This window comes from Oryctolagus cuniculus, chromosome 8, assembly GCF_964237555.1.
Source record: "Oryctolagus cuniculus chromosome 8, mOryCun1.1, whole genome shotgun sequence".
Taxonomy (NCBI): domain Eukaryota; kingdom Metazoa; phylum Chordata; class Mammalia; order Lagomorpha; family Leporidae; genus Oryctolagus; species Oryctolagus cuniculus.
The window spans coordinates 96,005,944-96,110,289 of record NC_091439.1 but is presented as its reverse complement, the minus strand read 5'-3'; the positions used below and the strand labels follow the sequence as shown (position 1 = coordinate 96,110,289).

The 104,346-nt window shown below is 37.6% G+C and overlaps 3 protein-coding genes across 5 annotated transcripts; all 3 read right to left on the bottom strand.

Annotated features, from left to right (window-relative positions):
• Positions 1 to 3,933: 3,933 nt before the first annotated feature.
• Positions 3,934 to 4,369, bottom strand: LOC100351842 (phosphatidylinositol N-acetylglucosaminyltransferase subunit Y-like). The gene has a single exon (XM_008267789.3). It carries the CDS (start codon positions 4,367 to 4,369, stop codon positions 4,154 to 4,156), a length of 216 nt encoding a protein of 71 aa, XP_008266011.2. The 3' UTR covers positions 3,934 to 4,153.
• A 12,661-nt stretch (positions 4,370 to 17,030) lies between these two features.
• Positions 17,031 to 38,570, bottom strand: LOC138843000 (UDP-glucuronosyltransferase 2B13-like). Of its 3 annotated transcripts, none has more exons than XM_070048070.1 (6): positions 38,026 to 38,570; positions 34,930 to 35,078; positions 29,546 to 29,677; positions 27,941 to 28,028; positions 26,319 to 26,538; positions 17,031 to 20,480 (listed from the first exon to the last, which is right to left on the bottom strand). In XM_070048070.1, the coding sequence occupies exons 1-6, from the start codon at positions 38,492 to 38,494 to the stop codon at positions 20,201 to 20,203; spliced, it is 1,338 nt and encodes a 445-aa protein (XP_069904171.1). In that variant the 5' UTR covers positions 38,495 to 38,570; the 3' UTR covers positions 17,031 to 20,200. The 3 variants fall into 3 exon arrangements, with proteins under 3 accessions (XP_069904171.1, XP_002717181.1, XP_069904172.1); XM_002717135.5 differs by having other exon boundaries at positions 37,774 to 38,569; XM_070048071.1 differs by having other exon boundaries at positions 38,339 to 38,477.
• Positions 38,571 to 60,560: 21,990 nt separating this feature from the next.
• Positions 60,561 to 74,506, bottom strand: LOC138842999 (UDP-glucuronosyltransferase 2B16-like). The gene is made up of 6 exons (XM_002717134.5): positions 73,752 to 74,506; positions 72,500 to 72,648; positions 68,237 to 68,368; positions 65,524 to 65,611; positions 64,040 to 64,259; positions 60,561 to 63,300 (listed from the first exon to the last, which is right to left on the bottom strand). The coding sequence occupies exons 1-6, from the start codon at positions 74,476 to 74,478 to the stop codon at positions 63,021 to 63,023; spliced, it is 1,596 nt and encodes a 531-aa protein (XP_002717180.1). The 5' UTR covers positions 74,479 to 74,506; the 3' UTR covers positions 60,561 to 63,020.
• Between the last annotated feature and the right edge of the window lie 29,840 nt (positions 74,507 to 104,346).

Here is a 104,346-nt window from a genome sequence, read left to right as displayed (position 1 = left end):
AATCTACGACCTGACACCATCAAATTATTAGAGAGCATTGGAAAAACCATGAACGATATAGGTACCGGCAATGACTTCTTGGAAAACACCCCAGAAGCACAGGCAGTCAAAGCCAAAATTAACATTTGGGATTGCATCAAATTGAGAAGTTTCTGTACTGCAAAAGAAACAGTAAGGAAAGTGAAGAGACAACCGACAGAATGGGAAAATATATTTGCAAACTATGCAACTGATAAAGGGTTAATAACCAGAATCTACAAAGAAATCAAGAAACTCCACAACATCAAAACAAACAACCCACTGAAGAGATGGGCCAAGGACCTCAATAAACATTTTTCAAAAGAGGAAATCCAAATGGCCAACAGACACATGAAAAAATGTTCAAGATCACTAGCAATCAGGGAAATGCAAATCAAAACCACAATGAGGTTCCACCTCACCCCAGTTAGAATGCCTCACGTACAGAAATCTACCAACAATAGATGCTGGAGAGGATGTGGGGAAAAGGGACACTAACCCACTGTTGGTGGGAATGCAAACTGGTTAAGGCACTATGGAAGTCAGTCTGGAGATTCCTCAGAAACCTGAAGATAACCCTACCATTCAACCCAGCCATCCCACTCCTTGGAATTTACCCAAAGGAAATGAAATTGGCAAACAAACAAGCTGTCTGCACATTAATGTTTATTGCAGCTCAATTCACAATAGCTAAGACCTGGAATCAACCTGAATGCCCATCAACAGTAGATTGGATAAAGAAATTATGGGACATGTACTCTATTGAATACTATACAGCAGTCAAAAATAAAGAAACCCAGTCATTTGCAACAAGATGGAGGAATTTGGAAAACATCATGCTGAGTGAATTAAGCCAGTCCCAAAGGTACAAATATCATATGTTCTCCCTGATTGGCAACAACTAACTGAGCACCAAAGAGGAAACTTGTTGAAATGAAATGGACACTATGAGAAACAGTGACTTGATCAGCTCTTGTCCTGACGGTTGATGTACAATGTAATACTTTATCCATTTTAGTATTTTTTTTGTTCTAGTACCATAGGTTGAACTCTGTAATTAACACACAATTATTCTTAGGTGTTTAAATTTTAACTGAAAAGTGATCCCTGTTAGGAATTTGGAAAACATTATGTTGAGTGAAATAAGCCAATACCAAAGGGACAAATACCACTTGTTCTCCTTGATAGGTGACAACTAACTGAGCACCAAAAAGGAAACCTGTTAAAGTGAAATGAACACTATGAGAAACGGTGACTTGATAAGCCCTCACCCTGACTGTTGATGAGCAGCTTAATATGTTATCCCTCTTAGTAATTTTTTTGTTTGTTCTACTTAATGCTTTTGGTTGAATACTGTAATCAAAACACAATTCTTCTTAAGTGCTGAAACTTAACTGAAAAGTGATCACTGTTAAATATAAGAGTGGGAATAAGAGAGGGAAGAGATGTGCAATTCGGGACATGCTCAAGCTGACTTACCTCAAACAGTAGAGTTAGAAACATACCAGGGGATTCGAATTCAATCCCATCGAGGTGGCATGTACCAATGCCATCTCACTAGTCCCAGGGATCAATTTCTGTTCACAATTGATCGTAATGATAGGAATAAGAACCAAAGGGATCACATAAACAAGAATAGTGTCTGCAAGTACTAGCTGATAGAATCAAAAAGGGAGAGAATGATCCAACATGGGAAGTGAGATACACAGCAGACCCATAGAATGGCAAATGTCCTAAACAGCACTCTGGCCTCAGAATCAGCCCTTAAGGCATGCGGATCCGGCTGAAATGCCCAAGAGAGTATTTCAGGCATGGAAATCCAAGACACTCTGGGGGAAAAAAAAACCTAAATGAAAGATCTCCACGAGTGAGATCCCAGTGGAAAGAATGGGTCATCAAAGAAGGAGGTACCTTTCTCTGAAGGGAGGAGAGAACTTCCACTTTGACCATGGCCTTGTCTAAATATGATCAGAGTCAGTGAACGCAGGGGGCTTCCATAGCCTTGGCAGCTTATGACAAGAGCCTAGGGTGATTACTGATGCCATAAACAAGAGTGTCAATTTGTTAAGTCAACAACAGGAGTCACTGTGCACTTACTCCTCATATAGGATCTTTGTCCTTAGTGTGCTGTACAGTGAGATCTAATGCTATAACTAGTACTCAAACAGTATTTTTCACTTTATGTTTCTGTGTGGGAGCAAACTGTTGAAATCTTTACTTAATGTATGCTAAACTGATCTTCTGTATATAAAGAGAATCGAAAATGAATCTTGATGTGAATGGAAGGGGAGAGGGAGTGGGAAAGGGGAGGGTTGCGGGTGGGAGGGACATTATGGGGGGGAAGCCATTGTAATCAATATTTTGTACTTTGGAAATTTATATTCATTAAATAAAAGTTAAAAAAAAAGAATCTAGGAAAGAATCTGATGAAATTGTGAAAGTCGTGAAAGAAAAACAGATCCAGCCACGAGTACTATTTCCAGCAAAGTCATCCATCATAAATGAAGAAGAAATAGACACTCGTTTGATGAGCAAGCCCTGAAGAACTTCTTTAGCACAAGCCTGGTGACAGAAGAAATATATAATACACTCCCTAGTAGTGAAAAGATGACAAGCACCATCACAAAAACCAGTAAAAGTACAAATCTTAACAGGTGAGCAGGCACAAAAAAGTGACAGGAGAAACATGTAGAGATTAATATTCTTTAACTTTTTTTTTAATTTTGGATTTGATTGGCTCTATTGCTATTTAAGAGTTTTACACCTGAACATATTAGTTCTATACTTTTGAAATTATTTTCTTCTGCTCAGCAGTTTTTAAAATCAGGGTTAAATTTTGCCTCTTAAGATGAGTTGAAAAGATTTGAACCTGCTCTTTTTTCTGACACTATATGTTATTGAACTATTTTTCATTTTAAAAAAGTTCACTCTAAGTTATCAGCTGTTACTTATCCCTTTAGTTATCTCTTAAGATTTTCAAAATGAAATTAATTTCTTTAATTCACATGAGAGATTACTAAAATATTTTTTTTTTTGTGATTTTTTCTGAATTCATGTTTTTAAAGAAATGTTTATTTTTCTTTAGTTGCTCAAATTATCATCATAAAACTTTTTCATGCTTCAAGAAATAGAAGTGGGATTATCCTATGAATCAGCTCCTCCCAGTAGTGTTTGTGTGTGTGTGTATATATATATTCATATGTATATGAATATATATATTCAGTAGTGTTTGTATATATATATTCATTTCTTTTGGATATATATATGTATTGGATATATATATCCAAAAGAAATGAAACTCATATGTCAAAAAGAATCTGCATTCTGGTATTTATTATAGCACTAAACATAGTAGACCAGACACAAAATCAAGCTAAGTGTTCAACCTGAGTTGAATGTATACAAAAATACCATATGCATGCTTCATAGAATACTATTCATCCATAAAAAATTTGAAATCATTTCATTTACAACAATATGGATGAACCTAGAGTACATTATATTAGCTAAAATAAGATAAGGACATTAATACAAATATTACATGATCTTCTTCAAAGTTCAAATGATATTTTTATGGGAAAGTATCATTTTACTAGCTATAAGCATTTGATACCAAAGAAATGCAGGTGATTTTACAAACTAAGGATTTTTAAGTACATGAAATTTCCAGTTTATAATATTATAGTTTTGTGTCACACTAGTTTAAATGCATTTCTTTATACTACATCATACAGGTCCTTTGAGATTATTTTGGTCATCCCTACCATGTCACTTTACCAACAAGCTTGAAGCTAAACAAACAGATTTACAAAATGGCTTTTAGATGAACGGGGTAAGAAATGGTCACCAGTTGAGCAGTAGGGTTGTTAACCTCCAACAAGACACTCTGTTACAAGGTTCCTTCTGATAACAGCAGTTATGTCAGAACCTTCAAAACACAAGGGCTGTCAGAATTAGAGTACAATAAAAGAAGCTTCTGCAGCTTAAGTCTCTCGTAGGCCCAATCCTGAGAAGCAAGGCAAAGCCTCTTTCCTGCAAATGCAATGTGTCTTCAGCATTTCCACCTAGTTGAACTTGCAGAGATGGATGCCCTAGACATATCACGAATCTATACACCACCTTGGCTCTGGCTCCCTTAGTTACGCCTGAAGAGTTTAATCCCCATCCAAGTCCAGAGGTGGAAGAACACATACACTGGTATGGTAATGGGTAAGAGCAAATTGTAGAAGCAGAAGCTGGTGGAGCTGGCGCAGCCCTGTGGGAAGTTTTCTTCCACAGAGGCCGCGTAGAAAAGACCTGGGAGAGAAATTAGTGGGATAAGGATGGTCAGTGTAGGAAGAGACAGAAACATTCTCTTCTCCCACTTAATACCTGCCACCTTGTTTTAAAAAGGATATGGTATTGAAAACAGTTAGTGTTGTGTTTTTTTTTTTGTTGTTGTTGGTTGTTTTTTTTTGTTTGTTTTTTTTTTTTTTTTTTTAAACTATGGTCTAGTGCTGCTCCGTTTCTTCTTGCTTCTTATCTTGATAGTCATCCTTGCTGCCTGTGGTGTCATATTAGGAGTCCCGTCCATGATTGGATAGGCTATTCCCAGCTCTTCATTAATTCATTCATTTGTTGATGCTTCCTATCTGAGCGGCTTCTTGGACAGGGGGCACACCGGGAACTCCAGCAGCGCCAAGTGGAAGGCGCTGGGCGGCTGCCCCGCCCGCCTGTTCCGATCTGCGGAGGGCCGCGACCCAGTCGCGTGCAGGCACCTACGCGACCCCGGACGCCCCAGCGCTGGGGCGAGCCTGCCGCGTGCTCCACTAAGCAGGGTCCCGCTGCCGGCGACCACTGCCCGGCGCGCCCTCCGCCAGCCGCGCTGCGTCCCGGCCGCTCCAGCCCCGCCGGCCAGACCTTACCCTCCAGTGCGCGGGGAAACGCTGCCCGGGCGCCGGCGGAGGCTGGCGCTTTGGTGAAATGATACTATTCTCAGTGTTTAGATATGCCAAACACATAAAGTCAAATACTACATTATCTTGCTTGTGGTTCAAAGGTTGTGATTACCTCTGTTTCCACGAGACAATTGGAAACGTTTTTCCATTTAGAACATTTCTCCAGTATAAACTTTAAAAACTGTAGTAGACAAGACTTAAGCCCTGATTCCATCTAAAAATTGTCTCTATGATATAAAGGAAAAATCAATTTAATGATTGTATTTGTATTGGTTTCTATTTTTTAATGTTCTCAGTATCCCAAGTATTAAGCAGTTGGCAGTTTCAGTCTGGATAAGATAAACGAAAGAAGCAAAAGATATTACTGCAGCAGGAGGGGAATTTCATGATATAATCCACAAGATCGCCTAAACATGCTGGGTCCCGGCTTTCTTACCCTAAAGAAGCTTTTCTCTTCTTTCATTTTGTATCTTACTATTGTCAAGTGCTGTTCAGTTAAGTAACAATGATTACTGAAGAGTACCCAAGATTATTATGACAATATCTTTCGATGCTACAATCAAATATTTTAACGGATTACATCGTTTTTGGTAGATAGCCATTTAAGCCCATTCAGAATTTCTCAAACAAGAAATTTTAAAGTGAATAATGTTTCATGTGCTATGAGGGTTGTGAATAGTAAGTGCCCATGCAGCACAAAGAACTTGGCTAGCCTCTATGCTGAAGTACTTGACAAACAAGACAACAGAAAGGGAAAAACAGAGAGAGAGATGTTCTATTTGCTAGTTCACTCTTCAGATAGCTGCAACAGCATTGACTGTGCTAGGTCAAAGCTAGAAGCCAAGAACATCATCCTGATCTCCCTCATGGGTGGCAGTGGCCCAAGTACTTGGGCCATCTTCTGCTTTGTTGTTGCATTAACATGGATCTGGATCAGACATGAAGCACCTCAGACTCAAACTGGCACTACAATATGGAATGCCAGCATTGCAAGCAGCAGCTTAGCAGCTTAACCCACTACTCCGCAAGTCTGGTACCATTGCTTAAGTTCCTTAAGCTGTATCCATTCTTTTTCTTTCTTCATTCTTCTTAATCCTCAGACTGTATTATTTCCAGTAATTTGTGTTAGAGTTCACTGCTTCATTTTCATGATCTAGTCTGCTACTTAGCTTTCGAATGATTTTTTTTAGCTTATATACACACAGAGTCCTCAAAAATGCATTTATGTTGAAATCATTGATTTCATTTTTTGCTTCCAAATACGCTCACACTAACTCGTTACATCTTGTCTGTTTAGGATCTAATTTGATGCACTAAGAAACATAAAGTTGAAAAAGACTTGTATCTGAACAACACAATATCTGCTAAAATTGAAGCAAGAATAAAAATCAAATCAGTACTGAAGCTTGGGTGGAAGAAGGGTGAAAGTATTTATGTTTTATGAAAAGTATATTGGGAAAATGACCCAGATAAACTAGAAATCTACAAGTGGATAATTAATTTTTATAAGGGACAAGACAATGTGGAAAATGAAGGTGGCAGAAATTCCATCTCAGTTTCTCTGAGCAAAAAATTGAGATGGATCAATGTTTTACGGAAGAATCAACATACAGTGCTACAGATGTCTTCGTTGATTCAAAGCACAAATTGTGACTGAAAAATTAATGTTGAGTAAGGTTTTTACTCATTAATTACCAACACTATTGCAACCAAGTCAGCTGCACAGAGAGAAGCTTCACAGCAAATTTTAAGTGGGCTAATGATCCTGAAACATATTGGGAAGAGTTGGAACGGGAGAGGAAACATGGCCAGGAATATCAGTTTATTTGGATGGAATACATGATTTGTCTTCATTTATGATAGCTCATGAACTTGATGGAGTAGACACTGAAAAACAAAATATATACTATTTATTTTTAATTTCATTTTTTCATGAAGCTTTTGAAGGGTTCTCAAATGTGAGTGTATATACATTGTTTTCAAATGCATATAAAGCATTTTGTAAATCTGATCTCAAGCAAGGTCAGAGATAAATGTAATGGATGCAAAATATTTAAATTAGACAACTCAGATTATAGTAAAATAAAATTGACAGACCATTGTTAAAAAGAAATCAACCACATCAATAGACAAAATTTAGACTTCTGTTCAGTGCAGTAGATTCACCAAATAACTTAGTCCTCTCCCAGTTATATTCTGAAAACATTCATGTACTCATCCCAAAAAAATAGAATGAACATAGTCTTGTGTGGAATCAAGATAGGATGTCCACCACTTACTCACAGTTGAGATTATTCATGAATAGATACTTGTAGAAACCTTTGAAAATATGCCTTTCTGTAGGGATCTAAATGAAACATAGTCATTAACACAAGGAACTAAGATTTTGTCACTCTAAAGTGTGCAGTGAAGTACTTTAAAAATTAAGACAGTGGTGTGTGTGTGGTACAGCCATAAAGTCACCGCTTGGACATTCACATACCATATTTGAATGCCAGGTTTGAGTCCCAACTACTCTACTTCTTATCCAACTTCCTGCTTTGTACTTCATGGGAGGGAGCAGATAATGACTTAATAACTTGGTCAGTGCTTCTCAAATGGGAGACTATTTTAAGTTCTGGGCTCCTGAATGTACCAACTCTGGTTTTTGCAAGCATTTTTGGATCTATCTCTATATGTCTCACAATAGTTTTGTGATATCAAATCTATACCCTACAAGCATTTGTTCCTTGTCATCTAAATGAATGATGAGATTCAGCAGTAGAGAGCACTGGAGTGACCCAGATAGAAGAGGCAAGAAGATGCAGCCTCTGCAAGGTTCCACTCTAAATTTGCAGTTATTGTTGAATTTTAACAACACTTAAGAATATTAAAGAATACAAAAAGAAAGTTTGTATTATATATATTACATATATAAATATGTATACATTACTTGTCCATTAACAATATGCCATTCTACTTAGAAGTTCATTGACTAAACTACTATTTATTCAATTAGTTCACTCTATAATCACAAGCTTCAGAGATCATCTGGGCATTTGATAAGCAATGGAAAAGCAGATTCCTTGGGACAAGGAAGATATGTTTAACATAAATGAAGACAAGGTTCACAATCTTTTACTTGTATTAAATCTCGCTTGTGGAACCAAATAACAGGTATTATTGATAATTATCATGACAGTGCTACTGATTTGCCTTGTCCTCCCCTTTTTCCCTCTTCTACAAACACTGTCACTTTCCTTTTATGCAAAGCAGGAAATCTGTGAGGGTAGAGACACGTTGTATAAGCTTTCACTAAAATTGCCTCAGCCTTTGTATTGAAGAATCTAACATATAAAACAGAAGACATCTGTCTTAGAATGTAAGCCATTCCTATTAAGCTCCAAGTAAGCTTCTTGGATCTCAACAAGGATAGACATAAGGCAGCGGTCAAAGTGTGTAAGCACTGGATTCGAGCACCATTATTTTTGGGGCCACACATTTATGCTGCTTTGAGGAAGAGTTTTCCTGTGACGCTAGAGTACCGGTGAAGAGCCTCAGTGCCTACAATCAAACTTTAGCCTTCGTGTTGTTCATCTGATTGCCAAAACTATACATTTACATTTAAATGAACTATGTTATTTCTGTTCTCTATGATTTTGCTTGAGAATGTAATTTCTTTTTTTTTTTTTTTATTTTTATTTTTTGACAGGCAGAGTGGACAGTGAGAGAGAGAGAGAGAGAGAAAGGTCTTCCTTTGCCGTTGGTTCACCCTCCAATGGCAGCCGCGGCCGGTGCGCTGCGGCCGGCGCACCGCGCTGATCCGATGGCAGGAGCCAGGAGCCAGGTGCTTTTTCCTGGTCTCCCATGGGGTGCAGGGCCCAAGCACCTGGGCCATCCTCCACTGCACTCCCTGGCCACAGCAGAGAGCTGGCCTGGAAGAGGGGCAACCGGGACAGAATCCGGCGCCCCGACCGGGACTAGAACCCGGTGTGCCGGCGCCGCTAGGCGGAGGATTAGCCTAGTGAACCGCGGCGCCGGCCTGAGAATGTAATTTCATTATGTTGGAAAAAATTTTTCTTTTGAATTATTTTATGTCCAAAAGTCTTGTATATTTTAGTTAATTAAGAGTACTAGTAATAACCACAAAAGCAGCGATAATAACAATACTCAGTATAATTCTTATTAGTGATGTGTCAGAATTTTTTCTTATTTATAACAGACATATAAATATTATGCATATTTATGGGATGTATTGTGATATTTTGTACATTAGTAATGTTATAATCATGATAAACATATCTATATTATGAAATATTCATTATTTCCTTATGGTGACAACATTAAAAATCCTTTCTTATTTTTGCTTTTCTTTTAGAAAAATGTGTAGTACATTATTGTTGTCTGTGTTTGCCCTGCTACTCAGTGAAACACCAGAACTTTTCACATCTGTCTTTTATTTTGTTCTTGTTTATCAATCTTTTCCCATCTCTCCCACTCTCTCCAGCCTCTATTCTCAAATTCTATGAGATAAACTTTGTTAGATTATGAATATGAGTATGTTAGATTATGCACATGCAGTACTTGTCTTTCTGTGCCTAGTTGATTTCACCTACCATAATGACTTCCAGATCCATTCATGTAGTGGTAAGTCTCAAGGTTTCATTCTTTTTATATATGAGTAGTATTCTATTATTTATATATGAGCTATTTTACTTATCCATTTATCACTTCATCGACAAATATGACTGTTTCTACTTCTTGGCTATTGCAAATATTGCTGCAATTAACATGCCAATGCAGTTTGCTCATTGACAGACTGGACTTCCTTTTGTTTTGGGAGATATTTTAAGTGTATTTTTTTAGATTAACCATTTTCCATACAACATAATATGGAATAACTTTATTAGTGTAAGGGCATGAATAATTATGTCTGTGAACATTGTTGTCTGGCTCTCCATTGTGCAGCCTGAACTTATACAACCACTTCCTTAATCCTCACCCTTTCCACAGTCATACCTCTGCAATCTAATCCAGTGACTGCATGTTGAAGGCTTATTTGTTAGTTTAGTTGTTTCTTGTATTTTTTTTTTCTTAAAGGAAATTTGATTATATCTCTAGCTCAATTCTTTGTCTCTGGTTCCCTAACAATTACATTTATGATGCGTTTTAAATGCCTTCATGCTTTGTAACAATAAATGACCCCTCCAGCAAAATCAGTTTCTTTATTCAACCTCTCCTTCTAAACTATGCTTATTTTCTCTATTCTGTCTGCTTTTTTTCTGTCTGGTTCTCTCATTATCCTTAACCTGTTCCAATAAATCATTCAAATATCTGTCAAGTATTATTATCAGTGACTTTGAAACACTTATAAATGTTGGCAGTGTGATTTTTACTTCCATCATTCACACCATTTTTACTCTTTTTGCTTCCAAAGAGAATGTAATGTGTTGGGGAGAGCACAATTGTTTCCACTTTACTTCTCTCTATGTCTAGCACTTGCCCCTTTTGTATCCTAGTTACATTAGGAGTACACACTAAATTAAAAGCCAATATTTTCTTGTGTGCTGAATAATAAAGACTTAGTTTAACTTACCCTGTTCTCGAATTTAAGAAAAAGTAAGAAGAAAGCACTGTTCCTCAACAGTGTAGACAAGACCTGTAAACAATAGTAAAGTCTCAAAACATCATTCATATACATTACATGTTTGTAATCTTACCACAGATAAGGTAAAACATATTATATTTGCCTTTTTGAGACTAGCTCATTTCACTAAGTATAAAGGTTTCTAGGTGCATCCATTTTATTGCAAAAGATGTGATTTCATTCTTTTTTACAACTGAGTATTCCATAATGTGTGTGTGTGGGGGGGTGTATATTACATTGTCTTTATTCAGTCATTTGTAGGTGGACATCTAAGTAGATTCCATATCTTTGCTATTGTGAATTGAACTGCAATAAACATAGAGGTACAGTTAAATCTTTCACATGCTGATTTCATTCCCTTTAGTTAAATTCCCAGGAGTGCGATGGCTGGATCTTAGGGTAGAACTGTTTTCAGATTTCTGAGGAAATTTCATGTTGTCTTCTACATTGACTATAGAAGATCTTTATTTCTAATTTCCCCTTCATCTTGGTTATTTATCTCTTTAGGTTTTCTGTGTCTTCATGACTCAATTTTGGTAAATTGTGTGTGTTGAAATCTACCATTCCTTCTAGATCTTCCAATTTATTGGCCCTTTGGGCCAATGATTTAACAATTTTGTTTACTGTTTTGAAAAAATGCATCTTCACTGATCCTTTTGTAGATTTTGGGTTTCAAATTTGCTTATTTCTTCTCTAATTTTTTTAAGATTTATCTATTTATTTGAAATTCAGAGTTCCACAGAGAGAGGAGAGAGAGAGAAAGAGAGAGAGAGAGAGAGAGTCTTTCATCTGTTGATTCACTTCCCAACTGGCTGCAACGGTCGAGCTGCACTGATCTGAAGCCAGGAGCCAGGAGCTTCTTCCAGGTCTCCCACACGGGTGCAGAGGCCTGAGGACTTGGGCCATCTTCTGCTTTCCCAGGCCATAGCAGAGAGCTGGATCAGAAGTGGAGCAGCCGGGTCTCAAGCCGGAGTCCATATGGGATGCAGGCACTGCAGGTGGTGGCTTTACCCGCTACGCATCGGCTCCATCTTCTCTAATTTTTATTATTTCTTTCTCCTCCTAATTTTGGGTCTGATTTGTTCTTGCTTTTCTAGTTCCTTGAGATGAATTCTTAGGTCATTTGTTTGATATATTTTCAATTTCTTGATGTAGGCACTAATTACCATAAAGTTTCCTTTTAACACTCTTTTTGCTGTATCTCATAAGTTTTTTTTAAGATTATTAATTAATTAATTAATTAACTTATTTATTTATTTTTCAAAGGCAGAGTTACAGGGAGGCAGAGACAGAGAGAGAGACAGAGAGAGAGAGAGGTCTTCTATCTACTGGTTCACTCCGCAGATGGCCACAATGGCTGGAGCTGTGCTGATTCAAAGCCAGGAGTCAGAAGCTTCCTCCAAGTATCCCCCATGGGTGCAGGGACCCCTGGACTTGAGCCATCTTCCTCTACTTTCCTAGGGTACAGCGGAGAGCTATATTGAAAGTCAAGTAGCCAGGCCTCAAACTAGTGCCCATATGGGATGCTGGCACCACAGATGGTGACCTTACCCGCTATGCCACAGTGCCGACCTCTGTCCCATAAGTTTTGATATCCTGTGTTGTCATCCTCATTTGTTTCAGGGAATATTTTGATTTCCATTTAAATTTCTTCTCAGACCCACTGTTCATTTGAGCATGTTGCTCAGTCTCCATGTGCTTGTATATTTTCTAGAGTTTCTTAAGTTATTAATTTCCAGCTTCATTCCACAGTTATCAGAAAAGATATATGGTATAATTTCATTTTAAAAGAAATTGTTGAGACTTAGTTTGTTGCCTAGCATATGGTCTATCCTAACAAATGTTCCATGCACTAATAAAAAAAAAGTTTTTCAATGGCTATGGCTATGTGATGCAATGTTCTGTACATATAAATTATATCCATTTGGTCAATAGTGTAAATTATCTATGTTATTTTTTTGCTGATTTCTTTTTTGGTTGATTGGATCAGTCATTTGATGAAAGTGTGATGTTGAAATCTCCCATTATGATTGTATTGGAGCATATGTCTCCCTTTTGATTATTAACACTTGTTTTATATGCCTGGGTGCTCCTGTATTGGATGCGTCTACATTTACCATAATCACATCTTCCTGTTGAGTTGAACCCTTAATGATTAAAAAAAAATGACCTTTTTCTCTTTTAACAGTGTTTGTCTCAATGTCTATTTTGTTTGATGTTAAGATAGCTACTCCTGCTTGTTTTTGATGCCCATTTGCATGGAATATCTATTTCCATCTTTTCACTTTGATTTTGTGTGTCTTTGTTGATCAGGTATGTTTCTTGTAGACAACATATAGATTGTTCTTGCTTTTTAATGTATTCAACTAGTCTATGTCTTTTAAATGGAGAAATTAGGCCATTTGCATTCAAACTTACTTTTGATAATTAATGATTTGTTCTTGTAGTTTTTCTATAAATGCTCCTGTTGTTTGTTTTGGATCTCCTTTGTACTATAATTAGGAGGCTTTCTGCCTTCACATTCTATTGTAACCCTGGTTATCTTTCTGTTTCTATGTATATGCACACAAAAGTATCATTTGTAAGGCTAGCTGGGTGATGGCAAATTCTTTCAATTTCTGTTTGCTTTGGAAGGTCTTTAATTCACCTTCATTTGAAAATGAGAGCTTTGCTGAGTAGAGTACTCTAGACTGACTGTCTATTTAGGGTTCTACATGCTTTCTGTATCCATACCCATATCTTTGTCCAAATAAGGGAAATGTCCAATTATTTCATTAAATAAGTTTTCTAAGCTATTCAGTTTTCCACTCCTTTAGGAATGTCTAAGTCATGCAATTTTTGTTGTTTGAGGCTATCCTGTAGATTATGAACATTGTTTTTGTTTTTTCAATTTTTTTCTTCTTTTTATCATCTGACTGATATATTTCAGAAGCTCTGTCTTTCACCTCTGAAATTCTTTTCCTGCCTTACCAAGTCTGTTGTTCAGGCTTTCAGCTGTAATTTATATTTGACATTGACTCTTCATTTCTAATATTTCAGCTTGATTTTTCTTTAATGTTTCTATTTCCCAGTAGAATTTCTCATCCATGACAATCACAGACTTCTTTCTCATGCAATTGCTTCTCTGTATTTTTTGAGTAATCTTAGCATCAGTCTTTTGAAGACATTTTCAGGCATTTCATTAATTTTATCTACACAGTCTAATATTGAAGTATTATTGTGTTTCTCTTTGGAGAGTTTTATGGTATTTCTTGTTTGTGTTTCTTGTATTTCTACACTTATTTTAGGCTTCTGGAGAAATATTTGTTGATATCTCCTCTGAAGTTTTTGTTATTGGGAATGTGACTTTCTGTGTAGCGGGATGCCTGCACATTGATGGGGTACCCAGAAGTATGTGCTGAGTGTGGCCTGGTTACTCTGACCAGCATTTGTTTGTGGAGCAAAAGTCCATGGTAATACTCAAATTATTTATGATAGTTCTCCTCTGTAGTCAGTAGGGAGAGGGAATGGTTTCTCTGGCTGGCATGATCACTGCCTCTGCCTTTCCCTGTGCCAAGGTGAACATTTTTTGGCTTATAATACTCAGTCACTCAGGTGCAAGAACCACACAAAGATTCTATGTGCTCCACAGTATGAGCATGAAGCCCTACATGATGTTTGTTCCTAGCACTCAAGAAATTGAGCTTCTGGAGACAGGGTCAGCAGTTACTCAAAGACCCAAACACACTCCACTCCCTAATGAGTTTCATAGCCTATTGTATAGTCACAGGGTGAAGGGTTCTTGCAATCACAAGCTGCTAGTTATCGACTCTGCCCTGTAAGCTTCCCCAGCCAAAAAGAGCTACCCTGCCCCTGAATTTGGTACTTTGGCAGGATGAAGGGAGGAAAGATGCATGCCATGTGGGCACCCTGACCCTGTTAACTCTCCATGCTAGACTCCACTGTTCTTATTTTGGGAAGATGGCATTCCCCACCCTGCTAGTCGCTGGGCACCTTGGAGGGGGAGAGGAGGGAAGCAATGTGTCCTCCATTCACTGAGTTAAGTGGGCACACTGTCCCCCATCAGCTCATCTGCTTGGAGTCAAAGTCACTGAGATGATGGTGCTCCTCTCACTGGTAGCTGGGTGCCATGGAAGGGTGGGGAAGGGTTGCAATGTGTGATCCCAGAATGAATTGAAGTGGGCATCTTGCCCCCTGCCAACTCATCTGCCTGGGCTCAAAGTCAGTGGGGACTGTGGGTCTCTTCCCCAGACAGGGTCACCAGTGGATCACAGGTCTCTGCAGACTCCTCTCTCCTCACTCTGGGAAGGTGGCCTCCTCATAGCCGCCAGCCATTGGAGTCACTGGTGGTGTCCTGCAAGCTGCAGCATGCCTATACAATGCTTGCTGCACCATGAAGTCTCTCTTCCTTCTATAGACTTTTCACTGAAAACATCAACTATCTCCCAGGAATGCAAGTCCTCCCCTGTTTTTGTTTGTTTGTTTGTTTGTTTTGTTTTGTTATCTTCCTCTCATCAAAATCAGCACATCTGTTTCTATTCAGTCATCATGGCATCCCATCCCAAAGCTTTTAAAGAGGACTTGTGACATGGTGAGTGAATGTCCTCTTAGCCAGTCTCTCATTCTAGATTTCACTTCTGCATTTACTGTCTAATCTCTATCTATTAGCCAGAATATTTTCCACACACATTCTATTACTATACTGGCTTATTCAGCATTTCCATCTTGACTTCTTATTACATTTAGAATAATATTTATAAGCATCCTTTGGACCACCAGATCCTCCCAATTTCCTCCTTGGAAGGGTCTTCCTCCATCATTTTCTACATACACACTCTGGTCTAGGCACATTGATCTTCTAGTTTTTCCTAGAAGTCACTGAGAATGTTCTCACTCCAGTCCCTTTAGGCTTCCTGTGTTCTCAACTCCCACCTGGCACATCCTTCCTTTGGACTTCCCTGGATGGGCTCCTCTGTCTCCACTCTTGCATATGTTTGTTGTATATTGGAATCACACTATAAATGTTGTTTTAACCTCCCCTTGGTTTATCAAAGTAACCAAGATAGAATTTAACATGCATATGTTTTCTCTCTAAAGCTACTAAAAGTAACAGATGTATATGTAAACATCTCATTGAGTTCCCAATCATCTAATTTTATCTCACTCCTAGAAATACCTTTCCAAGATTATTCAGTCTGGTTTCCATTATTTGAAATACTACTCTAATTCCAGTTTTCCCAAGTACAATGTGAGTTTTTTCAAACCTCTTACTGTTTTGGGTTTTTGTTATCAGATTAATCACATATGTTTATTAAATTACAATATTTGCAAATAACAGCTCAAGGGTTTCCAAACATTATTTAAAACAAACACTTGAGTTCACTCTTAATTTTGGCTCATTTCTTTTCTAATAGAGACACAGAGTTCAAAAGTAGACTAGTATTTTTCTAATAGCTTCCTTAAGATAAAATCTGAATAATATTTGTTATTTGCCAATACAGTTTACTTCTTCCTTTCCAATATGGATTCTTTTCATTCCATGTTCTTTTTTAATTGCAACCGGGACAGAATCTGCCTATGATCTCTGTCATTTCCTTTTACAATAACTTTGAGTTATTTTTTTTCTCTTGTAACTCCCTACAATACAAAACTATGTTACTGCCTTGAAATCTGTCTTCCTTTTTAATGTAAGCATTAAAAAGGTGTACATTTCCTTCTAAATCCTGTTTTCCCTTAAGATTATGAATCTTTCCAATTTTTAAAATTACTTTGTCATTTTCCTTTTGATTTTACATGTATCCATTTATTATTTTAGAGTATGTTTAATTCCTAGTTAATTTTGAATTTTCCAAATTTCTTGTCATTATTTTATGTAAGTGCCATTCCATTGTAGTCTTAGAACATACTTTAAGTGATCAGTCCTTTAAGCTTATTGAAATTTTTTTATGATTCACTTATGGTGTATCTAAAAATTTTTACTGTATTCAGAGAATATGTTTCATTTCCTCACTGAACATTGGAATTTAAGCTCTAGCACTTCCTCTGCAATTGCTTGCTTTAAGACAGCAAAAGCTTTGCTAGAGTTCAAAGGGTAGGCAAAATCACTTGATTCAAAGATTGCCATATATTTGGATTTAAGTAGCAAAGTTGATATAAATATACCTATGTGAAGTCAGGCATCTGAGGTTACTAATCTATTATAAAATTCATTGATTTAAAATCACAGCAAAATCCTAAAATTTATAACACTTATATTCTATATCTATTGATAAAAGTCATACATTTTAATATATTAATTAAAATTTGGCCCCAAATAAATAAAATAAACAGTACATGTGATGCCATGCTCATTCAAATATTCTGCATGACACTAACAAATTGAGGATAGAATGTGAATTTTCATCTTACAGTTTGATATTCTGTGTCAATACGTTTATTTCACAAATTAGTTTTCCTTTGTAAAAATTTTTATGTATTTTATTGATTTCAGAGGCAAAGAAACAAAGTGAAAAAAAGAGACAAAGAGGCAGAGAAAAACACAAACACTGAGAAATTTCTGACTCACTTGTTCAGCCCCTAAGTGACAATAGTAGCCACGGCTAGATCAGGCTGACGCCAGGAACCAGGAACTCCTTTCGATTCTCCCACAAACGTGGTTGGGACGCCACTAAATGAGAAAGATCCGCCTCCCCTTTGTGCATTAGCAAGCTATTGGAATCAGGACCACAGGCAGGACTCAATCCCAGGCACCCTTATATGGGATAATGGATAAGGGTGCCTTACGCTGTGGCTTAACCACCATCCCAAATGCTCATTTCATTAATTAATCACATAATTAACTCATGAAAATAATATGTCAAAGGTCAGCAATGCAGAGGTAGAAAGATTAAACATTAAAATTATTTTCTTTGGAATTAAATATAATTAGTGCATTTTGTTTGTGTACAAGCATATATATAATACAAATATATGTATATATGTATGTGTATATATATAATATTTTATACAAAATAATATTTTTTTTTACAGAAAAATAACCTAGACATTCTTACATATTCAAAAAATAATAACAATGCTTCAATTTCCACATTTACATTTCAGTCATAAACCTTATGTTTCAGTACATGTCAGTTTCTAGAGGAAATTCTACATAAGTAGGTAATACCATAATCAACTTTTGCAACACAGATAGCTCACCAGAAGTAAAAGCAATTAAAATAATAATTTGCCCCCAGAGAATAAAGTAACTACAAATATGCAAAGGATGAAAGCAATAACATATGAAATTCTTCACATTACAATAAGCTTCATTTAAGTCATGGTTATCAGCAAAGTAAACAGGCCTCCTAAATTATACCTACTTAGAAAAACAACATAACCTGGGAATTTCAGTTCAAAAATACTGTTTAGACATGTCAAGGAAAAATACAGATATCTTTAAATTCTCTGATTTCAACAACAAATATCTAGAAATTCCAAAGTAAAATATGACACACACAACATATATATAAATTCTTTCAACTTAGAACATTTAAATCATAAAAGGCAAAAGGCACAAACTCCTTACGATATCTTACTAAAGATCACAAGGGAGAAATACAAGTGGATTATGCAAAAACAATTAGCATACATATATCATCAATTATCTGACATTTTTATAAATCTACCACTACTTTGCTTTATATTGCATATGCTAAACAGGCAGATGCTAAGTCTGTAAACTGTGAATAACCTCCATTTTAAATTAATTGTTCCTTTGGAAATACCGGCTTTTAAATCCCAGGCTGCAGTTGCTACGCATTACAGATGCGTACTAATCTTGCATTCGGGTTCCCGGGCTATATTCCAGGAGGCAGTAAACATTTATTCCATTTTTAAATTATTTAATGATTCATTTGCATTTTATGTATACTTTGGCATCTGACCTGGTTTAATTTTAGGCTCTCCCAACATGGGCCATTAGGCCTACAAGAATCTAGATCTGTGCATCTTGTAAGCAAATATGACTAAGATGTCTGCAGTCCTGATGTGACTCAAGGAGACAATGAGTGACAGCAGCTGACCCTCCCTAATATTTTTTAGTTTCTGGATTTTTATTTCTCTATAGAGGAGATCATCCAATGGTTGTTTATAATACACCCATTCTCTGTATTGCCTGTATACCAATAACTTTCACTGGAAGTGTGCCAATTGACAGGTATGCTCTAAAGGGAATACAACTTTCATAAATGTGTGAATACGGAGAGATTTCTGCACCACTGATTCCTTTTTTTTTTTTTTTTTTTTTTTGACAGGCAGCGTTAGTGAGAGAGAGAGAGAGAAAGAGTAAGAGAGAGAGAGAGGAAGGTCTTCCTTTCCGTTGGTTCACCTCCCAAATGGCTGCTATGGTTGGCGCGCTGCGCCAATCTAAAGCCAGGAGCCAGGTGCTTCCTCCTGGTCTCCACGTGGGTGCAGGACCCAAGCACTTGGGCCACCCTCCACTGCCTTCCTGGGCCACAGCAGAGAGCTGGACTCGAAGAGGAGCAACCGGGACAGAACCCGGTGCCCCAACCAGGACTAGAACCTGGTGTGCCAGTGCCACAGGCAGAGGATTAGCCAAGTGAGCCGTGGCGCCGGCCACCACTGATTCTTACAGTTAGAATTCAAGGGTAAAACAGCATGCTTCAATTTTAGTTGAATATGTAGTTCCAAATTATACTCCCTCAGAAGTAGTTGCCTCAGGTTCTTATGAGAAAAGTACTTGTTGACTTAACTTCCATTTCCTTTATATTAGTGACTTTTATCATCATATGTTGGTGCTAGTGCTGTGACACAGCAGCCTCAGTCCATAGCCAATATCAGACTCCCTGGACCAAGCCAACCCTGGCTCTTGGGAGCAGTTGAGGAATGCAACAGTGGATGAAAGAGCCCTAGTACTCTCTCTCACACACTCTCTCTCTCTCGCTTGCTCTCCATCTATATTTAAAAAAGAAAAATTGAATAAATAAGCATTAAAAAATAATTTCCCAACCAGTGCTGTTTCACAATAACAGGAAAGAGGCAGTTATATTTCAAAATCCGTGTGCACTCCACTGAGGAATGACTTTTTCTGTGAGGCTGCATGTAAGGCAGCAGTCAAGTATCACTATTGGTCTCCAAAATCAAAAGTAAAAGTGAGTTGTTTTAAGCATAGTTCAAATTATTTACTACTTTCCTCAGAAAAAAGTTAAAGTCAATTCTGTCAAAAAAGAAGTTAAAGTATTCTGAGTACTTGCAAATCTGATCGACAGTAGGACTGGATTTCTTAATGCTCTTTTGTGCCTCTAGAGCTTGTGAACCATAGGTAAGTTCACTAATATTATTGATATAACATGAATTTCAACATTAAATTTCAATTATGTACTTTTGCAGTTTGAGTTTTATTTTTCTCAGTTCTTTTTGTTTTCTTTTTGACCTGAAATGTTTCTTAACTCTTCAATGCTTGTACATTTCTGGAAAATAAATTTTCAATTCTGCAGCTAAGTTGTGAAAAGTTGATTTGTCACAGGAAGTAGGAATTCTTGCATCACGACTTCTTCTTGCTAGATGAACCTGGAGACCTCCTGTCTATTAAGCCTTTCAACTTCCAGCCAAGATACTACTAATCCCTTTTGTTCTTCTCTCCAGCTGTAGTAAACTTCTGGTAACAAAACAGACAACCTTTTATGATGATGAACATAGCAATGGCCACACAGGCCAGCAGGAAGCAAATCACATCCAGAGAGTGGTACTGGAACCAGGTGAGGTTGTGAGCTGCAGCCCTAAGGTGTCTGGCTCCCTTGTGGCGCATGACAAACTCTACCCAGAAGACTGCTCGATCCAGGGGCTTCGTGGGCTGATCGTGGTGAATCCTTGATAACCTCATAGCATTCTCTTTATATCTAAAGGAGAAACATAAAGATAGCAACATTGAAAAGAAATTAAATTGGCAAAGAATATCAAGTCACAAGAGGTTGATGAAAGGCTTATAATGTTCACTCAAAATAAGTCCTATAGGGCTGGTGCTATGGTGCAGTGGGTTAATGCCCTGGCCTGAAGTGCCAGCATCCCATATGGGTACCGGTTCTAGTCCCGGCTGCTCCTCTTCCAATCTAGCTCTCTGCTATGGCCTGGGAAAGCTGTACAAGATGGCCCAAGTCCTTTGGCCCTTGCACCTGTGTGGTAGACCCAGAAGAAACTCCTGGCTCCTGGCTTCGGATTGGTGCAGCTCTGGCCATTGTGGCAAATTGGGGAGTGAACCATCAGATGGAAAACCTCTCTCTCTTTCTCTCTCTCTCTGCCTCTCTTCTCTCGGTGTAACTCTGACTTTCAAATAAATAAATAAATCTTTAAAAATTAAAAAAAAAATAAGCCCTGTAGCTATCAGAGTGGTGTGTTTTTGCTTGGATCAATTTAGAAGTTGGAATTCTAAATTGGAATGCATTCTCACTGAAATAGATTCTCCAAAGTGAAAATGAAAAATCCCATGGAAAAGGAAATCTTTCCCAGCAGAGAAAATGGTAAAGAACCATCCTAAATGTTATAATGAGATGGTGGAAATGCATTTTGAGAATGGTCATCTTAAATCTTTTCAGGGGGAGTTGGGTCATTGTGGTGAATGCCTCTTTCATCTCAGTTTCCTGTTTGTTTTCTACCCTCAACTGTCTATACTACTTTCAGAAACTGAAATCATGCTTTATTTTTATTAATTTTTAAAATTTATATAAATGGAACAAATTTTATGTATCTCATACATACAGTTTTAAGAACATAATGACTTTCCCCACCCTATTCTCCTTCCCTCCCTGATTCCCAATCTTTCTCTTACTTCTTTTCATATTTTCTTTAATTTTTTTCTATAACACATTGAATCACAATCTTGTTTTGCTCATACTTCTATCTTGCTTCTCATCTATTTAGAATAAAATGCAAAATATCTTTGGGCTATTGGACTCTCTAGGGTGACACACTGGAAATGTTTTCTCCTATGTTTCCACTCTTTTGTAGGCAAAATTGTAGTATTCCCTTGAAGCTACCAATATATTTTCATTTTAATACCTTTATATTATGTCTCCTGGATCCTTATTCTCTGGTATTTCTCAAGTTATATTTTTACTTCATAATGGATACGTTGGCATGAACAATTTCTGAGAACATTTTCATAACAAGATAGGCTAGCACATCTTCGCACTTCCTATAATGTTTTGTATTTATTTGGTCTTTAATCCCAGTATTTAAAAATATACAAGTAGTTTGCACAACTTAATTGTTTCATTTAATAAGAAAATATGTACATATCCTAAATGAACTGCAAGCAACTTCAAAATTTGTTTGAAAATAATAGTAAAGGAAGAAATCAATATACCTATTAATCACATGAAGATACCTGCACATCTGAATAGAAGCGCCCTGTATTGTGGGAGTGCTTAAGTACTACTTCCTTCCCCTAAGTAATTTCTGTTCTGATTCTATGCCATAGATTAATTCTGCATGATAATGTACTGAAAACTTAAACTATGCATTCATCTGTGTCTTTTGTGGGGAAGTCACTGGTTAATTGTTTTGCTGTACTATAATCCATCATGTTTCAACATCATAGATTATTTCTCAATTATGGCCAATAGCCATTTGGGTTGTTAATTTTTCATCATTACTTTTAATGTTGCTATTCACATTTTGGGCGTAACTTTTGGTTTATATATTTCTATATATCTGTACGTACCTAATTGCTGAGATAAAGTGCATGCTTATTTTTACTTTTTTTTTTTTTTTTTTTTTTTTTTTTTGACAGGCAGAGTGGACAGTGAGAGAGAGAGACAGAGAGAAAGGTCTTCCTTTGCCGTTGGTTCACCCTCCAATGGCCGCCGCGGCCGGCGCGCTGCGGCCGGCGCACCGCGCTGATCCGATGGCAGGAGCCAGGAGCCAGGTGCTTTTCCTGGTCTCCCATGGGGTGCAGGGCCCAAGCACCTGGGCCATCCTCCACTGCACTCCCTGGCCACAGCAGAGGGCTGGCCTGGAAGAGGGGCAACCGGGACAGAATCCGGCGCCCCGACCGGGACTAGAACCCGGTGTGCCGGCGCCGCTAGGCGGAGGATTAGCCTAGTGAGCCGCGGCGCCGGCCTATTTTTATTTTTAATTACTTGAACTGCTTTACATACTTCCCAAGATAGAGGGGTTTTTTTTCTTTTTCTGCATATTCTCTACAATACATTTTTTCTTGATATTATTTATTTATTTTAATTTTATTTGAAAGACAGAGAGAGAGAATATCATAGAGTGAGATCTTCCGTTTACTTATTTACTCCACAAATGCTTGCAATAGCCCAAGCTGGGCCAGGAAGAAGCCAAGAGCTGGAGTCTCAATCCAAATCTCCTGCATTGGTGTCAGTGACTCAATGTTTGAGGCATCACCTGCTGCTTCCAAGAGCATGTATTAGTAGAAAGCTAAATTCAGAAGCAGAACAAGGAGTTGAACCCAGGCACTCAGATATGGGATGTATATATCTTGTGCCAAGGTTCCACCCCTATATCCTTTTTGGTTTGAATCTTTTCAAATTTGCTGAGTTTAGGTAATAGCTCAGCATATAATTAATTTCAGTACCTCTCCATATACTCTAGAAATGTGTGTTTCCAGTTACATTACAATTATGTATGTGTGTATATATATATACACAAATATACACACATGTATGAGTATATATGAGGAAATTTCAAGAAGATCAATGAAATAGAATTAAAAATTATTTATTTATTTATTTTTATTTATTTAATTTTTTTCGACAGGTAGAATGGACAGTGAGAGAGAGAGACAGAGAAAAAGGTCTTCCTTTTCCGTTGGTTCACCCCTCAATGACTGCTGGGGCCGGTGCACTGCACCCTGCTCCAAAGCCAGGAGCCAGGTGCTTCTCCTGGTCTCCCATGCAGGTGCAGGGCCCAAGGACTTGGGCCATCCTCCACTGCACTCCTGGGCCACTGCAGAGAGCTAGACTGGAAGAGGAGAAACTGGGACAGAATCTGGCACTCCAACCGAGACTAGAACCCGGTGTGCCGGTGCCGCAGGTGGAGGATTAGCCTATTGAGCCGCAGTGCCGACCCTAAAAGTTATTTATTTTGATGAAAAAAATTGAAATCTGCAGTATTTTTAATTAGGTGAGTATTTTAAAGATCTCCACATATTAAGTTTTGCTCCCAGATTACCATGTTTTAGTTTCATTATGTGTGAGAACACATAAGAATGTTTTGCAAAAGTTGAATTAATAGATAATTTGAATTTTTCATGACTGTTTTGAAGCCTCTGTTTGTGTCTTCAAATGTTAATTATTACTTTTTTACCATTTTCTGTTAATATATGAGGCATTTAAAATATTCATGCCATGAATACAGATCTGTGTGTTTGTATTTTTCTTTATATCACTTTACTTTGTTTTTTTTTTTTTTGAAGTTTAATGAGGAGCTGTATACGAATTGAGATTTGTATTATTTCAAAAGATACACTAATTAACATTATTAAACATTCTCTCTATTTTTAGAAATGATTTTTATCTCAAGACTGGTATTAGTCTAGCCACAACAGCTCACAATTACTGCTTAAATGGATTTGTAACTTACATTAAGCAAGTCTCATAAACAGGGTCTATATTGCATTTTTGGGCTCCAGTTTGAGAACCTTTGTCTTTGAAGGATTAATCAATCTCCTTATGGCCAAAATAAGTTCTGATATATTCCTATTTAAATTATTTTTTCAATCTGAATTGCATGTATTTTCTATTCTTCGTTTTCTCTAGTTTAAAAAATGATTTATTTAATTATATGTTTGACAGAGCAATGAAGAGAGAGGAAGAGACAGAGACAGAGCACAAGAAAAAAAAATCTTCCATTCTCAGGTTCACTTCCCAAATGGCTCCAACAGCCAGGACTGGGCCAGGCCATTGCCAGAGTACAGGAACTCCATCTTGGTCTCTCTTGTGGGTGGCATGGTCTCAACAACTGGGCTATCTCCCACAGCCTCTCCAAGTGCACCACCAGAATGTCAGATCAGACAGGAAAAACAAGGTTCAAACCAACTCTGAAATGGGATGCCAGTGTCACAGCAGTAGTTTAATCCACTGTGCCATAACAACAGCCTTGGGAAATTTTATTTCCAATAAATAAGGAGTTCATATCCGTTATATAAAAAGAATTCTGACAATCAAGAAAAAGATAACAAATAACCTAGTATAAAGAAGCAAAAATTAGAATAGTCATTTATCCAAAGAAGATAATTGAATAGTCAGTAAACACATAAAAATATGTATGCCTTCTTGAATCATAAGAGAAATGGAAATCAAGGGCTCAAAGAGATAATTACTTGACATTCAATATAATAGCAATAACAATAATAATAATAGTAATGAAAAATTTTAGCAATGATGTGGAGGAGTTGAATCCCTTCTATACTACATGTAGTAATGAAAATGTCGCAACTACTTTAGGAAGTATTTTGAAACATTTTCATTAACAAGAAATTTGTATATGATGAAACAATTCCACTCTTTGATACTATATGTTTGTTTCTTGCCAAATTTGTTATAATCCAATATGAAACACCAAAACATCACAAATCTGAGAAATGCACATATATAAAATGAGATATATCCAGACCAAAAAACATTATTGAACAACAAACAGAAAAAATGGAGTAACGTAGGAACAATCTGGACGAAACTAAGATCTAGCTTACTAACTAAACTCATGCTAAAAGAAAGATGCCACTCGGCCAGAGCCATGGCTAAATGGGCTAATCCTCCGCCTGCGGCGCCAGCACACTGGTTCTAGTCCTGGTTGGGGCACCAGATTCTGTCCCAGTTTCTCCTCTTCCAGGCCAGCTCTCTGCTGTGGCCCGGGAGTGCAGTGGAGGGTGGCCCAAGTGCTTGGGCCCTGCACCCACATGGGAGACCAGGAGAAGCACCTGGCTCCTGGCTTTGGATCAGAGCGGTGTGCAGGCCGCAGCACGCTGGCTGCAGTGGCCATTGGAGGGTGAACCAACGGCAAAGGAAGACCTTTCTCTCTGTCTCTCTCTCTCACTGTCCACTCTGTCAAAAAAATAATAAAAATTAAAAAATTAAAAAAAAGAAAGATGCCACTTGCAAGACTATACATTTTAGGATTCCATTTGTAGGAAATATCCAGATTAGGCTAACTCTAAATTAGTGGTTACGTAGGTCTTGACATTAAGGTCAGAGTTACTTTTATAGCATATAAAGGTATTTTTGGTATGATAAGAAAAAGTGTCAAAATTTTATTTTGATGAGAGACTCTTAAAATAGAGGACATTAATATGTTTTTGCACTTTAAGCAGATAAATATCATGATATCTAAAATGTATCATAAAACATTTTAAAGTAATGGTAAAATTAAAAAGCAATTATTGAGCAGAACAAACTTGTATTTTCAGAAATTTAGGCATTGAATTTAAATATTCTATCATATTTTTTCAATTTCAATATAAAATCCAAAAACGTCACCTTTACATTTAGTTATATACTTTAAAACTTGTGTGCAACATTGTTTAATTACCTGTTAAGCAAGCAGTAAATCAATGTGATAAATTTGCAACTTTCAAATAACTGAAAAGAAAAGCACATTTCACAGTAATTACATGCTTTCACTTTTCTCATAATTAAAACTAAAAGAACAGATGATGCCCACACTCAGGGATGACAAGATTGGTCTATATGTTAAAAAATCATTGTTATACTCACAAAGGGTCATTAATAACTGTCTTCACTGCAGCGAGCAAATCTGCACTTGACATTGTGATCAAGTCCAATCTAACAGCTGCTCCCTTGGCCACCATGCGGATGATGTTATCAGCTTGCTCGGCAAACAAAGGAAGGCCCACCATAGGGATACCATGGTAGATTGCCTCATAGATGCCGTTGGTTCCACCATGAGTTATGAAAGCTTTGGTTTTGGGATGTCCTAGGATTTAGTGAATGTCAGAAAAATTATTAATTATAATTTTTCAAAATATAAAGAGAAAAACACAAGGCAATTGTAAAATAACATGTTTTCTAGACAACATATTTTTATGGTCATGAAACTGTATTTAAATTGTTTTCAATTCTCAGAAGAAGAAGCAACCAAGGCCACTGGAGAGGTGGGTGAACAAAATGAAAAAGTGCATCCTAGATAAAGAAACAGCTGTGCGAAAATGGAAGGCAAGTAAGATAGCATCATCTTAATTAGATTAAGGTGAGAGGGTCATGGTGCTGGCTTCAAAGGAAGGAGAGGCTATACTTCATCATGAAGCACACTGTTCCTTCCTGATAAACACTGAATTCTTTTCCCTAGAAAATGCAGAGTCATAATCACTGCAAGGATGTTAGTGTTCATGGCTTTATAATACTCTTATAGTAGGAGAGGCATAGGTGAAAACTGTAAAAAGAGGAGATAGACAACCCAGGAAGTTACTGAAGAATTATCCATGAGAGGTAATTAAAACTAAAATAGATATTTTGATAGTAGCCATAAAATACGTAACTGAATACAATAAAATGTCAATTTTTTTAAATATTTTTATTCTCTAGGACTAAGAAATACACAAGAAAAACATTCAGGTTATTTTAAATTTTTTTAAAGACAGATTTATTTATTTATTTATTTGAAAGAGTTACAGAGAGAGAGAGAGAGAGAGAGAGATTCCATCTGTTGGTTTACTCCCCAAATAGCAGCAACAGCTAGAGTTGGGACAGGAAGAAATGAATAGACAGAAGCTTCATCCGGGTGTCCCATATGCAGGGACCCGGATGCTTAAGGCCATCTTCTGCTGCTTTTCCCAGGCCATTAGCAGGGAGCTGAATGGCAAGTGGAACAGTGGGGACTCTAATTGGCAACCATATGAGATGCCGGGGTCACACACAATTGCTTTATCTGTTATACCATAACACGGGTAGAGCTGTTTTAATTTTTTATTTATTCATTTTGTTTATAAAAGGCAAGGAAACACAGATATTATCCACATCACTGTTTGCTTCCAAATTCCCCACAATCGTGAGGCTGGGCCAGGCCAAGACAGGTGTCAGGAACTCAATCCAGGTCTCCCATAGAGATGCAGGTTCCTAAATTCTTGAGCCATCTGAACTGGTGCCTCCCAAGGTATGTATAAGCAGTGAGCTGGAACAGGGAGCTAGATGACACTCAAATCTAGGCAATCTAATAGGGAATGCAGGCTTCCTGAAGTGTTACACCAAACACCTGCCCCAGGAGTTATTTTGTTATTAATTTTTGCTATTTTCATTAATGAATATTTAATAGATTTATTTTGCATTCAATTGTTATCAAGTTGTCACTATGTTTTAGGATTTGTTCTTCAGAGTCTTACCAAGAAGGTCATTCTGGGGGATCCACTTATATAGCTGAGTATTGGGTCCTAAGGTATCTGGTTTCTTGCCATCAAATCTCCATAGAACCTATTCAGAATAAGAAAAGATCTTTCCGGAGTCAAATTCCAAATCACAAAGTGTTAAGAGCTCTAAAAAGGTTAACAATTTACAAAGTCAAGTGCCTTTTCCAGGACAGAGATAGAAAATAATAGAAGAGATGCTAAGTAATGAAAAGTATTAAACAAGAATATCCACAGTTTCTGTCCTTATTTTTATATTCAGCTAGGTGTGGAATGCAAGCCAGATTAGACAAATGAACTCATCAACGACAAATTCATGTATTTAAGTTATTGATAGATACTTTATTCTATTTTTTAATTAATTAATTTATTTTTTTATTTCTTGACAGGCAGAGTAGAGAGTGAGAGAGACAGAGAGAAAGGTCTTCCTTTGCCATTGGTTCACCCTCCAATGGCCGCCGCGGCCAACGCGCTGTGGCCGGCACACTGCGCTGATCCGATGGCAGGAGCCAGGTAATTATCCTGGTCTCCCATGGGGTGCAGGGCCCAAGGACTTGGGCCAGCCTCCACTGCACTCCCGGGCCACAGCAGAGAGCTGGCCTGGAAGAGGGGCAACCGGGACAGAATCAGGCGCCCCGACCGGGACTAGAACCATGTGTGCCGGCGCCGCAAGGCGGAGGATTAGCCTAGTGAGCCGCAGCGCCGGCCGATAGATACTTTACCTCTAGTAAAAATCTATAGCAAATTACTAATGAATACACAATTATTTTATTTGTTGTACCTATGTTTTATACTAGCTCTTTTCTTACAAATTCCATAACAATCTGTTTCCTTTTTCTTTTAGAATGATATTTAAGGGAGTTTACTTGCTTCATAAATTATTTTTTTATAATGTTTGACTTTACTGAGCCCACCATTTATTATGCACCGGGTTCATCTCAAAGACAGAATCCCCTCTGGACCTTTCACTTACATCTTCCTAATTTAGATAGCAAAGCCATATCCACCAGGGAAGGGTGGCTTTTCACTTTCTTTAAATCAAATTTGTTGATGAGACACAAGCTTCCAGAGTCCTGCCCTTCTGCTCTTTGAACAGCACACCAAATATGCCCATTCCAAAGTACAGAAGAGGTAAAGGCTTGAATTCCATGGGAAGACTATATCATGCGATTCAATCCACTCTTATTAACACCTGCTTATCATTACTGAGCTAGTGCAATTATTCATTAACATATTGCTTTTTTTTTATAACAACTATATCCTGCATGGAAAAGGAGGAAAGGACAAGGCCTTATTTGGTGATCACTGTGTGCCAGCCTGCAATACCATTACAATATCAACCCCCACTGCATCTGTTAGGCGTAACTTCTTACTGATCAAAATATTAATGTAAAATATTTTGTTCAACCAACAGCAAATTCTGTACTGTTTATCATAAGCCATGCATATTCTTCTTTTAAAATTGATTTTGGAGAAAAATTACAGATATAGCAGTCTAATTGACAGAGGAAGATTCTATAACCAGACTTTTAGAGATTTTAACAGTGTTTACAGTACCAAACACCATTAGGGCACATTTCTGACCTTTTGTGGAAGCTGAGCAAGGGCTAGTGCAATCACATTGGTCCTTTCCTCTGTCACTTTGCTGACCATGGACCCCAGGGAAAACACCACCACTCCCTCTTCCCCAGAGCTCTGCACAAAGTCTTCTATTTCCTGTGAAGAAAGGAGTTGTTCCATCACAAAAGAGCAGCAGCAGAGCACATGTTATTAAAAGGATAATAATTATTATTTTGTAAGTACAAGCCAGTGTGTGTATGGGTGTGTGTATATGTGTACTTAAGAATTATAACAGATTCATTGCATAACAAAGCCATGACGAACCGTGACACAATCTGCTGAGGCTCCTCTAACATTGCTTCTCAAATAGCCATCTTCACTGGGTGTCTACGTATTCTTCTCTATGTTGTCCAAAATAAGGACAGATTTAGTAAAGCTAATCTGTAGAGATAATTTAGAACTTCATTCCAAATTTTGCTAATTTTGATCCAGCTAAATTTAACAAGAATCTACCAGAGTGTAATAAGAATCATTACCCTTAACATGCGACCACTTTCCCTAAGTCCTCAGATGCCTCCTCCTCCTTTCCTAGCTGAAGTCTGACTACCCTCGTCTGCCTTCAGCAGTGATCTTGTGTGACCAGAATCTCCCTGACTCTTACTGTTTCCTGTAATAATTTTCTATTCAGTGATCCCCACATAGCACCTTCTCTTCCCCTTTCTCCTACTATACCCTGAGTGGATCCCTCTTTCTCTCCTTTTCTATAAAATACTATTGCAATGCTCTCTGTATTTATTGTGGAGATCTTGGATAAGGTCTGCCTTATTGTGTTTATCAGTGTCATGAATCCTGACTTTCTTTAATCGTTGTGGTGCTACAGTTCAGAGAGGCTCAGATACATTTTGGCGTCCTGGGCCTCTCACCCAAGTCACAAGTGTACACCTTTGAAGCCTTTGTTTGCACTCCTGACTCATCGATCTGGGATCATTTCGTGAGTCAAACGCTCAAGCCATTGCTCTGTGGAGACCTACACAGAGCTAGTAAGAACACATTCTGGTTATTTTGAATCTGTGTGTTCTCCATGTTGGATATAGAATTTGAGAGAAAAAGCTGAAGAAGACTTAGGTGTCTTTGTTATATGGGGATGAATTAGAGTCCCAGGCAAGCAGGGACTGGTGAGATTTTCAGGCCTCTTTGACCAAAAGCTACTTACTGTTTGATCATGTTTCTTGCTGACTCTTTCTCTGGAATGCGGATTATCCTCTGACTTGCTGGCTCTTTGTGAGGTTGATCTGTAACTGACTTCTCCCATGGGGACATCTCAGCCCAGGCCTTTTCAAATTGCTGCTGAGGATCTGCTCCTTCAATCCTTTCTGCTCCCTTTCTTGTGGCTATGCCTTTAGTACCAATAATAGGAAATTCTTTCCCACTTTGGGGAATTTATGGTCTCTCCTCATTGATTCTTCTGAGACCTCCCCCTTCCCAACATGTCCATTTTTCCTTCCTCCTAGTATCACCTTCATTCTCTGCCCCCATCACTCTTGCAATTTTTGATGTGTCCTTCACATCCCAGACTGCTAGCCTCATCTGTCCACCCTGCTGGACCTGCCTTCCCACTTCAGTCCCTCAGCTTCCCAAAGTCACTTATTCTTCGTTGCCTGGCCAAATCCGGGGCTCTCAATAATTCAATGTCCCTCCAAGCAAATGCTTGATGTTGAAAAGAAAAAGCCTAAGAGGAAGTTGACAACAGTCTATCTGCTAGAATGCACATAGGCAACATCCAGAGGCTGCAAGATATCCATTTTCTCAGCCTAAAGCAAAGTCCACAGCTTCCATAAGATGAGCCATTCACCTGACAAAAGAAATTCTTAAATGTCTTCCCTACAAATATTGGTTTATAAATAAAACTGCCCCTTACTGAGTAGATATTCTTAATTTGTCCCAGTTTTTTGTTGGCAACGCAATCAAGAAAAAATATAAAGTGGAGATAAATCAGTTTGTTTTGTATTGCTAAGTAACTTGATTGACTACTATGGTTTTGGAGTGAAATCTCCAAGATCTGTGGTGTGTCTATACAAATTTCATGTGTATCTCTTCGTGTATTTGAGCTATATTTCCAAAATCTTTTCTTTACTTGACAAGATGTTGTCATTAACTAAATTTAACAAATTATTGTTAGTATCCTTATTTGATTTTATTTAGTGTTATTTTCAAATTGTGCAATTATATTAATCAAATGTCTTAAAATTCTCAGAAATATGAAAATTAATCCAAATGTTCTACAGGTTTAAATTACTTGAATACATATTTGGTAAATAACACTTGTTTGCTATTATTTATGGAATACAAATAATTGTGTCCTCTGAGTTTTCATAGTAAGTATAATGTTAAAATATGGGCTTATCAATTACATGTAGTTACAAATGACCAACAGATAAATGAGCTGTCATGAGGGCTAGCATTGTTTGTCATTATGGTATGTCAGCATGAAAGCAGTTTTCAGGTATTTTGACATCCTAAAACTTTAGAGATAATGCAAGTTAAATTTTGTCATAGGGATTGGTGTTGTGACATAGTGGGTAAAATTGCAGTCTGTGGCAAGGCATCCCATAGGCCCTTATTTGTGTCCCGACTGTTCAAATTCCAATCCAGCTACCTGCTAATGGCCTAGGAAAAGCATCAGAAGATGACCCAAATATTTGGGCCCCTGCCACCCAATTGGAAAACCCCGATAAAGCTCCTGGCTCCTGGCTTCTGGCTCCTGGCTTTGGTTTGGTCCTGCCATGGTCATTGTGGACATCTAGGGAGTGAATCAGTATTTTTTTTTTACAGCAGTAAAAAAAAAAAAAAAAATGAAATCCGGTCATTTACAACAAAATGGAGGAATCTGGAAAACATTATGCTGAGTGAAATAAGCCAGTCCCAAAGGGACAAATATCATATGTTCTCCCTGATCAGTGACAACTAACTGAGTACAAAAAGGAAACCTATTGAAGTGAAATGGACACTATGAGAAACAGTGACTTGATCAGCCCTTGTCCTGACTGTTGATGTACAACTTAATACTTTATCCCTTTTAGTATTTTTTGTTCTACATTTTTTTAAACTTTTATTTAGTAAATATAATTTTCCAAAGTACAGTTTATGTATTACAATGGATTTTCCCCCCATAACTTCCCTCCCACCCGCACCCCTCCCATCTCCTGCTCCCTCTCCCATTCCATTCACATCAAGATTCATTTTCAATTCTCTTTATATACAGAATATCAATTTAGTATGTATTAAGTAAAGATTTCAACAGTTTGCACCCACACAGAAACACAAAGTGTAAAATACTGTTTGAGTACTAGTTATAGCATTAATTTACATTGGACAACACATTAAGGACAGATCCCACATGAGAGTAAGTACACAGTGACTCCTGTTGTTGACTTAACAATTTGACATTCTTGTTTATGGCGTCAGAAATCTCCCTAGGCTCTAGTCATGAGTTTCCAAGGCTATGGAAGCCTCTTGAGTTCGCTGACTTCAATCTTACTCAGACAAGGTCGTAGTCAAAGTGTAAGTTCTCTCCTCCCTTCAGAGAAAGGTACCTCCTTCTTTGATGGCCCCATTCTTTCTACTGGGATCTCACTTGCAGAGATCTATCATTTAGGTTTTTTTTTTTTTTTTTTTTTTTTGCCAGAGTGTCTTGGCTTTCCATGCCTAAAATACTCTCATGGGCAGATATCTTAAACAGCACTATGGCCTCAGAATCAGTCCTTAAGGCATTCAGATCTGGCTGAAGAGCCCATGAGAGTATTTTGTATTTTAGGCATGGAAAGCCAAGACACTCTGGCAAAAAAAAAAAAAAAAAAAAAAAAAAAAAAAAAAAAAAAAAAAAACCTAACCTTTATGGTTAGTACATAACTCTTTAGTAGAGTATTCATTTATGAATAGCTAATATTTACTTTTTCTTTATACTGATCTTTTCAGAATTTTTAAACATGAAATGAGTGTTCTTAATTGTGGCAATATAATTATTTATATAAGTTCAATAGAGAACTGTTCTTCTTGTGACAAGAATGAATTGTTAACATTGATTATTTTACTAAGGATCTGACATGAATGCCAAAAATGATAATGGTGTATACAGAACCTGAATTTAATGAACTAAGACTGACTTTACATAGCAATGCTTCCAAAATCCCTATGAAAAGCTGGTCCAATGTGTGGATCACATTGTTCACTACATTATATATGAGGAAATATGTCACTTCTTGGCAGGTCAGAGAAACTTAAGACACCCTGGAGACTATCAAGAGATGAGATAGTTACACAAATTTCTAAAGACTGTAGATGAAGTCAGGTGTCTGGTTCCTGGTTTTGCTTTCTAAACTTGGGAGACTCAGAATTCAAATCTGGTCAAGTACTATGAAGAAATCTCAAGAATACATTTGTACTCAATTTACCTTCTTCTGCCTTTATGCAACTAATTAGACAAATCTAATGAGATCTAACAGACCTTATAATTATGAATAAACTTCCTTTTTTGTTGATCAGAGTAGGGACAATGCTAAGGAAATTTTATCTTCAATGAAATAAGAGCATATTCATTTGTGTGGATATGTAGAAATACAACTGGATCACATTATTCCTATCATTATCAAATTTTCAGTTGACTAGTTTCCTTTCATATAGGTCCTTAAAAAATTAATGAAAATGTACAAAATCTTTTCATTCATTTTTTTTTGACCAGCAGAGTGGATAATGAGAGAGAGAGACAGAGAGAAAGGTCTTCCTTTTTGCCATTGGTTCACCCTCCAATGGCCGCCGCCACCGGTGCACTGATCCAAAGCCAGGAGCCAGGTGCTTCTCCTGGTCTCCCATGGGGTGCAGGGCCCAAGCACCTGGGCCATCCTCCACTGTACTCCTGGGCCACAGCAGAGAGCTGGCCTGGAAGAGGGGCAACTGGGACAGAATCTGGTGCCCCAACTGGGACTAGAACCCGGTGTGCCGGCCCCGCAAGGCGGAGGATTAGCCTAGTGAGCCGCGGCGCCAGCCATCATTCATTTTTTATGTGAAATTTTGAATTCTGTATCCATCCCATAACTTTCTAGGCCATTTCCAAAACCTGACTCCCTGCATCCTTACTCCGAGTATCTGAAGGAACTCCTCTAGCTGAGGCTGGATGCTTCCAAGTTCTGCTCTGTACACAAGCCTCACTGTAGTATTGATGGCTATGCATCACTGAACACACTCAGTATGCAAGTCAGGAAGTCTGATGGGTTCCGTTGTCTTCTCACTACTTCAGTAAAGATGATTTGGGCTCAAGTCTAGAAATCTTGACTGACTGCACTCAGGAATCAAACACCAGACTTCCTATGATGAAACTCTTTTTTTTCATAAAAATTTTGGAATAGATTTACCTTGGGCAGGGGTTTGGCAGGTCTGCAGTGGAGCCCTCCAATGAAATCAACATTTGGCAAGAGTGGACGAGGAAAATCCACATCCCAGTAGGTGCGAATGAGCCACATGTCAGCTTTCCCCATTAATTCAGTTAATTTAGTGGGCCTTCCTGAAGGAAAAAAAATATTAAAAAAATTATAAAACATGAGAAAAGTGTCAGTGGAATAGGCCAGTTGATTTTCTGAAGAGGTTTAAATGATGTATCTAAAATAAAAGTATCTCTGGTTTGAAACCACCTATAAATACCATATGGGTGTATGTCTATATATAATATAATATATGTGATATATGTATGTAAATATGTATGTAAATACATATATCACATATATTATGTATATAATATCAGACGAATTATGAGAAAATGTTGCATCTGTAGCTCACTTAGTATATTCACTATCATAAACAACTGTCAAAATAACACATTATACAATTAACAGGTGTTTGTTTTCTTTTTAAAGCTATGACAGCAACAAATACCAAGGCCCAAGCAATGCCTATGCTGGGTACATTCTGAATGGAAATGAATTTGTCTGTCAAAGTGACATCTGCTCTTCCATCTTTGTTGGAGAACTGTTCACAATAGGCAAGAAATGCAAACAGCTTAAAAGTTAAAAATCTCCATTGATGAGCGGAGAAAGGCAACGTGGTACATCTACACAATGGAATATATTTAGCCCTTAAAGGAATGAAACCTTGTCATCTGCAATGGCATGGATGGAAACCAGAATCCTTTTGTTAACTGAAATAAACTAAGCCCAGAAAGGCAGGTGTCACATGATCTCACTGTTATGCGAAATGCAAAAGAACAGAAGAGCTCATAAAAGTTAAAAATATGATAGTGTCAACAAGTGGCTGAGAGGGCAGAGATGGAAATGAAAAGGCTAATTAATATGTCCTAAGTTATAGCAAGTTAGGAATAAGGAATTTGGAGATTAATGCATACTTGCATGACTATAGATAACATTAGTGTTCAGTATACATATAAAACCTAGAAGATACAATTTGGAGGTTAGCACCATAAATAAATGTTAAATGTTTGTGGGAATAAATATATTTACCCTCATTGTACAGTGTACAATGTATACATGCTCAGGCATATCACAAATTACTACACATAAACGTATAATTTTTGTCAGTTAACTTTTTTAAAAAATTAACAATTTGAAGCAATAACCAAATGTTAATGTAAGCAAATATTTGAGTTCTATAATCAATTAATCCTACCATACCCCTTTCCCAAGAGTGTTGTGATTATTTTCCAGTTTAAGAGCTTGATCCTAGGCTGTCCAGATCAGTTGTGAAGTTTATAGAGAAAATATCTAAATTCCTCATATCTACTATTGATCTTGGTTCAAGATATGTGCCTCATAATATTTGATTATATAAAATACTTATAAATTCTACCTGTAAAGTTTTCAGAAAATGTGGAAATTGAGATTTGATTTTACCCTCAATTTAAGATATTTCTTCCTTTAATGAAGATACATAGTTTTTTTTTTTTTAATACAGCAATACTTTATATGTCCACACATATACATTATAGGTGTTTTTTTTTTTTTTTCTTGACAGGCAGAGTTAGATAGTGAGAGAGAGAGACAGAGAAAGGTCTTCCTTCCGTTGGTTCACCCCACAAAATGGCTGCTACAGCTGGCGTGCTGCGCAGATCCGAAGCCAGGAGCCAGGTGCTTCTCCTGGTCTCCCATGCAGGTGCAGGGCCCAAGCACTTGGGCCATCCTCCACTGCCCTCCAGGCCATAGCAGAGAGCTGGACTAGAAGAGGAGCAACCTGGACAGAATCTGGCGCTCAACCAGGACTAGAACCCGGGATGCCAGCGCCGCAGGAGGAGGATTAGTCTAGTGAGTCTCAGTGCTGGCCATTATAGGTTTTTAAAGCAAATGAATTGGAAGTCCTTAGTGAAGAAATGGGCAATCACTAAAAACCTCAAATAATTGATTTTCTGTGTCTGGAGTATACTACATCTGCCCACTGTGAATGAATTCCGTATGGCCTATAATAAAATATTCTAAGTTCTAAACAAGGAAACTGATTCCCATGAGAGGAAACAGGTTTCTCAATGTTCCATAGATAATTGGAAATACATGTGTTAGTTCTCTATCTACATGTCTACATTCAGCATGGCCCTCAGTGAGACTTAAAATTACTGTTTTTTAAGATGAAATTAGAAGAAGTACAGTAACGCTGCTTAGAGAAGTCCTTAGTGCTTTCATTTTATGACTTAACACGTCCCGTATGAGAGACAGCCTTAATCACAGTTTTCTGAAGCACTTTGAACATGTTAGGTCATTTCATATTATAATTTAATTTCTTTCTTTTTTTTTTTTTTTTTTTTTTTTGACAGGCAGAGTGGACAGTGAGAGAGAGAGACAGAGAGAAAGGTCTTCCTTTGCCGTTGGTTCACCCTCCAATGGCCGCCGCGGCTGGCACTCTGAGGCCGGCGCATCGCGCTGATCCGATGGCAGGAGCCAGGTGCTTATCCTAGTCTCCCATGGGGTGCAGGACCCAAGGACTTGGGCCATCCTCCACTGCACTCCCGGGCCACAGCAGAGAGCTGGCCTGGAAGAGGGGCAACCGGGACAGAATACGGCGCCCCGACCGGGGCTAGAACCTGGTGTGCTGGCGCCGCAAGGCGAAGGATTAGCCTAGTGAGCCGCGGCGCCAGCCAATAATTTAATTTCATTATTATAGTTTTAAGAGACAAATTTCTCTGATTTGATAAGCATAGAAAATCACCTCCAAACACAAGAAGTTAGGGCCAGACAATATACAGTGAAAACATAACTTACCTAGAACTTCACTGTAAAATCTATCCCATTTCTTCTCATTAAAAGTTTGGAACCAAAAGTCAAAATAAAGCACATACAGTACATTTTTTACCCTCTGCATGAAAGTCATTTTATCAGTTAATTCTGACATAACAATAGGTACATAGGAAGGGGGAAATAGAAGTCCTCCACTATACTTTTCATAAGTGTAGCCTGGAAAGAAGCGGTGTGTATACAGAAAGGGAACTTTAAGTAGCTCAGCCAGCAGCTCACCACAGGGACACAGGGCATCTGCAAGAATGACATCAAACCTCGATTCTTTCAGTTTTGTCACAAGTGTCTTGTTCAAAACTGCATCTCTACAGATATTTTCAAAAAAATCAGAATCCAACCACGACAGTTCTTGAAGTACTGAATAATATTTCCAAAATGAATAATTTCCCATTTCAAAAACATAGCTCATGATTGACTCTGTGATATACTTCTCATAATCATCTCTGGATATTGATAGAGGAAAAGTCTCAAATTTAATAGCAGATTTGTTGGGATCAAGTAGAACATAAGCTGAAGGTTTGAGAACAGTCACCTCATGTCCTCTCTGGATGAGCTCATCCAGGATGGTCTTTATATTGATCCAATGACTGTAATCCATCGGCCACACCAGCACCTTTCCACCTCTCCCAGAGCTGAAGTAACAGCTGAGCTGTAGCAGTAGCAGAACCGAAATCCACTTCCTAGACATTATGATTAAATGTGAAGCTTCTTTCAAACTGTTGCTGCCTCTGCGCTTGAACGTAGTCAAGAATAAACTTCATGTGGTTAAAATATAACTTATACAAGTCAAAGTAAACTCTAGTAAGAATGATCAGAGTCTCTGTATGAAAAACAGAAAAAACCAAAGCCATACAACTTCACGTTTACATGGATTTGTGTAACGACACTTTTATGATTAATGCTTACATCCAATTAAGAGATGATGACTTTGCTTATCTATTTCATCCATGTTATATAAACATTTTTGGAGTAGTGTCAAGAACAGGCACATCACTTGTGTCTGTAATCCTCTTGACACAGGACTAGAAATTATGTAATAATACACCTGATTCAACATGTCTTGGATTTCACAATGCAGTAGCTTTCTCTCTCTGGAGTGGGGTAGGGGAGAAAGGGAGAAAGTAAATATTCTATTGACTTATACAATTCACTTACTTTAGCTATATAATTCAACAGTTTAGACTGCATCCTCAGAATAGTAAAAGCTGCTACAATCATTTGTAGAATATTTTGCCCTCCCCCAACCAAATAAACCCTCTGTCCTTAGCCAATTCTCATTATAAGCACTAGCAAACACTAATTTACTTCCTATCTATATAGATTTTCTTTTTGGGTCATTTCATTTAATATGATAATACAATATGTTGTCTTTTTTGACTGGCTTAATACTTATGATACTGTTTTTGAGGCCCATTCATACAATAGCATGTGTCAGAACTTCATTGTCTCCTATTTGCCAGGTGAAATCTGATAGCTCAGACATAGAACACTTTTGTTTATTCATTCCTAAGTTGATGGGCATTTCATTTAATGCCTTTATTGACATTTTTGTGCTACTTGTGGTGGACAAATTCACATTTTCTTTGTGTGTGTAACTATAAGTGGAATTGCTGACTCATAGTAACACTATATTTAGCCTTTGAAGAATTGGCAGACTCTATTCCAAAGTGATTGCACCATTTTCTGTTCTACAAACAATATACGAGAATTTCAATTTTCCTCCTACTTGCAAGCACTTCTGATGTCTTTTGTTATAGCTGTATTAGGGTAAAATAGTATGTCATTGTGGTTTGAACTTAAATTATTCTGTAATGATAACTGAGCAATTTTACGTGCTTTTGGTCATATATATATATACACCTTTCTTGGAGAAAAGTCTTTTCAGATACTTTGATCTTTTTTGTCTGTATCCAATATTTTTAATGAAATGATATTTCATTCTTTATAAGCACATACAAATATGGTTCTTAACATCACAAGATTTAAGCTATAAGCATCAGGTTTCAACGTAAGCTGTATCACTTTAATGTTTTGTTCATGTAAAAACAAGATCGTAAAAACAACCACATAGGAAATTGAATAATTTAATTGAGTAAGTTAAATTATTAATAAATTGAATAAATTAAATGCACAATGATTAGTGCCTGTGCTTTCCAATCTTAGAGGTTTTTGATTGGGTTATTTTTCTTCATATTGAGATCAGCTTTCTTTATGTATTCTCAATCCAAACCCCTTGTTGTATATGTGATTTGTAAATAGATTCATCAATTTTGAAGGTTGTCTGTTCACCTTCATTTTTTATCTTTTAAAATGTTCATCTGTTATAGTTTTATATGTTTATTGAATACAGTTTGCTATTTAAATTCTTGTATGCATTTCATATTGATCAAATATGTTAATTATCACAGCCATCACCTCATGCATTTACTGTTTTTTTTTTTTGTGGTGAAAACACTAAAACACCAGTTTTCCAACTGTGTTGAACTATGCAATTCCTCACAGTTAATTCCAGTCACCTTATTATGCAAGAGGACACCGGTTTATTTCTCTTATCTATGAATTGTACCCAAGCCCAAACTCTTCTGATCCTCTCCCCTTCCATTCTCTAGGTAGTATGTGGCTGTCTCTATTCTACTCTCTACTTCTATAAATTCAGCTTTTTTAGAATCCACATCAAGTTAGGCATGTGTGTCTCTGTGTGTCTGACTCACTACATTTAATATAACATCTTCCAGGTTTGTATACACTGCCCTGAAGTAAAAGAATTTCTTTATTTCTTTTCTTTCTTCTTCTTCATCTTCATTTGATTTGTTTATTATTTGTACTGCAGTAGTGTGCCATTTTTTACACTAATACTTTTTTTAAAAAATATTTATTTGAAAGGCAGACTTTTGGAGGGGAAAGACAGAGAGAGAGACACACACACACAGAGAGAGACAGAGAGAGAGAATGAATCGTCCATCTGCTGGTTTACTCCCCAGGGCTTGGTCAGATGGAAGCCAGGTATCAGGCTCTTCATCTGGTCTGCCACAAGGTTGCAGGGGCCCAAGTAGCCATCTTCGGTTGCTTGCCCAGGAGCAATAACAGGCAGCTGGATCAGAAGAGCAGCAGCTGAGACATCAACTGACGCCCATATAGGGTGCTGGCGTGCAGGCTTCAGCTTAACCTGCTGTGCCACAGTGTCAGCCCCATTCTTTATCCACTCATTAAAGGTCAGGCATTTAGTTCAACTCTGTAAGCTTTGACTTCATAAATATGATGTAGTAAACATGTAAGTGCAGATGTAGTTTTTCTTTATTGATTTCATTTTCTTTGGGTATAAAATCAGAAGTTGTATTGCTGGATTCTAGAAAAGTTCTATTTTTAACCTTTTGGAGACCTTACATACTGTTTTCCATAATGGCTGCACTAATTGAAATTCCAGTCAAGAGCTGCATAGGTGCTCCACAACCTCCTCAAGATGAATTATCTTTCATCTTTCTGATACTAAAAGTTATAAATGTAAAGAGGTTGTGCTGCAGTTTGTTTTTGACTTGGTATTTTCCTAATAATCAGTGATGTTGAGCATTTTGTCAGATTCCTATTAACCTATTTTGTCTTCCTTTGAAAAATGTCAATTAAAGATTTTCTCTGATTTTGATGTTATTTTATAATAATATTATTCAAATTTCATTCATCAGTAATAAAATTGAAAGTTAAAGATCATATTTTTTATATTTTCTATTCCCTGGAATTTTGCCTTGTTTTATGATGAGTTATCCTTTTATTGTAATTATAACTGATAGAATTAAGAAGGAGAGAATGATTCAACATGGGAAGTGGGATACATAGCAAACTCATAGAATGGCATATGCCCTCAACAGCACTCTGGGCTCAGAATCAGTCCTTAAGGCATTCAGATCTGGCTGAAGAGCCCATGAGAGTATTTCAGGCATGGAAAGCCAAGACACTCTGGCAAAAAAAAAAAAAAAAAAAAAAAAAAAAAAAAAAAAACAACAACAACAACAACAACAACAACAACACCACCTAAATGAAAGATATCTGCAAGTGAGATCCCAGTGGAAAGAACGGGCCATCAAAGAAGGAGGTACCTTTCTCTGAAGGGAGGAGAGAACTTCCAATTGGACTATGACCTTGTCTAAATAAGATCAGAGTTGGCAAACTCAAAAGGCCTCCATAGCCTTGACAACTCATGACAAGAGCCTAGGGTGATTACTGACACCATAAACAAGAGTGTCAAATTGTTAAGTCAACAGGAGCCACTGTGCACTTACTCCCCATGTAGGATCTCTATCCTTAATGTGTTGTACAATGTGAATTAATGCTATAACTAGTACTCAAAGAGTATTTTACACTTTGTGTTTCTGTGTGGGTGCATACTGTTGAAATCTTTACTTAATATATACTAAATTGATCTGTATAAAAAGAGAATTGAAAATGAATCTTGATGTGAATGGAATGGGAGAGGGAGCAGGAGATGGGAAGGGTGCTGGTGGGAGGGAAGTTATGGGGGGGGAGCCATTGTAATCCATAAACTCTACTTTGGAAATTTATATTTATTAAATAAAAAAAGAAAAGAAAAAAATAAAATTTATTGTGTCCAGCATCGTTGTATTTCTCTCTCTCTTCTTGCTCATCCTCTCTATCTCTGCCTCCCTCTCCAGCTTCTTCCCTCTCTGTCACTCTGCCTTTAGTATAAAATAAAAAAAAAATTATAGCAATAAACTACAGGTTACTGCTTCTCACTCTTTATCATATATATATTGTAAAACTAGTCCTGTAGGCTGCAGCTTGCAGTTACATTTTCATTATGATTTAATTCATGTAAGAAAGCTTTTAATTTGGTCAAGTTGTTGAATTTTTGCCCTGATGCATTTTTCTGAATATCTTACAATTAAAAATATTTTGCATATACTTTAACTCATTTTTTTCTCTGAAATATTTACCTGGATTTTAGAAAAGTAATATTTTACCATAGTTATTTTATATACCAAGATCTATTTACATTGTCCTATGTTTTTGAAATCGTGATTGAATATAGTAATATCACATAATGTAGGAATCATTACAAACATCAAAAAATGAATTAAAAAGGATATGTGATTATGTGAAGACAGTATTTATAAACATACAACAAATAATAGTGTTTCTGATACATATTTCCATTATTACATAAAATGTGATATTTGTCTTTCTGTGTCTGGCATATTTCATTTATAATAATTATTATTGATTTCATTAATTTTAAGCAAATGTCAAGAGTTCATTTGATTTTTTATGGCTGATATTCCCTTGTGTAAATATACCTCGTTTTCTTTACCCACTCATCCATTGATAGATATATAACTTGATTCCCTCTCTTTGACATTATGAATAGTGCTGCAATAAACATGAGAGTGTATGTGTGTAGCTGTCTTTTTCAAAACTTCATTTCCTTTGGATACAGTCTGCAAAATGGGATAAGTAGGTCAGATGGTAGCTCTAATTTTTTGTGTGTGCTTAGAAGAAACCCCATACTGTTTAACGTAATGCTGTACTAATTCACATCCCTACCAACAGTGTGTATTAGAGTTTCTTCAATATAGAGTATATATAGAGTTTCTTTCCATGTGCTCATAATTTATTTTACTTTTGACTTTTCAATAGTATTCATTCTAACCTGAGTGATATGATAACTAATTTGTTTTTTATTTACAGCTCATTGATGTCAGTGATATTCACAATTTTTTTGTGTGTTTTTTGGACATGGCATTTCTTCTTTTGAAAAATATTTATTCAGATTCCTTGATCATTTATTACTTGATTGTATTATTGTTGTTGACTTTCTTAAGCTCCCTATATATTACATACAATAATCCTTTATCAGAAGTGAGTTCAAAATGTTCTTTCCCATTCCATTAGTTGTCTCTTCAATCTTATGATTGTTCATTTGCAGTGCAGAAACTTTTTAACTTGAAATAACCCCATAAATCTATTTTTCTTTTGTTACTTACGATTTTGCAGTCTTACCCCCAAAAACTTGTATTCTATGCCAATGTGTTTTAGAGTATCTCCTATGGTTTTTTCTAGGAATTCCACACCTTAAATTTAGATCTTTTTTGAGTTTATTTTTATGTAGAGGGCACGGTAGCGTTTTTTCTTTGAAACTTCCACATGTGCAAATATAGTTTCACCAACACCACTTATTGAAGAGACTGTCCTTCCACCAGAAGTGGTTTTATCACCTCTGTTAAGGGTAGTTGGTTGCAGATGTGTGGATTTGTTTCCAGAGTTTGTATTCTGTCAGCTGGGCCCAGTACATACAAGAACTATGCTGTCCTGTACACAATCGCTGAGCTGAATGCCTTGAAATCTTGTATTGTGATTCCTAATGTTTTATTCCATCATTCAAGACTTCTTTGACTATTCAGGGTCTTTTGTATTTACAGAGGAACTTTAGGATTGCTTTTTCTAATGTTGTAAAAAATATTGTTGGTATCTTATTGGAGATTACATTCAATCTGCAAATAGCTTTGGGTAGTACGGAAATTTTGAAAATATTAATACTTCCAAATCATGAATGTGGAAGGTCTTTCTGTTTTATTTTTGTTTTCAGTTTTTTTCACTTGTGTTTGTAATTTTCCTTGTAGAGATCATTCATGTCTTTAGTTGAATGTATCCCAAAATATTTAATTTTCGTAGCTATTATACATGGGATTGTTCTTATAAGAGATTATATATAAATGGGATTATTCTCAGCAAAAGAAGAAAGTGCTTTGGCTATTTTGTGTATTGATTTTCTATCTTGCAACAACTTTATTCTCTGTTTTCATTTACTATAAAGGTCTTGACTTGGAACCCCTATAATGTAGAAGCAGAACTTAGCCTCTCATCTGTCTCCCTTAGCCTAACGTGTCCTGGCCTGTTCTCTACCAAAAGGAATTCACTGGATTGAAGGAGTGACACAGCTGGCTCTACAAGGTTCTAACCACTGGACTTAAGATGTCATTCGCTTCTTTCATAGCTATTTCGGCCAGTAGTTAACAGAGAGGGTTTTGGTGGAATTTCAGGTCCAGGCAGGGAAATCCCAGGTCTTGCAAAGAAGATAACTATGTCTTGGATGTAAACTCCCATCCCCCAGATCAACTGAAGTCCACCTGGCCTTCCTAAATTCCCTGAAGAGAACAGCATTGACAAACAATTAAAGGAGGTCATGAGCATCATTGACCAACCAGGAACTTGGAAATGAGCGCTCAAACACCACTCAGCCCCAATTTCATTCTACAAGAACCCTCCCCCTAGGTCCCTTGGGACCTTGGGAATTGAGCAATAACTGCCTGAGTCCTTGCTTGGTGCTTTACAAAAATAACTCTTCCATCTCCTTGATTTCCATGATTGGCTTTTTGCATGTGGCATGAGCATACCCAGATTTGGAGATTCTAGAACAACACCTCCAACTAGTTTGACGTATTGTTCAGTTCTCTAGTTTTCTTCTTTAATTTTGGTGATCAAAGAAGGAGAGCCCAGATTTCATCTTTGAGTTGGAGTAGGATTCCATTATAAATTCTCCTATGAAACTTTTCAGTACTCTTGTATTTTTCTAATCCATTTAGCATTTCCAGTCATTTGGTAGTTCTTTCAATTTCTAGGTAATTTTGCCATCACACAAAAGCCTTATGATATGCAAACTACCTACATCCTGGTCTGAATTTATGAATTGAAATAATTCTGTACATTGTTCTAATAAAACATTAAGACAAAATCTGCTAAGATTACTGAGAGGAACACAGTGCCTCTTCTCACCCAGAGACAGTGATCAGCAGGCAGAACAGACCATCGTGGGCTGAGGTCAAGTACAGGACAGCAGAGGTAGCAGTGAACTCCCCTCACCCTCACCCCCCCGCTGCCCCCACACAGGATTGTTTCCCTTACAAGGAATCCCAGCCCAGCCGCAGAACCAGGAAGTTTCCAGTGCACACCAACTGCCTATGCCATGGAAACCCCACATCTCCCAAGGCAGTTGACTGGAGTCCTGCTTTTCCTTCACTTTTCCACCCACCCCATCATCTGCTCCCAATGTTCGCTGATGCCACCTGGTGGTTTCCATCTTGGCCTTGAACATGCTTGTTGAGTTGAAGCAGGATGAAAGATCTGTTCATCTAGTCCTCAGTTGTATTCGTGCTTTTTATTTCCTGGGTCTTCTGTCACTGCTGCTATTTTAACATTAGATGGCACACTAACTCCATGCTTGCCTCAAGTTAAGGTCAGTGTGCTGGCTCTGTTCCAGTACTAACGGTTACCCTAAGGCCAAGTTTGTTACGAATCTTAGGTTTGTTGTTCAGAGTAAATTGCCACAGTAAGAGTCCTTAGGAGAGAATCCATTCCAGCTTGGTTTTAACCTATGGCTGGGGCCCAGATGCTTTGTCACACTTTTACTAGTATGCAGTCATTAGCTGTGGGACCTCATTGTGGTGGGGCCAGCATTTGGCTCCAAAGCAGTGACTTGCCTGTACCTCCCTCCTTTCATCTTTGAGGACAGTGACTATTTATTGTGCTGCCTGGGTTTGAAGGAGGGATGAAGTGTGCACAGTCCCATGAACACTGCTGTTGTCAAAATGCTGGGTCATCTTAACCCTCTCATTTGCTCTCTACTCCACATGGGTTAGCTCAGTGAACCTCCTGAAACCAAGACAGCTGCTTCCTCTGTCTATCACCTGAGACCACTGTAGCCAACCACAGGTGCTGTGACCTGGAACACAAATCCTTCTCATCAGAGCTAGGGGTTTCTGCCCAGTGCCAGCTTGGGTCTAGCAACTCCATCCAGACACTAATGCAGGGATAGGTGCTGCTGCGTTATGCTCAGTGTTGTATTTCACTCTGGCAGGCTGATACTCAATTTCAAGACAAAATCATGAATTTCTTTCCATCTTGGAACCTCGGTGTCCAGAGAAGGCTGGAAGATTCCCCAGTTCCATGCTGCCCGGCTTGGGGGACATCGTGGAGGCAGATCCTTGGCCCCCAAGTCTAATGCTGAACAGGATCGCCACTGAATCTCGCAGTCGCAAGCCCCAGCATGGTCCTGAGGATATGCCCAGTGACCACTAAAGGGGCCAGATTTGTGCAGGCTGGAATCGGAGTCTATCCCAGTGAGGTTACTTCTGGGAGGGTCTAGAGGCTCCATCTATTGTCACTGGACTGGAAGCAAGAATCACAGCTCTCAACCCAGTATTTGTTTTCAGGGTGGTGGGCCTGACAGGCTGGTACTTGAATTTTCTTGCCACACCAAGAGAGAGGAACTCCTTCCATGCCACACTGTTTGTGATTGGGAGAGATGGGAATGTAGAAAAATCCTTCCTACCTTCTTCAGTGTATTTTTTGTTTGCTTTGCTAAAGCCAGGTACTCTGTCAACCCAATTTTCCTTAGCCAATTTTTCCTTTTATTGCTTCTGCCTCCGGTGTCCTATGCAAAAGAAAAAAAAAAAAAAAAAAAAAAAAAAAAAAAAAAAAGAATTGCCTACATTAATGTCTTTCTCCATTGCTTCTATGTTTTAATGTTTTCTAATTTCCGCTGTAGAAGTCTTTCACATCCTTGATTAAATTTATCCCAAGGCATTTTGATTTTTGTAGCTATTTTGAATGTGGTTGATCTTATCAATTCATTTTTATACAGAACCAAGAGAGAGGAACTTCTCCCATGCCACACTGTTTGTGACTCGGAGAGATGGGAATGTAGACAATACCTTCCTACCTTTTTCAGTGTATTTTGTTTGTTTGCTTTGCTAAAGCCAGGTACCCTGTCTCACCCAATTTTCCTTAGCTCTTCTGGAGGTACTTTGTTCTTGAAATCGACATTTCCTTAGGTAGTAAATCTCTTAGGAGGAAGTCTTACCGTCACATCTTGCATTGTTCTTTTTCCATTTAATTTTTGAGGCATTTCTCCAAATGTCATATCCTTCAGGTTATACAGTGGAAATATGGACGTGTGATAATTACGGGAAAATCGATCACATACTTGAAGATGAGATGACGGACTCCACAGTTCGTGCTCTGGATTTGCATCTTGTTTCTGCATCTTAAATACCGCAGCTACGAAAACCACTGATCCCAGTCACACTGCTATTCTGCCTTCTCCTTCACCTCCTGCTTCTCTCCCTGCTGCCCCTACCACTGTCCCCTATTGTAAAGGGGAAGTCTTTCCAGGATGGGGTTTTACTGCATAGACTTTTCATTAGTCTTACGTTAGCTTTTGTACCTTTGGAAGTTACCATATCTAACCCCAATAAAATCCTTTAGAAGTAGATTTGGATGTTAACCTTTGAATAAGCTCTTGGTTTTATATTGCTGTCAGTGAGAAGGCCAACAAAAGTAATCTCTTAACTGGTTACTTAATATGGAGTAAAGAATGATTGCTGGGGCCAGCATTTTGCCTAGTAGATAAGAAGTCACTTAGGACACCCACATACCGTATTTTAAATGATTAAGTAATGTAAGATATTTCTATTTCTCCAGAAATTATCTTATGAATAATTACTGTAAGCAATGATTCTATACATAGGATATTTTCTTTATATACAGTTTTATTTGACCATGATAAGAAGCCAATGGCTACATATATCTTTAATAATATTAATACATTTGGTCTTTGGGTATTTTGCCAAATGTGTATTTCTATTAAAACAATACAATTTACTATGAATCTAGGAATTAATGGAAAAGCAAGCATGACGAAGAGATGTACACCATGTCAAAAAGCATAATAGGACAATATTTCCAAAACTGATTCGAGTTCAATTTAGGTTTCTACAACTTAGTAACCACAGTGTTTAAAACTCATTATCTCAAGTGAACTACTACTCATCTTCTTGTCCTCTTCTTGCTCATCTTCTGTGCCAGTTCAAGTGACACTGTCACTCCCTCTTTATGCAACTAAAGAAATATTTCAAGAACCTAATCATATTGCATTAAACTTCCGTTTTCTTACCTGTGATTTTGCACCTGGTCGTTACAGACTTTGCAAGATGAGTCCACTCAAAACTCATGCAGATGCTTAAGTTATAATGCCTTAAAACTAATTGTTGATCAAGAATGGACACTTCCCCTAATGATGGCCTTGATAGGACCCATGTGAAATATTTGGGTTACAATAGGCGTGCCTGTGGAGAGTGTTTGGTGTGAGAAATTTAAGAATTTTTGAGTTCAAATTCTGTCTGTCTTCTCTTTTTCCTTCCTGGCGCATGTTGACCATTGCTTTCACACCTGTTATCATAAGCCGCCACAGCAATTCAGACTATGGGTCTGATTGATCCTGTAACTTCCATTGTAAGATTGTAAACCTTGCTCCCCTCATAAAGCAGATCTTTGAATTTTAGTTAATGTAACAAAAAGCAGACTAACACAGAGGTGAAAGCTGTACAGATCTATAGCCTAACAATTGATCTCAGAATAGTTATTGTTTTTGAAGCCTTTAATTATATACCAGATTCATAGTCACAGCACATGGAAGTAGACAAAGAGGATCTTTTAAGAGGCACATACTAGTACAGGAATAATATCTTGCTTACTAATTCTTTCAGAAGTTATATTAATTTAAAATGTGTTAGATTCCCCTTCTCCTAAGACATATCTTATTTGCTGATAGAAATCCATGATGAATGTGAACTAAAATGTTGTTTTCAGGTACAAGTAGAATGTAGTTTTAGATCTTCATTCCACAGGCAGTGGACACTTTCCCTGTGCTCATTCTATGAGGCAGCTAAGATGTCAACACCCAGAGCTCTAAGAGCTTCACTGAGGTGGCCTATTTCCTTGGGCCAAGACAGAAAACTTGTGCTCTGTTATGGTAAATGATCTCTGATGTTCTCTAAGATGTGAATCTTGGAGCTCCAGGGAGAAATACTTTCACTGTTCAAGTAAAAACAAGGGCATACTGAATTTCGCTGCAAATATTGCTGCAATGTCACGTATGCAATGTTCAGGAAATGTTTTTCTTTTAAGCTAAAACACCCCTAGAGCACATCAAACCTCACAATAAAGTTTTAGCATTTTATTTGCTAACTCAATTTCCAGACCTCAATCATCTGTTTTTAAACAAATCTACTGGATATCTCCTCTATAAAAGTGTGCTTTTACATATAGTTTTGCTCTATTGGAAAATCAATTCTTACATGATGTGAAATTATATGTAACATGTGTGGCACATGTCAGCCAATTAGTGCAGTTATAGTAGAAGAAAAAGAGGGGAAGAATATAAATGTAAATTAAATTGTGCTAGAGACTTTTTAAGTGTTTGAGCTGTATTAAGAGTATTTTTTCAAAAAACACAATATAAGAGTATAAGGTTGGACTAATTATTTATTTTTTTGATAGAGTTAGTTAGCGAGAGAGACAGAGAGAAAGGTCTTCTTCTCATTGTTTCACCCCAAAAATGGCCACTTTGGCCAGAGCTATGCTGATCCAACACCAGGAGCCAGGTGCCTCCTCCTGGTCTCCCATGCGGGTACAGGGGCCCAAGCACATGAGCCATCCTCTACTGCCTTCCTGGGCCACAGCAGAGAGCCTGACTGGAAGAGGAGCAACTGGGCTAGAACACAGCTCCCATATGGGTTGCTGGTGCTCCAGGAGGAGGATTAACCAAGTGAGCCGTGGCACTAGCCCCAAGGTTGGACTATTTAAAACAACAGGCCTTGCCATATTTATGAACATTTCCATTTAGGTTTCCATAGTCTGTTTCCTGAACTTTTTCAAAGCATCCTACTTTTTCCTCCTTTCCAATTTGTCACACTATAATTCAACTCAGTGACTACATTTTTGAGTTTGGCTTTGGAAAGGAAAGCTGACTCTATCTCTTCCTTGTGAGAATCTATTCTTTTTTATTACGCTTATTATTTTCTTTATCCAGTCATCAGTAGATGGATATCTGGGTAGATTCCATATCTTAGCTATTGTGAATTGAACTGCAATAAACATAGGGATACAAATAACTTTCATAAACTGATTTCATTTCATCTGCCGGAAGTGAGATAGGTCATATAGTAGATCTATTTTCAGATACTTAAGGAATATCCATTCTGTTTTCTACAATGGTTTTACTAGTTTACATTTCCAACAACAGTAGATTAGGGTAAATTTTTCCCCACCTCCTCACTTGCGTTTTTCAATTTTGGATGACAGCCATTCTAACTAGGATAAGGTGATACTTCTAAATGGTTTTGCTTTGCATTTTCATAGTAGCTAGTGATCCTGAGCATTTTTTATGTTTGTTGCCATTTGTATTTCATTCATGGAAATTTGTTCGTTCATATCCTTTTGTCACTTCTTAATTGGATTTTTGTTTAGTTGTAGTTGAGTTTCTTGAGCTTTTTATGCATCCTGGATATCAATCCTTTAGCAGTTGCTTAAATTGGAAATATTTTGCTCATTCTGTTGGTTGCTATTTTGCTGTTTTGAGTGTTGCCTTTGTAGTGCAGAACCTTCTTAGCTTGATGTAATCCCATTTGTCTATATTTTTTTAATTACATGTGCTTCTGGGATATTTTCTAAGAAGTCTTTGCCTATGCCAATTTTTACAGTTTCACTTTAGTACTTTGGTGATATCATGTTGTAGATTTAGATCCTTGATCCATTTTGAGTTGATTTTTTCTGTGAGGTATGAGAAAGGGATTTTGTTTCATACTTCTGCATGTGGAAATCCAGTTTTCCCACTACCATTTGTTGAAGACACTGTCCTTTCTTCAGCTATTGATTTCAATTCATTTGTCAAAGATTAATTTGTTGTAGCTGCATGAATTAACTTCTGTGTTTCTATTCTATTGGTGGGTATGTACATTTTTGTGCCAGTATCAAGCTGTTTTGATTTTAATAATCCTATATTATACCTTGAAGTTTGGTATTGTGATACCTCCTGTTTCATTTCTGATGTTTGAAATTGCTTTAGCTATTCAAAGTCTCTTGCATTTCCAGTTGAATTTTACCATCTTTTTTTTCTTATATTTGAGTAGAATGTCCTTGGTATTTTGATAGGGATCTCTTAGATTCTATAAATTGCTTTCAGTATTATTGATATTTTGATTACATTGATTCTTCCAATCCATGAACATAAAATATTATTCTATTTCTTTGTGTCTTCTATTTCATTCTTTATTGTTTTTTTATATTTTTGTCATAGAGATTTTTCACCTCCTTAGGTAAATTTGTTTCAAGTTATGGAAGGCTATTGTAGCTATTTTCAATGTTGCTGGACCTACAAGTTCTTTCTTAGCCATGGCAGTGTCTGTGTATAGAAAGTCTGCTTTTTGTTTGTTGATTTTATATCCTAAAATTTGACAAACTCTCTTAGGAGTTCCAGTAGTGTCTTAGTGGAATCTTGGTTCCCACGTATATAGAATGATGTCATATTTTGACTTATTTCTTTCTAATTTGTACCCTTTTGATTTCTTTTTCTTGCCCATGATTCTGGTAACACTTCCAGAAGTACACTAATTAGCAATGGTGGAAGTGGGCATCCATATATGGTTATGGATCTTAGTGGACATGCTTGAAACATTTCCCCACTCAGTATGATGCTGGCAGTGGATTTGTCACATAGGGCCTTGGTTGTGTTTAGGAATGTTCCTTCTATATCTAATTTGCTTGAGGTTTTTATCATGAAAAGTAGTATTTTATCAAAATTCTGAACCCATTAAGATAACCATATGATTTTTTTAATTTTTTAATTTTGTTTTAACTTTTATTTAATGAATATAGATTTCCAAAGTACAGTTTATGGACTACATTGGCTCCCCCCTGCCCGGGGACTTCCCTCCCACCCGCAACCCTCCCCTTTCCCGCTCTCTCTCCCCTTCCATTCATATCAAGATTCATTTTCAATTTTCTATATATAGAGAAGATAAGTTTAGTATACATTAAGTAAAGATTTCAACAGTTTGCACCCACATAGAAACACAAAGTGAAAAACACTGTTTGAGTACTCGTTATAGCATTAAGCCTCAATGTACAGCACATTAAGGACAGAGATCCTACATGAGGAGTAAGTGCACAGTGACTCCTGTTGTTGACTTTACAAATTGACACTCTTGTTTATGGCATAAGTAATCTCCCTATGCTCCAGTCATGAGTTTCCAAGGCTATGGAAGCCTTTTGAGTTCTCCGACTCTTATCTTATTTAGACTAGGTCATAGTCAAAGTGGAGGTTCTCTCCTCCCTTCAGAGAAAGGTACCTCCTTCCTTGAAGACCTGTTCTTTCCACTGGGATCTCACTCACAGAGATCTTTCATTTAGGTCCTTTTTTTTTTTCCAGAGTATCTTGGCTTTCCATGCCTGAAATACTCTCATGGGCTTTTCAGCCGGATCTGAATGACTTTAGGGCTGATTCTGAGGCCAGAGTGCTGTTTAGGACACCTACCATTCTATGAGTCTGCTGTGTATCCCGCTTCCCATGTTGGATCGCTCTCTCATTTACTTATTCTATCGGTTAGTATTAGCAGGCACTAGACTTGTTTATGTGATCCCTTTGGTTCTTAGTCCTATCATTATGATCAACTGTGAACAGAAATTGATCACTGGGACTAGTGAGATGGCATTGGTACATGCCACGTTGATGGGATGGAATTGAAATCCCCTGGTATGTTTCTAACTCTACCATTTGGGGCAAGTAAGCTTGAACATGTCCCAAATTGTACATCTCTTCCCTCTCTTATTCCCACTCTTATGTTTAACAGGGATCACATTTCAGTTAAATTTCAACACTTAAGAATAACTGTGTATTAATTACAGAATTAAACCAGTAGTATTAAGTAGAACAAACAAAAAAAACTAAGAGGGATAATGTGTTAAGTTGTTCATTAACAGTCAGGGCTATGCTGATCAAGTCACCGTTTCTCATAGTGTCCATTTCACTTCAACAGGTTTCCTTTTTGGTGTTCAGTCAGTTGTCACCGATTAGGGAGAACATATGATATTTGTCCCTTTGGGACTGGCTTATTTCACTCAGCATGATGTGTTCCAGATTCCTCCATTTTGTTGCAAATGACTGGATTTCGTTGTTTTTTACTGCGGTGTAGTATTCTAAAGAGTACATATCCCATAATTTCTTTATCCAGTCTACTGTTGATGGGCATTTGGGTGGTTCCAGGTCTTGCCTATTGTGAATTGTGCTGCAATACACATTAGTGTGCAGACCGCTTTTTTGTTTGCCAATTTAATTTCCTTTGGGTAAATTCCAAGGAGTGGGATGGCTGGGTCGAACGATAGGGTTATATTCAGGTTTCTGAGGAATCTCCAGACTGACTTCCATAGTGGCTTGACCAGTTTGCATTCCCACCAATAGTGGGTTAGTGTCCCTTTTTCCCCACATCCTCACCAGCATCTGTTGTTGGTAGATTTCTGTATGTGAGCCATTCTAACCGGGGTGAGGTGAAACCTCATTGTGGTTTTGATTTGCATTTCCCTGATTGCTAGTGATCTTGAACATTTTTTCATGTGCCTGTTGGCCATTTGGATTTCCTCTTTTGAAAAATGTCTATTGAGGTCCTTGGCCCATCTCTTAAGTGGGTTGTTTGTTTTGTTGTGGTGGAGTTTCTTGATCTCTTTGTAGATTCTGGTTATTAACCCTTTATCTGTTGCATAGTTTGCAAATATTTTTTCCCATTCTGTCGGTTGTCTCTTCACTCTCCTGACTGTTTCTTTTGCAGTACAGAAACTTCTCAATTTGATGCAATCCCAATAGTTGATTTTGGCTTTGACTAACTGTGCCTCCTGAGTCTTTTCCAGAAACTCTTTGCCTGTGCCAATATTTTGAAGGGTTTCTCCATTGTTCTCTAATAACTTGATGGTGTCAGGTCATAGATTTAGGTCTTTAATCCATGTTGAGTGGATTTTTGTGTAAGGTGTAAGGTAGGGGTCTTGCTTCATGCTTCTGCACGTGGAAATCCAGTTTTCCCACCACCATTTATTGAATAGACTGTCCTTCCTCCAGGAATTGGTTTTAGATCCTTGATCAAATATAAGTTGGCTGTAGATGTTTGGGTTGATTTCTGATGTTTCAATTCTGTTCCATTGGTCTATCCATCTGTTTCTGTACCAGTACCATGCTGTTTTGATTACAAATGCCCTGTAGTATGTCCTGAAATCTGGTATTGTGATGCCTCTGGCTTTGTTTTTGTTGTACAAGATTGCTTTAGCTATTTGAGGTCTCTGTGCCTCCATATAAATTTCAGCACCATTTTTTCCAGATCTGAGAAGAAGGTCTTCGATATCTTGATTGGGATTGCATTGAATCTATAAATTGCTTTTGGGAGAATGGACATTTTGATGATGTTGATTCTTCCAATCCATGAGCATGGAAGATTTTTCCATTTCTTAGTATTCTCTTCTATTTCTTTCTTTAAGGTTTTGTAATTTTCATCGTAAAGATCCTTAACGTCCTTGGTTAAATTTATTCCAAGGTATTTTGCCGCATCCCGTAAGTTTTGATATGTTGTGTTGTTATCCTCATTTACTTCCAGGAAGTTTTTGATTTCTCTTTTGATTTCTTGAATGACCCAGTGTTCATTCAGGAGCATGTTGTTCAGTCTCCATGTGTTTGCATACTTTCTAAGGTTTCCTGAGTTGCTAATTTCCAGCTTCATTCCGCTGTGGTCTGAGAAGCTGCATGGTATGATTCTAATTCTTTTAAATTTGCTGAGACTTGTTTTATGGCCTAGTATGTGATCAATCCTAGAGAAGGTTCCATGCACTGCTGAGAATAATGTAAAGTCTTTAGATGTAGGATTGAAAGTTCTGTAGATATCTGTTAGATGCATTTGGGTAATAGTGTCGATTAAATCTGCTGTTTCCTTGTTGATCTCTGTCCAGATTATCTGCCTATTTCTGAGAGTGGAGTATTGAAGTCCCCCAGTACTATTGTATTGGAATCTAAGTCTCCCTTTAAGTCCCTTAACATATCTTTTAAATAGACCGGTGCCCTGTAATTGGGTGCATATAGATTTATAATAGTTACATCTTCCTGTTGAATTGAACCCTTAATCATTATATAGTGCCCCTCTTTGTCTCTGTTAACAGTTTTTGTATTAAAGTTTATTTTGTCTGATATTAATATGGCTACACCTGCTTTTTTTTGTTTCTGTTGGCATGGAATATCTTTTTCCAACCTTTCACTTTCAGTCTGCATGCATCTTTGTGAGAGAGATATGTTTCTTGTAGTCAACAAATAGTTGGGTTTTGTTCCTTAAGCCAATCAGCCAATCGGTGTCTTTTAACTGAAGAGTTAAGTCCATGAACATTTAATGTGACTATTGATACATAGTGACTTTGCCCTGACATTTTCCCGGAGATATTTTCTAGTATATGCTTTGAGCTTCCCATGCTCTTTTACTGGTAGGTGTTCTTCCTTTACCTTCTTTCATATTGATGGCCGTGTTTCTGTGTTTCTGAGTGTAGCACATCTTTAAGTATCTTTTGCAGGACTGGACGAGTGGCGGCAAAGTCTTTCAATTTCTGTTTGCTATGAAAGGTCTTTATTTCACCTTCATTCACAAATGAGTGCTTAGCAGGATATAATATTATGGGCTGGCAATTTTTCTCTCTTAGCACCTGTGCTATGTCTTGCCATTCCCTCCTAGCCTGTAGTGTTTCTGATAAGAAGTCAGCTGTGAGTCTAATTGGAGATCCTCTGAGAGTAATCTGACGTTTCTCTCTTGCACATTTTAGCATCTTTTCTTTATGTTTCACTGTGGTGAGGTTAATTACAATGTGTTGTGTTGAGGATCTCTTTTGTTCATGTTTACTGGGGGTTCTATGAACTTCCTGTACAAGGATGTCTCTGTCTTTCTCCAAACCTGGAAAGTTCTCTGCTAGTGTCTCACTAAAAAGGCCTTCTAATCCTTTCTTCCTCTCCATGCCTTCAGGAACTCCTAGAACTCGAATGTTGTTTTTTTTAATAGTATCCTGTAGACTCCTGACAATATTTTTTAGATTTCTAATTTCCTCTTCTTTTATTTGGTTTGACTGTATGTTTTCCTGTGCTCTGTCTTCTAAGTCTGATATTCTGTCTTCTGCTTCACCCATTCTGTTTTTAAGGCTCTCTAATGTGTTTGTCATTTGATCTATTGAGCTCTTCATTACATTTTGATTTCTCTTCACTATCACACTTTCCTGTTCTACTAGTTTCTGCATTTCATTTTGATTCTTCCTTAAAATTTCATTTTCACAAGAGAGATTTTTCAAGGATTTCTGTAGTTCAAGGATTTGCTTTTGAAAAATTCTAAATGTTCTTATAAATTTTTTGAAATCCGTATCTTGCATTTCTTCTATCTCATCATCTTCATAATCTTGGCTTGGAGTGTTTTGTTTATTTGGAGGCGTCATAGTGTCATCGTTGATCTTGTTCCCTCGATTTTTGTCTTTGTTGCTTGGCATAGTTAATTCTTCAAACCTCACTGTGAGGATTTGTTTTTGTTTTTGTTTTTGTTTTTTTATACTATGTCTGTGTTAAGTGGACTGCCTGCTGTTGGAGGAGCCTTGGAGGCTTGAGATGGGTGTGGCCTGAGAGCTCTGCTTGGTTCTTCCGGGTTATGGGTGTGCAAAGGTTACACCCTCAGGTTATGCATGGTAAATCTCTCTCTATTTATTTATTTATTTATTTTATTTTTTAGTCAGGATGTAAGTAATACCGCATGGCTGAGCAGAACTGATGTTATTTAGCTTCTGATCTCCTGCTTCTACCCAAAGAGTCTGTGTGGGCTCAGTTTCTCCTGCGGACTCCCACTGGGTTGCCTAGTCTACTGAATTGTAGCCTTAGCTCTCCCCTTTTATTAAGTATATCCCAAGTGGGGCCTGCTCTTTGTCTCTTGCTCACCTTTGCAAGGTTGGCAGAGAGAGAAACTTGTCTGTACCAGTACCCCCTCCACCTTTTTTTTTTCCTTCTCTCCTGTATTCAGTATGGTGAATCCCTGCTTCAAAGCCCGCTTCCCTCTGAATTCTGTCCGCCGTTTCCCCACCAATGTCTCCAGTTACTGAGCTCACCTCCCCTTCCAGCGCCGATGTGTGGACTCAGAGCCCTGGGAATCCCTCCTCTCCCCGCTGGTGTCTGGTCACATCCACTCCCCTTCCTGTACGGGCGCGCAGACCCTGCGGCTCCCACGGCTTGGCTTCCGCGTGGTGGGTGACCTTGCTCTCCCAATAGGTCCTCCGAGTCACAGCCATTAGATCTGGAAGAGTTTCCTCTGCAATTTTTTCCTGATCCTTTTTCTGAGGCTACCGTAACTCCACTTTTATTAAACTAAATTTTCCCGGACTATCGGTGCACGCCCTCACTCTTCCGCCATCTTCAACCATATGGTTTTCATTTTTCAATTTGTTAATGTGATGTATCACATTGTTTTGTATGTGTTGAAGCATTCTTGCATACCAGGGATAAATACAACTTGATTCGGTTAATGATCTTTCTGATGTGTTGGTGGATTCAGTTAGTTAGTGTTTTTGGTAAAGATCTTTGCATCCATGTTCATTGACCATATTGTTCTATAATTCTCTCTGTGAGTTGTATCTTTTTGTGGTTCAGGAATTAAGGTGATTCAGGTGCCATAGAAGGAGTTTGGGAGGATTCCCTCTCTTTCAATTGTTTGGAATACTTTAAGAAGCATTGGAATTAGCTCCTTAAAACTATGGTAGAATTTGGCAATAAAGCCATCCAGTCTTGGGCTGAAATTTTATTTTTCTTCTTTCCTTTCCTTTCCTTTCCTTTCCTTTCCTTTCCTTTCCTTTCCTTTCCTTTCCTTTCCTTTCCTTTTCTTCTTTTCTTTTTCCCCTTCCCTTCCCTTCTCTTTCACTTCCTTTCACTTCCTTTCACTTCACTTCACTTCACTTCACTTCACTTCACTTCACTTCACTTCACTTCTCTTTGCTGGCTATATTTTATTTGTCCTTTAACTTCAAATAGGAAAATCAAAGATATAGAAAATATTCAATGAAATAAAATAAATGAAACAAATAACAAATCCTAAGAGACTGTGATGCCGCATGCTATTGCATTTTTCAGACTGATTTTCTTGATGCCAAAGATTGATAAACTATTCTTATTATGAAAGCATTTGACAAATGGACCCAAAGCTTTAAGTAAAGTGCCCAGAAAAGCTTTCTCCAAAGTTCTACTCCACCACAGTAATATTCTTGTTCATTTTTCTCATCAAACAAGGACAGTAATGTTAGCTTTTTAATGGAAAATAATTAGACATAAACCTTACAATAGTTATTTTCCCCCTTCTGGCTAGTTATTATTTCCTAACCTTACAAAACCTTAAAAGCCACCCAAAATGGGTGGAGGGTTAGAGTGTGGTGTCTTTGCTTCAGTTAGCACGTATAATGATTTTACCCCAGATGAGGGCACAAGTTTTAGTATGGCTGCTCCACTTTTCATGCACATCCCTGCTAATGAACCTGGAAAAGCAGCTCATGATGGCCCACGTACTTAGGCTCCTGCCACCCACATGGGAAATCTGAGTGGAGTTCCAGGCTCTTGGTTTTGGCTTGGCCCTGCTCCAGCCATTGCAACTATTTGGGAAGTCAATCAGTTGATGGATGATCTCTTTCCCTCTATTTCTTTCTCCTCTCACTCTATTTCTCAAATAAATAAAATAAGTATTTAAAATAATGTGAAAAAAGACTACATTGATACAGTTAAATGTCTAGGAATTCCACTTTTGTATAGATGAATTGAATGGCTGGTATCCTCATTTTTGAAAGAATATTGAGGTTGATAGGGCCCAAGTTGAAAAACTAAGTTTACATTTTTTATTTTTTAAACTTTCCAGGGCACTTTAGAACTCTTCCCATATGTGAGAGAATATTCAAGTGTGTCTAAAAATATAAAATTGTCCTAAATATCAAAAAATCCTAAAATACTTATCTGAGACCAATCTGTATATAGTAAAATAAATTGGAAGATAATTGTTTAAAAAGAAATCATCCACCTCCAATTTTAGAATCCCATTCAGTGCGGTAAGTAGACCAACCAACTGATCCAATCATTTCCTTTTTCTGTTCCAACCACATACATGTTCACCATCAAAAAGAACATTCATAGTCATGTGAAAACCAACAAAAGATATCCACCAATTATTTCAGCAGATGAGAGAGTTCCATGGATAAGATCTTTGTGGGAACTATTTTTAAAAAGCAGCCTTTAGTAGGAATCAAATAAGACAAAGGCCTTAACATTAAGAACTAAAATTTTCTCACTCAAAAATGTGGTATAACCTTTATTAAAAATTAAAACAGGAATGTGTGTGTGGTAGAGCAGTCAAGCTTCTGCTTATGCACTCAGGTACCATTGGAGTGTTTGATTTGATTCCTGGCTACTGTACTTCTTTTTTTTTTTTTTTTTTTTTTTTTAACAGGCAGAGTGGACAGAGAGAGAGAGACAGAGAGAAAGGTCTTCCTTTTTGCCGTTGGTTCACCCTCCAATGGCTGCCGCAGCCGGCGCATTGCACTGATCCGAAGGCAGGAGCCAGGTGCTTCTCCTGGTCTCCCATGGGGTGCAGGGCCCAAGCACTTGGGCCATCCTCCACGGCACTCCCTGGCCACAGCAGAGAGCTGGACTGGAAGAGGGGCAAGCGGGACAGAATCCAGCGCCCCAACCGGGACTAGAACCCGGTGTGCTGGTGCCGCAAGGCGGAGGATTAGCCTATTGAGCCACAGCGCCAGCAGGCTACTGTACTTCTGATCCAGCTTCTTGTCAATGTACATCCTGGTACTTCGTAGGTGATGACTTAAAAACTTGCATCTCTGCCACTCAAAAGGGAGACAAGTATTGAGGTCTGGGCTCCTGATTTTGTAGATATTTGAAGAAGAAACACAGGATGGAATATCTATCTCTCTCTCTGACTATCTCAATAGCTTTGTGATATTAAAACTCTACCCTGTAACCTTTCTTGTCAACTATTTTTTTAAAAGATTTATTTATTTACTTGAAAGTCAGAGTTACACAAAGAGAGAAGGAGAGGCAGAGAGGGAGAGAGAAGGAGAGAAAGTCATCAATTGTAGGAGTTAGAGTTACTTCATGAAGAAAACAGAAACAGACTGGAATTTGGTTTTAGCAGTGCGTGTAGAGCTTCTTTATTGATTCAGAGTAAAGGATAAAAGAGATTTTTCCTCTTTTTTTAAAAAATACCTCAAAATAATTAAACATCACTAATTCATTATATTTTTCTCTCATGTATTTTGCTCTGTATTATATAATTTGCTTTTTAAAAATGATTATATTCATCTACTAGAAAGGCAGAGCAAGAGAAAGAGAGTGAGACATATGTGTAGGAGTCATCCCATACTTTGGTTCACTCTCCCAAGTGCCCATAAATAACATCGAGGACTGTGCTAGGCTGAGGGCAGAAGTCCACAACCCCATCTAGGTCTTCAGCATGGATGGCAGGAGCCCAAGTACTTGTACTATCTCCTGCTGCCTTCCAGGAGTAGGAAGCCTTCCATGCAGGATGCTACATTGGAAGCAGAGTGCTGGGAATTGAACTAATACTCCAATATGGAACATAAGAATCCCAAGTGACAACTGAGACCACTGCACCACAAAATCTTCCCCCTACATTTGACTTCTCAGTGGCTTGATTGTATGTTCGAAGTTTAATAAAAGAAAGTATCCATTGTCTATTTTCTGAACATTATTGTCATAATTAATTTTCCTGAAAATAAATTCTAAAATAATTTTATATAGAAGAGTGTTATAAAAATATTTCCATTTTAAAAATAATAAGGAAACCTTTCTTCAATCTAACTATTTTAATATACCTCCTGTCAGGCAAAAGCACAGTTTTAACTGGTTTTCGTTTTCTCTGATTTGCAATCTGTCTGTTGTCCAAAGGCTGTACTTAACAATATGTAAAGGCAAGAAGTGGAGACACATTTTCCATTTAAACTGCTCTTTCCAGAATGGGCTTTAAAAATTGCTGCACATAGTTGTCTTTTTATTATTCCACCTACTACATAATTTCCTAAGTATTATGAGGGGAGACTACATAAACAGATGATTTAAACTGCTGGTTTCCATATCTTCAGTGTCCTGGATGTTAAAGTAGTTGAAAGCAACTGACTTGACAAAGCCAGGCTTTGAAATGGGAGATCTTATGTAGGAGATGGGAAATCTTCTAGTAAAGCATTCTAGGGACACTGGACTGAATGTGCTGATTCTGAACTACCACTCCTAACTAAAAGAAGCTAGTTTTTCCTTTTATGTCCTCCTATACTATCTAAGTCACATAAGACCATTCAATAAAGGGAAAATATAACTCAAGCATGTTCAATGCTTCATATGGAAAATATCTTTGTCTTCCTAACCAAATAATTTACAATATCACAGAGATTTTGACATGAAGCAAATAGAGCAACTCTTAATTTATATATAAATAAGTTTACATGATAACTCTTTTTTTATTCCATGAAAAATGTAAACAGTAAATTTCATCTAGACTCAAAACTTGCCTACCAAGGCTAAGATCGTCATGAAGCTTGTCTTGCATCTGAACTGGGTCATGATTTGTATTCACACTTATTCTGCTTAAGAAAACCCATTCCTGTCAAATTTCACAAATGTGCTATGTTTAACCCACCTTGCAAAATCATTTTTACTATTTTTTCCAGTTCATTCTTCTGTAATTTTCCATTTACATAAATTTTAGCATTTAATTTTATATACATTCTTTACTAATTAATTCTCACTTTTCATTATTTGCAAAATTACAATCACTTTTGTCCTAATTGAATTTGAGGCACGCTCATCTTGGAGTCTTTCATCCATACCACAGAAGTCTGGAAAAATCTGTCTTGTCACCTACAATGAGGCTCCAGTTCTAGTTTTATTCAGCAAGGACACACAGGCTTTATTTGACTGCATTGTGTTAAAGTAAATGCTGTTTCTGGAAGTTCACAAGAAAAAGTCGTGACTTTTCTGAAATCAATAGGCTGAAGATCTAATGAATCTCATTTTCAGTTATTATTAAATGTACATATAGTGTACAATTCTACATTAAAGAAAAAATACATAAGGATTTCTGATATTTAAATTCATAAGAATCTACATTCTTAATATAGACTAAACAATAAAATATTTGGATAAATCAAAAGACACAGATCTAAAATGTGCAAAAAATCTTTCCACCCCTGGATCCATATGGGTTGAATTAAATGGCATGTTCTCACCTTTCAGGGCTGCCACCCTGAAGTCTGAAAGAGCTCTAATCTCGCTTTATTTTATTTCCTGTTGTTATAATCTTTTGATAAGCAAACAAACAAAATTTTATGACAACGTAAGTAGTGATTGTCACACAAGCCAGCAGGAACCCAATCACATCCAGACAGTAGTACTGGAACCAGGTGAGATCATGGGCTGCAACCCTAAGGTGTTTGGCTCCTTTGTGGCGCATGACAAACTCAATCCAGAAGACTGCTCGGTCCAGGGGCTTCATGGGCTGATCGTGGTGAATTCTTGATAACTTCATGACATTCTCTTTATAGCTGAAGAAAAATCAATAGACATCAATTTATAGAATGCACAAAAAAGTAGGTATGTCAAATTTTTACACAGATGGTGAAGATGGATCTCTCTCTCTCTTTCTCTCTTTCTCCTCTAGCTTTCAAATAAATAAAAATAAATCTTTAAAAATACATCAGGATAAAAAAAATTGTGAAGCATTTAGTGCAATGGGAAATAGAGGTTGTTTTACGTCATTCTAGTTTACTGATAAAAAGTAGAAGTTTTAAAAGTTTTAAAAAACTTTTTAGAAGTTTTAAAAAGAAAATATGTAAGATAACAGATATGTTAATTTATTCCACTGTAGTGCCTTTACTTACTATCTATATGAATTGCATACATCTTTTTATCTGAAATATGCACAATAAAATCTATTCAAAATAATAGTTTACAAATTCTCATGCTGAAAGTCTTAACTGGGCAGAATGTTACTGGAGCTATTGCAGTATTCCACTCTCTTCCTAATACTTCTTTGTAACATGATTACCTTCTTCACTGACTCTCCACATTCCATTTACAAAAATGTGTGCACTAACTTTAAACTTCTGAAAATAGTTTTCTAAAACCATTGGGAAAATTATTATGGCACTCATCATGAATTATTAATGAGTGTCTCTTAATTGTAACCAAATTTGTACACAACATAATGTTTATTTCTAGAATAAATTAGTCCTTGAGTGAAAATTCATCTGTAAGTACTATGTAGTTAAAAATAGTACTCACGAAGGATCATTAATGACTGTCTTCAAGGCATTGAACAAATCTGCACTTGACATCGTTTTCCAGTTCAGTCTAAAAGCTGCTCCTTTGGCCGTCATGTGGGCGATGTTATCAGGTTGCTCCCCAAACAAAGGAAGACCCACCATAGGGATGCCATAGTGGATTGCTTCATAGATGCCATTGGCTCCACCATGAGTTACAAAAGCTTTTGTCTTTGGATGACCTAGGATTGAAGGATTTTCATAAAATTATGATTGATAAGCCTTAAAAATTAAATGAAAAATGTACCATAATAAGCACTAATAATAATAAGCACTAAAAGTGCCCTCGCCATAACAGATCATAATGGTTGTAAAACTACATTTAAATTGCTTTCAGATAAGAGGAACAGGCAGCTAAGTCCACCTGGTAGATAAGTGAAAGCTGTGTGTAAAGGGTGATGTGTGGCTTGAAACTTGACCAGCGAATTCTTGATTGACAAGGGGGCATGAAAAAAAGGCACATACTAGTAAAGGAGACCACAGATAATAACAACAACAACAAAACTCAAATGAAAGGTAGACCATTTTCTTTTAAAGAAACAGTGCATTCAGTGAATCTGATAGGTAGGATGTGCAGCACAGCAAGAAGTGGCACAGTGCAGTGCTGCAATCAGGGAAAGGGGAACCAACACTTCATCTTGAGATGCACTATCACTTCATGAGAGAGGCTGCAGTTTTTCCCAGAAAATGCAGTTATTCATATCAATGTGCTAATTATTTTAGTGGCATTTCAAATTCCTATATTGTGAGAAAAACAGAGGTGATGACTGTAATAGGAAACAGATAACCCAGGAAATTATTTTAATTATTTTAACAGGTTTATTTGAAATACAGATACAGAGATGGAGGGAGGAGGGAAGGGGGGAAAGAAAGAGGGTGGGAGGGAAGGGAGGAGAGAGAGAGAAAGATATATATATATATATATATATATATAGAGAGAGAGAGAGAGAGAGAATTTCCATCTGCAAATTCACTACTCAAATGCCTAAAATGAGGGATGAGCAGCATAAAGCCAGAAGGCATGAACTCAACCCAGGTCTGCCATGTGGATAACAGGGACACAAGGGCTTAATCCTGCTACTTCCCATGGTACAAATGAACAGGAATTTGGAATCAGAAGCAGAAGTGGAACTTCAACCCAAGTACTCTGCTATGGAATGCAGGTATTCCAATTGATATTTTAACTACTCTGCCAAATGTCCTCCCACCAGGAAATTATTGAAAAATTCTTTATATGTGATAGCATCATATAAAATAAGGATATTTATGTGTATTAAAGTGGCAACTGTTATAATTATTATAGTTCTCATGGGATTAGAAAATAAACTTAGAGATGTTTGATACTGAGTTTCTCAGCACTAAATGGTCATCCAGTTTCCTGCTGAACTGTTATCATCCTGATTGTCTGCTACTCATCTTTTCAGTGTTTGTTCTCCAGGGTCTTACCAAGAAGGTCATTCTGGGGGATCCACTTATAGATTCGAGTATTGGGTCCTAAGGTTTCTGGTTTTCTGCCATCAAATCGCCAAAGAACCTGTTAGGTAAAGAAATTATCTATTTCATTACTTGAATTTTAAATGAGAGCTTGAGAGCAGTTGAGAGATCAGCTGGTAAAATGTCTTCCATAGGAAAGTTAAGGGAAGGAGAACAAGAAAGATAAAGTAAGGAATACTAAAAGATTCTGGTAGGTAGAATATCATTCTGCAGTGTTTTTATAATCAGTCAGGCATGGACATAATCATGAGATTACAACACAGTATATTAGGTAAGATGAGTGAAAAATTCATTATTTTACAAATTTATTAGGTGATCAAATTTCTAGTACAAAGAAGAGTAACTCATTACTACCAATATATCCTTTTAATTATAGTAATTGCTATGTTGACCTAAAATGCCAGACTGAATATCTTTTTTATTTAAGAAATAAATATTTCATTGTAATTTGACATTTTTGAGTTCAAACGTATAAACAAATCCATATCATAAACTATGTATGAGAAACAAATCAATTCTATTTAGGAAGTATATTTAACTTGTTTTGGATTACAAATGATTAAGCTCTATTTCTAGGAAATATTTAAGTTACATTTTAATATTTATTTATTCATTTATTTGCTTAGCAATTATTTGAAAAGGAGAGAGAGGGAAGAAGGGAGGAATGGAGGGAGAGAGAAAGAGAGAGAGAGAGATCACTGGTTCACTCTCTAAATGCCTCCCACCAACAGCTGTGGCTCGGCCAGGCGGAAACAAGGAACTCCACTTTGGTTTGCCATGTGGGAAGAGGCAGGGGGCCACATATCTGATCCATTACTTGATGTTGCTCATAAGCAGGAAGCTGCATTAGAAAAAGAGGCTGGGGTCAAGGATTGTGGTGCAGTGGTTTGAGCTGCCACCTGTGATACCAGCTTCCCATTTGAACATAGGTTGGAGACTCACCTGTTCTGCTTCTGACCCAGCTCCCTCCTCATGAACCTGGGAGAGCAGCAGAGGATGGTGCAAGTACCTGAGAACCTGCCACCCATGTGGGAGACCTAGATGGCTGGATGGAATTCTAGGCTCCTGGCTTTGGCCTGGTCCAGACCCTGTCATTGTGACCATTTTGGGAGTGAACCAATGGATGGAAGTTTCTCTCCCTTTCTCTCTCTCTCTCTCTCACACACACATACACACACTCTGCCTCTCCTTCTCTATCTGTAATTATGCTTTTCAAAAAAGAAATCTTTTAAAACAAGGAGAAGCAGGATTCCAACACAGGCCCTCTGACGTGTGTTGAGGGCCTCCCATATCAAAGGCTTAATCCACTGAGCCACAACACTCCACCATAAAGTGGCATTTTTGAAATAAATCCAGAGCATTATCTTATTGCTAGGATTGGGAACTCTTTAAATTAGGATGTAAGGGTCAGTTTGTAGTAATTCAGTGGCTGAAAAAGTCCCAAATTGTGATGGTGCTAAATTTTGTTCATCTGACTTATCTCTACCATGATGCAGTATAAAACACTGATGGCCAAAATTACTCATTTCTGCTATAGCCAGATAATTTCCATAGCCAATACCAAAATAAGGTAATACCTTGGAACTTCCAAGCTATCCTCATAAAAGGAGTATAGTCCACAAGTATTTAATTTCAGTTAGTTATGTGAGTGCTAAAAGCAATTTCAGATCTCAGCAAAAAATTAACATAGATGATTATTGAAAACCTATATCATATAAAAATCTAAAAAGTATTTCATGACTACCCAATGATCCAAGCCAACTTGCATAGTTTAGAAAATGAGTACATGTTATATATTTCAGGGGGACATCTGAAACTCTTCCCATGCCAAGCCAGCTTGTGCTAATCTCCTTCCTGTATTCCCTTCTCCTCCCTCAGCTGGAAGAGCTGGTAATCTATTGAGCAAGGAGCCCAATAAAGTGGGGTCACATATTACAATACACGGATTCACAATTAGAGTAGGACCCATTTCACCCTTTCCCTTACACCTTCCTGCTTCAAACACTGGTAGAGTCCAGACGCAGGGCAGGCAGTCTCTCTCTCTCTCTCTCTCTCTCTCTCTCTCTCTTTCTTTTTCTCTAAACTACTTATCTGAATTGAAATCTGAGGTTAGGGCTGATGAGCCCTGATTTTCTTTCGCTAATTAGATTTCTGAACAGTACCTAGAATGGGGCTAAACCTAAATCAGGGGAAGTAAAGAGTCAGATTCCATGGAAATCCTTAACTACATGTTTCACTTCAGACCTTTCAATTCTGTTGTACTTCTGCAGTAATCAACTACAATCTAATTCCTTTCTGATAACACTTTTTGTGTATACAGTGACATCAACAACCCTGCAAAGGGAAAACAGCAAGTGACATTGCAGACTTTAGTGATTTCTTTGTCCCTGCCTGCAATGTCATTATGATAACAAAAGCTCCTTCTGCACCTGCTAAATACATTTTTTCTAATCAAATATTAATGTAAGAGTTATTTATCATTAATATCACCCTCTATGCTATTTTAGCACATGACAAGCCAAATCATTTCTAAGCGAATATCTGAGATAAATATCAGCTTTCATAACAGGTTACCTTTCACAGGGAGCATTTCTGTAACCGGTCACTTTACAGAGTTTGTCAGACTCACTAAGTCGCTGCCCACCCTTAGGACACTTTTTCTCACCTTTTGTGGCAGCTGGGCAAGGGCTGTTGCGATCACATTGGTCCTTTCCTCTGTCATGTTGCTGACCATGGACCCCAGGGAAAACACCACCACTCCCTCTTCCCCAGAGCTCTGAACAAAGTCTTCCATCTCCTGTGAAAGTAATATTTTGCTCCATCACAAAAGAGCAGCAGCATACAAACACAAGTGAAAGGATTGGTGCAATCAACTAAGCAGAAAAAATCAGGTCTTACCAGAGATTATTGTAGTGGTCATTGTGTTTAAAGACATGGCTGACAAAATTTTTCCATCTTATCCATTTCTAAGTATACAGATGTTCTTGTTAATTACAATCAAAGTGATTTCTTTTTCTTATAAAATTGAACCTTTATACCCTATGTGCCTTATGAGCTACAAAGGTAGGGAATGGTAATCCTAATTTATATTTGTCCTTCTATGGGAAAAAAATGTGATCTGATTTGTCTTCTTTGCTCCTGTTTCCAACTAAACATCCTATTATGATTTAATGCTATTAAAGTTTTTTGTTAAACCACATGTAATGGTTTGATATATACATATATTTTATTTGTTCATTACTAAAATTGGATTTAGCATACTATCAAAGATTATTTTTACAAACAACTGTTTGCACATCTTAATTTCTTCTCTCTGTAAAGTTCAATGCCAGTATCTTTTTTAAAGGTTTATTGATTTATTTGAAAGGCGGAGATACAGAGAGAGAGGAGAGACAGAGGAAGAGAGATTTTCCATTCACTGGGTCACTCCCCAAATGTCCACAGTAGCGGGAGCTGGGCCAATTTCAGAGTCAGGTGCTAGGAGCCTCTTCCAGGTCTCGACTGTGAGTGCAGGGGCCCAAATATATAGGTCATCTTTCATTGCTTTCCTGGGTGCATTCATAGGGAGCCGGATCAGAAATGTAGTAGCTGGGACTCAAACCAATGCTCAAATGGGATAGTTGCACTTCAGGCAATGGCTGTACCTGCTACGGCACAGTGCCAGCCCCACTAGTATATTGTAAAGCCAAAAGTTTTAAAAGTTTTTAAGTCTATTTAAAAATCTGTCAATTTTCTTATTTCACTTTTAAAAAGGGACAGACATTATCTGAGACTTTAACAAATAATGGTAAAGTAAGTTGTTAGAGATAAGAAAGATATATTTAGCAAAGAATAAGACAGGTTGCACAATCTGGGATTAAACCTTATCTGTACAACCAAATAGCAAGACACATATTAATTATCATTACAGTGCTATGATTCTTTTGCCGTCCTGTTCCCCCTTTTCCTATAAATACTGTCACTGTCCCTTTATGCAAATCATAAAATAATTACGAATAAAGATATGTTGAATAGATTTTTCTCTAATATTGCCTCAGGCTTTGGACCTGTGAGTTACCATATAAAGTCAAAAAAATTCATTCAGAATAGATATTGGGGCTGGCGCTGCGGCTCACTAGGCTAATCCTCTGCCTGTGGCGCCGGCACCCCAGGTTCTAGTCCCAGTTGGGGCGCCGGTTCTGTCCCGGTTGCTCCTCTTCCAGTCCAGCTCTCTGCTGTGGCCTGGGAAGGTAGTGGAGGATGGCCCAGCGCTTGTTGCCCTGCACCCGCATGGGAGACCAGAAGGAAGCATCTGGCTCTTGGCTTCGGATCAGCACAGTGCACTGGCTGTAGTGGCCATTTTGGGGGTGAGCCAACTGAAAAGGAAGACCTTTCACTCTGTCTCTGCCTCACTGTCTAACTCTGCCTGTCAAAAAAAAAAAAAAAAAAAAAAAGAATAGATATTGGAATTTAATCATTCAATATCAATTGGATGATGCTGTAATAAGAAGATAAATTAAAAAGTATCACTTGGGAGACCAAAATATAGCAATTATAATACTTTCCACATATGTCTTTATAGTACAATATGAATTTAAATAGATTAAATTTTCATGTTCTGTTATTAAAAATGCCATCCTATATACTGAAAGAATTCTATTACAATTATCTAAAAGACCTGTCCAGATGCAAGTAGTAAGCATTTTTGCTGTCTTCATTCCAAATTCACTGAATGTTTCCCCTATTCTCATTCTGTCCGGTCACTGGAGTGCCAAGATGCCCTCAAGGGCCTTTTTCTGAGGTGTCCTGTAAACTCCGTGTAAGGCAGACACCACATGTTTGGTGAGGTTAGCTCCTTTTATGCTGCATGTAAACCTCTAAGATAGCAGTGAAGAATGGTGTAATGCAGTGGTGAAAACAAGTAAACACTGGTTTTGGCCGCAAACATTTTGGGGTGCGACATATTTATGCTGTTGAAGAATGGTTTTCCTGGGAGCCTAGAATATTGGTGAAGAACCTCCATACTTAAAATTTTAGCTTTCATCTTGTCTATCATCTAGCCAAAATTTATATATGCAATTTTAAATAAGTATATATTATTTTCTTTTTTTCTTTCTATGATTTTGCTTGAGACTGTAATTTGATTCTGTTGGAAAATTAGTTTATATTGAATGATGTTATATTCAAAGTATTTGGTACATTTTAGGTTATTAATTGTACTACTAATAAAAACAAAAGTAGCAATAATGTCAATGGTCAATGTTAATTTTGGATTGCTGACTTAAGTGCTTGGAATTTTATTTTGTTTATTTCTAAGGGCATAGAAATATTATGTATTTATTTGGTATCATGTGATACATTAATACATATAAACCTTTGTAATGTTAAAATCAGAGTAAATGTATCTGTCTTCTCAACATTTATTTCTTTATAGTAAAAACAATAAAGATCCTTTATTCTTTTAGTTTTTTTGAGAAAAACATGTAAATTGTCATTATGTACACTCACACAATTATGCATTAGAACACAAGAATTTTTCATCCCTGTCTTCCTATGACTTAGTTTTTGTTAATGAACTTTTCTCTTTTTCTCTCCAGTCTCTTGTAAACATCATTCTGCTGTCAACATCTATGTGATCAATTTTGTTAGATTATGCATGTGAAAGACATCATGCAATACTTGTCTCCCCATGCCTGGCTTCTTTTACTTAATATAATGATTTGCTGTTCCATTTATGCAGATTTGAAAATCATAAGATTTTGCTGCTTTTACAGCTGAGCAGTATTCCTTTGTGTATATGTGCCACATTTTCATCATCTCTTCATCTGCAGACGCACACAGAAGACTGTCCCGCTTCTTGGCTGCTGAAAGTAGTGCTGCAGTTAACATGGAAATGCAGATGTCTTTTTGGAAGACTGAAAAATTTCCTTTGGATATATAGATATTTGAAGTGTTTATTGTAATAACATTTTTTTCAAATCATACACAGGGTGGCATTATTATTATAAGCACATGAATAATCATGTCTTTGAATTTGTAGTCTAGTCCTCAGTTATGTTTGCTGAACTCTTATTACAACCTCCTCAATTCTCACTCTCCACTAATATAAACCTCTGCAATATAATCCAGTGACTGTATCATAAAGTTTTTTTTTGTTTGTTTGTTTCTGTTAAAGGTTATCTCTTCATACCTCTTCCTAGGTCAATTCTTTTCTCTTATTCCCTACCTAGTGAATTTTAAACTTTTTGATATTATGGGATACCAAATTACTTCTCTAACAAAATCAGTCTCTTTACTCAACTTCTCCTCCTAAACTTAACTTGCTTTAATAAAAACAATTCTACATGCTTGTCTTTTACTGTCTTATTCTCTCTCCCTTCATCCTTAACGTGTTCCTGTACATCATTCATATTTGTTTTATTTTCAGTAACTTTGGGATAATTTCTATATTCTCTACTGGATGTATTTTTAGCATTGTGTTCCTTTTTCAAAGCATTTTCACACCATTTTTATTGACTATCTTTCCAAAATTTTTCTCTATATATCTAACATCTGCCTCTCTTGTATCCTAGTCACTTTATGAATATACACTGAACTAAGCAATATTTTCTTACTGTTGAATAATGAAGTCCTTAATGTAAATGACTCTAACAGACTCTTATCTTCTAGATATTCTGTGTAATTCTATCAAGACAAGTAAATCTGGATACATGTAGAAATATATAAAAGAACTTCAAAAATTCATGGAAATGAACATTATCATCTAATCCAAAATTTCTATGCTCTTTGTTCAGTTTTCTCATATGAGTTTCTGGTTGGCAGGGCATTTTATCCTAATTCCAGTATCTCTTCCTGTGTGTCAAATGCTCTGAATGAATAATGCAGAGTCATTTCTGTGGAAAATGCTAAGCAAACAAAAGAGAAAGAAAGCACACAGGAACTTATTTACTTTAGGCAGAGGTTTGGCAGGTTTGCAGTGGAGCCCTCCAACAAATTCAACATTTGGCAAGAGTGGGCGAGGAAACTCCAAATCCCAGTAGCTTCGGATGAGCCACATAGCAGCTTTCCCCACTAGCTCAGAGAATCTAACAGGTCTTCCTGAATGGAGAAAAAATGAAAAAAAGGAAGGGTAATGAGAGGATAATGAGAGGACTATTACATGAAGAACCACATGCATTCTCTGAGATGTGTTGGAATTTTGCAGTCAATGATGTGATTAGTGGGCATTGGTACTGCAAATATGCTTACTTATGCATAAAATACATACACCATTTATGCATTATTCATATAATAGATTCATGCAAAGGGATGTCTCTCATGCCAACTCAGTAGGGTTAATCCGTGTCATTAAAATGAACACTGTAGAATCAAACATACCTTTTTTTTAATACTCTGAAGTTGCAAAACTAGCAGATGCAAACATGAACAACTAGTTTAGCTCTAGAATCAGGAAATCCTACCAAAATCATGAATACAGCTTTCCTAGAAGAATTCAGCCTGTTTTCCACAATTCAGCATTTTCCATGTGAACAGTCAGGTTTTTAGTTTGGCTTAATTTATTTGACCTATGACTGCTTTTGGTTCACCCGTGGGGCTTAAAATATTTATTACATAGAAATTTGTATAGAAATACTTGCAAGTATCAAGTGGAAGGTTTTTTAGTTATGGAAATAGAGTTTTTACTCACCCTTATTTTGGATCTTATTTGTTAAAAAATGGAGAAACAATTTAAACATTAGAGACTGGTTGCACACATGTTTACATTTCATCAAGATTTATGCCTTACACAAAATATTATTAATGACTTAATGAATAAATGTGACAACTTTGCAAGCCTGAATTTGTAGGTTTCTGTGTCTCCCTAATTTTAAGTAATACTTTAGATAATACAAAAACTTTAAATTTAAATAAAAAGATAAAAGTTTTCTCAAGGTCCATTAATCATTGTACTAGATATGTATGCAACAGGACAATCTACATGCTTTCATCCATCAACAAATTTAAGAAGTGTCCACCATGCTTTTATAATATGAAAAAAAAAAATTAAAGTAGTTGGGCAAGTAATTGGTTAAAGAAATCCTAAGTGGTTTTGTAGTTGCATGACCTCCTGGAATATCCTATCATAGTGACAGGCTACTGGCTTCTAGCTGATTCTGTAACGGAAAGTTAGAAGTTCGCACAAGCAGCTAAAAAAGACTTACCTAGAGTTTCACTGCAAAACTGATCCCACCTCTTCTCATCAAATGTTTGGAACCAAAAGTCAAAATAAAGCATCCATAGAGTATTTTTTACCCTCTCCATGAATGTCATTTTACCACTTAAATTGGACCCAATAATAGGTACATAGGAAGGAGGAAACAGAAGTCCTCCACTATACTTTTCATAGGTGTAGCCAGGAGTGAAGCGGAGACTGTACACAAGGGGTACTTCCAGAAGCTCAGCCAGCAGCTCACCACAGGGAGCAATGGCATCTGCAAGAACAACATCAAACCTTGATTCTTGAAGCTTTGCCAGGACTTTCTTGTTCAAAACTAGGTCTTTGCAGAGATTTTCATAAGTGTTAGAGTATTCTAAAAAGAATTTATGCCATAATGGAAAATACTCCCAATATTTTTCTCTTGACACATCATTTATCAACGTTTTTATCCAATACATGAAAAATGCTTCCATTTCTTCTTTAGTAGAAGTTGTAGGAAAAGTTTCAAATTTAATTCCTGATTCATTTTTTGTATCAATTAAAACAGAAGCAGAAGATCTCAGAACAGTTACTGCATGACCTTGCTGGACAAGTGCATCCAGGATTGTCTTCATATTCATCCAGTGACTGTACTCCATAGGCCACACCAGCACCTTCCCACAACTCCCAGAGCTGAAGCAGCAACTCAGCTGTAGCAGCAGCAGCAGAACTGAACTGTGCTTCATAGACATCCTGGTCAAATGCACTTCTTCCTCTCCAAATGCTGTTTCATTATTTCACTACTCATGCTTTTATGCATGTGTAATCAGGAAGTAATTTATCAAATAGTTAATATATAACTTATACTGGCCAAAATAAACACATTATAAGAGCAATCAGAGCTTGTGGACCAGGATGGCAGGTAGAAAAAGCAAGATGGAAAAAGCAGTGGAAAGTAAGAGGTGACTTGCATCTGTAGTCTCCCTGACACAGAACTAAAAATAATTAGACAGTTCATCCACAGTTCTTTGAAAGTGTGGATCAAAGGATTGCCTGTGTGTATGTATGTAAAGATTTTGATAAAATATAATTCACATCTATACAATTCACAATTCAAACATTATAATTCAGCATTTCACAGGAATGTGTAATTATCAACACCATCAATTTTTTTCACTTCATTGCTCCAAAAAGAACCCATGTGCCTTTTATCCTTTGTTCCGCCAACATATTGCAATTTTTTATTCTTCCTGTCCTACGTGAGTATTAATTTGCTTTCTCTATCCATAGATGTTCCAGTTGTGGGTATTTCATGTAAATTGAATCGTATGTGGCTTGGGGCAGGTACAGGGGCACAAATCTCTCTGAGTGACATCCCTGCTGGAGTAGTAAGTCTCTAGGTTCCAGTCTTTTCTGCCTCTCCCATCATGGACCTGCTAAGCTATGAGTATGTTGGTCAGTATCTATTTGGTAGTTTTAATTCTCAGTGGGCTATGAATCAGTACAACCTCTGTATTACTTCTGATTTACGGAAGAAGTGGGGAGGGAGTGTTCGTCCATATTTTCTTGGGAGCTGAAAGTCCAGTGGTATAATGTGCACTTACCTCCAGTGGAATTGCTTTGACAGTGTGCTAGGAAGATGCAGCAGAAACAGACTCTCATTGTTTCTTTATCTTGTCTTTGATAAAGTTATTTCTTCTTTTTTTTTTTCTCTTGGTCACACTTTTCTCAATTTGTCTTCTATAGCACATAACACAGCTGTGCTTGATAAAAAGAGAGGAGGCCTGATGTTCTTTCGTTCCGTAGGTGTAGGGCTTATTTCTTAACTTTTAACTAGCAGCTAATAGTAGAAGGAACCTGGTATCCTTGTCGGCAGTGCAATTGCTGTTACACTGGACTACAAGGGGCTGAAGAAGATCATAGATTAAATGCCACAGACCCTCACTGCTTTCACTAAGTCTTTGATAAGTCTGTCCATCCCTCCTCCATCCTTCCCTCTCCCCCTCCCTTCCTTCATTCCATCTTTCCTTCCTTCCTTTATCCCTTCCATCCTGTTTTTGATGGTTTGTGGCAACAGTAGTGATATCCAAAGAAAGCCCATACTGATCCCCAAGGCCAGTGAACAAGTGCAGGTACCCAAGGGAACCCTTTACACTCATTTTGTATAACCACCAAGATCTTGTCTCTACTGTCTTAGCTTCTGAGATGTCATGTCTTTACCAGTCATGAACCATTACTAAGTTTTTGGCTATCCAAGTTCAGGTGTATCACTTTTTCCTGTTTAACAAGATTGGAAGGGGAGAGAGGAATCTGTTTCCCTGCAACCCCAAAGAGAAGCTCCATTGTTTAGTCTCTTCTCAGCTCTCCTGACACAAAGAAATTCCTTGCAGTCCAATTCATTTGAAAATCCTACATCTGGTAATATCTTTGCTTTTGAATACTTTGGTTTAAAAGCATTTTTCAAACTCTTATTATTATCCTTCTATTGGTCTTAGTGATAATATCTCTTGGGTATTGTATTCTTTCAAGAGCCATACTCTTATGAGCAGCCATTAACTGGACCAAGGACTTCCACGTGTACTGAACAACGAAGCCTGTAGAAACAAAAATAATTCCCTGGCACGTTTCTAACTCTACAGTTTGGGGCAAGTCCGATTGAGCATGTTCCAAACTATACATCTCCTCCCTCTCTTATTCCCACTCTTGTATTTAACAGATATCACTTTTCAGTTAAATTTAAAATACCAGACATTCTTCTCAGATCTGGAAAAAATGATGTGTTGTTCAATGTGAATTAATGCTATAAATAGTACTCAAACAGTATTTTACACTTTGTGTTTCTGTGTGGGTGAAAACCGTTGAAATCTTTACTTAATATATATTAAGTTGATCTTCTGTATATAAAGATAATTGAAAATAATCTTGATGCAAATGGAATGGGACAGAGAGCAGAAGATGGGAGGGTTGTGGGTGAGAGGGAAGTTATGGGGGGAAAAGCCATTGTAATCCATAAACTGTACTTTGGAAATTTATATTTATTAAATAAAAGTTAAAAAAAGAAACAAGAATAATTCAAAGAACCTACCAAGGGTCTAGTTTATACTCTGAGTGTCTACAGAAAAAGAAATGTATGGTGTCTGAGAGTAATGCTGCTAGTTGATCATATTTTCCAGTTGAAAAAATTACCAAACGAGGAAATTGCTGAAAAAAAGTAAAACTAGCATTGTGAACAACTGGAACTCAGCAGGAAACCATAGTGGGAAAGAGGGAACCTTTTTCAGCAGCTGCTATTGCTCACACTGCCGGTTTACGCTGGTGTGAGGGGGTGCTAGATGAGGGCCTCAGGGGTTCCGGGTGGAGGTGTCAGAGAAGTCCCCATGCAGAAGGTGGGAATTTGGGCCATCAGATGATGACTGTGCAGAGCTCCTTGCAACTGCAAAGGCTGAAGACAAAACTGGGCTAAAAACTTGTGAGATGAGGCATAAGATAGGTGAACTACTCTAGAACTCTAACCTTTAATAACTTCATTCTGTGGTATATTATTTTCTACTGTCCTTGAAACACACACAAAGCAAGAAGAAACAAACAAACAAAAAAAACAAAACACAGAAAAGCACACACAGCCAAGTACTAGCATTTGAGGTATTCATAAATAGCTGCATGTAGGAATTCTAAAAAGGTTGAGAACACAAATAAGGATATATTTTAAAATAAGGGCCAAAATTTACTCTATCTACAGAATATAATGACTACAAGCAAAGAAGAGAACGTTCAAATGAATTATAATGAAACTGCTGATCCCATTAACACACAGCAGTGGAGATTAAATGAACCATTCTGAAGAGATGCTGCCACAAGTCAGAACATGTTCAGTGTTGTCAGGAATCCACATTAACTCTGAAAACCACAGAGGAAGTAGCAGACCACACACAGACCATGCTCAATGATTATAGACAGAGAAAAAATAAGAATAGGATTTTAAGATAAACAAATTAAAAAGTTTTAGAAATGAAAATTTATGATGTAGGAAAACAATAAAATGAAGTGATAAAAATAACAATTAAGAGAATCATTTGTGGAAGAGGCTTTTGTGCAATAGGTTAAGTCACCACTTGGGATGTCAGCATCCCATTTCAGAGTGCCAGCTGAGTCCTTGCACCTCCACTTCTAATTCAGGTACCCACTTAGCATCGTGGGCAGTAGAGCTTGGGTCTCTGCAGTCCATGTAGAAGAACTCAGAGGATCTTGGAGCAAATTTCCTAAGCCATCATCTGCATGATGTGTAATATTTGGTAACACTGATTCTAAGATGTCAAGATATTGTAAGATGAAAATTTGAAAAAAGAAAACATAAATCTCTTACATTAAATCTATACAGTGATGATAAACTGAAACATAAAACTAATTCATAGTCTGAATTTTACAGTAATTTTCTTTCTTTTTAAAATATTTTTATTTATATAAGGACATAATTTCAAGTATGTCATATATACAGATTTAGTATTTCATATATACAGATTTAGGAGCATAGTGATACTTCTCATCTTACCATCCCTCCCACACTCCCATCCTTCCTCCTCCTTCCTTTCTTACTATTTCTTTTAATTTTTACAATGACATACTTTCTGTTTATTTTATAATCATCAGCTTAACCCTCCACTAAGTAAAGATTCAACAAATAATAAGAAGCAGAAAAAAGAAAGTACTATTCCTCAACAGTAGAGACAAGGATTGTAAACAATAATCAAATATAAAAATGTCAGTTTCACTCATATACATTACTTTGTTTGTATTCTATTAGTTAACACAGATGAGGGAAAACATATATTTGACTCTTTGATGGCTTATTTCACTAAGTATAACGGCTTTCAGTTGCACCCATTTGGTTGAAAAAGAGGAGTTCATTTTTATGGCTGAGTAGTGTTCCACAGTGTATATATACATTTTCTATGTACAGTCATTGGTAGCTGGACATCTGATTTGATTCCGTATCTTAATTATTATGAATTGATCTGTAATAAATATGTGGGTACAGAAAACACTTTCATAAGCCAATTTCATTCCATTTGTGTAAATTTCCAGGAATGATATGGCTGGGTCATATGGAAGATCTACATTCAGATTTCTGAGAAATCTTCATACTATCTTTCACAATGGCTATACTAGTTTACATGTCCATGGTGTACTGGGGTACCTTTTCCACCATACCCTCATCAGCATTTACTGTTTTTTGATTTCTGTAATGAGAACCATTCTAACTGGGGTGAGATGAAACCTCATTGTGGTTTGATTTGCATTTCCCTGGTGGCTAGTGATTTCATGTGTCTGTTGGCCATTTGATTCGAATCGTTTGAAAAATGCCTGTTCGAGTCCTTTACCCACTTCTTATCTGGTTTGTATAGTTTGTTGTTGTTGACTTTCTTTTTTTTTTTTTTTTATTGATTCTGGATAGGAACCCATTATCAGTTACATAGCTTGCAAATATTTTCTCCCATTCTCTCAGTTGTCTCTTTGTATTTTTGGTCTTTCCTTTGCCCTGTAGTAGTTACTTAGCTTGATGTAATTTCATTTGTCTGTTTTTGCTTTTGCTTCCTGTGCTCCTAGTATCTTTTCCAAGAAGTTTTTGACTATGTCAACATCTTTTAGAGTTCCCCCAATGTTCTCCTTTGATGATTTTTATCTTTGAAGTACAGCTCTGTAACTTAGTGGAGTGTCTGCTCCTTCAGTGGATATCAGGAGGCACGTGCTAGCTCTCAGAAAATGACGGTGTCTTTTCCAGGCCTTGGCTGCAGGAGTTCTGGGTGGTATCCCTGCTCACTACTGTGTGTCCACACTTTCCATGCTGCTCTAAGCCATCTCTCTTCTTTCTGTAGAATTTCCATAGCAAACCTTTCGCTAACTCTCCCTCTGGGAATGCACTTCAGCAACTTTTCTTCTGCTATCTTCCCCTAGTCAAAATCAGCATGTCTTTTCCCTTTTCAGTCATCTTGGAAAACCATATGGGCCAGCGCCACGGCTCAATAGGCTAATCCTCCACCTAGCGGCGCCAGCACACCAGGTTCTAGTCCTGGTCGGGGCACCGGATTCTGTCCCGGTTGTCCCTCTTCCAGGCCAGCTCTCTGCTATGGCCCGGGAAGGCAGTGGAGGATGGTCCAAGTGCTTGGGCCCTGCACCCGCATGGGAGACCAGGAGAAGCACCTGGCTCCTGGCTTCGGATCAGCACGGTGCGCTGGCCGCAGAGCGCCGGCTGCAGCGGCCATTGGAGGGTGAACCAATGGAAAAAGGAAGACCTTTTTCTCTGTCTCTCTCTCTCACTGTCCACTCTGCCTGTAAAAAAAAAAAAAAAAAAATGATATAAGCTCTTCTAATCTCTTCATTCTTTCCATCTTCCCAGCTTTAATTTATGATATCTCAGAATTATTTTCCTAAAGCTTCTGAATATTTCCTGTTTCTGTGTTCCTTCCATTTTCCACTGATCTTATGCTTTACTAAAGAACTTGTAACTGATTACATCTGTTTGCCTCAATTCTGATCATTCTATCCTATCCTTTCAACTTGAATGTCCTTACAATGGCAATTAATCCTGCTCCCAAACTCACCTTCTCTGACCAGGATTTCTGATTAATTTGTAACTCTTTATTGGAACTTTATTGACATTGCTTGTTTGCCAGTCACTCTGAGGCCCTATACTATTGACTTGGAATTTTTGACTTGTTAAAAAGAACACATTTACACTTTGTAACGTCTCTGCATCAGGGAAGAGCTGGTATAAAAAAATCACAAAAGAAAGGGAATGCGGTATGTGAACAAAATCTTGAATGATCATCATGCAATGAAAAGGTGGCCAATCATGTTAATAATTAGCTCATCCTTTTTTACTTACCTATGTTCCCATTTTGTTCCTTATTTGTTCTCCCTTTGAAAACTAAAGTCACCTTTGTGTTAAATGAAGATGAACTCAGTTTATACTGGACTATCCTGCCATATTACAGTAATAAGAACAAAATCTGCATTGTCACCTTTATTTAATGTCCAGTTGTTTTTCTTGGAGGTGGATACATATGAAGATATAGTGAAGTCTGTAGAAAAATGGAATGGAAAGATATGTTTGGGTTGTTGAAAAAAATTTGAAATCTTTGACTTTTTTTGCCATTAACATTTTGAAGTAATAAATTTTCCATTAACATTTTGAAGATCCCTTGCATATTCCATTTGACTATACTTCAAATACTGAGGCTTTTGAAAACTCTACAGTAAAAATATTAGCCTCCCATCTAAATCCATAGGTTTAATTTCCACTGAATCATATTTTTAGTTATGCAATGACATATTATTTTATAGAAAAATATTTAATGAATTCTGGAATTGAAACTGTACTTTGCTAAATGTTCATCAACGAGTAAATATTTGTCAGAAAGATTTTATTCCTGTACGCTGTAAAGTATATTCTTGTCACACCCACAACTTAATTTCTAGTGGTTACATTAATGGACTGACCACATCTACTACCCTTGATCTCAGAGAACTTTTCCTCTTTTTCTTCTCTTCTGTCACGAACTTTTGTCAAAGAAGGAATATTTTATGATAATGAAATTAAGATTACAGGGGCCGGCGCTGTGGCGCAGTGGGTAAAGCCACCGCCTGCAGTGTTCAGCATACCATATGGGCACCAATTTGAGTCCCAGCTGCTCCACTTCCAATCCAACTCTCTGCGATGGCCTGGGAAAGCAGTGGAAGATGGCCCAAGTCCTTGGGCCCCTGCACCTGCATGGGAGGAGGAAGCTCCAGGCTCCTGGCTTCGGATAGGAATAGGCACAAGCCAATTGCAGCCAACTGGGGAGTGAGCCAGCAGATGGAAGACCTCTCTAGCTCTCTCTCTCTGGCTCTTTCTGTCTTTGTGTAACTCTGACTTTCAAATAAATAAATAAATAAATATTTTTTAAAAAAACAAATTATGATTGCAACACAGACCAGCAGCAACAGTCACATATAAAAAAAAATTAGTACTGGAAACAGGTGAGATTGCAGGCTTTTTGCTATTGGTGATTAACTCCTTTGCTGATTCAACAAACTGCTAGATTCAGGGCCTTCACAGATGATCATGGAGATTGTTTGGCACCCACCTGGAATTCTCATGATAGCTGAAGGAAAATCAAAGACATCAACATATGGAGTAAATTAGAAAATATAAAATCAGTAAAATTTTTATGCAGATATTGAAAATACATATCACATAAATAGAAGATATAACTATTTTTCAGTTATGATTATAAGGATATTAATTTACAGGCTATAATTTTTTGGATACACAGCATTTCAACTCGTGAAGACAGAAGTTGAGGAAGAACAAAACTGCTAACTTAAAGAATGGAATGGATTTAAATTCCAAAGGAAAAGCAGAGAAAACAGCATCATTTTAAAGTGTAGAATTTAATTATCCACTAAGCAATAGATTAACTAAAAGATTAATATCCTGGTGTGCAAAGTTTAAAACAGTATCAAAATACAGAGATAAGAGGCAACTCGATGATGAGGTTCAGGTACATACTGAAAATTGACAAGTAATACTATTAACCAGGATCTGATATTATTTTATATCAGAATTCATATTTGAAAGTCTGAAAGTATATTATCTTTGTTTGAATCCCAGCTCTGAAATTAATTACTGTTTTTTTGGTTCTTCTTGCTCTTCAGTTTTTCATTGTGAAGTGGAATTGATAGGAATATGTGATTATTGTGAGCCCTAAATACTTAGATTTTTAATATTTAAACTGCTTAGAATTAGTTTTATTGTACAGTTGTATAACAATTTCAGTAAACGTTTATTATTTTATTTTTTGTTATTTTTTTCTTGCCAGTATGATTATTTTTGAGTCCATGGATTGTTTAACACTCTCTTTTAGGCAATGCAGTCACATTAATACAAATCTTGGGAGGCAACAATGATGGCTCGATTAATTGTGTTCTTTTGAACTCCTGACTACTGAAGTGTGCTCGCTGCCCGCTCGCTCTTTTTTCTTTCTCTTCTTCATCTTTCTCTTTTTCTTTTCTTTTTTTTTCTTTTCTTTCTTTCTTTCTTTTTTTTTTTTTTTTTTTTGACAGCAAAGTTAGACAGTGAGAGAGAGAGACAGAGAGAAAGGTCTTCTTTTTTTCCATTGGTTCACCCCTCCAAGTGGCCGCTATGTCCAGCGTGTTGCAGCTGGCATGCTGTGCTGATCCAAAGCCAGGAGCCAGGTGCTTCCTCCTGGTCTCCCATGTGGGTGAAGGGCCCAAGGACCTGGACCATCCTCCACTGCCTTCCCAGGCCACAGCAGAGAGCTGGACTGGAAGAGGAGCAACCGGTACAGAATCTGGCACTCCAACCAGGACTAAAACCCGGAGTGCCAGCACCGCAGGCTGAGGATTAGCCTAGTGAGCTGCAGCACCAGCCATCTTTCTCTTTTTCTTTGCTATAAAACTAAAAAGAAAAGCAATAACATAACTGAATTTTGTTATGTTTTTAAATAATTTGGAAATCAAAATTTCTGCTTTCAGAATTTTAGGCTATAAACCAATAATATTCCAACAAATTTATTTTAATTCTGTAGTTTCTTAAAAATAAGACAAAGATAACCTCGACCAAAATAATTTAGAATATATTCATATTTATAAGTAATATCCATTTATTTCCAAGATATTTAATTGAATAAATTTGAAAGCAGTAGTTGTTTATCTTTTGTGCTTTAAAAGAATAAATTTCTTCTTGTGTAGTCTAAGATATTTTTAATTATTTTCCTTACTGATTCAAGAAGCAGAGGGACAAAGAGACAATACCCTAGTTGGGTTGTTCAGTTTGCAAATGACCGTAATGGCCAGAACCATCAGGGCTAAAGCCAGGAGGAGCTGGAAACTCAATGCAAATCACCCACATGGATGTCAGGAAAGCACTCTTTGAGCCACCACCCAGGTTCTGCTGAGCAAGGAGCTGCCACCAAGTACCGAACTAAAGAACTCCAGTATATGAGAAGCAGGTGCCTTAGCTGACATCTTAACTGATAGGCCAACATTCCTCTAGTTTACCTGACTTCAGCTTCCTGCTAATGCAGACCCTAGGAGGTCCAGTAATTTTTGGTCCCTGTCGCCCACTTTGGAGACCTGGATTCATTTACAACTTTTGGTTTCAGCCCCAAGTGGGTGTCATTGTGTTTATGGAGCAAATCAACAGATGGGAATTCTCTTTGTCTGTTATTCGACCTCTATCTCACCTACTAAAAAATAAATAAATTTTTAAAAACAAAAATATCTAATGGAAATCAGTAATCATTACATTCTGCTGATTTTTTAAAATAAAACTATTTTTGATGAGCTTAAAATATTTAAACTTCTACGAAGAAAGGATGTGGTAACTGCAGATTAGTACTCGGTTCTGATATTGAACAATCTTTAAAAAGGGTTGGAAGAGTTGCTGTAGAACAGCCCAGACTGGATCTGCTAGCTTGACATGCAGAAAGTCACTCACTGGCATTTGGTTGGTGATAGAAAGGAGGTGCTGATTGCAAAGACAGAGCAAGGAGCACTGCACCTCACCTACTGCGTAATCACCAACTCCCTGTGAGTTTAGGGGTAAAGGCCATTATGGGTTGAAGTTGGGGGTGAGAGTAGTGTTCTCCACTCCTGTCCAGTTCCTGGGTGTAGGCAGTGTTCATGGTCCTCCTCTGATTACTCAACGATATTGTGTCCTTCAGGAAATTTTGATAATCAAGTGCACCTCCGTCAACCTGGGAGCTACAAGCAGGCGGCAATTGCAGTTTGTTCCTGGCCTACAGTTCCTGTAAAATAAACCTCCTGAGACAAGAAAGAACATTAAGCTGTGATTTATTGGAGAAACAAATGGCTTCATGAGTCTGATTAGCACCCTGTAGGACTAGCCCTGCCACTCCCTCAATTAAGGGAGCTTGTTTTAGTAAGATATTGACTTGCAATCAAAAAGGCAGAGCAAGGTCACTTTAAGCTACAGCAAAGAGGCTGAGAGACTGGGTGCTGGTGATGTGTAGCATCTGCCCTCAAGGCCCAGTGCAGGTGCTCTGTTTCAATTCCCTACTTGTTTTAACTTTGTTTTTAGTGATTGTAATCTGGCTGTGATCGTCTTAAGCAATTTTTCTCATTCTACTTATTGGCTGTTTTAAAATTCGTGCACTTGGAAGAGAGAGTGTTGATGAATCTCTTCAAAGCAAAAACTAATCTGTACTTAACATTGTGTTTATTGTCAGGCAAACAATAACATTTGTTCTTCATGAAAATATGGCTCATGAGAGGTGAGGAAGTCAGAACAGGGCTGCCTGAGGGATTCCTATAATTCATATAAAACATCCTGACTTATTGAGTCATAAAATCCTTTCTTGAGTAATTTGAATTTTTTCTTTCTTTTGCCATTAATGAATGGCATATAATATGGTTTTGAGCTAAAATTATGCCTGCTTTGAGAAATGTTTTGCATCAGTCTGTGGTATATGTGGTTGGGACCTCAAATGCTCAAGATGGAGAATAATTTCCTTTGAGTGGCATTTAGCATATGTTGGTGGGAATAAACATCAGTACATCAGCCTAAATTATACCATAGAGAAATGTATACTTTGGATTGAAAAGAACGATGTGTTTAAAAAATATACCTCACTTCCTTAAAAATTGTTCAATCTAACTGCTACTCCCTTGGTCTTCACAAAATAAATTTTATCAAGTTGCTCTTCAAACACTGGAATGCCCATCCTTTGGATGCACGGCAGACACTTTACAGAGGCCATTGGTTCCAACGTAGATTATTAAAGCTGTGCTTTTAGGTGACCAAGTATTAGTTGGATTTCAGCAGAATTATTAACTATAAATTATTAACTATAAATCTTAGAAATAAAATGAGAAATATGTAATGTAAGACAACCAAAGGAATGGTACTCCCTGTGTTGGGTAAGAAGGAAGACTTTAGGCTATGTGTGTGAGAGGGGCTGAAGGAAAAAGACACACAGCAGGGACTTCTTAGGAGAGATCACAGAAGCCCTTAGAAGCATGCTTAGAAAGCAGCTTGGTATTTAAACATCAAATGTCCTGTTATATCCTATAAACCTTCCTGGTTTATATCCTATGAATCTTCCTGGTTCAGTCCCAACAAGGCTGTTCAGTCCAAAAACCCTGTGTAATAAAGCCCCAGGAGGCATATCAAGAATTTCACACTCAAAAAGCTTTTTACCCAGCCATGTCCCAGAAGACAGAGGTGAGGCAAAGAAACAGAAAAGTTCTGCCCTATACTCAGATAAACCACAGTCTAAATGCAGACTGGGATCTCAGTTCTTTGCTGAGTTGCCAACCTGGCCCAATAGTTGTACTGCTTTATTAATCTTTGCTAGCTTGCTTATTGTCAATCTCTTTCTCACATCAGAAATTCTTTTCTTATGGGGGACAAGAACCTCTCTTCCAGCCATCCCCCGTAACATGCAGATAACAGACTAATTATCCAGCTCCCTGCTAATTGCCAGAGAAAGCAGACAAGTATGATCCGAGTGTTTGGATTCCTGCCCCTGACATGAGAGTCTGGTGAAATTCCTGGCTCCTGTCTTCTGCCTGGCCCAGACCTAGGGGTTGTGACCCTTTGGAGAGTGAACTAGCTGATAGAAAATCTCTTTCTCCTTCTATGCCAATCTGCCTCCAAATAACTATATAGCTTTTTTCTGGAAAAGAAAAAAAAAAACATGGAAAGAATCGTAATAGAAACATTCTCTGTGATAAATAACTAGATTTGAAATAAGATAGTCTGGCCATAAAAATGTGACTACATATAAAAATATCAGACCTTATAGTTTATAATATCCATATCCACTTTAAGAATGAAAAATTTCTGGATAACTGACACTGTTTTCAAATGTTGAAGCAAAATGGACTAAGTTCACTGGATAGGTTTGTGATAGTTACATGGAACAGGTGATGTGAGAATTCAGACTTAAAAATTGAGTACAAGATTGCCTGATAAGCAAAATGAGAGTAAAAGAGCTCATTAAAAAAAAAAAAAAAAGAAGCACAGAAAAGCATATTCTTTAAAGACATTACTCATTAACACATACTCACTAAAGGCATAATAAAGTCATTGAGTCTCATTTGTAGGCAGGTCAAGCAGTGGGGAGTAGGATGGTGCTTGAAAAAAAGGAAGGAGAGATTATATTTCATCATGGAATGTGCCGTCACTTCATATAAAAGTTGGATTTTTTTCATAGAAAATGCAGAGTCACTGGTAATAAAAGAAGGCCTTTTTTTCAATGACCTTTGAAATACTCATGTATATAGATTTAAAATTGTTAGAATAAGTAGAGAGATAATCCAAGAAGTCATTAAAATCATTTGTTACACATAATTACACCTGAAAAGGGGATACTTTGATTTTGCCCATGAAGACTGTGATTATGTATAATAAAAGTCAATGGTTTCACTATAAAGAAATGTAAAATGCTTGAAAAGATAAGCATATTTACCTGATTGTTCACTGCGCAATTTATTATATGTAATAAAACATCATCTAGAATCCCGTAAAGATGACTTTATGGAGCCAATATTTACAAAATCTCTTTGGAAAAATTGGCTTGGTCCCCTATTCACATTTTCACTGTATTACAGTTGGATAAACAAAGCCCCTTATTTGTATGTCAAGAACATTTTAAATTTCACAGGGACCTGTAAAAGAGATATTTATCCTAAAATCTATTTCTGAAAGTGAAGGGAGATTTGTGGTTCTTTTCTTAACTTCTTATACTTGGGAGATTGTTGTAAATCTAATCTTATCTCCCTTGAGAAATGTTTGAGCTTTACTCTCTAAATTCAGAAAGCCCCACCTTAAGATATATAAGGCCCAACCTGCTGGAGGACTGTACCCTCTACCATGTGTTCAGTCTGTGTGCATGATGGCAGGTGGCCACCTCTGGGAATGCATTTTCCCTTGAATAAATTTGTTTTGACTGTGAGTCTGTGTCCTGTGCCCACTTTGTTCTGCTCCCCTTTTACTTACACACTATATGTTTGATAACCATTCTTTCTGCATTTTAGTAACAGTCAGCCAAATCAAGTTTTGTGAATAAGTATGACCTTACTTTGTTGCTAATTGATCCTAAATAGAGGTGATTGTATGTAAAGTTTATCTTTTAATATTTTACCACAGCCTTTGTGTAATTACCTATAATTACATGATGTTAGTTCTTACCAAATTTTGATAAAAGTTTACTGATAGGTTTACTTGATAGTCCTAAAATTATACAGGAGTGAGAGAAGGATCTGAAGAATGAAGTCAGAAAATTGAAGATGGCTCCAGTATCCAAAAGATATGTCATTTTCCTACTTGCTGCATCCATTTTTACCCTTGGTTCCAGCCCAGTGATGGTGACCTCTTGTGTGGAGGCTGACTAAAGAGAGCATCCTCAGTCTTGAACAAACAGGATATTGGCATTGCATTCTGACAAAAGTGTCCTTCAATTCAGAGGTCAGGAAAGCAACTCAATAACCCATTTGCTTACATCAAATGCAGGCAGACATGAATGGCCTGTCCGTATTATGACATTCTTTTGCCCTAAGACCTGTTTGATAGCAGATGGCATATTTAAAATTGCCTGGAGTACCTTTGGTTATGGGTTTACCCTGAAGAGCTGACATCATTCGGGTATGTCTGTCTTGTTTTTGTCAATCGTTGTCCTGAACCTTGGCCTCAATCTCCTGATGTCAATAATGAAAGACCAAAGTAGCTGTGGTAAACAGCTCATCTAGAGTCACTTCAGGTTTTAGGGTTTTCATCTTAAATTGGAGCATTTTGACTATAAATCTGTTTTTAAGAATTATTTTTTCTTTATAGGAAGATAAGTCTAGGTTTGTGGATTTGGTAAGACCCTCTGTTAGATGCTCAGCGAAGGCTTTAGGATTTTCTGCTTGCTCCTGACTGATGGTTGTTGCCTTAGAATAGCTAATGACGTTTTGGTGGCTAGCTTAAAGGCCATTTTTTAATACAAAACAAATACAATCCCTAAAATTAGCATGTTCATTGGTGTTATAGACTTATATGGTCTTTGTGCATGACAGTGGGTAGCTACCACCCATTAAGAATGACAACACACTTTCTATCCTCTCACTGTACTCATCATTATCCTCTATGTGTTAGATATGATGGCATCCAAGTAAGGTAAAACCAGAGTAATTTGTTAAAAAGCCCATTGTACCCATTGGGATTTTCAGAAAACCTTCCAAGTTTTTCTTTTTTTGATTTTTTAAAACTTTTATTTAATAAATATAAATTTCGAAAGTACAACTTTTTCATTACAATAACTTCCCACCCATAACTTCCCTCCCACCCGCAACCCTCCCATATCCCGCCCCCTCTCCCGTTCCATTCACATCAAGATTCGTTTTCAATTATCTTTATATACAGAAGATCAATTTAGCATATATTAAGTAAAGATTTCTACGGTTTTCACCCACACAGAAACACAAAGTGAAAAATACTGTTTGAGTACTAGTTATAGGATTAAATCACAATGTACAGCACATTAAGGATAGAGATATTACATAAGGATTAAGTGCACAGTGACTCCTGTTGTTGATTTAACAATTGACACTCTTGTTTATTGAGTCAGTAATCTCCCTGGGCTCTTGTCATGAGTTTCCAAGGCTATGGAGGCCTTTTGAGTTCACCAACTTTGATCATATTTAGACAAGGTCATAGTCAAAGTTCTCTCCTCCCTTCAAAGAAAGGTACCTCCTTCTTTGATGGTCTGTTCTTTCCACTGGGATCTCACTCACAGAGATCTTTCATTTAGGTCATTTTTTTGTTGTTGTTGCCACAGTGTCTTGGCTTTCCATGCCTGAGAAACTCTCATGGGCTTTTCAGCCAGATCCGCATGCCTTAAGGGCTGATTCTGAGGCCAGAGTGCTGTTTAGGACACCTGCCATTCTATGAGTCTGCTGTGTATCCCACTTCCCATGTTGGATCATTCTCTCCCTTTTTAATTCTATCAGTTAGTATTTGCAGACACTATTCTTAGTGATCCCTTTGACTCTTATTCCTATCAGTATGATCAATTGTGAACTGAAATTGATCACTTGGACTAATGAGATGGTATTGGTACATGCCACATTGATGGGATTGAATTGGAATCCCCTGGCATGTTTCTAACTCTACCATTTGGGGCAAGTCCGATTGAGCATGTCACAAATTGTGCATCTCTTCCCTCTCTTATTCCCACTCTTATGTTTAACAGGGATCACTTTTCAGTTAAGTTTCAACACTTCAGGATAATTGCGTATTAATTACAGAGTTCAACCAATAGTATTAAATAGAACAAAAAAATACTAAAAGGGATAAAGTATTAAGTTGTTCATCAACAGTCAGGACAAGGGCTGATCAGTCATCGTTTATCATAGTGTCCATTTCACTTCAACAGATTTCCTTTTTGGAGCTCAGTTAGTTGTCACTGATCAGGGAGAACATATGATATTTGCCCCTTTGGGACTGGCTTAATTCACTCAGCATGATGTTTCCAGATTCCTCCATTTTGTTGCAAATGACCGCATTTCCATTTTTTTGACTGCTGTATAGTATTCTATATAGTACATATCCCATAATTTCTTTATCCAGTCTACCGTTGATGGGCATTTAGGTTGGTTCCAGGTCTTGGCTATTGTGAATTGTGCTGCGATAAACATTAGGGTGCAGACCGCTTTTTTGTTTGCCAATTTAAACTCCTTTGGGTAAATTCCAAGGAGTGGGATGGCTGGGTCGAACGGTAGGGTTATATTCAGGTTTCTGAGGAATCTCCAGACTGACTTCCATAGTGCCTTAACCAGTTTGCATTCCCACCAACAGTGGGTTAGTGTCCCTTTTTCCCCACATCCTCACCAGCATCTATTGTTGGTAGATTTCTGAGTGTGTGCCATTCTAACTGGGGTGAGTTGAAACCTCATTGTGGTTTTGATTTGCATTTCCTTGATTGCTAGTGATCTTGATCATTTTTTCATGTGCCTGTTGGCCATTTGGATTTCCTCTTTTGAAAAATTATTGAGGTCCTTGGCCCATCTCTTAAGTGGGTTGTTTGTTTTGTTGTTGTGGAGTTTCTTGATCTTTGTAGATTCTGGTTATTAATCACTTATCTGGTTTTTTTTTGTTTGTTTCTGTTGGCATAGAATATCTTTTTCCAACCTTTCACTTTCAGTCTGCATGCATCTTTGTTAGAAAGATGTGTTTCTTGTTGGCAGAAAAATCGGTGGGTTTTGTTCCTTATTAACCCATTCAGCCAGTCTGTGTCTTTTAACTGGAGAGTTGAGGCATTAACGTTCAATGTGACAGTTGATAAGTAGTAACTTTGCCCTGCCATTTTCTCAGATATTTTCTACTATATGCTTTGAGCTTCCTGTGATCTTTTATTGGGTGGTTTTCTTCCTTTACCTTTTTTCATATTGATGGCAGTGTTTCTGTGTTTCTTTGTGTAACACATCTTTGAGCATCTTTTGCAGGGCTGGACGAGTGGTGACAAATTCTTTCAATTTCTGTTTGCTATGAAAGGTCTTTATTTCACCTTCATTCACAAATGAGAGCTTTGCAGGATATAATATTCTGGGCTGGCAGTTTTTCTCTCTTAGTACCTGGGCTATATCTCGCCATTCCCTCCTAGCCTGTAGGGTTTCTGATGAGAAGCCAGCTGTGAGTCTGATTGGAGATCCTCTGAGAGTAATCTGACGTTTCTCTCTTGCACATTTTAGAATCTTTTCTTTATGTTTCACTGTGGTGAGTTTAATTACAACGTGTCGTGGTGAGGATCTCTTTTGGTCAGTTTATTAGGTGTTCTACGAGCTTCCTGTACTAGGATGTCTCTGTCCTTCCCTGAACCCGGGAAATTTTCTCCTAGTATCTCACTAAAAAGGCCTTCTAATCCTTTCTCTCTCTCCATGCCTTCAGGAACTCCTAGAACCCGAATGTTGGTTTTTTTAATAGTATCCTGTAGATTCCCGACAATATTTTTTAGATTTCTAATTTCCTCTTCTCTTCTTTGGTTTGACTGTATGTTTTCCTGTTCTCTGTCTTTTAAGTCTGATATTCTGTCTTCTGCTTCACTCATTCTGTTTTAAGGCTGTCTAATGTGTTTGTCATTTGATCTATTGAATTCTTCATTTCATTATGATTTCTCTTCATTATCACAGTTACATGTTCTACTAGTTGCTTCATTTCATTTTGATTCTTCCTTAATATTTCATTTTCATGAGAGAGATTTTCTATCCTGTCCAGTAAGGATTTCTGTAGTTCAAGAATTTGTTTTTGAGAACTTAATGTTCTTATCAACCAAGAAAGGGCAGAGGTAAAGGAGAAAAGTAAGATAGGGGCTTTAGAAACAATCTTCGACAAACCAAGTGGAGTTTGGGAAATGGTTGTACAGGGGTTGTTAAAAAAACATTCTCCTGCTAAATGCTCCAGAGAGAACATTTGGCTTGAGCAGTTCAATATTTAGCCAAAAGAACCAGATAGTAAAGAACATGGGTATGATAGAGTTTTATTTAGCTGCCCCATTTAGTGGGAAGGAATGCCAGAAGATCCACAAGAGGGCACTGTTCCACAATGAATGGTAACAGTCCTGTGTTGGTGAGGGATGAGTGCCTTGCAAAGGAGCCACCAGGAAGACCCCTTAAAATGGAGTCCCTTGCAGCGAGGACAGAAAGGCAGCAATGGTAACTTCTTCATGATGGATAGGAGTGTCCATCTGGACAGTGTCCATTTGGAGAGTGAACCAGTGGTTGGAAGACCTCTCTGCCTCTCAAATAAATAATTAAATTTGTAAAAACAAGTATATTCTATTTACTCTCTATTAGCTTGGCTTGATAGAACAGCATAAAAGCTTACATATACAGAAATCAAAACACGTATGTGTTAGTGAAAATGGTGCCTCTTTATCTGAGGTGCCATCTTAAGCCTTGGGCACCATCTTAGGCTCTGACCCAGTCACCGTCCTTTGAAATATGTTTTAGTTTCCCCAAGATAAGTTTCAGTCCTAAGCCCTGCCTAATTTACTAGAAATCAGGTGACCAAATGGCCCAACCATATGTGTTGCCTTCACCCCACCTAATGGAATTTGTTGCACTTACTTCCTATCTCTGCTAAGCATAAGGCCTGTCCTAGTACAGGCTGTTCTCTCATGCACTGGGAGGCAGCCTGTCAGGTTTTCCTCCCCTTTACTCCAGTGTTTGATGTGTGTTTGGTGGCCTTACACTATGCCTGGAAAGCAGTGACATAACCCAGAGGCCAATTAACCTGAGGGGATACTAGGGCAAAGCACTTATAAGAGTTTTGGCTTTCCTTTGACTAGTCAAGTATCATTTTTAGAGCCATGTGAGGCTAGTTATACCACTTTCTCAATCCAGTGAATTGTTTTTAGTGCTATAGTGTGACATTTCAGGATTGGAAGAGAGGACACTATAAACATTATCTTCAAGAAAACCCCTATTAATGGTGGAACTGAAGGGATTTTATCATCATGAGAGGGCTTGGCCCAGTGAGTTTTTATATCTTGCAGGTACATCATCATTCCACAGCAACAATAAAGTTTTCCTGTATTTATAACTAAAATAAAGATGGTATAGCTTCTGTCTCCAAGGGTTTCCAGTCCAAACCAGGAGGAACTATTTTGATTGAGACTTATTGTGGGGTGATACATGGTACAGTAGCAGGAAAACAGATGAGATGAGTCTGGGTTTGTGTCCTGGTGTCAATGACAATTTACAAGGCCAGCCATAATTGTGTGAGTAGAAAAAATAAAGTTTTATTTAAGTAAGAAAAATAAAGACCCTAAATAAATGGAAGGGCTTGTAGGAAGACAGATCAAGCCTCTGAGGTCTTGGAGTCTAGGGGTATTTGTGTATCCTTAACAAGATATCCCCAAAGAGCAAATGCAGTGGTTTTACACTAGCTACTGTGAAGGCAGGGTAAGTCTTAAGGTAGACTTTTCTAACTTGTTTTTGCTGAAGCCTAAATCTTGTTGTCTGCTGGCAAATATTTGTCACAATAGACTTCCATCCTGTTTTGTTTAGTGTGCACCTGTTGGCAAAGAGCTGCATGATGGAGCCAATCTGGCAATCTGGCCTGTGTCTAGTCCTGAGCTCCCTCAGTGCTAATTTGGGTGTATCTATCTTAAAACCTAAGGAGATATTTCCAGAATTATTGGGGATATACACACAGCACTCTATTTTAATGAGGGCACAGATTTCCCTTTGGACAGATGTAAAGACATCTGAAGCCATTCCGTTTGGAGAACTGCTTTAACGACTATGTTCACTTGAGCTGAAATGGCAGCACATAATGAGCTGTGTGTACTGTGGTGGGCTGCTCAAAAGAGAACCAATCTTTCTCTTGCAATACTAAAGGGCCTCTGATTCCCAAACACGTTAGCCAGCCTTGGATGACAATGTTCAGCTTTTCTAAATTAGTTAGCATCTTTGTTTTGAAATGAGTGTCCTCACTAGAGAGTGTAGTTCTAGAAGAGTCTTTTGTGACAGTTACTATCAGGCTGTCATGCATAAGAATCATTCTTTATAACTCTCAACTTTATCTAATTTGGTTTAGGGTTGACACCAGTGTCTCCATCTTCATTTTTATTCCCTCGTTTTGATCAAGACCTTTTCCTGAGCATACCACTGATTAAACATCCTATAGCCAAATTACATTTGTTGCCCTGGTGGATTTGACCTAGTTGTTGGTCCTGTTCCATGTGGGAGGGGAGAATCTAGGAGACAGTGACAGTGACTCAGCCACATTTGAATAACAAAGAAGTTTTAGAAGGACTGAGTAAAATCGATTTAAATGCTAACTTTACCTGGAATCTAAAGTTCAAGTTTGCTTTATCTGTTTTCTGGCATGAATCAGTCCAGCATTACCTTGCTGGAGATTGTACTTCCGTAGAATTATGACAGGCAATAGATGCCTTAAAAACTGTGAACAAATAGAATTACATTATTGTAGATTAGAATTCTATTAAAGGCCAGGGCTCTGGTTCTGGAAGTTTTTACTGGGGCTAGAACAGAGGAAAACTAGACACTTCTATTTTGAGTCTGGGGATTAAACCGATTCCAATTACTCATGCTTGAAGCATTAAGTCTTTTCAGCCCATGCTTTTTACAAATGGGTATGTCAGCCAAAAATGAGGGAGAGGAGTAGGCTTTTGAATTTTCTGAAAGGCAAAGGAAACCCAATAATATGGAATGAAGTGAGTCCTCACCCTCAGAGCAATAGGTAGTGAGTGTCCATGAATGGAGTCATTCCAATTCTAGCAGAGTCACCTTGGCCAAGAATTGCCAAATGTCCCCACATGGGTAAGCTGTTCCCTGAGGACTGTGAATAAAGCATAGGTAAGTGTGGTCCTCCATCAACATAAGGTAGCTTGAGTTCAAGTCAAAAAATCTTGATCAACTCCCCTCTGGCATCAGATACAGGGCTTCAATTGATTAATCTTTGCTTTTCTTTGGTTTTCATGGAAATTGCCCCAATTAAATACTTGCCTAATGACTGCATGTAGTAAACATCCTCAACTCTCACTACAGATGGCTTATCTGGTCTTTAATAAAGAAATGACAAAATGAGAATATGGTCTTATATCATTCAGAAGAAAAGGGTGATACTTCTTTCTTTGAATAAATAGAATTGATGATCCTTTCCTTGATAAAATTCTGGTCAAACCTCTCTAAATTTGTTTCTCTCTAGGTAATGACTTTTGGGCTTTTGTTAGTGTACCTGCAATGTCCAATATTTAGCTGAATCTGTTTAATCTAGTTGAGCTAGAATCCTCCTTGATCCTCTTACTCATGTTCTAGTCAATGATCAATGATATCCCCCACTCAAAAAAAAAAAAAAAACAAAAAAACAAAAAACCTTTGGCTACATACATTTTTTACATACATTTTTTATGAATTATTTGTTATTTATTTGAAAGTCAGAATTACAGGGAGAAAGAGAGAGGAAGTTATCTTCCAGGGATGGCACTGTGACATAATGGGAAAAGCCACCACCTGCAGTGCTGGCATCCCATATGGGCACCGGTTTAAATTCTGCTACTCCACTTCTGATCCAGCTCCCTGTTAACATACCTGGGAAAATAACATGAGATGGCCCAAGTCCCTGGGCCACTGCACCCACATGGGAGACCTGGAAGAAGCTCAAGGCTCCTGGCTTCAGATAGGTCCAGTTCTAGCCATTGTGGCCATTTGGAGAGTAAACCAGCGAATGAAAGCCCTCTCTCTCTGCCTCTCTGTAACTTTGCCTTTCAAATAATTAAATAAATATTTTTAAAAATTGAGAGATATTTGCCATCTGCTGGTTCACTTCCTAGATGCCCTCAATGGCCAATTCTGGCCAGGAGCCAGGAGCTTCATTTGGGTCTCCCATCTGGTGTCAGGGCCCCAAGCATTTGGTCCTTCTTTCCCAGGAGGTAGAGACACTGTCAGGAAACTTTGTACTCAGAATCTTTGCTTGTTATTATAATAATTACTAATAAATATTCTTAGAAGATGTCATATTATAAAATATTTTTTCATCTGTATTATTTATGTTTTTAGTTCTGCTGTATCTGTGGAGCATATTTCTGATATCTGTGGACTGTATTTCTGATCTAGTTTATATATTACACTTTTTGTCCTAAAATTATACCATACAATTAATGTCCCAGTAAAATGTTTAATGTATAACCAGCTATGCAGGACCCTCTTCACCACTTTACTGTCTCCCACAGAGAGCACTTTTTCCACAGTGGAAGTGGTCTACCAGGTCATTCTCTATTGGAGATCTGGTAAATCTCTTGAGTAGCTCACACTGAGTATATACAGCCCCTGTTGAAATGTTCTCCTGGAATTGTTCAAATAATTTTCTTATAAGTGGTACTTGATCCTTCCCTTATATAGCCTACGCAAAAACATGTTCAAGAATGGACAACTGGCCTAGAGGTTAAGAGAGTAGTTAAGATGCCCATAGGAGTTCCTAGATTCAACTTAACAGCTCTGGTTGCTGATTCAAGCTTCCTGCCAATGTAGACCCTGGAAGGTAGCAGATGATCACCCAAGTAGTTGAGTCCCTACTACCCATGTAAGAGCCATGGATTGAATCCTTGGCTGGCTCTTGTGCTGGCCCAGTTCTGGTCAATGTGGGTATTTGGTGGTAGGGAATAAACTAACTGGTGGAAGCATTCTCTCTCTCTTTCTCTTTGCCACATAAACAACAATAACAAAAAAGAGAAATTCCACATTTCTCGATTTTTGCCCCACTAAAAAATAAAATGGAGAGCCAAAGTTTTCTTGGATATTTTTTCAAAACTACATGCTCATATTTTGTGAGACCTTCTGTTTTCAATTTATTATTTTCACTTTTCTCCTGTAAAATAATGACCTTCTAACTTAGGAAGTATATTTTCTCTTCCTAGATGGTGGCTACAGTTTAATTTTAAAAATGTTTCATAGATAACAATAAAATCATATATTTTTTCATTTGACTATGTAGATGATACATTTCAATATCATTCTTTTTTTAAAGATTTATTTATTTATTTAAAAGGCAGAGTTAGAGTGAGGCAGAGGCAGAAAGAAAGAGACTTTCCATCCACTGCTTCACTCCCCAGATGATTGCAATGGCCGGAGCTAGGCTGATCTGAAGTCAGGAGCAAGGAGCTTCTTACAGGTCTTCTGCGTGGGTGCAGGGGCACAAGCACCTTGGCTATCTACTACTACTTTCACAGGCTGCAGCAGAGAGCTGGATAGGAAGTGGAGAGGAAGTGGAGCAGCTGGGACTCGAACCGGCGCCCATATGTGATACCGGCATTGCAGGCAGTGGCTTTACCCACCACACCACAGCGCCGGCACCAGTATCATTCTTTAAAAACAGAATTTTACCTTGTAGCATTAGTTTCAATATGTACTAGCTTGTATTCAGTATTATGTCTTGTTAATGTATCTATTGGGGTGCCTGTTTTGAGCCTCAACTCCTCTGCTTCAGATTCAGCCTACTGATAACATATCTCAGGAGCTATCATATGATCATTCAGTTAGTTGGGTGGAGACCCAAATGAGCTTCAAGCTTCCTAGCTTCAGCCTATCCCTGCCCTGACTGTTGATGGCATTTAAGGAGTGAACTAGCACTTAGAAGATGACTGTCTGTCTCTCCTCCTCTTTCACTCACTCTGTCTCTGTTTTTCAAAATAAATAAATAAATAAATAAATAAATAAATTTAACTCGTAAGAAAATTTGGAAATTTATTTGCATTTATTCTGTTCATATAAATAAACGTGTATGTACATATGTAAAACATTATGATCTTATCGCTTGCCCCTTATCTTGCAAAAAATTAGTGAAATCATTACACGTATCACATTTATCCTGAGTTTTCAAATAAACTTGCATTATGGCTGACAGTTTAGGTAAATATTCTTTTATACAAAGATTGTAGTAGTGTCATGTGAACACAATATAGATTATTAAATCCTTCTTCATATATATTAAACTTATAATAATCAATTTTAATTATTGTAATTAATTTTTATTATTACATGCTATTTTCCATACAGTTTCATTGAGTTTACTGTGAAGTCAATGGAAATATGAATTTTTTTTTTTTGACAGGCAGAGTGGACAGTGAGAGAGAGAGAGATACAGAAAGGTCTTCCTTTGCCGTTGGTTCACCCTCCAATGGCCGCCGCGGCCGGTGCGCTGCGGCCGGCGCACCGTGCTGATCGATGGCAGGAGCCAGGAGCCAGGTGCTTTTCCTGGTCTCCCATGGGGTACAGGGCCCAAGCACCTGGGCCATCCTCCACTGCACTCCCTGGCCACAGCAGAGGGCTGGCCTGGAAGAGGGGCAACCGGGACAGAATCCGGCGCCCCGACCGGGACTAGAACCCGGTGTGCCGGCGCTGCTAGGTGGAGGATTAGCCTAGTGAGCCGCGGCGCTGGTGGAAATATGAATTTTTAATATATTTAATTGACATAAATTTGCAGATTTTTTAATATTGAATTACTTAAATATCTTTTATATTCTGCACATTAACTCTTCATCTGATGAATCCTTTGTGAATATTTTCTGCCTTTCTGAATATATTTTCTTCATTGTTTTAATAGTTTACTGTGCAAAATAGTTGTACTTTTCTTTCTCCTTTGTTGTCTGTGCTTTGGGGGTTTTATCCAAATTTATTTTCTCCATTCTAACACCATGAAGCATGTTAGTTATGTTTGTTTCTAAAGCTTTCATTATTTCAGGTTTTACAATTCAGTCTTTAACCTATTTTGAGTTTATTTTTCTATATAGTGAGAAACAGGCCTAATTTCATTCTTCTGCATATGAATTTCCAATTTTCCCAACACTATTTATTAAGATATTGTCCTTTTCCTAATGGCTGTACTCAGTACCTTTGCAAAAATCAATTGACCTTAGATGCATAGTCTTATTTGCATGTTTCTGTTTTTGTTCTGTTGGCATATATGTCTGCTATTATGCTGCTTTTATTACTATAGTTTTATAGAATACTTTGAATACAGGTAATTTCATACCTTTTAATTTGTTCACTTTGCTCAAAATTGCTATGGGTGTTTTTGAGATTATCTGAAATTTTAAATTGTTTTATCCAGTTCTTCCAAGAATGCATTTGACATTTCTGTTACAAAGTGCACTGAATCACATGCAGATCACTTTTGGTGGTATAGACATTTTTAACAATATTAATTCTTCCAATCTGTAAACTTGGGATGTCTGCATTTTGTGCATTCTTCAATTTCTTTCATCAGTTTATTGTATCTTTAATTATAAAGCTCTTTCATGTCTTTGGTTCTAGTCATTGCCAGTTAGTTTTACTTTTTGTTGATATTGTTAATAGCATTGCAAGCATTGCACTTCTAATTAAATTTTCAGGCAAAGCACTATTGGCATATTTTAATGCTTCTGATTTTTGCATGCTTATTTTGTATCTGGAAAATTTTCTTCATTTATTATTTCTAGTGGCAAAATCTGGCAATATTTGGAGATTTTCTACACATAAGATTATGTCACTTTAAAAGAGTTTCAATTTGACTTCCTCCTTTCCAATTTGGATACACTTTATTTATTATTTTTTCTGTCGCCTTATTGCTTTGCCTGAGATTTCCAGTACTATGTTCAATAAAAGTGGAAAAAGTTATCACTCTTGTCTTGTTTACAGAATTTAGAAAGAAAGCTTCCATCTCCTCTCCATTCAGTATTATATTAACTGTTGGTGAGTTACCCTCGTATTTAGAAAGATGGGATGCATTTCTTCTTTCCCTAATTTGTTTATATTTTTTATGTAGTAGTGTTGCTTTTTAAAAAAGTGTTTTTTCTTTCTTTCTTTTTTTTTTTTTTTTTTTTTTTTTTTTTTTTTTTTTTTGACAGGCAGAGTGGACAGTGAGAGAGAGAGACAGAGAGAAAGGTCTTCCTTTGCCGTTGGTTCACCCTCCAGTGGCCGCCGCGGCCGGCGCGCTGCGGCCGGCGCACCACGCTGATCCGATGGCAGGAGCCAGGAGCCAGGTGCTTTTCCTGGTCTCCCATGGGGTGCAGGGCCCAAGCACCTGGGCCATCCTCCACTGCACTCCCGGGCCACAGCAGAGAGCTGGCCTGGAAGAGGGGCAACCGGGACAGAATCCGGCGCCCCAACCGGGACTAGAACCCGGTGTGCCGGCGCCGCTAGGCGGAGGATTAGCCTAGTGAGCCGCGGCGCCGGCCTAAAAGTGTTTTTTCTTTCATCTATTCAGATGATTATATGGGCCTTGTCCTTCATTGTCTTGATGTAATATAGCCTTTTTATTAATTTGCATATGTTGAACTATCCTTGTATTCTGGGGATAAATTCCACTCAAGCCTCATGAATAATCTTTCAAATGTCTGTTAGTATTTTGAGGAGGATTTTTGCATTCATGGTTATTAGGGATGTTGGTCTGTAGTGGGTTGTCTGTGTGTGTGTACATGTGTGTGTGTGTGTGTGTGTGGGTGTGTGTGGAGTTTTGTCATCAGGATAATATTTGTCTCATAAAATTAATTTGTAAGAATTCCCTTTTCAATTTTTGGAATAATTTAAGGATAATTGTTATAATTCTTGAAGTGTATAGATTTATCAGTGAATCCATCTGATCCTGAATTTTCTTTAATAATAAGTTTCTATTACTAATTTAATAACATTACTTGTTATTATCTGGGATTTCTATTTCATATTTTATTATATTATTTATTTGAAGGGTAGAGTTACAGAGAGAGAGAGAGAGAGATCCTCCATCCCCTGACCCACTTCCCAAATGGCCGCAATGGCCACAGCTGGGATGCCAGCACCAAAAACAGCTGCTAAATCTGTTATGCCACAGAGCCAGACCATTTCTATTTCTTCTTGATTTAATCCTGGTAAGGTATGTGTGTCTAGGAATTGAATATTGGGTTTTTCCAGGTTACCAAGTTTGTAGTCATATCGTTGTGCATAACAACCTCTAATGATGTTTTTATTTGTTTTGAGGTTTTTTTTTTAAATTTTTTTTAGTTCACCTAACTAATGTATTTGGTTCAGCCTTTCATTTTGAAAATTAACTTATAATGGTGCTGTGGCGTAGCAGGTAAAGCTGCTGCCTGCAGTGCTGGCATCCCATATAGGCCCTGGTTCGAGTCTTGGCTGCTCCACTTTGATCCAGCTCTCTGCTATGATCTGGGAAAGCAATAGAAGATGGCCTAAGTCCTTGGAAGTTTTATTTGCTTAGCACATTGAATATATAAACCCCCTCCTCCTATGAGTTGTCAAACGTCAAGTGTTTTTGAACAATCTTATGTTTTATATGTCAACTTTGTTGCTTCAGAATTCTCTTTTTTTCTTTAACGTTTGAGTTTATGGCAGAGTTAGTTGAGTTTGTAGTGGTGACTACTAAAATTCCTGTATCTGGATATTTGTAACCTGCTCTATGTTTGGGATTTTTTTTATTATTGATTTGAACATGTTTTGTATCACTTTGGCATCCTCCAGTCTCCTTTTGAATCCCTGTAACTCAAATATTTCCATTGAATGTTGTTCCATAGTTCTCCTCTGCTTTTTTCATTCTTATTTATTCTTTTTCCTTTTGTTTTCCTCTCTGGTGCTTTATTTTCAAATAACCTGTCTTCAACTTCATTGGTTATGTCTTCTGTTCAGCTATCAATACTTTCTGTTACATTATTTACTAATTTGCTTATATTTGGGGATTGGAATTTCATCTCCAGAATTGGATTTTTTAATTTTTAAATTTTTTGTTTATATGAAGTGAATAATTTTCATATATTTATAGTTTTAAGTGCATAACAATAAGTCCCACCCTACCCTCCCTCTCTCCCTTGTTGCCACCCTTCTTCTTGCTTTCATTCTTATTTTTCTTTAATTGTAAAAATGGAATACTTTCACTTTACTTCATAATTATAAGCTTAATCCTCCACTAAATAAAGAATATAAAGAATTCAGCAAGTACTAAACAGAAAAATCATTGTTCCTCGTAAGTATAGACAAGGTCTATAAATAAATATCAAAATATGAATTTCACTGTTATATATTACACTATTTTCTTACTTTTTATAAAAGTTACCTTTATTGCCTATGCTTCTGGAGTTTTATCCAAGAAGTCTTTGCCTACATGATTGTATTGCAGAGTTTTCTTCATGTTTTCCTCTAGTGATTTGATGTTTTCAGGTTTTAGACTTAGATTCCTGATCCACTGTGAGTTGTTTTTTTTTTTTTTTTTTTGACAGGCAGAGTGGACAGTGAGAGAGAGAGAGACAGAGAGAAAGGTCTTCCTTTCTTCCATTGATTCACACCCCAAGTGTCTGCTACTGCTGGTACACCATGCTGATCCGAAGCCAGGAGCCAGGTGCTTCTCCTGGTCTCCCATGAGGGTGCAGGGCCCAAGCACTTGGGCCATCCTCCACTGCACTCCTGGGCCACAGCAGAGAGCTGGACTGGAAGAGGAGCAACCGGGACAGAATCCGGTGCCCCTACCAGGACTAGAACCAGGGGTGCCTGCACCACAGGCGGAGGATTAGCCTAGTGAGCCGCAGCGCCGGCCATGTGAGTTGTTTTTTGTATAGTGTGTGAGATAGGGATCTTGTTGCATACTTCAGCATGTAGAAATCCAATTGTCCCAATACCATTTGCCGAAGAAAATGTCTGTTCTCCAAGGAGTGATTTCAGCTTGTTTGTCAAAGATTAGACATTGTAGATGCACGTATACCTTTCCAGAATCTCTAATATCTTCCATTGATTCACCATCTATTCTTGTGCCAGTACAAGGCTGTTTTGATTATAACTTCATGTAGTACTTCTGAAAAGTTGGTATTGTGATACTTCCATCTTTATTTCTATTTTTTAGGATTACTTCAGCTATTTGAGATCTCTTGTGACTCCATAGGAATTTTAGGGTCATTTTTTTTGTTTTGACAGGCAGAGTTTGACAGTGAGAGAGAGAGACAGAGAGAAAGGTCTTCCTTTTCCGTTGGTTCACCCCCCAAGTGGCCGCTATGACCGGCACACTGCGGCCAGCGTGCTGAGCCAATCCAAAGCCAGGAGCCAGGTGCTTCCTCCTGGTCTCTCATGCGGGTGCAGGGCCCAAGGACTTGGGCCATCCTCCACTGCACTCCCGGGCCACAGCAGAGAGCTGGACTGGAAGAGGAGCAACCGGGACGTGACCGGCGCCCCTACCGGGACTAGAACCTGAGGTGCTGGCGCCGCGGGCTGAGGATTAGCCTAGTGAGCCATGGCGCTGGCCTTAGGGTCATTTTTTTACAGATATGAGAAAAATATATTTGGCTTTTTGATTGACATCACATTGAATGTGTATATTTGCTCTGGTAAGTATCAACATTTTAATGACATTAATTTTTCCAATACATGAACATGGAAGATTCTTCCATTTTTTCTTATCTTTCATTTTTTTCCTTCATATTTTGCAATTTCTTTGTAGAGAGCTTTCACATCCTAGTGGAATTTATCCCAAGGTAGTTAAATTTTTGTACTATTACAAACGGGACTGATGGTAAAAGTTCTTTCCCAGACACTCATTGTTTTTGTATCCAAAGTGTACTGCAACATTTAAAACTCTCTCAAGTGTTTCAATAATCTGGTAGAGTCTTTTGGTTCCCCTATGTGTAGGATCATATCATCTGCAAACAGGGATAATTGAGCTTCTGCCTTTCCCATTTGTCTTCCTTTGATTTCTTTTTCTTATATAATGGCTCTGTCTAAATCTTCCAGGACTATTTTAGTAATAATGCTACGACTGGGCATCCTTGTCTGGTTTCATATGTCAGTGGATATCTTTCAGTTTTCCCCATTCAATATAATGCTCACTGTGGATCTGTCATATATATTGAGCATATTGAAATAGTTTCCATCTATCCCCAATTTCTTAAGGTTTATATTATTAAAAAAAATAGTGTGTTTTACTAAATGCTTTCTCTGCTTCTACTGAGATAATCATATGATTTTTATTCTTCAGTTTGTTAATATGATGTGTCACATATATTGATTTACATATATTGAACCATCACTGCATACAAGGGATAAATCCCAATTGCTCGGGTTGAGTGATATTTCTAATGTGTTGG

Bases quoted from the DNA above. Each gene is read 5' to 3' on its own strand.
- LOC138843000 (XM_002717135.5), bottom strand. From the start codon at position 38,494: ATGTCTAGGAAGTGGATTTCGGTTCTGCTACTGCTACAGCTCAGCTGT. The intron at 29,678-34,929 runs GTAAATCTATTC...CTTTCTTCACAG, and splicing joins CTGCCAAACCCCTGCCCAAG to GAAATAGAAGACTTTGTGCA. The intron at 20,481-26,318 runs GTGAGTATAACA...TTTCTCCTTTAG, and splicing joins ACAGTTATTAATGACCCTTT to ATATAAAGAGAATGCTATGA.
- LOC100351842 (XM_008267789.3), bottom strand. From the start codon at position 4,369: ATGTTTCTGTCTCTTCCTACACTGACCATCCTTATCCCACTAATTTCT.
- LOC138842999 (XM_002717134.5), bottom strand. From the start codon at position 74,478: ATGTCTATGAAGCACAGTTCAGTTCTGCTGCTGCTGCTACAGCTGAGT. The intron at 72,649-73,751 runs GTAAGTCTTTTT...TTCTCCATTCAG, and splicing joins GTTTTGCAGTGAAACTCTAG to GAAGACCTGTTAGATTCTCT. The intron at 68,369-72,499 runs GTAAATAAGTTC...TTACTTTCACAG, and splicing joins CTGCCAAACCTCTGCCTAAA to GAGATGGAAGACTTTGTTCA.